This window comes from Strongylocentrotus purpuratus, unplaced genomic scaffold (genome assembly GCF_000002235.5).
Source record: "Strongylocentrotus purpuratus isolate Spur 01 unplaced genomic scaffold, Spur_5.0 spur5_scaffold_2, whole genome shotgun sequence".
In the NCBI taxonomy this organism is placed as follows: domain Eukaryota; kingdom Metazoa; phylum Echinodermata; class Echinoidea; order Camarodonta; family Strongylocentrotidae; genus Strongylocentrotus; species Strongylocentrotus purpuratus.
Window position 1 is genome coordinate 11745284 of NW_022145605.1, and position 115322 is coordinate 11860605.

The 115322-nt window shown below is 39.7% G+C and overlaps 1 protein-coding gene across 1 annotated transcript; it reads right to left on the reverse strand.

Annotated features, from left to right (window-relative positions):
- Positions 1-46680: 46680 nt before the first annotated feature.
- Positions 46681-100972, reverse strand: LOC105436911 (mitofusin-1-like). Its single transcript, XM_030991046.1, has 14 exons — positions 100332-100972; positions 89965-90143; positions 84810-84924; positions 74899-75061; positions 73572-73705; positions 67774-67882; positions 65664-65771; positions 62125-62278; positions 59102-59166; positions 56871-56992; positions 52736-52862; positions 51440-51538; positions 47653-47755; positions 46681-47023 (listed from the first exon to the last, which is right to left on the reverse strand). Exons 1-14 carry the CDS (start codon positions 100337-100339, stop codon positions 46830-46832), a joined length of 1680 nt encoding a protein of 559 aa, XP_030846906.1. The 5' UTR covers positions 100340-100972; the 3' UTR covers positions 46681-46829.
- Between the last annotated feature and the right edge of the window lie 14350 nt (positions 100973-115322).

A 115322-nucleotide genomic window follows, 5' to 3' on the forward strand; every position in this document is an offset into this window, starting at 1 on the left:
CATATTCTCAGTCAAACTTAAATTGTAACCAGACGATGATTTTCTGAGCTTTGATAAACTTCCATAAAATACTGACACCATCCTCATCAATTCAATATTAAAGCTAATATCGTTGACGATATTCAGTTATACTCTACATATCTTAAGGACTGTAAACGACAGCCTTCTTCATTCAGCTTGTTCTCGTGAGTGCCTACAGTCTGCCTAGTCTCTACTATACGAGAATGTATATCGGCGCAGTGACGTGACCAAAACAAGAACTACTGTCTCATATCCTTCCGTAAAATCTCTCATTGATTTAAAAGCGTACAATACCTAATAGTTCACATGATCCAATTCACACATTCAAAATAAGTGTTGTTGTACAAATGATCTTCTTTTGCAACTAACCTCCATTATTAGTAGTAGTCGTAGTAGTAGTATTTATATATTACGCTTTTCCCAGAGCGGCCCAAAACGCTTACAAAAAGAAGAATCCTAAAAAATCCATTCTTTCTAATCTGGAGTTTCCTCTTTTATCATCAAAGTATAAAGAGCATTGCAGCCAAGTATGACATGGTACTTGCCTTGTCTCTTGCTAGGGATGCCATTGCATGGTGTGCAATTTATAAACAGTACCGGTATGTGAATTTTGTGTTCCCATATGCCACTCAATACTCATTAATATAACTGTCGTTCTTTACACTTCACTCATACTGAGCTATGCAGATTGGGCAGACATAATCTCCTTCAGGGGGAATGCTTATTCCTACACACTTATAGTGACACCATCTGCCACATTCTATTTGTCATATAAAAAACATGAATAATTTTAACATTGATATTAACAGATAAGTAAAGAACATACAAATAACATAATGAAAGATAAACACAAGATACAATTATATATATATATATATACAAGCAAAAACAAAGTCTTTAAGTGGTGCTGGTCCCTTACGACATGATGAAGAATTTTACCCTATAACACTTAACACCTTACACCTAACAACTAACACCTGATTGCATATATGTATATACACATACCTCACATCATACCCAATCTGTTGGCAATCTTGGCTTGCTGCAGCCCACCATGTCAAAATTTTTACATTGCTAAGGTGGCTTTTCTGATGCTTTGAGAAGTTTGGAGAGCACATAATTGCGCATGCTTCTGGCATAATCTCTGTCAGGGGTATGCTTATTCCTACAAATTTTCAGTTTCAGTTTTATTTTTATTTTCCAACAGAACAGTCATTTTGACAAGAAATCAGATATGCAATTCAACATTCAATAACATAATACATTTTACATGGTTTAAAGTTATGAAATAGGAAGTATACATAAATATCCAGTGTAATGGTTTTTTTAAGTTTTTAAAAACATAAACCTGTGGAAATGGAGGGATCCACTGAAAAGCAGAGCTTGTAAAGTGTGGATCCCTCACTTATAGTGACGCCATTTGCCACATACCACACAGCATATCCAATCGGCTTGCAATCTTGGCTTGCTACATACAGCCTACCATGTCACAAATTTTACATTGCTTAGGTGGCTTTTCTGATGCTTGGAGAAGTTTAGAGAGCACATAATTGCGCATGTTTCTGCATAATCTCCTTCAGGGGATATGCTTATTCCTACACACTTATAGTGACACCATCTGCCACAGGTATTTTGTGATGAGGACAGAGACCATTCCAGAAATGCCAAGGTCTTTCTTCTGCTCCAGGTAGTTGTATTTGAAGATCTTGTTTTGGCGTTCTATTCCGTTATTGGTATTTACCTGAAGATCTCAGTTCTGCTCCAGGTAGTTGTATTTGAAGATCTTGTTCTGTCGCTCTATTCCGTTATTGGTGTTTACCTGAAGATCTCGGTTCTGCTCCATGTAGTTGTATTTGAAGATCTTGTTTTGGCGCTCTATTCCGTTGTTGGTGTTTACATAAAGAAGGGTTCCAGTCCTTGCAATCTTCTTGCATCCATTGTTTGATGGTCTGAACGCCAAGCTGTATCGCTCTTGCAGTCTCGTATTGCACAACGGATTCTCCAACGACTAAATAGCCGTGATTGGTCTCTACGGCCAAAAAGAACAATGGAACGGCATATTTCGTTGTGCGGTATGTAGCATCAAGAAGGCAAAGCTTGTTGCCATATCTAAGACAAAAATTTGCCTTGTCACTTTCTATCGGTGTTCCATCTTCCTTTCCTAGATTTGCCTGATTATCTTTCGTGGGAATATCTTTCTTGTGTACATTTGCCTGATTACTCTCTTTTGGAGTTCCATCTTCCTTCCTAGGTTTGCATGATCACTTTCTTTAAGGTGGCTCTCATTCCTTCTTACATTTGAACAATTAATTTATTTTGCATATTGCATAATGTTTTGCATATTATGTACAAATTTATTTACCTGGAAATGTCTCTTCAATGGCTTTAATTTCTCTTTCAGAGAAATCGGTCATGAAATATGATGGATTCCAGTCCTTGCCATCTTCTTGCATCCATTGTTTGATGGTCTGAACGCCTAGCTGTATTGCTCTTGCCGTCTCATATTGCAAAACAAATTCTCCAACGACTGAATAGCTGTGATTGGTCTTTATGGCCAAAAAAACCTCCTTGGTTCCTTCGATAAGTTGACACAACAAAGGTGCATCCACTGTCCACAGACGTCACATTTAGCCCGCGTCAATGCCGTCTTGCCCCTTACATTCTTGCTGTAAGTTGTACTGTCATAAGGAGCAGGCCTAACTTGTCATCGATCATGTTTAGCACATCATCTGAACAGAAGTAGGTCATGTTTCTAAGTAGATCAACTTTTTCTCTGCACTTAGGGTCAATAGATTTTTTGCAGAGGGCAAATGACCTTGTTTCTTTAATGATGACGTTGTGTTCTTCTGCGGTTCCTATACTAAGCCACTTTTATTACGGAGTTTCATTTGCACTATTATAAGGAGCAGGCCCAACTTGTCGTCCATTATGTTCAGCCCATCATCCAAACTCAAGTAAGTTGTGTCTCTTATTAGGTCGTCTTTTTCCCTGCACTCAAGGGCCAATTGCTTTTTGGCAGAGGGCAAATGGCCTCGTTTTTGGAGTTCCTTCATTATATTTTCATCAGCTGGCTGCTCTAATTATCAGGCTGATGGTCTCCCTGGTCTCTACCTTGGTCTGCAGGCACCTTAAGAAAGCCGCACACTTCTGTGTCCAAGGTGATGGATGAAATAAGATGGGTCGATTCTGTAAAAAAGGTGAAATTTGGCACATGACCACCAATGAACCTTTGCCTCTCCTTTCTGGAAACTTATCTATTGAGTATGTGTCTCTTCTCCCTGGTAGTGCTTGGAGAGTTAGCACAGCTTCATCTAGGGGATCCTGTTCACATAGCTGAACATGATTACCTGGCCAAGCATCTGGCTGAGGTTCATCATTCTTGTAAGGCTGGGAATGTTGTGCCACTTGCAGACCTTCATAACCCTCGATGAGGTATCCACACCTCTCTTCTTGGTCTTTTGAGGATGTTGCTCCCTCTCTAACACCAGGCCTTCTTCAAAAGGTAGCTGTCTTCTCAGGAAGGACAAAGTTTTGTCCAGTTCATTGGTAAAACAGATGAGGGCTTCTTCATCAGTGAAGAGATAGGTGAAGTCCTACAAGAGATGAATCTTTTCTCTGCAAGACACAGCTAAGCGGTTTAGCCGGCTACCTTGAGGTAAGGAAGGGATCTCACCGCTGCCAACATCGCCTTCATGCACCGTCTCCACACAAGTCTCTTCTGTCCCAGTGAAGTTGAGAAACAATTGGCAATCTCTGTGTCCAAGGTGTGAAAAGGTAATGCTGTAAATGAGTGCGGTCATCATACATTTAGGTACTTCCTAGTGATTCCATAGTTGTCAGATTTTCTTTTATATATATCTGGGGAACCAATCATATCTGATTTGAATCAATCATATTTTCCTTTATCTCCACTGAAAATGTCCTATGTAAGTTAACTGCTGTTATTAACCATAAAGCAAACGGGATATCAATGTTTTGCTTTCGCGCGTGCTCCTGCAGTTTTTTTCTTCTGAATTTTGATGTATTGCTCTCTGGCTTCACCCTCCATTTCCCGACCGTACTTGAGTGCTGCAATGTCCTCGCTTAACTGCTCATACCCCAGAAGCATCTTTACTAGTACGCTGTTGTCTATCTGGTTCCCCTGAGATGAGAGTCTCCTTCCCCTGGTAAGTACGGTGTGCACCACAGACCCTGTGATGCGACCCTTACGTTGGTCAAACCATGTGGTGTTAGATGCTTGTCCCCGAGTTGCAAGTTCCAAGCGTTGAATAGTTTGTGTGTCATACTTTGGAGGGAAATCCAAAAACTCGTCTACAGAGCTGGCCTGGCTGGCTAAAGTCCAGAGCCGTTTGGGGAGATCTGGAGTGAGTGAAGTCACAACATCTTCATGGTGACCCTCATTGATGTCACACTCAGCAGAAGATGAGCTTGCTTCTTCAGGATCCATTGAGATGTACTGGAAGCAGCATGCTGTTGGGAATGTTGGGTAGAGGGCTTTCACAAGCTTTGTTAAAGATGGACCAGAGCTTGTTCCTGTCGATCTGGCCTCTGTTGGTGAGAACAGCCATCTCGCTGGAGGGCAAATGGCTTTGTTTTGGGAGTTCCTCCAACATAGTGTCATCAGCTGGCTGCTCTACTTGATGTTGTCAGGCTGATGGTCTCCCTGGTCTATACCTTGGTCTGCAGGCACCTCAAGAAAACCGCACACTTCTGTGTCCAAGGAAGTAATGCTACCTGGAAGCAACGCTCTGATTTCCTTATGACATCATCCTTTGTGAGTGTCCCTGCCATCTCAATTTTCTTCATACAATGATGGATGAAATAAGATGGTCGATTCTGCAAATAAGGTGGAATGGCATCATCATAGGTCCTTCCTAGTGATTCCATAGCTCTTCCAGTTTTCACCATATCCTTTCTATACTGACTCCATTTTGTCTTCGCTATTTCTTTCAACCGCTTCCATTGCTCCAAACAGGATTTAGCCCCCGCTTGCCGTCCGTATCGGGCATTAAAAACTTCCTAGAAATTTCTTCCCAGGCACTTGATTTTTGTATAACCGTTTCGTGATCGTTTCTCTTGGATTCCACTCCACTTATTCTCTCAGAAACAAGATGGACGAGATAATTTTTCTCATCTCCTGTCCAATTTGCTGACCTCGATCGGACCTCTTTGTTTTGTAGTACCGATCTGTGAATTAAGCCATGCATCTCGGGAGATGAGATCAGACTATGTGTTGATGACGTTACAGAATTCCCCAAAACCTGAGACCACCGCGACAAAAGACTTGAGAGACCATTCACTGCTAAACTAGCAAGGTTTATTTCATTTCATTTCATTTCTTTATTATGTCCATAGAGGATAATTGTTCATATTTACATTTACAATCTTGCTTCATAATCAACCTGCAAATTTAATGATACAGAAAAACAATAACATGAGTTATCTTCTCACTACATGTACCAATCAAGTCACAATAAATGCAGGCATGAAATAAACACAGAATATATGAACACGCACATCAGCCTAATCTTACATAATCCTGCTTAATTACACAGAATACTGTGAATTTGTGCTATACCGTCAAACATGTAAAAGCAATCCTCTAAATCATTTCTGCATGCCGTAACTATAATTTCTTACCAGTCTATACGATTCAATGTCATGCTTCTCTCCTTACCTAGGCAATGGTTCGGACTCAAACGGGACGAGCAGTCCATCGGCAGCCCCGGCCTCCCGCATCACAATTATCAGCGTTCATATTTTCATTGTCTTCATATTCGCCCAATTCACCGTCATCTTCACTTTCTCCACCATCATCACTGCTACTAACTTCTTCTTCATCCAACTCCAAGATCATTTTGAGTTCATCTGAGCTGTCTTCTGTCATTTTTACTGATGATTAATATCCCGATATAACATCTATACTTTCACTCTAATATGTACCCTGCAGTGCTATCTGGTTGCGAAAGGAATGCGTGCAGTGAACGTGTTGTGAATAGTCCACGGAATGACGGCACACGACCAAACCTGACTCGTAAATTCATTCCATTATTTCTCCTTCCCCTTATCTTTATTGACACTGAACTTAAAAACAAAGATGAAGAAGTGAATATAACCATAACGATCGACTAATTTAATATGAATGGATATCACCTTTAACTCTTTATAATAACTAGTAATTGTACACTTACAACATTGGGTTTATTGAAGAACAATGAAATTAGCGGTGAATCTCAGGATCCTGTCTGACCAATCTAACACACGTGTTACTGCAGCAGAGTTTAAAGCTCCTGCTAGAGGCAAACTAAAAATATCTCTAAACTAGATATAACACTATGTGTTATAGATCAACTGAGCCTGCATGCGCAGTAGAAGCAGACTACGTACATCTCCAGGCGCGTACGCAGGGGAGGTGTTTGGGGGGTTAAACACCCCCCTTTGGTATTTTTACATGTGTAAACCCCCCTTAAAAAAAACCTAAACCCCCCCCCCCCTTTGGATTTTTTTTTTTTTATTATTAAAAAAAAAAAAAAAAAAAAAAATTACCTCCATGGCTGACCTAAGAAAGGTGACCTTACCCCCCCCCCCCCCAACGGAGCAAAATGTCAAATTTTCAAATTTCGAGACCAAAAAAAAAAAAAAAAAGTGTCCTCTTACCCCCCCCCCCCCCCCCCCCCCCCCCCCCCCCCCCCCCCCTTATTCAGCGGTCGGTTGAGTCGTTGCAATTTTTGGGGAAAAAAAAAAAATTAAAGCAGTCATTAATACTTTTATATACCGAAAAGGGTCATAGAATACATGTGCGACTTACCAATCATGGTAATCAAGTTTGTTTACGCTATCGAGACAGCAGACAGTGCAAGGGCACAATTAAGGTACATACAAATACGTGTGTGGGACTATGAACGGGCTGGATTTTTTGTGTTACTGAAATGTGCTCAGAATTCAAGTAATTCATCTATTAAATGACTATAACAGACAAGAAACAAGTCAAAGGTAAGGACAAGAATCAGTGCTTATCAATATAACAGAAATTTTGCTTGAAATACCATCAGGAAAACTATCTAAATTTGTCAGAAATTAGCGACAAACACACCAAATTCAATGCTGCAATGACGCACAAAACGGCGTAGAATTCAACTTTTCATCCACCAAATGAATTCAAACACTTGCATTATGCAATCTTCAATACCTGTATCACCGCTATCGCATGCAATAAAATCACAATCTATATCTAGACCTATAATAAATAATAAAACGCAGGGCCTACCCTATTGGTGTTCTTTCTGTCTAGCGACCAATTCTTCGCACACACACAATGTATGGTATCCACGATCGCTCAAACCAGTTTTTAAGCAAGACTGAACTATTCCCGGTAACTTGAATTTTACCCTCGAACTATTACATGGGCGTGGCATTTTTCGTTTATTTACAGGAATGGCTAAAACCATGACTGCTATTTCGACCAATCAGATGGCAGGATTTCTTAAGTGAGGTATATAATGAGAGTTAATCACCCTGAGTAATAAATTCCATTCAATATGTCATATATATATATGTGAAGCATGCCTTTTTTGAATGCATGCACAAATCTGTTTACCCCCCAAAAAATTATTTTAATTGAACATGTATATATGTATTACTTTGTAGTGGTATTATTTCAAGTGCATTATTACTTGTTTTTGTTTCAATTACAATTTGGTTATGTGTATGAGGATATGATAATACAGACCCTTATGTCTATGACTGTGTGTATATGTATTGTAGTTTGTATGGAATATCAACTACTGGTACATGTACTTACCGGTATGTCTTTTTTTTTTTTACTGTGTTCACAATTTTTTTACAAGAAGTAACGTGAAAAACATGTGCATGTATTACAAGCTGTTGTTTGAAATAATATATACACTTTATACATTTATGAAGATTAACTAGCTTTATGAAATTAAAGATTACCAAAAATGGACTGAAGCCTGGATATTATTTTTGTTTGCTGAGTGAATACATGTAAATATAGTCTTGGTCTATGAATTGTACTACTAGTCTGTTTTTTTGTTGGTGTTGTGCCTGCTTGTGTTTAATAGAAGGTCTTCTTCTACAATATTTCATACTGGACCACTCATCTTATGTCCCTTATCCTTACAAAACACCTTAATGAATGTGGGCTCTTCAAAAATATTGTGTGAAAGATGCTGCACAAGAAGAAGAAGTTCACCAAAGCTAAGACTTTAAAAAGCAATTGTAAAGTTGTGGGAAAAAGCGGATAAGACACCGGACTGAAAATCACATCGTTTGTGATTTGAGTCCCGCAGGGGCACTAATGTCCTTTGGCAAGACATTTATCTACATTTGCCACACTCGACCCGCGTGAGGTAAATGGGTACATGGCAGGAACCAATTCCTTGAAATGCTAGAGTGCCACAACGTCAAATTTAATCATCAGATATACATGTACAATGTACTAAGATCTTACATTTGGCCAGTAACGTATGGGACAAAATACCTTGTTTGGACTTGCCTAAATACAAGTGAAATGACAACTAGAAAACAGAATCCTTATTTTCATGTTCATAATAACACGGGACGTTTTTTTCTTCCCATAAACATACCGGCGTTCATCTGGGCCCCTGTGTTCATGTTTCTTCCAAAAATATTGTCTTCCTTTTTTCTTCCTTTTTTCTTCCTTTTTTCTTTCTTCCTTTCTTTCAAAGCAGCAAGGCCTCGTACATTTAAAACATTAGGTCACAATGGTCAATCTTCACATTTGCTACAATTTTTTTTTTAAATATGAAATATAAGTACACAACTTCCTTTTCAATTAAGTCAAATTCTAAAATCTAATTACACATTCCACTAGAAATTGGAATTATCAAAACCATGAAATTGTACCCTGCATTCACAACTTAATAACAGTGGAACCTCGGTATAAAGAGCTCTGATATATCGAGGTATATGTTATAACAAAATGATTTCCTTGGTCCCAAGGACCTCGTCATAACGAGTTTCCACTGTATATGCACTATTTTATAAGGCGAGAAGTGCTTTAAACTGACGAAAAATCTGTCTACAATTTATAAAATGTTCAAGTATCAACAATAAATACAGTTATGATTTTGAAATCTCCCCCCAAAATAAGATCATAATCTTCTCCACTAATCTATATCTTATTTCTTTTAAAATAAAAATCCCACCACAGCCACCAGATGTAACATGTATATCTTTACACACAAAGCTGAACAAAATCAATAGCTAAACATACTGCATAAGGAGAGCAATTTATTGCTCTCCTTATCTAAAGTAACACAGAAGAAAATCACAAGCTCACACGAAGATGGAACAGAACTCATTTAATCTCCAAACTTATAACATGTGGTCATGTTCAAATCAATTAAGCATCATAACAAAATAAACCAATCGGGGGAAAGTCATGTGAGAAACCAATCAAGATAGATGAGGTGAGCAGGTTAAATAGTTCAAAGGTGAAAGACGAAGAGTACCCATGAGAGAAGAGAAAGTGCATGTTGCTAGCGGATGACAAGGCAAGCCATGCATAGAGAATGAGAACACAGCAAAGAGAACAGTTTGAAAGGTGAGGAAGGAAATAGGGTGTGGCACTGATCATGAAATGCTGTGCTGTAAGCCTGTAAGAAGGTGGATGAAATGGGAACATGAGCTGAACAAAAATGCAAATGCAAATAAAGATGGCAAATTTATAAATGAATATGTATAGTGGATATGGAAGGAGGCAAGTAGTAACCAAGAAGGTTTAATAACCGAAATAAGACAAATTTAAACTTTTTACATAAATATCCATTTACACTAAAATTGTCCTCAATTTTCTAGTTGATGATTTTTTTTTAAAACAAAATCTGCACTACTCTACAGCATATAGATTATTCTAATTCTATCGTGTACCCAACTGGCTGTACACACACTTTAATACATAATGTATTTTAAAGCAAGTACCTACGCGAATTTAGAAAATAGAATGAACTCCGATCCTGATGTTCATTTAAAACCAAAATATTACAATGACTGAACTATCTATCATTCTGCTAGGCATATCACTAATACAATCTTCACATTTGCATTAAAGTTTCTTAATTTGGATATCCATTTTGAAACCTAATATAACGAATAACATCTTTTCTTTGTAATATTCATCAATAGCAACATAAAGAATTGTCTGCTTTTCAAACTACTAGTAAAACTATGTAATACGACAAAATTTCATTGAATCGAAAAGTTAAGGAGACTATTTCGTTGACACATATCATATCATTTGTGTGTATTTTTTTATTTTTTCATTTTTTATTGTTTATTTTTTTAATAAGAAGATTACACGTTATTCATTGGCTATAAGCCAGTTCACGGTTGCAGTCTGAGCATGAGCAGATAAAGGTCATTGCAGAACAAATTTTGAAATACACGGAGACGAAATAATGGATACGTGCTCATGAAAGTTATGTAACATTATTCATTCATGCACATTCAGTGCACTCTGTGGTACACAGGTGGAAGTATTCTTTGAAAAAGGGGGAACATAGGCTATTTATAAAGCACCTCCATCGCTGTAGGAATGATTATTTCAAAATGTACAAAGTGGGACCTCTTCATGTTTTGAAGATCTGTGGATATTCGGGGTCATTGCAGTAAGGTGCTAACCGTGAACTGGTCTGTTAAATACAATCTGTTATCATAAGCGATTGTCCAAATATAAACTATGAACAATAAATTCAGTTATGATTTTGAAATCTATAAACAAAATAACATTTTGCTCCAAAAGTTCCCAATATTTATAACTACATGTACATGAGAATCTATGATTAAAATAATAGAGAAGCTTAAAGAGGTTCTTAGTAAAATTGGGCCTGAACCTTACACAGATTCATTACATCAATAACATTGAAAGTATTGAATTTGCAGTTAGTGCTTATACACATACAGCTATAACAGAAATATACTTTTTAATTTCTGGAAGAAAACAAAATAAGATCAAAATCTTTTGTATTATTTCTACCAATTCATTGAACCGTTTGGTAAACCTTGGTCAAACTTTGTTTCTTAAACTCTACCTCAGACCAAGCTTAAATCTAGGATCAGGTTTAAATTTGTTAAAATACATAACACAATGTAGTAATTAAACATACATTGAAACAGCAAAACCAGAAACACATCAACACTATACACGACAAATATGAAAGTGTAAAACAGAGCTGGTATATGTATTTCAAAACGAGTACCTACGGTACGCGAATTCAGAAAATAGAATGAACTCATGATGTTTATGTAAAACCAAAAAATATTACAAAGACTGAACTATCTATCATTCTGCTAGGCATATCACTTACAATCTTCACATTTGCATTAAAGTTTCTTAATTTGGATATCCATTTTGAAACCTAATATAACAAATAAAATCTTTTCTTTGTAATATTCATCAATACCAATCAATAGCAACATAAAGAATTTTCTGCTTTTCAAATTACTAGTAAAACTATGTAAAACAACAAATTTTCATTGAGTCTAAAAATTAGAGAGTATATTTAAACGCATATCCTATCATTTTTGTGTGTTTAAAATACACAATCAGGGTACTTTTGGATTTACCTTTCATTTTCTTTTCTTCTGTTTAAATATAAAATATAAGTACAAAACTTCCTATTCAATAAAGCCAAATTCTATAATCTAATAACATCCAACTAGAAATTAGAAACATGAACTTGTACCCTGTATTCACAACTTACTTATCAGCACTATATTATAAGGCGAGAAGTGCTTTAAACTGACGAAAATATGTCGATTTTTTTTTTGTAATAAGAAGATTACACGTAATTCATTGGCTATTAAATACAATCTGTTATCATAAGCGATTGTGCAAATGTAAACTATAAACAATAAATTCAGTTACGATTTTGGAATCTCCAAACAAAATAACATTTTGTTCCAAAAGTTCCCAATATTTATAACTACATGTACATGAGAATCTATGATTAAAATAATAGAGAAGCTTAAAGAAGTTCATAGTAAAATTGGGCCTGAACCTTACACAGATTCATTACATCAATAACATTGAAAGTATTGAAATTGCAGTTAGTGCTTATACACGTACAGCAATAACAGAAATATACTTTTTAATTTCTGGAAGAAAACAAAATAAGATCAAAATCTTTTGTATTATTTCTACCAATTCTTTGAACCGTTTCGTAAACCTTGCTCAAACTTTGTTTCTTAAACTCTACCTCAGACCAAGCTTAAATCTAGGATAAGGTTTAAATTTGTTAAAATACATAACACAATGTAGTAATTAAACATACATTGAAACAGCAAAACCAGAAACACATCAACACTATACACGACAAATATGAAGGTGTAAAACAGAGCTGGCATATGTATTTCAAAACGAGTACCTACGGTACGCGAATTCAGAAAATAGAATGAACTCATGATGTTTATGTAAAACCAAAAAATATTACAAAGACTGACCTATCTATCATTCTGCTAGGCATATCACTTACAATCTTCACATTTGCATTAAAGTTTCTTAATTTGGATATCCATTTTGAAACCTAATATAACAAATAAAATGCTTTCTTTGTAATATTCATCAATACCAATCAATAGCAACATAAAGAATTTTCTGCTTTTCAAATTACTAGTAAAACTATGTAAAACAACAAATTTTCATTGAGTCTAAAAATTAGAGAGTATATTTAAACGCATATCCTATCATTTTTGTGTATTTGAAATACACAATCAGGGTACTTTTGGATTTACCTTTCATTTTTTTCCTTCTGTTTAAATATAAAATATAAGTACAAAACTTCCTATTCAATAAAGCCAAATTCTATAATCTAACTACATATCCAACTCAAAATTTGGAATGATCGCAACCATGAACTTTGGACCCTATGATTAGAAAATTAGATTAGCTTAAAGAAGTTCTGAGTGACATCGTGCCTGTACTTTACAAAGATCCATTACATCAATAATATCGAAAGTATGAAAATTGCAGTCAGTGCTTTAATATAAAGCAATAACAGAAAAATACTTTTTTTCTTCTAAAACCCCAACAAATAAGATCAAACCTTTTGTATTATTTCAACCAATTCATTGAACCCCTACATTGGGTAATTTTTTCACCATCGGAAGTTTGCTAACTGTTAAAATTTCTCTGTGCATAGCAAACAACATCATTTTCATCTGGCCATGTGACATATTATATTGGGTTTCCAACAAAAATACACATATGGTACATAAAATGATGAATTCATCATTCCTTTTTTCATGTTTTCGGGAAGAGGTTTCACATTATTTTTCAGACATCGTTCAAAGAGTTTAATCCTATATCCCACTACGATGATGGTTTTAATCAACCTTAATATTGTTGAATATATTTTAGGCTGCAATTGCATTCACAACAAAATGTGAATTTTGACCTCACATATCAATTGAACGTACATGTACTTGTACAGGTTCAATTTGGATAGCCTTCACAGGGCTTTTATTGGTTTTGTAGCATATATTCTTGTATGAAGGATCGCATTCCCCAGAGTTGCACCATCTTGGTTGCTATGGTGACAGCTCCTGTCAGTGCAGAATATATTGCTTGATGAACATTTCCAGCTCATTGTCCAACCGGCTAGCTTTATCCCTGCAGTGAAAAGTACGGATATGACAAAAGGCAATTTGATGAATATTCATATATATTCATTATTTGGATCCTGAAACCACATTATGCTTTTTTTTCCCTTTACAGACACCATATTAATATTTAAGTACAAGTCTACTCCAAAAATATTTTAAGTTCAATAGAAGCGGAAAAATCAGACAAATCAATTAACAAAAATTTGAGCAAAATTGGATTACTAATAAGAAAGTTATGAATTTTTGAAAGATTTTGTAAAAATATAGAACAGTGGAAATCACTAGACAAATTGCCAATTTGGTTATCGGTTTGTGACGTCATGTCCTCACTATTTATCAATTGCTTTAATATAGTTTAATCCCATTAATTTCTCTTTTTATTCCCCAAAACTTGATTTCCCCATGCCTTTGCCCAGATTATACGATTTGTATCATAATGCGTGCATGACATTGCACAAAATATTTTATGAACTTTGAAGAATTGAAACTATTTTCTGAATATTGTGTATTCATAATTATTGATTTTTATCTAAATAGTTTAACAAAAGTCACATTTTTCATGATTTAACTGAAAAACTTCTATATTAGTGCATCCACAATTTTTTTTTCTATCATTCTAACTTGGTTGCTGGTGTGAAGAAATTAGATTCTTAGGGTGGAAATAGAAAATGTATATCATCAATATAAAGAAAAAAATTAGAGGGAATTTCCAAATTGTCTTGTAATTTTCATTGTTCCATAGCTTTACAGACTTTTTCAAAAATGCATACCTTTTTTATTAGATATCCGATTATGCTCAAACTTTTTTTGATAGGTTTGTCTGATTTTTCTGCTTCTATTGAAAGTAAGTTATTTTTGGAGTGCATTTGGCCATTAAGGAGCCATGAACGATAAAAATATATATATATATAGTAGCATATAGCCGCAAACTTATATGTACAGAGTCTTTTCACATTTCTTTTGAAAGCTGTCAAAACTCTGGATATAGTTACGCATTCACAATTCGTTCTCTTGCTCAAAAAGCAAGAATGCAACTGTGATTTTAATTTCTTAAAAAAAAGCTTCTAAGTACTGAATGATACTTCTGGTATGAATATGAGTCTGACAATCAGTTTCACGATTCTTATTAATTTAATTTTTTAATTATTCATCAAATTTTCAGGAAAAGATGATAAAAGATATAACATTAATTTGAAAACTTTTGTTATCGACGAAATTCGGCCATTATTACAGTCTGATATCACGGCTTGGATTTTGTCTGGGCTTTGTGGCAACACATTACGTGTGGCGAGTGTTCTATCATCTTAAATGAATATTGCAAAATTGCAATTGCTCCTATCACACGTAGCTAATGTCAGATAGTAGCTATATAGATGGTGGTATCCCGGACAAAGGTGCTGGTACCTATACTTCCCGGTCTATCAGCGTTACTATAAATTATAACTACTTCATTGGGTGATTGCACTGCTGACTTTTGACATATTTCTATCCACTTTTTCATGATTCTTCATGCATGATCATCAGAGATTAAACATGGATCGCCTTAATGACCGTACGTGTTTTGAAGAATTTCCGTGCAGCATTTGAAAGCATGTCGAATACATGCATCTATCAAAATATTTTTAAAGACAATTTCAAAGGGGTGCATGAGTAATCACACTGGTACGTATGCTTCCCAGCAAATTAGCTGATTAGCATGCCGCTCCCACCCAATCCCACCCAATCCCACCCAATGGTACATGCAAGTGTCGGGATATTAGAGAGAGTTTATATAGATACAGTTATACTTAGGTGCATGAACCCCGGCCCCCCCCCCCCCCTCCCCCACTCAGTGTTATTTAGGGTACGCATATGCTTGTTCCCTCTTTTTGAAAGCACCCCCTATCTGAAGACTGCCAACATTTTCGAACCCCCCTTTCGCGGGCTTTTCGCGGGCTTTTCCTGCCTTGGAGACCCCCCTAAATCATGAAAAATGCTCAATGTACTCCCCAACATTCGGAATAATTTCTCCGGAGTCCAAAGAGATGAGAGAAAAAGAAGAACAAAAACCCCCTTTTTAAAGAAATCTCCGGGTGAAAAGTTATTACACCCCTTTTTTTACAATTCTCGGGCCGGACTTTGTCGCCTGAAAAGTACCCCTTTACCGGACATTTTGGTAACACGCATGGGGTCCGTCCGTTCTCGGAGTGGGGGGGGGGGGGGCGGGGCATGAACGGATTGTGCAATGTCATCCATCGGAATGAACGTCCGCATTGATACCAATAGTACGCTTCCTAGAAAATAGGGTGATTCGCCTACTATTCCCACCCAATCCCGGGTCGGGTCTTTGGTGGTTCCTAAGGGAAACGCAAACGCACACATTTGACGTATACCTATATGCAACAAATTTTTCGTTTTTTACGTCCAAGACGTGAAAAACAAAAAAAATTGACGTATACCTTTGCTTCGTAATTTTTTTCGTTTTTCTGTACTCAATTATGACCCTGAAGGGACACGCAGACGTGAAAATCTGCTGGAAAATCTGCGTCAAATATTCACGTCGCTGCGTCTCCCAAAAGGGACACGCAGACGTGAAAATCTGCTGGGAAATCTGCGTCCAATACTCACGTCTGCGGTCTCCCAAAAAGGAAACGCAGACGTGAATATTTGACGTGATTTTTTTTTTGCAGTAAGCTGAGCACCAGGAAGATAAGCGTAACTATATGGGTTTGATCTGTTATGTTTTAAACAGCTTCATCTCGACATTAATTGTACATCATTTCATTCCATTTTATGGACTAAAATTGATGTATACTATAGACGGCCTAGATACATTACGCTTTGAAATTTGTAAACATGTTTTGCTTGTACCAAGTAATTACTTCTTTTTGTGCATCGTGTTGCCATTTGCCCCCCCCCCCTCCTTTCACACCCTTTTATTCTCTCTCTATCTATTTCCATCTCTCTTCATCTCTCTCCTCTTTCACCTAATGTCCCACCACTCTCTCTCCCCTTCTCTCGATCTTTTCCTCCTTTCTTCCTCCCAATCTGTCTCCCCCCTACACAAGACACATCAGATTATCTATCTATTTTATCATCATATTGACTAGTAATAAAATATTAATTTATTTTACTGTTTTACCTTTGGGAGCTTGTTTAAAGGGATAGTTGAGTTCTGTTTTCAGACCGCAAATGCCTTCAAAGTGCATGGTTATTGTTCTTATTCTTATCTATGAAATTATAGTGCCCTTTTTTAGGGCAAGTATACTAGAAATCGTTATATTTCAGCCGTCTCTGAACCGATTTTGATCAAACAAAGATGATTTTGTCATTTATTTATTATGTTCTTTCAAATTTGACACTCAGTTTTTTCATTATCTCACAAAAAAATTATTTTGTGTAGCGCCGGCCTCTGCAACAGAACTCAACTATCCCTTTAAATACCCGTTTAGGGTGTGAATTTGGGGGAAAACCACGCGACATCCTCATTTATGGTGTATTTTGGCTTCAGAAGAATTCCTCGTTTAGGGGGAGCCTGGAAAACCTGTGATCACGCATGCTTACAGTATGACTGAGGCCCCGGGCACCCAACGCTGCAAGCGTCGAGATAGAGAGAGTTATACATGACGTTAGGCGCATGAAGTCAGGACTGTGCAATGAACGACCGCATTGCATGATACCGATACGTGTATACGTTTCCCAACAAGTAGGCTGATTTGCATACCTCTCCAATCCCATTCTACAAGCGTGGGATCGAGAGAGCTTAAGGATTTTTCAATGTACCCCTTGGTATAACCAACCTCATGCGTTTAGCCTTGGTGATGAGGCCTTCCAGTCTCTTAGTCTCCACCTCCATATCAACAATCTCCTTCTCCAGGCTCTGCTTAGAAGTCTCCACCTCCAGGGAGAGACGATCAAAGGTCTCTGACAGCTCCCTGTGAAAAAAAAAAATCACTTGTGTTTTAACACTAATTGTTTGCGCTATTCAAACGCCCCATATCTCGTAGCATCATTGTATTCCTTATGGGGAAAAATTACAAAAGCTTCAATTCAGTTTTTTCTGCAGTATAATGTGCATTGATCATTGTAACTACTTGAAATAAGACACATACACTTCACCAGATACGAGACTGGGACTACCTCAATGTGGTAGCAGCATTAAAGAAGTGAGCCATGGAAAAATCACTCCCGTTACCAGAGACCTTTTAGAAGGTTGCCGGCCTGAATCAAGCTGATGCATGGCCAAAATGGTACCGGAGGTTCAAGCGATATTGGACTGTATCATGGCTCGCTACACTGCCTGATCGAGAACAGGTCAATACACCGTTGCAAGGATGACTGTTCGGACGACATTATTATGACTCGGGGTATTGATGAAAGCACCGTAACTTACACTAGCGTTGTCGCAGTATTCGAAGCACATTTCACCATAAGAAAGAACACTATCGTTGCAACGGCAAAGTTTAACAGGCGTAGCCAGCAGCCTAGGGAAAGTGTTGATACTTTCATTAACGATTTATATCGGCTAGCTCAAGATTGTGAGTACATTAACACATCAAAAGATGAACTGATCCGAGCTGATAGGATAGTTTTCAGTGTGCTGGATGATGGATTGTCTGATCAACTCCAAGCGAAGGATGATTTGACACTACAGAAGGCCGTCCAATTGAGCAGGCAAGCATAATCGAAAAGCAAATAGACCAGTTGTTCGACGTGAAAGAATGCATGCTGATGTTGCCCACGTAGAGCAAGTGAAACAAAGAAATGTAGCTGACACAAATGTAAAACCAAAACGCAGTCAGCAATTAGACAAACATACAAGTCAAATACAATTAAGGTTTTGTTGCAGACTGAAGCATGACCGTGCGAATTGTCCCCCTCGAGAGGCTATATGTCATAAGTGTGGAAAATCTGGTCACTTTCGGTCGGTATGCCGCAGTTCATCATTTGGAGCAAAGAATACAGTGCATGAGTTAGAGGATTCCCTTCACGTGGAGACTGTTTTCCTGAGCGAGAGTATAGGCCACCAGCAAGAACTATTGGGGTGCTTATGTTCAAGGAGATGGCAATTAACACTACGCACTTCAAACTAGACAGTGGTGGTACGGTAACTGTACTGTCAGATGGACTGCAGTGGCTTCGTGGAAGGAAACCGAAGCCTGCAGATAAGAGACTCTGCGGAGCAGGAAAAACAAAACTAGAAAAGTGTGGGAGAGATAAAAGCCATTCTTCAACACAAAAACAGGAGAGTCTCAGAAACTGTCTACGCGTTGTCAGGAATCAATGTATATTGCTCAGCAGAAAGGCATGTGAGGATCGAGCTGAATCTATTAACCAGAGTAGATCAGATTGGAGATGGCCGGAAGGAGCAGGCGAATTTCAGGGCTGAATTTCCACAGCTTTTCACTAGATTGGAAAAACTAGAAGGTGAATTTCACATCACACTATTCCCAGGAGCGAAACCTGTATGTCTCAACACACCTCGGGGATAGACTCGTACCTCACTCCCTCTTGCCAATTGTGAAGAAGGAAATGGACTCGATGTGAACACAAGGAGTGATTTCTCCTGTTACATTGCAGAGCCTACAAAATGGTGCTCCGGAATGGTAACGGTCCCAAAACCTAGCGGAGCAATCAGGATTTGTATTGATCTTACACAACTCAACAAAGCAGTAGAGCGGGAAGTGCATCCAATGGCATTGGCTGATGAAAGCATTGCCAAGCTAGGGAGAGGTACTATCTTCACCAAGCTGGGTGCAAACAGTGGGTTCTGGTAGCTGCCCTTATAGCTGAAGAAACGAAGCTCCTGACTACTTTCATCACACAGTTCGGTAGGTTTTGCTTTAATAGGCTAACGTTCGGGGTCACGTCCGCTCCCGGGATATTCCAACGCACAGTGTCAGGCATCTTGGAGGGTTTGGACTGGGAGTCATCTGCCACATGCATGGATGATATGCTGTGATACATGGAGCTACAACAGCACTACAGCAGGACATGACAATAGGGTGAGAGCGGTGTTGCAGCCTTTTGTGGAAGCTGGCCTCGCCCTCAACTGCAAATGCGAATTTTCAGTGAGTGACAGGGAAATTCTTAGGCCACATTCTGGATGCAACAGGTGTGCAAATTGATCCAGAAAAACACGGGCCATCCGAGAGTTTCCAGCAACAAGAACCATCTCAGAACTTCAAAGGTTTATGGTTATGGTTAATCAAGTTAATAAAGTTCCTACCAAATTTAACAGTAATGAACCGCTACGTGCACTCATGAGGAAGGACAGCGGAATGTGATAGGAGGAAACATTAGAGCATTTGAGCACATAAAGAAATTGCTGACAGATTTCACTGAAGTCCTTGCCCACTACGACCCACTGCTGATGCATCGTAGACTGAAGTGGGAGCAATATTGCTCCAGACTCAAAAGGATGGACACCGACGGCCAGTCTGCTATGCGTCCCGTTCGCTGACTGAGACTCATTTAATAGAGAAGCTCTAGCAGCTACATGGGCATGCGAAAAGTTCAGTGACTATGTTTTTGGTATGTCCTTCAAAATTGAAACTGACCACAAGCCTTTGTTCATACTGCTCAACACAAAGGTATTGTCAAAGTTGCCCCGGGGTGCTTAGATTTCGACTAAGGTTGATGAGATATGATGCAACCACAGAATACGTGCCTGGAAAGCAACAGGTCACATCAGACACCCTCTCAAGAGCACCAGTAGCAACCCCAAAGCCAGATGACAGAGAGCTAAATGAACTGACCGAAGCCTTCCATTTTCATCTACCCTCACCTTACCTGCAGCAGACCGGAGACTGGAGGAGATTAGAGACGCCCAGAGACTTGATGAAGAATTTGCGTCAATCAGAGAGTATTGTGAGAAAGGATGGCCGGACTACATGCAACATAACCCTACATGTATCATCAGGCAATACTTTGAACAGAAGGGACAACTCGGTGTAATTGATGATTTGCTCCTATATGATGAAAGACTAGTCATTCTCTAGTCAGGGCTCTGAGACTAGACATCCTAGCTACAGCGCTTCCGTCAAGGTCATCTAGGCATCACAAAGTGCAGATCGAGCCAGAGCTCGACAGTCAGTCTAGTGCACAGGCCTCTCGAAGTCAGTTCAATAGATGATTTACAGATGTACTACTTGTGCCATCCATAGCCAGGAGACTGAAGAACCACCGATGACTCCGCCCTTTCCATCAATGCGTCCTTGGGAAAGAGGGATTGACCTCTACGAGTATCAAGGAAAGATGTTTCCGATAGTAGTGGACCGGCTATAATTCAAGATGGATAGAAGTCAAAATGCTACATGGAGACACTCCTGAAGCCCTGAAGGAGATATTTGCTGTACACGGTATCCCTGATATGTGGTGATTCCGGATAACGGACAATTCGCGAATGAGTTTTTCCGGAAATTTACGGAGAAGTACAGATTTTTCCATTACACCAGTTCACCAGTTCACCATGCAGTTCAGCGAAGTGTACGTACAGTGAAAGCCTTTTTGAAAACGAACTGTTAAATACTTGGGGGATGTTGTATAATGTGCATCATTGTTAACTACCTGAAATAAGACTACACTTCACCAGACACTTCACCAGGCGTAAATTATATTCATACCGGTAAATTAATGATACCACCAATAAAACTAAAACAACAACATCAACGAGACTGGGCTGTATAGTATTGAAATGGTTGAAACTAGATCACGTCTCACTGCCTCGTCTGTTGACTACAGTAAGTGTAGGGTACTCTATAACCACCACAATATTTTCTATTACATACGGATACGGGTGTAACATGTAAGCCTGAGTTGTTTTATTGTGTAAACTGCGGCACTCGAACGTGATGATTGGGTTCCAATATATGAAATACTCTAAATGGGTTTAAAAACTAAAAGGGCTTGTAATGTAACTAACCCAAGACATGAGTTGGGCTGTTTTGCAAAGCTTTTGTGTTGCACAAATCACTTAAGGCAAGAGAGCAAATCTGCAAATGTATACATTGGCACTGGTAGCATATATATTCGTAATGTCCCAAAATACAATATTTTTTGTTCAGTGGAAAAGTGAGCAAATGAACAGAGGAAGTTTCATTCCTGGTTCTCATATTAAGATCAATTTTTTTGTTGGCATTTGAAAATTTTACTCCATGGATATGGATTTCTACAGAATTTGTATTTTTCATTCTCCAAATCAAAGGAGTGACAAGCAAAGGTACCCAACAGCTCACTGCACAGGTGGAGAGAGCAATACCTATTTACAGAATTAACATTTGAACCCAATGTTTTGACTATATCGGCATGGAACCCCTAACTGAAGAAAATATTTTGGCGTGATTGGTCATCATCAAGTAACAACTATTACAGTTATCATATTCACTGCCTGAGAGAATTGAGAGCACGGACTTAGTATGCAGCGATAGCTAACCACTGGATTCGCAAATACAATCATAAACAGTAGGCTTGCGGTTGCACCATGTGAGAGATAGAGGGAGGATTGGGGAGTCCTGAAAAAAAAATCATGCTTTCATATTTACACTAGCTAGAGTGCATTACATCTGTAATGTGCATTCGTTTCCATGGTTGCTCACATGGCATGCCCAATTGTATAATCCCACGCTTTCTTAAATTTTCCTGCCACCTTGCAAAATAATTGTAGCAAGCCCATGAAAGATATCTCAATCCGCATTGAGTAGTGCGGATAGATTTCATTTCTGGTATGGACCAAATACAGGCTCAATCCTAATCTCAAAGCAGATGATGTGATGGCTGAGGTTTAGCTAGTGAAGCCGCGGCTAACAAGAAGCTTAATTGAGCCTGTCTTAAGCATATAGTCAATAAACAGTTTCAAGAAGGTCCTTTACTTCATGCGCATCTATTGCATTATTGTACATGCCAGTGAAATAAGGCCGATCAATAGTTTTCACTGTACAGTGAATTTCATGCTTATTTGGATTTGATACACTGAAATCTAATAAATTAAGGCCTTGAATAACAACCATTACTCACAGCTGTATCTGATCGCTGAGGTCGGAGCTAGTGAAGTCGACAAGAAGCTTGTGATTGTCTGAGGCATAGTCGGCAAACTGCTTCTTGAAGATTATCTCCTTGTCAAGGTTTGTCCATTTCATCCGCTCGATGAGGTAATACTGCGCACAGTAGCCACCAACCAGTATTACAGCGGATGCCGGTGGTGAAGGCCTTTTCTTGATTAACTTGCTGCAAGCCTGGGATGGGTGAGAAATGAAGATAAACAATGATGATGATGACCGTTCGTCTTTTCTCCTAAGATCAAGATTAATTTCAAGTTCCTAAATTAAGTTCTTCCGTCGCCCGATGGCTGCGGTTACCGTCTCATTGATAAGAGCCAGGTATCATGTGCAACCTGTTCCGCCGCACTGCAAGGTGTGGTCCACCGTCCATCGTAATTGAGTCTCTCCGCAGTCGCTGAGAGTATCTTCTTCATGCATATAGCCCTATCTTGCCATATGTTGGCCTTACACAGCCTCATAATTTCGTCCGCATTCGGTTCAGGCATTGCCAATCTGGCCACTTCAGTATGGGCTTGCCTGAGGGTGGAGAATTCTGCTCAGGTGGTGGAACAGAATCGAGGAAGCTCCGTCGGGAGGGGCGTCTGTGGGGTAGTTGGTGGTCGTATACTATGTGTCTGTCATCTGTCGCCTGCTTCATCCGTTAGGCAGGTGTTAGTATGTCTTTGGGCTGGAGATCCGATACCAGCGAGGCGATCGATATTATCTCCTCAACTTTTGTTGGTTTCAGACGGCCTGTTATCTTTCGATATGTGTTATTGAGTGTGGTGTCAATCTTTTTGACATGGGCTGATCTGCTCCATACTTGGCAAGCATATTATGCGGATGATCGACATGCAGATCGACGGCAACAGCTGCAGTTTGTTATTGACCTGATGATGATAATTGGTAATGGTGGTGAAAGATGATAATGATGATGATGGTGGTGTTGATGATGATGATGCTGATCATGATGAAGATGACAGGGGCGGATCTAACTTTTTGCCAAGGGGGGGGGGGGGGAGGGGGTTCGACCAAATTACGATGCAGAGCATCGTCCATGAGCCACAAAGCGGCGAGCTAGGCGATTTTTGGGGGGTGCTATTTTGAACCCCCGTAATGCCTCAGTCACACCTTTGCGTATTTGGCTTGCGTATTGCTGCGTATTACCCGAAGGCAGACAAAGGCAGTCATACCCAATAACGCGCAATAAAACGTGCTCACTACGTACTCAATACGCAGACTAGCGCATATGCCTGCGTTGGTCGCTCGCTAGTTTTAAAATTGGGCCTAAAAAAAAAATTGATGACTTGGCGTAACGGGTCACTGAAAATTAGGGTAGGTAGGGCGATTTTTTTTTTTTTTTTTTTTTTTTTTTTTTTTTTTTTGTTGCTTATATTTGCATACATGAAATTAGCCATTCATACACATACATACATACAGTGGCGTAGATAGGTCCTCAGACCTTGGGGATGATCTGATGAGAGGGGTAGACCACAATATGTTCAAATAACTCCACGCACACACACACACACATATATGGACACACACACTGTGTGAGCAAAGTGAGCAAAAAATTGTTGAAATCTGGGGGATGCATACATACACCTGCCCCCCCCCCCCCCTGCATACATACACGTATGTACATACACCCTCATGCACATAAAATGCAAACATACAAACGCATTAATAGGTTTCCAACAAACCCCAGCCTGAGATATCTCAGACACTGTCTTCAACAGGATAAACAGGTGAATATGTAGGTTTAGAAGGGGCTGTTCACAAATATTAGTATTTTCACAATGTATTGACTAGCATTTTTATAACTTGTCTAGAGGTTAACATGTTAACATGTTAACATGTATCCAAAATCTTGAAGAATGAGGGTTGAAAAGAGTAGCCAATTACAACTTGTGAAAATATTTACTATTGTGAATGGCTCTGTAATAACAAACAGTTAAAAAATGTCTCCAGTATTTCAGAATCCTTTATCCAAAAAATAAAAAAATTAAAAAAAAATTTAAAAAAAAAAAAAAAAAAAAAAAAATTAAAAAAAAATTTAAAAAAAAATAAATAAAAAAAAAAAGAAAAAAAAAGCGTAGGGTCGGCGATAAAAATAGGGTCGGGCGGGTTACGCCAAGTCATCAATTTTTTTTTTTAGGCCTTGTCTAAACTATCGCAAGCAAACACAAGGTCAAATCGCATACGAGCGGATACAAGTGGCAACCAGCGAATGCGAGCGACAGCGAGTGGCTTAGCGCAGGTAAACGCAATCATAAGCACCTCTTTTTCGGAGCACGTAAAGCTGCGTCTCCTGCACGATTTACCTCGCTTTAGCTCGTGTCCATACGCATGATTGCGCTGTTGATCGCACATCGCTCGCAGCCGCAAAAAACCCTTGCGATTGCCGCTCGCTACGCTGCGAGTCTAGCTCGTACGTCTTTCGCTTTAGCTCGCAGTCGATGGTTGCAGCACGCTTTAGCTCGCTATCACTGCGATTAGTTGCCTATGCGCTGCGTTTCTGCAATATAAGGTGGGGCGCCTCACGGGTTGGAATCATACCGCAGTCAACATTTGAAGAATATACAACTACTGAACAAGAAGATGCCGAGAGCCAAAGCGAAAAGAGGGTGACGACGAGGACGGAGCCAGTCTAACCGCCTAGGTCCAGTCGCGCCCCCGCCGGCCCCGGAGTCACCATCGCTGGGTGAACACGAGGAGACGAACGTGGCGAAGAGGCCGCGGAAAGACCTAGTCAACTTCTCAAGTGAATAAAACAAAAGTAATGAAAATGAGAGAATTAGATACGACAAAATATGATATTGAATTTACAGAAGAACCAATTAAACATTTAGGTGTTTACGTTGGTAAAAATGATAAATATGTTAGCAGTATGAATTGGGAGGGGAAAGTTGACAAAATTAATAATATTCTTAAGACGTGGAAAATGAGACGACTGACCTGTTATGGAAAAAAAATAATTATAAAATGTTTGATAATTCCTCAGCTCGTCTATTTAGGCACAGCTGTCTCAATGCCTATTCATATATGCAATGCTTTACATAGGACTATATATACATTTATATGGAATTCTAAACGTGAAAAAGTAAAACGGAATGTTTGTATCAAGTCAGAAAGAGAAGGGGGGCTTGGTATGGTTGATTTGATTTTGAAAGCTAATTCACTTAGATTATCTTGGATATATAAGTTTTTTAATGCAGATGATGCAATGTGGAAGACATTATTTTCATTTTGGACTGAAAGAGTTGGCGGGATGCCGTTATGTTTACAGTATAATTGTCATATTAAACACATGAAAATGATATGTAAAAAAAGAAATTTACCAATGTTTTATATGGATTTGCTTTGCACATGGTCAGAAATTCGATATGTAAATAAATTTGAAGTAAAAGATATTCCCAATGAAATACTGTGGAATAATAGTAATATTGTAATTGATAATAAACCTCTGTATTTCCCGTTGTGGATAAAAAAGGAATTTGTCTAATCAAACATGTTATAAATCAAGGTACATGGATAGATAACTCTCTATTCAATAACCATTTTGATGTAAAGAATCTGTTGTTTTTATTTTAAATGTCAAAATTAAAAAAAAGCATTCCCAAAATATTAGTCACAAAATTTACGTTTAAACAAAGCTCCAAGTCTCAATGAAACAATGTACATTGAGACAACTTTAGATGTTACAAACGTTGAATTTACTACGGCGAAAAGTTATTATAATTTAATGCTAGAAAGGAAAAAAGAGAAAATTGGTTTCCATTTTTGGCAAAATATTTTAGGCCTACCAGAAACATTTGTTTGGAAAGATGTATTTCAGTTCAAATTTAATAACATAAGAGACAATAAGATCAAACAATATAATTTTAAATAAATTCATAGAATATTGCCATCTAAAGACAATCTCTTTATATGAAAAATCGTACAGTATAACGAACGTGAAATTTGCCGTGAAAAAGAAACTATTGAACATTTTATATTTCGTTGCAAGAAATTAAGAGTTTTCTGGAAAATTATCTCAAGAATTATATATTTCATTTTTAAAATAGAAATTGAAATTGATATGAAAATGTTATTGATTGGATATAAAATAGATAACAGAAAATATACTTAACTTAATTATTCGATGAATTATACTCAACTAGTTATATACAAAGACTACGTAAAGCGGAACTTTGGAGAAGTACCAACCAATCCAAAGAGGTTAATAAATAATTTTATTTCATCATTAAAATGTTATTTGAAATACAAAGAAAATATAAAACACTTCGATATTGAGGAAGTTAAGAAAGTATTAGAAATGTTAAAAGGATCATTTTAAGATATTATGTTGATCTTGTATATAATTCATGTTTCATTTTACTTGTTTTGTAAATGATATATATGTATTTTGAAATGGATTAATAAACTCCCTCTGAAGAGGTAAAGAGAAGAAAAAAAAACTTCTCAAGTGACCAAGAGAAGGAGCTTGCCTATTGGTAAGAATGCCGAAAGCATTCTCCACCAATCTCCTTGCCCGGGTCAGCCGGTAGTTTTAAACTCTCTCTTGTCTAGCCATAGCCCTCCTTGCGTACGGCTTCATTAGCAATGTCGTCATGGCGAAGGTCTCTTTTGCCACAAAGAAGTAGGGGGTGTCTTCATCATCGTTGGACATTGGCTCTGGCAGATCGAGGCACTCCAAGGGTTTCAGATTCAAGACGTTGTTTTAGTTCACACGAGTCGAAGAGCTCTGCATCAGAGGTTTCGTATCCGACATCTATCCACAAAATTTGTACTTGACGTCGACCAGGGCCATGAGTACAATAGAGTAGAAACTCTTGTAGTTGTAAAATATTGACCCACTATCCTCAGGGCACCCGGCCGATTGCAACATGCTTGCCGTCCAAAGCACGAAGGTTTGGGGGAGAATACCAGCGGTCTTCGAAGCCCTGTGCGACTGCTTTTCATTCCTGTGGGCTGGTAGGTCACCTCACCAGCTTATCACCGTATTCCTCAATGATGGCAGTGCATACCTCACGTACTATGAGCGAGAGGGCTTTCCTGAAGAAGGTGTCCCACTTCTCCAGGCTTTCATGTAGTCTCTGCTCTAACTCTTTAAACATTTCAGGGGTTAGCCTTAAAACGTTCGTGAATGCATCTTGGTCCTCGTCTTCTAGCTCCCTCATCAGTTGGTCGAATTGTCCCTGGTCCTTCCTCCGGTAGATCCAGGACCGCACCCGCAACAGCTCCGAGGGATACTTCGTTGAAGCAGCTCATTCAACAGCTTCCCTTACTCATAATCTTCATTCGCCTCTCTTCTTCCAGCTGAACCAAAAGCTTAAGCTTTTGCAAAGCAGAGCTCTGCTGCAGGGCCATTAATGTCATCAGATTTTTTTTTCTTGTAGATGTAGAATTGTCAGAAGCTAAGATGTTTATGCCCAGTCCCGCAAAATGACTAGTATTTTTACATATGCCGCAGCCCGACCGAGTTGGTACGCTGTAGCGCGAGCCGACACGCATCAGAACGAACAACAGACGAGCTAGAGCGAGCGAACACGCGACGACACCAACTGGTGCGAGCGGCTATAATAACGAGCAGCAAACGAGCTACATACGCAACATGGAGAGCAAACTGCGTATTGAATCGTACTGCTATGAGCAACAACGAGCTATAGCGTGGCCATAGACAACCGTGGGCAGTCTTTGTACGAGCGGCATACGAGCTAGATACGCAATAGTGTGACTGCTAACTTCAAATTTACTGCGTATTGCTGGGCACGGCTGCGTATTGATATACCCCGCAGAGCGCAGCAACATACCAAAGGTGTGACTGAGGCATTATTTTCCTGACATCTACTAACACCCGGAGCATCGTCCACGAGCCGCGTAGCGGCGAGGCGATATTTTTTTGGTGACCATTTTGAACCCAAATAAGTGATGTTTGTTCTGGCATCTACTAACGTGCGGAGCATCGTCCACGAGCCGCGTAGCGGCGAGGCGATTTTGGGGGCTAATTAGAACCCCCATGAAGGGATGTTTTCCAGGCATGTAAAATCTAATAATACTGTGTGGGGCTGGACACATGATGCCGTTTTCCATGCACATTACATTTTCAACCCCCTAACAGTGGCGGATTCAGGGGGGTGCGGCCCACCCGCCCCCCCCCCCCCTGGGAAAAAAGGGGGAAAAAGAAGGGGAAAAAAGAAGGGGAAAAAAGAAGGGAAACAAAAGAAGGGAAACAAAAGGGGAAAGAGTTTTTTGTTTTTTCGAAAAAAAGTGTTACTGTTTGAAAATCTAAAGTAAAAATTTTCACGGTTAGACCAAGGTTTTGAGAAAAAAAAGTTTACCAGTCACTCAGACCAGGTCAAACGATCTTCTAGATCCATTATTAGGATCTAACGTTAGTAGATATAATGTAGATGCAGGCGCGGATCCAGGGGGCGAGCGGGCCTTGCCCCCCCCCCCCCCCCCCCCCATATGGAAACGTTGTATCATCCGCTCAATCTGACTTGCGTGCATAGAACAAATAAGCATTTTTCCATGAAAAAGTGAAGTTTTCTAAAAATGTGCGTTTCTTTCCAGCATTGGGGCGCCCAGAAGTCACTCGGGTAACATTTCATAAAGTATAATATCGAAAGACCATATGCAAATTTTCTGTACTTTCGTCGGAAAAAATACATTTATCCAGCACAATGTCGTCTCTTTTTGCGTTGGAGAAGAGCAAATAGCGAGTTTCAATCACACTTTGGCCGCTCTCGTAAGCTCTCACTCGTTTCACTGTGTTCAAGCGACTTTGGGGCAAGCGGTTAATGAAAATACTAAACGTTAGCTTTCTTTTGGTATTAAACTTGTTTTGACTGATTGTATAATTTTTTCGGAATAAAGGAAACAAAAAGGCTCGACCAATAACTTATCAGTGTCTGAATTGATCTTTGACCTTGAATTCCTTGATGCAAGCGCACTAATGACGTCATCTTCGCTAAATCGGCGTCTTTTATCGTAAAATACGACACTTTCACAATGTCTATACATCTGTTGTTAACTATTAGTAAGATTTAACATATTTTTTCTGATATCACTGAAGTTTTGGGTTTTATGTAATGAGTAATTTTAAAATAAGAGCCATTTACTGTGTTAATTTACTGGATCGTACCATTCAAGTCGCAGGGTAGAAAGATGCATTTTTCAACCGCGCCAAATTTAATTTACGTTCCGACATTCCGTTAAATGGGTTCGTGTTGTTCAGAATCCACTGCTTTCTGCTCCAACAAACGTCCACATGCGGAGTCGTTTCAACTAAATTATTCAAATTTATGGATGCTTCCTAGCTTCCCAGGTGTTTGTGTTGCTAGCTGTTAAAGTAATTATTTCATTCACCTGCTATCCTTCTTGCCAGAACGCAAATTTCATTTTGGTTTTATAGTTTCATCGGAGTCGTTTATCAACTATATGTATTCAAACTTATGAATGCTTCCTCCCCAGGTTTTGTGGTGTTTATGCATTTCATTCACCTGTTAAAATTCTTTGTACTCCAATTGTAAGAATACAAAATGCATTTTGGTTTTATAGTTTCATACAAGAAGTAAGTCAATAAAAGAGTATGTTCTGCACAATAAAAACAATGTGTGTCCCTATTGTACAATGTAATATGTCCCCGGCCTCATTTTGTAATAGTTAATTTACCCATAATGGAACTACCTGCCCAATGAAGCCAGTGGCCTATGACCCCTGAGCACTCAACACCGTGTGGGAGTCAGTTTGTGATCAACTTCTTTTATGAGACAAATACAAGCAAACGTTTCCATATGCCCCCCCCCCCCCCCCCCGCAAAAGAGAGAGAGTGAGAAGGAAAAGAAGGGTAAGTGAAAGAGGAGAGAAAGAGAAAAAAAGAAAAAGAAGAAGAAAAGAAAAGGGGAATAAGGAGATCGGGGGGGGGGGCGAAAGGGCCTTGCATCCCCCAATAAAAAAGAATAAGAGAGTAGGAAGGAAATGGAAAGAAAAAAGGAAAAGAGGAGATAAAGGGAAGGAAAATTGAGGAAGAAGAAAAAAAAGAAGGCGGATATCAGTTGCAATTTTCCAGCCAACAAGTTGCGGATCAGGATGGGGTGGGGCAAAAGGCACTTGCCTCCCCCCGCCCCCGCTATAAAAAAAAGAGAAAAGGAAGGCAAAGGAGAGCTAAAAGGGACCAAAAAAGAGGGGGGGGGAAAAGGGGAGATAGATCAGTTGCGGTTAATCCCGTCAGCAACGTGTGGAGATGGTGGGGGCCGAAAGGACCTTGCCCCCCCCCCCCCCAGCAAACCTAACAGAGAGAGAAGGAAGGGAAGGGAAAGGGAAAGACGAGAGAAGGGAAAGAAAAAAAAAGAGAAAGAAGAAAGGTAGGGGTGATCAGTTGCCAACAAAGTGTATATCGGGGGGGGGGGGCAATGGCGTACTGATCGGGAGGAGGCTCGGGGGAAATAAAATTCAAACTTGGTTTATTTCTAATTCCATAACGGTCGTTTACACATAATGCTGAAATTACATAATTTTCCGAGATTTTTAGTAAATTATACTTTTTTATGCGTTTGTTGTAAAATGACAAATTCCTAAATGTACAGACAGGCAAGAAATATGCTTCTTGGGAAGCCTACATATCAGGGCCTGCGGAAAATCGGGGATTGGGAGCCTCGAGCTCCCCCCCCCCCCCCCCCGCTACACTTTTTTGAAAACGTATATTAAAGAGAAATAGAAGGAAAAGAGAGCAAGACAGAAAGAATAGTTAACTGCCAGTGTCACAACGAAATAAGGTATCAAAAAAATGCTCAACTCACCGTAACTAAACGCCTAAAACCCCTGAGCTTCCGGGGGCTCTGCCCCCTGGACCCCGCCTAGGGCCCTAAGGCGGACCCCTGGATGCTAATCTAACGGTAATTTAATGCCTAAAACCCCTGAGCTTCTGGGGGCTCCGCCCGCTGGACCTCACGCCAATCAGTGTCCTGCCAGTGTCACAAATAAGATATAAAAATATGCTCATCTGACCGTAATCAAATGCCGGCCAATAAAAGAGAGGAGAGAAAAGAAAGAGGACGTAGGAAGAAAAAGGAGCAGACAAAAAACATTTTCGAAATTAAGACAAAGATTAAGAGTCGAGAACGGTACAACGAATCGTCTTCTTTCTCTATGATTTAATGTAACGTAAAAGCTTCCGCGCTTCGCACGAGAGGGGGGATCTGAATTCAGACGAGGATTTAGAGTCGAGAACGGTACAACGAATCGTCTTCTTTTTCTAATAATCTAATGAAACGTCAATGCTTCCGCGCTTCGCGCGATAGGGGAAAAACTGTATTCAGACGAGGATTATTTTCGAGAACGGTACAACGAATTGTCTTGTTTCTCTAATAATTGAGATTACAAAGCTTCCACGCTTCGCGCAGGAGGTGGGGGAACTGAATTTAGACAAGGATTAAAAGTCGAGACCGGTACAACGAATCGTCTTCTTTCTCTATGATTGAATAAAACGTAAAAGCTTCCGCGGTTCGCGCGGGAGGGCGGGGGAGGGGGGGGGGGGGGGAAACTGAATTCAGACGAGGATTAAGAGTCGAGAACGGTACAACGAATCGTCTTTTTCTCTAATGATTTAATGAAACGTAAAAGCGCGCTTCGCGCGGGAGGGGGGAAACTGTATTCAGACGAGGATTATTTTCGAGAACGGTACAACGAATCGTCTTTTTTCTCTCATAATTTAATGAAACGTCAAAGCGTCGGTGCTTTGCGGAGGAGAGAGGGGGAAATCGCCCCTCCCTGCACCCCCCCCCCCCCATTACGCCAATGCTGGTCACCATCACGTACCAATATTTGGCTCGCATAATTTCAAATTTGGGCCCCCCCCCCTAAGAAATCCTGGATCCGCGCCTGCAACCTAACCCCCCTTCCCCGTAGATCCGCCCCTGGATGATGAGTGATGATGATGATGAAAATGAAAATGAAGATAATGGTGATTGATGAATGATGATGATTAATGACTGCATGGTGATTATTGTGACGAGTGATGATGATGATTTGATTTGATTTCTTCCCTTTTTTCAAATATAATATAACTGAATAACAAAGAACATATAAATGTCAGGTATAATACACATATACAGGGTAATATGTGTAAAGCGCCATGAGCGTCAGAACCTGACGGATACCGGCGCTATATAAATAACCATATTATTTTTTATTTTTACAAACATTAATTACTTCATGTCAAAATGTGTTTTTTAAATTTTGTTTTACTTATATACATATAATAACGAAACTTAATAATTCCATAACATATTATCATAAATATAAAGTATTATCCGAACTATCTGTTGAAAAAGTGCAGGGCCGGGACCGCAATCATAAGAGATGCTTGACTAGGATGGCGGCCTCAAAAAGGTAAAACTTAAAATGAAAAGGTGTTTAATCGATCTTTGTGTATGATTTTGTGATTGTGTTGTGTAAGTGTATATTGTGTGTGTTTGTATGTGTGTTACGTTGAAACAAATGTAGCCTTTTCAATTAATGAATCCAAGAATACGAAATAGAAAACAAAATTTGCAAAAATGAGTTGTGACCAAAATTTGAGATATCAATTAATGATAACTGTCTACTGCATGTTGAAATCAGTTATGTAGATACATCGATAGAAGAGTTTTTAAAGAGATGCTTTAAAAGAATAGAGAGAGGAACAATGCCTTATTGATATTTGGTAAGGAGTTCCAGACATCTGGTCCATGATGGCTTACTGAATTTTGGCTAAATATATTTTAGGATTTTCGAACTGATAATTTGTTGAACAACGGGTGGGATATGTGTGAATGTTTGAGTTTAAATTGTAAATGTTGGGAAATAAGGATGGTAGTTGACTTTGAGAATATTTATACATAATGCTTGTCTAAAAAAAGTGAATATCTTGTATTTTTAATGTTTTTAAGCGATGAAATAAAGGTTACGTGTGATATATAATTTGAGTTAATGATCATACGAATTGCTCTCTTTTGATGCAAAAATAAGGAATTAATTCCTGTAAACTACAATTACCCCATATGATATTCCAATATATCATATGTGATAAAATTAGAGATTTTGTATAATATAATCATAGATCTTTCAGAAAGCTTTGTTTAAAACTTATACAGTATTCCAATATTCCTTGATACTGATGTATTTTATTATGCTCATTAAAATTTAGATGAGAGTCAATAGTGACTCCTAACACAGATTGTTTTTTTATGAGAGGCAAGCCATCAATCTCAATGTTACAATTTCCAATTACTAAGATTTAAGAAATTTTATCGTTCGAAGGGCGATATAAATGGTTTACAATCTATAGTGACAGCACTCGGAGCGGCGGCAGTTTGTTGTGATGTCGTTTGGCGGCATCTTGAAAGAAAACAATAACTTGCCGGTGTGACCGCGCCGTTTGTCCTACCAGTTTCGTTTGTCCGTCGGACATGCTCGCACGGATCGTCCGAGGGACGATCCGTGCCGTTTGCTATCCGCACATTTTGTCCCCCCATTGTTTTACGTGTATATTTGATAAAAGGAAGCAACTCGGCAAATCAATGTATTTAGACTCATTGTAAATCATGTGGTTGACATTTTTTCTAGAAATTACATAATAATAACTCTACAATTTTTTTTAATGCAAATGGGCCAGTCCTTTTGAAAGTAGAAGTGAATATTTTCTTTAAAGCCTTTATTTTATGAAGGCATACTCGTGATATCGGCCCCACAACTGTTGTAATCGATTATACTTTTGTACGTGGCTTCGTACATCAACCAACTCACTATTAGTATATACTCGTGATACAGACCCCGCTCCAAGTATTTGAGGGCGTTTCGAGGTTTAATGAAAGAGTTAAATGGGAAATAAAAGTGATTAAAAATGGGGTTGAAAGTGAGTGGGGGAGGCTAGAGTATTTAAGATAAGGTAGAGCGTAGCACAAATTGGCGGATGCTCAGGGGGTAGGGGCATTTAATTACGGTCAGATGAGCATATTTTAATACCTTATTCATGACGGAGGGGCGGAGTCCCCGGAAGCGCAGGGGATATAGGCATTAAAATTAAAGTCAGATTAGCATCCAGGGGCCAGCCTTATGTCCCAAGGTGGGGTCCAGGGGTATGGGCATTTAATTACGGTCACATGAGCATACTTTCTTTTCTATTCCTTTCTATTTAATTCTCTTTAATATACTTTTTCAAAAGTGTGTGTGTGTGTGTGTGGGGGGGGGGGCTTGAGCCCCCAAGCCCACCGTAGTAGGCCTCTAAATAGTAAATAAGCACATTTCTTGCCTGACTGTAAATTTTGATATTTTTCATTCTCCCACAAACGCATAAAAAGTATAATTTACTAAAAAGTGTGGAAAATCCCGGAAAATTAGGCCGTTTCAGCAGCATCTGTAAATCACTGGTATCAAATTAGAACCAAAAAAAAATCACTTTTAAAGTTTATTTTGGTGGGGGGGGGGGGGGGGTAGCAACTGGCTGATTACTTAGACCTATGGTGTCGAGGGGCTCTTTCTTTATTTTTGTTCGGTAATAAATAAGGTTAGTTTATGTTGGTGTCACTCAGGCGCGGACATACGGGGGGTGACGGACCCGCCCCCCCCCCCCCCCCCCTCTTTGAAAAAAAAAGGAAAGGAAAGAAAAAGAAAGGAAAGGAAAAAGGAAAGAAAGAAGGGCTAAAAACACGAGTTAGAAGTGGACCAATCAAGGCGCTCACTTATCCGTATCAGGGGAAAAATACACGGGGGCTCGGGGTGAATCAGCCCCCGAAATGCCAAAAAGAGCACCCGAAAATCATAAAAGTAGCCCCCGAAATTTTTAAAGTATTTTTTTATCCGTATATAGGACAAGGCCCTGGAGCAGCTAGCCATACGCCGATATTTGGGTCGTTTCCGATCAGAACTAGCCCTAACTATCATTCCAGGATTTTGTTTCAGAACCTGAGACAAAGTCACCCAATCCCTTTAAGTTTCAAAAAGTAGACTTCATTGACCTGTACATAGGCTTAGGAACCGGGGGGTGCTTGGGGGGGGGGGGGGGGGGCACAGCCCCCCAATATTTCGGCCGGGCTCGGTTATCATGAGCGCCCCCCCCCCCTCCCCAATATTTTGTTCGTGCTGATGAGTTGAGGGAAGTGTATGCCGGTATACCATCCCGGTTACAACGGCAACTTGCGAGAGAACATTCTCTGTCTTGAAAGGGATCAAAACTTATCTGATAAGTACAATGACCCAAAGAAAGCTCAACCAAAGCTTAATATTACTCATATATAAATCTCGTACAGATAAACTGGACTTGAAAAATATTGCCCAAAACTTTGTTTCCACATTTGTCTGAGGCTGCATGTGCACCTCAAAAGAAGAAAAGTCTGAAATTTTTCGCCGCGATGACATAGACGAGGAACAAAGAATTTATTTCCAGGTGCAAATTAAAGACAAAGGAGGATCTCAGAATTTTATTTTTTGGGTGGTGCCACATTTCAGTTTTTAAATATGTCCGTTTATAGGCATTACAATAAAAGTTTTGTTTTTCACGTTCCTGGGGTATTATTTTTTCCAAAGGTGTTAAATGTGTGTTATTTTAACACCTAGTACTTTGTCTTACTTAATAAAAATAAACTGAATATCTTACAATTCAACGATTTCTTCAAGTAGGCCTACTTTTATTAATTTCTTCAACTGCTTAAAATTAAGGCTACAAATGCTTTGTTACTGTAGAGCTGTAGTGTAAACAGGCTACTTAGTAATTCACATTTATAGATTGGTGCACATCATTATGCTTGATCATCCTCTCCTATCTGTTTGTTGTCATTCCTCTGTTAGTCATCCTTTATTTGCTACCTATGATATTTGAATATTCATGATTTCCTTTTATTATATAAATGAACATGTAAATACCTATATATGCAAAATAAACCCTAGAGGTTTAAAGTTGTAAAGCCCAGGGCAGTTCAACACACGCAATCATGAAATAAGGGTGTCTTTATCGAAGTGTCTCTGTAAGTTTAGAACCACGCCCTGTGCCTACCCGCTCAGGCCACCCTACATTCAGGGGCGTCGCTAAAGGGGGGGGGGGGGTGAGGTTGAAGCCGGTGGGATTTTTTTTTTATGTCGGTCGGTCAGCAATTTTTCCCCCTTCGAACTGTGACTTTTTATCGGACAAAGAAACATTTTTGAAAATTCAGACAATGATTTAGAGTCGGTACAATGAATCGTCTTCTTTTTCTAATAATTTAATGAAACGTCGAAGCTCCCGAGCTTCGAGCGAGAGGGGGAAAACTGAATTCAGACAATTAGGGGTAAGAGTAGAGACGGTATACAACAAATCGTCTTCTTTCTATAATAATTTAATGAAACGTCTAAGCTTTCGCGCTTCGCGTGGGACGGGGAAACTGAATTCAGACAAGGATTAAGAGTCGAGAACGGTACAACAAATCGTCTTCTTTTCATAATAATTTAATGAAATGTCTAAGCTACCGCGCTTCGCGCGGGAGGCCTTTCACCCACCCCCTACCCCACCTAGGGAGCGCTTTGCGTGCTCTTTAAGTGATTCGCTTGCTCAATACCGCCCCTCCCTTAAATAAGATCCTACCTACGCGCCTGCATTAAAATATATAGCTATGATGCTTACTAAGTTGACGAAATAATTTGTATATTTATGTCGTCGACGAAAATGACCATTTGCGCATAACAATTTAGCATTTGGCCTCGGGTTTATAGGGTTACATTTGTAGATATTGGGACATTTAATTTTGTCGGTAATTGGTGGCTTGTTTTGTCGGTAATCGTTGGCCTCTATACCCCCCCCCCCCCCCCCCCCACTGAAAAAGGTCTAGCGACACCCCTGACGACACATCAGGCCTATACTTGCGTTTTGTGAGAGGCTCAAGTATCCGGGCCAGCTATTTTTATAGTTGAGTAATTTTTGAAGAAAAACAAAACGAGTACTCGCTCTCCAATCGTATTGGTTATTTGGGAATTTCGAATGTCATCAAATATGTTTTTTTCCTTTTAACACAATGATTGTTTTGCGACTCAATTCAGGCCTGACTAAATATAATTTTTTTCGTAAGGCAACAGACAAGTAATTTAGTCATATACCTGATTAGCATTTTGAAGATTTCCTACACTAATGCCTGGCCGTGCGTAACCCATATTTGAACACTAAGTTGCACCTGAAATTGCAACATGTGCATTATAAGCTCAAAATGCTTTCTTTCAAACAAATACACCCAAAAAAAATCCCAAAAGCTTGAATGCATACTATTTCACAAGATGTAATTAAACAATATGAATGATATTAATGATACACTTACATGTACATGCAAATGCATGATCATTTTTGCGCTTCTTGCTCCCAGCAAGATAGTTTCCTTCTACATTTAATTTTGTTGCTGTTGTGAGTTTATATTCACATTTTTGTTATCAAACAGGAATAAATAAATGAATATATAAATACATTTGTACAATGATAGTTGTACAATGATGATAGAAGAACCAATGAAAATCGCAATTGATGTTCCTTAATTCCTTTTTTTTCTTCCTCTTTGTTTTCTGTCCCTTTCTCTCCTCTCTCTCTCTCTCTCTCTCTCTCTCTCTCTCTTTGCTGAGGGGGGGGGGTAGGGGTACAAATCGGGACAAATTGCAACTGATCTCCCCTACCTTTCTTCTTCCTCTTTTCCCCCTTTCCCTTCCCTTACTTCGCTCTCTCTCTCTCTCTCTCATTTAAGTTTGCTGAGGGAGGCAGGGGCCTTTCGCCCCCTCCCGCCGATCCACACGATGTTGGTGGGATTAATCGCAACTGATCTCTGCCTCTTTTCACCCTTTTCTTTTCTTCTTCCTCTTTTGTGTTCCATTTTGGCTCTCCTCTTTCCCTTTCCATTCTTTCTCTCTTTTTTTGGCGGGGAGGGGGTGGGGGTGGTCGGGAGGGGGGGGGGGGGCAGAGGCAAAGGCCTTTTTCCGCGATCCACATCTTGTTTGCAGGAAAATTGCAACTGATATCCCTTCTTTTCTTTTCTTCTTTTGTTTCTTTCCCTTTCCTTCCTTCTCTCTTGTTTTGCGGGGGGGGGGGGGCAACAGCATGGGCGGCAAGGCCCTGTCGGACCCCTTTTTCTTTTCTTCTTCCTTTCCTCTTCTCTCTTCTTTCCCTTTCCCTTCTTTTCATTCCTTCTCTCTCTCTCTCTTTTTGTTTGCTGAGGGGCCAGGGGAGGGCAGGCGAAGGCCTTTCGCCCCCGATCCACACCGCGTTGGTGGGAAAAATCACAATTGATCTCCGTACCTTTCTTTTCTTTCCCTTCCCCTTCTCTTCTTTTCTCTCTCTTTTAAGTTTGCTATAGAAGGGGGGGAGACAAGGGCCATTTGCACCCCCGATCCCCAACTTGTTGGCGGGAAAACTGCAACTGATATCCCCCTTTTTTCTTTTCTTCCCTTTATCTCGTCTTTTCCCTTTTTTCTTTCCCTTCTCTCCCTTCTCTCTTTCTTTTTGCTGGGGCGGGGCAACAGCCTGGGAGGCAAATCCCTTTCGCCCCCCCGATCTTCTTCTTTCCCCTTTTTCTTCTTCTTCTTCCTTTCCCTTTGTCTCTTCTTTCCCTTTCCCTTATTTTCCTTCCTTCTCTCTCTCTCTCTCTCTCTCTCTCTCTCTTTTGCTGAGGGGGGGGGGGGGGTGGCGAAGGCCTTTCGCCCCCGATCTCCTTTGTTCCCCCCTTTTCTTTTCTTCTTCCTCTTCTTCCTTTCCCTTACTCTCCGCTTTACCTTCTCTCTCTCTCTCTCTCTCTTCATTTTTTGTTGGCGGTTGGGGGTCAAGGCCCTCCCCCCCCCCCCCCTTGATCCGCGCCGGGAAGACCTGTAGTGTCATCCCTAGCTAGCTTGCAAAGCTGAATATGGGTTATCCAGTCGTTTCATTCATTAAGTATATTTATACTTGTATTGAATATGTATACGTGTGGACTAGAGTACGGACATTCGGTGCGGCAGGCGGACTATTGGTGCGAGACCTCACAGATTGTCCGTCGGACATTAGAGGCGCGCACGGAATGTCCGACACGGACATTCTGCGCGGATAAAATCCGCACCGATCGTCCGCTCTCGATCGATCTCTAATAGGCGGACGATCGGTGCGGGTAACATTCTACGCGGTCACACCGGCGCTCTTTGTGTCTGCCGCACGGTACCTTTCATGTGCGCGTATCTATAAACGGAAATAGTGCGCGCTCTGTCTCGAATCCATTATGACATGGTTCCAGCTGGGGCGTTTTGATTCCCAGGATGCCAGAGTGAGAATTCTCATTCTACTTGCGGATTCGGTAGAGGATGGAAGCATACATTGATCTGTCGCAAATAAATTTACCCCCCACATCCCCCTTTTTCACCTCCTTTCGGTTTCCAAATCCTTTTCTTACTTAATGTGGTCAGGGAAGTATACAGTGTGTCACGTGTTCACATAACAGATTAATGTAATCATATTTTGTTTGTTAAACTACACTGTTGGTCATAATGGTGGAATATTTATTTTTACCCCAGTTTAGGGAAGGATTTAAAAAATTTATTTATTTCTAATAGATCTAGATAATGACATACATTCTCAGATTTTATTGAATATTAATTTGCGAGTGTTTGTTTTGCGTGACTGCTTAATCATTTGTGTGCTACTATGCTAATCAGCTAAGGGACCTACGTCCTTAAGTCATAATTGACAGTAAAGAGGATTAATGCCTCACAAAAGGGCACTAATATGTAGCTGATCGAAACGGTTTTTTTCATGGGGCCTCACAGTAACGAGGCCATTGCTTAGCCCCTTAATCATGACTGTACGCAGTGTTTGCTAAGGTACGCGGCCCCTTCCACAAATCCCCCAAAACGAAGAAAATGCAATAAATTGTCAAAAATTCATTGCATTTCCCCCCGGCCCCCAACAGGTAAAATTCCTCTGTGTGGCCTTGCCTTGAACCATAATGCATGGCCCTACAGAGGAATTTTTCCTGTTGGGGGCCGGGGGAAAATGCAATGAATTTTTGACAATTTATTGCATTTTCTTCGTTTTGGGGGATTTGTGGAAGGGGCCGCGTACCCTAGCAAACACTGCGTACAGTCATGATTCAGGAGCTAAGCAATGGCCTCGTTACTGTGAGACCCCAGAATAAAAATCGTGTCGATCAGCTTTAATAGTGCCCTTTTGTGAGGCATTAATCCTCATTACTGTCAATTATGATTTAAGAACGTAGGTACCTTAGCTGATTAGCATAGTAGCACACAAATGATTAAGCAGTCACGCAAAACAAACACTCGCAAATTAATATTCAATAAAATCTGAGAATGTATGCCATTATCTAGATCTATCAGAAATAAATAATTTTTTAAAATCCTTCCCTAAACTGGGGTAAAAATAAATATTCCACCATTATGACCAACAGTGTATAAAGCGTTACGTAAATATTAACTTTTATTATTATTGATTGTTATTAGGAATTTGTTATTAGAATTATGCATCATATTATTGTTGTAATTTATATATTAACATTACTTTGTATTTTTGTTAAGCGCTTATAAAAATTGTATTAAGCGCTAAATAGATGTAATATGTTATTATTAGTAGTAGTATTAGTAGTAGTAGTAGTAGTAATTGTTGTATATTCTCCCCAGTCAGGTAGAACTTGATGTCGAAGCTATGCTTGGCATGTTGGGGCTTTCCTGCGATTGATTTTTCCACTTTGCGGTTTCAGCAGGTTTTCACCCAATCCTGGAGAAAGGGTCGGGCCCTTCTTCGTCTCCGCGCTGTCGCTGGAGCGGTTTTCGACGCATTTTTAATGGAAAGTTCGGAAATGGGCGTGCGATTCTTTATGTTTGCCAAACTTCTCCATCGTGAGCGACGGAGGGCTGTTCCGGTTTGGCGTGGGATTTATGGTGGTACTATGATCACGGGGTTGCCATGGTTAAGCCACGACAACTTTTCGTCCAAGTTCCTTTTTCCCCTTATCTTCTGGTAATTTTTGCCTCTTCGCATATATATATGTGTATATGTAGAAATATAAACGTATAAAGGGTATTATAATAATGTATTACTAGGGAAATCACACTGCCTGTGCAAACAGTCTGCCCCGCGAACACACACACACAGCAGCAGTCAGTTGGTAGAAATAGCATTTTTTGTAAATGTATTTAAAAAAACTTAACAATATGTTTTAATTTTTATTTCACATATATTTCAAGCATACCTTTAACTACAATTCTGCGTAGTTTCATTGTAATAGGCATGTGGGAAATATGTTAATTATTGAATTAGAATATTGTCTTTTCAGCCATGTGTGACATGGCCCGCTGATCGCCCATTGACTCGCGCTGCTATTCTGCGTGGTGAAAAAAATGCACCTCAATGTATAAAACTCCCCTACAAAAATGCAATATCCTCATGTGTTTCACTCATTGAATTACTTTGTTATTTACACTCAAGGTAGCCACAACTGTACTGGGGTCACTTAAGTTTCTTTCACTCTGAAATTCAGTCCCTGTGGAATGTTATGGCCAAGAGGGTTACCATCATGCCCAAAGATTGAATGGTATCTCGGAAAATCGTCATAAATCCTCAAATCTGACATCTTTGAAAAAGGAAGATATACTGTGATGTAGCTGAAAGTCTACAAATTCTTATCATATGATCGGTTTTTCTGAATTATTTGTGAAACACATGAGGAAATAGCTGTGACGGTGATCCAAGTAATTTCTATCGCCATATTGTATTGGCATTGCAAAAATATTAGGAATTTAAGGTCAATATTGGTGTAAATATGATCCATGAATATATGATTTAAAAAATGCCCCAAAAATGAACAGTTTGACTTTCCTAAGTTGCATAATGAGTGCGCGAATATATAATTAGCTGAAATGACCTAATTTGCATATTTGATGAATATTCATGATTTTATTTTATTACAAATGAAATATATTTCCATACCTGTCTGGAATACATAGGTTTCACTGATGTATCATGTTCGGTTTTGATTTGATTACATATGCGCATATTAATTAGGCGGACTTAGTTATTTTCACAACTTTTATATATCTGCAGATTCGCAAAAATGGCAAAAATTACTCATTTTGTTGGCTTCTGTTTTCAAAACGGTAATAGATATATGAATTTTCTTTTTTTTGTATTTTTTACCACAAAGATGATATTTTAGTGTCTGATAATTTAATTTATTATTTGTGTCCAAGAAAGGGATGAATTAAGTTGTCAACTTTGTCGAATTATGCAATTTTTGACAATTTGACCATTTCTGGCAGGTTTTTTGGTAATTTTGCGATATCCAAAAAATGGTATATGAAAATCACAACGCATTGACCGATTTCAATTCTGTTTTTTGTTTTTTGAAGCTTTCATGAAGCTTGATCATTTGCAACCATCAAATAACATGTGTTTGTTGTAATTATTTTTGGTGTGCTATACCTAGTATTACACACTGCTGTAGGATACCTCATGGGAAGGTTGTGTTTTAAGAATATGATTTGCATTATTTGAATTGGCCATTGTATCTTGCAGAGCACCAATCGGTACATTGGTTGAAGTTTGGTTTCCGGTGGGGCCCGATGATTGCAGACATTCCGTCCTGTCATTTGTTTTATAACCTTATTCATGACACATGCTCCGCCGACGATTGCTCCGCCGACATTTACTCCGCAGAGGCGACAATTGCTCCGCGACATGTGCTCCGACGTCAAATGCTCCACCGACACTTGCTCCGCCGACATTTGCTCCGCCGACAATTGCTCCGCCGCCAATTGCTCCGCATGAAGCGATAAATGCTTCCGTGACATTTGCTCCGCCGACAGTAAGTTGCTCCGACATTTGCTCCGCTGACAATCGCTCCTTCGAAATTTGCTCCGCACGAAGCGACACTAGCTTGCTCCGGCGACATTTGATCCGAGGACATTTGCTTCGACGACATTTGCTCCGCATGAAGCGACACTTGCTCCGGTGACATTTGCTCCGACGACATTTGCTCCGCCCAAAAAGTGTCCCATAAAATACAAATGCTACTAGTACTACGACAAATGCTTTGCCGACAATGTTTTTTTTCACGGGTTATTTTCGTGTTTTTTTTCCCTTCATTTTCTGAATGCATTTCATGAAATAATGTAGATGAAATGAAATGAATGAATGTCACTGATGTGGGAGGAAAAAGGAGTTACCAAAATTAATTTTGAATATACTGAAATAACTTTCCATCTATCACTGTACGTCCCATATAATGTACACTAAACACTCTTTACATATCATGGGAAGTTTTATAAAAAAAAAGTAGAGCAGCAAGCCACATTCCCCAATACGCGCATACCTCCTAGTTAATTTCAAACAGCTCACCAATATGCAAGACCTGAAATGACCTCAATGCAAGCAAGCACATGCATCTTACTAGGTAAACCATCTGCAAGTAAAGCATTATACAATGCACTAGGTCATCATGGAAGTTCTAGAAAACAACAGGGAAGGGATCAAAATAAGCTTTGAAGGGCACTAAAGAAGAGAACCCATTCAGACGGGAAAATTAGAGGGCAGCCTTTTTGCTTATTCCCATTTATACAAATCATTTTGTTGCAGTTCGATGTTAGTTCTTCAGGTTAAACCAATTGCTCTTCTTCCGGTGGCTCCGTGAGTCCCTTAAAGTCAGTGAAAACACAGTACTCGAATGAGACGGGGTGTTTTACACACTAACATATATATTTATATATAAAGCTACATACACTTAACTGAAGGAAAGAAACCTATAGAAAACGGACTGGATATTATTGAAAATACTATTCTAAACAAGAATGTACTACATGTACTACATTACGTTACAAATTCACGAAAGAAATAGAAATCGAGAGGGGGAGAATAGAAGAAGTGATGAAAATGAAAGAAGACTAATAGCATGAGAGGAAAGAAAAGAGCAAAAAAGACAAGAAAAGGGTGTAAAAAGGAAAAGGAGGAGCAAGAGAGAGAGAGAGAGAAAGCCTTGAGCTTCCGATCAGCTAATGAGTAATACATGAAACAGATTTTGAGCGGAATAATTATCTTTCGCCGGAGAACTTGCATAAGGAGCTATAACTTGATTTTTTTTTAAAATCAAACATTATGGGGAATAGCAAAAAACGGCTGAGCATTTATTGATCTAATTGCCAGAGGAGCATTCATGTCTTCCACGAGGCCGCACTTTTAGATCAGAGAGCAATTTTATTGTCGGCGGAGCATTGTCTTTTACGGGGTACTTTTGGGGAGGAGCAACAATTCGTAGTAGCTTTTGTATTTTACAGGGCACTTTTTGAACGGAGCAAATGTCGGCGGAGCAATTGTTGGCAGAGCAAATGTCAACGGCGCAAGTGTCGTTACAGGCGGAGCAAATGTCGGCGGAGCAATTGTCGGCGGAGCAACTGTCGGCGGAGCAACTGTCGTTCGAGGAGCATTTTTCATCGGAGCAATTGTCGCATTTAGCGGAGCAATTGTCGGCATTGCAATCGTCGGCGGATCAAATGTCGGCGGAGCAACTGTCGGCAGAGCATTTGTCGGTGGAGGAAATGTCGGCGGAGCAGCAAATGTCGGCGGAGCAATTGTCGTGTTTTGCGGAGTAAATGTCGGCGGAGCATGTGTCGGGTTACCGTAAAAACATCTGTTCGCCTGTTCAATGCAGGGAGCTTTTTGCCTTCTTTTTATGCAAGGGGGGGGGGGGGATATGTTTAACCTGTAGTCGCTGGTCCAGGTAAGAAAGTAATACTCCCCCCCCCCCCCCGCTCGCGTTATTTTTTTCTGCGGCACAGATTGGGGCTTTTTTTTTAAAGGGGTCTTGATTTAACCCTAACCCTAACCCTAAACTTTCCCATAGGCTCAACACGCACCTAACCCTAATCTGTGCCGTCTAAAAAAAATAACGCCCCCCGCTCCGTGAACGGAGGGATACCATGCGTGTTACCAAAAATGTCCGGTAAAGGGGTACTTTTCACGCACCAAAGTCCGGCTCGTAGTACACAAAAATCAGGCCCGTATTGACTTTACACACCGAAATTAAGTGGTGTTTTCAAAAGGAGGGAACATGCATATGCGTACCCTAAATAACATTGAGTGGGGGTGGGGGGTAATACTGTTCGCTTGTTCAATGTACGGAAAAGTGTTGCCTTTTTTATGGCCAGGAGGGGTTGTACAAAAGTCTCATCTGTTGGTGGCCTCTATGCAGATACTTGTATAAATTGATCGAAGAATTCGAAAGTAAAAATACATGGGTCCTTCCCAGGGGTGGAATGTAGCAGTGTACATAAAGGGAAAGTATGACGAAGGTTTATCGTTTTATGTTCACTTAGGAAAGCTCGTGTTGTTTTGATATATCAAGAAAACATCCTCTATTACATCTCAAGTAACCGCAAAAACCGAATTCTGTTTCCTTTGTTTCTGTTAATGTAATGACAATTTATTAAATTTAAACCACCTAGAAATTGTCATTAATTCACAGTTTAACCGCGTTATGGGCGTATCCAAGTTTTCATGGGAATAAGAAATACTCGTATCATCAGCAAAGACGATAAAATTAACGAGTGAATATATTTCAATAATATCATTTATATAAATAATAAATAACAATGGACCCAATATAGATGATGAACGACGGTGAAGATGGTGATGGTGATGATGATGATGATGATACTATACTACTATATTCATTCCTGTCTATAAAGACTGCTCAAAGGAAACGCAAAAAGCAGTCTATATAGACAGGTGGTCTTCACAGACAGGTTGTACCAAGCGACCATCTTATACACTTATGACAGAATTTTTACTTATGACAGAATACATTTACATACACATAATTATGTCTTCATCAATTACCCATAAATGCTTTTTTAAACGTCTTTAAAGAAAAGAAAGGAATAAAATGCATTAATTATTTAAAAATAATTGTTGTATTGTTTTGGTTGGTTAGATTTTAAGTTAGTATGAAAGATTGAAGGTAACAAAGATGATGCATGTATGATTTGTTCCCCATATTTTTTCTTCATTTTTTCTCTTTATTTACTTCAGAAAAAGGATGATATGCTTGTGAATTAACTGGTTGCTACAAATGTGATTGTGTTTTTGCTTTTGTTTTGCTTCATAATGTGAGAGTTAGTTAAGCTACATCAACGTATTACCCACGCTACGGCGGAACTAATCATGGGAATCAGATGTGGGGAGAAGTGGAATTCAATATTCTCCTTAAAATCGGCAAAGATTTCCTGGCAGTTGAAACGGTAGTTGAGATCAAAGTCCCTACAGAAGAGGAGGCCCTCCGGTCTCTCATTCGAAGCCTCTGGTGTAAGGGCAGACGTCCGTTCTAATAATAACGATAATAAATGTTTTTCATCTAAAAGGGTTGACATCCGATCTAATAATTACAATAACTGGTTTCTTACATTTTTTGTTGCCATTCCAAATGTAATGAACTGATTAAAGTTCTTACTAGTATATCAACTCAATAACCTATAAAATTTGGCACATAAAGCGATTAAAAATCGGGAATCTTGACAGGAAATTTGTTTATGATTGATCCAAATAGAGTGGAATATGGATTTCTAAGAGGTGGTCTAGAAAGACAAAAGCAAATTTCACATATTAAAATTTGCATTGACCTATTTGTTACCCTTGTTGGTACTCTTGTTGGGGAGAAATCTGAAGTCCCTATGCTTGGTAAACTATTTGAATCAAATTTGTTCTGCACTAGCAAGAGTCTTGCCTGGTCATCATAATCATATGTCATAAGTATAACTTTTAGATCATCTGTTTGGAGTAATTAAGGAGGGCATTAACTCATAATTACATGTCATGTGTATAATTTTGAAATCATTTTTTTCGGAGCCAGGAGGGCATTAACTCATATATTGTAACACAAACTTAACGTCATTGTGGCTCTCAACAGTTAAAATACTCCTAGCTCTGCTGGGTCCCTGAATCGCCCTCACTGACCTGTCATCTGTGTTTGGAGCTCCTCTACTGACTGCTTGATATTAGCTGAACATCTTGCTGCTAGGTTCTGACCAAGACCTGCTTCCACATGCTTCAGAAGCTCCTAAAAAAAACGAAATTGTAACGATGAATAATGATGATAACAATAATATGTCCATTTATATAGCGCAGCAACTAATATGAATATACTCTACTTCCATTAATACAGGGTATCACAGTAATACCCTGGCTGTAGCTGAGCCGCCATGATTAGGCGCTAAAGCAATCAACGAATTTCTTCCTACCGTGTACCCAATTACTTTCGGGTGGAGGGTGGAAAATGTAGATAAAGTCTTGCCAACGGACATCAGTACCGGGGCAAGACTTGGAACTACGAACCGTGTGGTCCACAGTCCGGTCACGTATCCACTAGACCAAGAAACCTCTACATAAGTTATATAATAAATAGATTACTTGGCACTTCGTAGCATTAAATCGCATTTTGATAATACATGAAACTCTCACATACCGTAAATTGCTCATAATGTAACAAAATGTAAGAACTTATGCGCTCATTTCATATGCGAAACAAACGCATTTCCATGGCTCTTGTGTATACTGTCAAGAGAATCATCATTTGAATCATCATTATTTAACGACAGTTGAATTTGCATTTCTGCACCACCCCAGAGCCTCCAGGCATGGAGGTGGTGTCGGGCTCTTGTACAGGGACAATCTCTCTGTACATATTAACCAATTAGGCAACTATACAAGTTTTGAATCTATGTCAGTCGTGGTCTCCAATGGCACGACTAGTCTTGAGATCTTAGTCATGTACAGACCACCAGGTTATCAATCTTTTACATTGTTCATTAATGAATTCTCAGATCTGTTGGATGAGAAATTGTATAAATTATCTCCTCTGGTCATCACAGGAGATCTTAATATACATTTAGACAATCTCTCATCCCAACACACCCAAAGGTTCAATGATCTTTTCGACGGGCATGGACTCTGCCAGTTGGTGACTACGCCTACGCACGACCATGGCCATATTCTTGATGTCATTCTGGTCATGAACTCCGATAGACTGTTGTACTCTCGCCTACGAGTCATACCCGGTATCTCTGATCACTCTGCTGTTACCTGTTTGCTCCGTTTCGACAAGCCCCAGCGGAAAAATGCAACTTTCTCCTCTCGTAATATCAAGGGCATCAACAGGACTGATTTCGCCAACGATGTTACTAACAGTAGCATCATGTCTTCAGCAACAGAGAGCGTCGATGCTGCCGTTATCCGCTACAACTCAGAACTCTGCAGGTTACTGAACTCCCATGCTCCAGCCAGGACTCGGAAAGTAACAGCTCATCAAGACAGTCCTTGGTTTAACCATGACATCACCGAAGCGAAGAAAGAGCGGCGGAGACTTGAAAGGAAATGGCGGGACAATGGGAAGCTCCAGATTGACCGAGAGATGTTTTGTGCTCAGAGAGACCGGGTGAGCTACCTTGTCTCCAAGGCGAAACGTTCATACCACACCAGACTCATCGAGGATTGCGGCGATGATCACAAGAAACTCTACAATGTCGCCAATCGACTCTTGAACCGCAAACAGTCTTCTCCATTGCCGTCATAATGTTGATGGCAATTCCATGGCTGAAACGTTTATTCAGTTCTTCTGTTTAAAAGTTTAAAAAAATCCGAGACAGTCTTAATCCAAATGTTATACCACTCAAACCTGTCACCTCCTCCACACTAAGGACCTTTCAACATATCACCGCAGATGAAATTCTTTCCCTTCTTCGTAAATTGCCCCCTAAATCTTGTCCAGTAGATCCAGTTCCTACCATTATTTTAAAAGATTGCGCTCCGATATTTGCCCCGATTATTTCTCACATTGTTAATCTTAGTATGAATCAAGCCACTGTACCCTCAGTCTTAAAAACAGCACTTATACGCCCTTTGTTGAAAAAACCCTCTTTGGACCATGAATCCCTGAAAAATTACCGTCCTGTGTGTATCTGCCATTTTTGTTCAAAATTCTAGAGAGAGTCGTGTTCTCCAGACTCTCAGATTATTTGCTGGAACACAATTTATTCGACCCTTTACAGTCAGCTTACCGCCCTCATCATAGTGTTGAGACCCTTCTCATCAATGTTTCAAGCTCAATCTTACGAGAAATGGACTCCGGATCTGTCACTGCCATGGTCCTTTTAGATCTGTCCTCAGCCTTCGACACCGTAGACCACAAAATACTTGTAAATACTCTCACAAGTCTGGGTATCCAGGACCAGGCTCTCGAATGGTTTGAATCCTATCTTTCATGCCATTCACAGTCTGTCCTTTTAAATGGTTTCACATCCTCCCCCAGGCCACTTGGCTGTGGAGTACCCCAAGGCTCTGTGGGCGGGCCCACCTTATTTTCAATATATCTAACTGGTCTCAGAAATGTTTTTCAACGTCACTCTGTTCAATATCATTTATATGCAGATGACATACAAGTGTTTGTTTCTTTTCCGCCGCATCAAATTTAAGCTTCCCAAACCTTGCAAAATTTGGAAAATTGCATCGCTGATATTGACGCCTGGATGAAGTCACATTCTCTGCTATTAAATCATAGTAAATGCGAATTCATTCTTTTCGGCTCAAAACCTCAGTTGAATAAATTAAATATAGACTCAATTTCTATATCCGGTAACACCATTCCCTTATCAAATTCATGTCGCGATCTTGGCGTCATTCTTGATTCTCAAATGTCTATGTCCAAACTAATCACAAGCATTTCTAGATCAGTTCGCTATCAATTGCGCAATATTGGCTTCATACGGAAATATCTGACTCGTTCGGCAACAGAAAAACTTGTTCACTCACTTATTTCTTCACGTTTGGATTTCGGCAACAGTTTACTCTATAATTTACCAAATTCACAAATTGCACAGTTACAAAAACTACAAAATGCAGCTGCACGCATCATTTCTCTGTCAAGCAAACATAGTCACATTACTCCTATCTTACAAAATCTCCATTGGTTGCCTGTAAAAGAACGTATAATTTTCAAAATCCTTCTTTTAGTTCATCAAATCATGAACAAAACAGCTCCTGAATACAACCAGTCTTTAGTTCACCTCTACCAACCCACACGTACCCTCCGATCTTCCAACTCTGGTCTTCTACACATACCGCTTTCAAAGAAATCTTGGGGGGAACGAGCTTTTGCTCATGCCGGACCAGCCCTGTGGAATTCACTTCCACAGGAGCTGAAGAACTCCGACTCTTCAACATCTTTTAAGAGCAACCTTAAATCCCATTTGTTTAATTTCGCGTTTTGAAGACAGACATTCATTCATTCATTCATTCTTTCATTTTTGCATTTTCTTTCTTATGTAAATGTACCGATTCTTTGTCATGACGTAATGTGTTCCTAATATTTTGAAGCGCCTTGAGCATTTAATTAAAATGGATAATGGCGCTATATAAATCTCATGTATTATTATTATTACAGTCTTTAATAATATAATAATAATTATTGTTTTACATAGTATTATATTTTTGGTCTTGAGAACTCCTAGTCTCGTCTCAAGACTTACACAATATCAACACACATAGTGCATAATGAACTACACATTATCTATGCGCTGTAACCAAAAAAAAATGTAATGCTTGAGAAATACTTAAACCGCAAATATCCATGAAAAAAGAAGATGATGTACAACAACGGGATAATAGCATTAATCATTTCATTTTCTAAAGAAAATTAATTCCTTTAGGCTTCACAATTATTAGTCTTTCTCTTCTACAGGTAACCTACCTCCTTGTAGGCCATCAATGATTCAGGATAGAAAGGTTTGTCAAACTGATCCACCAGCAGGGATAATCTCCTGATCTCATCTGTCATGGTAGCCGATACCTACAAACCAAAACACCGTAAATCAATGAAAGATGTAAAGATTATGGAGGGGACATTTTTTATTTTTAGGCTGAAGTCAAACACCACAACGAGCCATGTGCCTTAATTATTGTAAATTAAAAGCATTAGCAACTTCAGATTAATTAGAATCAATTAATACAGTTCATCACAATGGGTGTGTCATGAGATAATCTGATCTCATCCATCTTGGTAGCTGATACATAAAAACCAAAACAGTGAAACCACAATACATAATCTCGTGATTTTCTTATACAGTTTCCACACAACTGCGCCAGGAGTATCATTTTTGACAGACACGGCGCATTATAAATGTTCATTATCATTATTATTATTATTATTATTATTATTATTAAAAAAATCATGAAGCCAGAAATCCTATGGTCAAAGTTAACCTTATAAGCTGGTAAAACTCACATTTCGGCGGCTTTCGCTCCACAGTCAATATGCTACACTAAGTCCATTCCTGAATTAACCCTAAAACCAAACCTCACTTAGGACCCAATTGGAACCCCAACCCTGACGAAAAAAGCCCAGAGCGACTGTCGCTGGAGCAAATGTCGGGTGACCCCCACTGGTTATGACTATGATCAGCTTAATTTTTGATCTGATTGTTCAGAGATGTCTTTAATCCTCTCTTTCCTCTTGATTGCAAACCTCACCCTAAACCTAACCCTTTATCTATGATGAGATAAAACATGGAGTGATTGCTGCTGGAACAAAATAATATCAGATCAACCTTTGACTGGTAAGACAGGTATGACTCTGTGCTCATTTGCAGTCCTTATCCTCACCCTAAACATTTGATAAAATATGGTTTGGAGCGATTGGTGCTGGACCCAATGTCAGCTTATCCCTCGTTCGTTCGTGTCTCCTTAGATCAATATTAATGTAATCTTGATCTTCGGAGTAGTTGCCCCGGGGTGCGAGATAGGACTCTTGTAGCGTGCCCCCATTTAAAACAATTATACAATAACAGTTAACATTACATTTAATTAATAGTATGAAACTATTAAAATTACTCTCATGTTACGGAAAAAAAAATATACATATATATTATGAATCAGTTGATTTGGTCGATCCAGTTCGTTGGCACAAACACGGCACTACTGGACAGAGATCCTAATAATTACAGATACAGAGCTTATCCCTAAAAGAGTATGATAGTGGTAGGCTCACCTTTGATTCCGATTGTTCAGAAACATCTTTAATCCTCTCTTTGCTCTCTAAGCTCAGTATCTTCATCTGGTCCTTCAGGTAGTCTAACCTATCGTTCTGATCCTTGCGCTTCTCGATGCAGGCCGCTCTGAATCAACAAAGGAAAAGACATAATGGACAGAATGCCTGAATTCCCAAAAGACCTTAATTCATTGTTAAAACATACCTACTATATCGTATGCAGAGCCAACGGCAGAGACACGTCCCCCTCAATTTTTTTTAGGAGGGATGTTTAGCACCAAACGACTAAAGACTGCAACACACTTGTAGGCTCTGGAGGGCCAAGAGTGTAGCGTTAAGAATAAAACAAATGCACAAATCTTCTCGCTCGCCCGCTACGCACTCTCCCATAATATCCTTCAAAATTGACAAGATTATTGTAGAAAATCTGCATTCCGTTAGTATCACGTAAGCACAGTTTACATTGAATGTTTGCAAGACTATAAAATAGATCAGTGGTACAAATGAATATTCTGCTTGTTATTTTAGTCCCTTCGTGCCTACTTGTTGAAATTTACCTAATAAATATTTACCACCCTTCGGACTGCACACGAAATACCGGCAAAGTAAAGTGAAGTGTGAAAAAAGTATATTGCTTGTTTTTTATACTATAGTTTTGCTAAAGAATGTAATTAATACAACAAAAAATCAAAAACTTGTGAAGTTGTGATGGGGTAGCATATATATAGATCTATTCAGTGTGAGTAAAAAAAGTTTACACCTAGAAAATTGCTAATTACTTTAAAAATCATCTATGAACAGTAAATTATTATATATCTTATAAAAAAAATGTTTTATCCCAAATTATTTGGAATCATTTTTGTGTGGTATGTGTTCACGCTTGGATGAACAGGAGGCGTTGTTTGCGAAAGTGCAAAAATCGACTTGCGCCAAAGTTGCTTATGTGATGTTTGAATAAAACAATTTGGATTTGGGTATTAATTCGATCTTTGCAGATCCATATAATATCCCTAACAAAATTAATCATGAGACACCTTTAAAATATCGAATAGGGTAGGTGCAGGGAATAAGAGACCGCCAAGCTTGAACCCATTACTATGTGTCCGTGTAGGCTCCAATATTGATTTGGCACTATTTGTGGCTTTTAACAACACTACTGCATATATCGAATTCATTTCGAAGACTACGATGTGCTCTTTTTCCGAGAAAATTGGCAAAATTGAAGAAGGTAACCAATTTTGATCGTAAAATTTTGATCTGATATAAAAACCCAATTTTCACTGAATGTTGTGGTGTATGCATATATTTAGAAGTGGCTCTTAAAAAGTAGTTTTATAATGAAGTTTATGAAGTGTGCCAACCATCACAGAAAACTTATGACCATTGTATGTTGTGAATGGGTGTTGCACAGCACATAATGAATGGTGTCCGATCAGAAATGTGTGCAGGTAATGGGGAACACCAGGTCCAAGATTTATTATTATTATTCATTTATTGGTATAAAATGATCGACCAGCAGCACAAGGCTGAAAGGGTCAATTTACAAAGGTACAGTGATGTAAATTATATACATGTACAATAGTATTACGAAACATAGTAAATAAATCTGTAACATAATGACAACACAGCAGAATTACATTGTGTTCGTTTGTGTACATTATGTGAAAGGATGTACTAGCAAAAGATATACAAGAGCAGGGGAAGGTATATGGCTCAAGAAAGTGAGGGTGATAAAGCGAATGGAGTAGAGAGAGAGGACGGGAGAAAAGGGGACTAGGTACAAAGAGAGAAAGTAAGAGAGAAATAGAGATAGAGAGAGAAAGAGAGCAGGGAATGGAATGATCATAATTAAATAAATATATTATTCCTAATTACATGTAATACATTAATGAAAATGAAGAGAGTCAGATTTCGGCAAGACAACGATAACAATCTTACAAGTACATGTTAAAAGAGAGAAAAGGGAAGGTTAAAAGAAAAAAAAGGAGATAAGTTTGAAGAGAGAGAAAGAGGAAGAGAAAGAGATGGGGGTCGTTTGTTTTACATTGTTTTAAAATCATTTCAAAATTACAGTAAGTTCATTGGCTGCATATATCTCTTTCAAAAAGTGTTTGAACTAACCATAACAATCCCATTTTAATTCAAGTCGTATTTAAAATGTCTTGATTTGTAACTTTCCCTTATTACCTGCACATGTAGGTAACGAGAGACCTTTGTGCTGACGTCATTAATCATTGTTATCTTATTAATCAGTTTCATGCCCACAATTTTGTTACCAAATAAAGAGAAGAAGTTACTGAAGAGAATTCAAAACTGTCTGTATGTGTAACATTTTTCATGTTTATGTAAATTATGTAAATGTGCTAAAGGGTCTCCAATTCCCTGCACCTACCCTATCAAATATCAATGAACATTTGTGCGTGTGTTTGTGTGCGTGCGTGACTTTGCTTCTGCAAAAAGCATATTGAATGCATTTAATTTGATACATTCAATTCATTCTCTCACTCCGCTAATCCCAACATAATACATGCTGTAGGGATCACTTTGGCGCAAGTCGATTTCTGCACTTTCGCAAACAATGCCTCCTGTTCATCCATGCGTGAACACATACCACACAAAACTGATACCAAATGATTTGGGATAAAAGACACTTTCATAAGATGTATAATAATTTACTGTTCATAGATGATTTTTAAAATAATTACCAGTTTCCTAGGTATAAACTTTTTTTGACTCACATGGTATAATAAGACTTATTATATAGCTCTAAAGGGATTTTCCACTTCCGTTACATTCGCATTCTCTCATTAGCGTACTGATGGGGGGGGGGAGGGGGTAGGGGGGCAGTTGCCTCCTAAATCAAATGCAAACGTGTTTTTTTCTTCTAATTTGATAACAGTGATTTACAATGTTGCCGAAATGGCATGATTTTTCCCTGAGCTCCCGGGGCTCTGCCCCTGGACCCCACCAATGGCCGTAAGGCGGGTCCCTGTTTGCTCATCCGACAGTTTTAAAATGCCTAAATCCTCTGAGCTTCTGGGCGCTCCGGCCCTTGGACCTCGCTCCAATTAGTGACCTGCCAGTGTCACAAATATGCTAGTGTGACCGTAATTAAATGCCTAAAACCCAGGAGCTTTCAGGGGCTCTGCCCCCTGGACCCCAAAAGGGGCCCTAAGGCGGGCCCCTTAATGCTCATCTGACTGTTATTAAATGCCTAAAACCCCAAAGTTTCATGTGGCTCTGCCCCTTGACCCCCGCCGGGGCTTTCCCCCTGAACCCCACGAATATTTACGTTCCACTTGTTCTGCTCACTCTGCTCTACCTGATCGTAAATACTTTAGCCCCCCTAGACGTTCCGTGGGCCTGCATGTAACATGTAAGAGTGGTGGTTATGCGGAATTTGTTTCTGCCCCCCAAATATTTTTGCTCATTACGCCACTTGGCCCTCCCGTTCACTATGCTCCCTCGTCCCTCGCATTTCGCCCCCCCCCCCCCCCGGTCATGAAAATAACTCGCCGCCCCTGGCCAGAGGGGCATGAATTCTGTGCTAAAGTGTTTCAGTTAAGGACCTTCTGGCACAAACAGACCATCTAGTCAGTCCAGTGATTATGGACCACCCAATGTCATTCTCTTTTTCCTGTACAACTCAAAATATTCTGTAAATAAATTGAATACAAATACTTTTCACTGTCATTTTCATTTCGTAACAAACCTCCCGTATATCAGTGACCCAAGTTAAGACAGATTTCACTTTACAGGCCTCTCAATGCAGGCATCGCAGAGCAACTGTCATCGGACCAATTGTCGGAGCACCGAATGGTGATTGGCCAGATGGGTGATAGGACTTTACCCTCAGGCTTGAGTTCATCAAAGGTATAAGCGTTAGGATATAGGTTTAAAATCAGGGTTGACATTAGGTTTTAGGTAAAGTTTAGGGTTAGGGTTAGGGTTAGGTATAGTGTTTTGGTCCAAGGTTGAAGTTGAGAATTTAATTCATGTACAAAACCGAACACGGTGCAATTGTCGCATGGAGGTACATCCGCCAGACATGGTACTTTGTTAACAAAAAACTGCAGTCTCATGTGATACTCCATTTCGTTAAGCTACTTCAATCTGACTTCAGTTTATTGCTAACCTCTTTTTGGTAGCTGCTTCTAAGACCTGTGATAGAATCTCCCGTGTGTAATCAACAATCTGTCTGCCCTGCTTAGCACGCAGCTCAAATGTGGTTCTCACGGCAGTCTGTGAAATACATTCCTGTACGATGCAAAAAAACAAAACAAAATTTTAGCATTAAGACTTCATAAATGTAAAAGAAAATAATTAGCCTGACAAAATAAAACAAATGAGGAGGCACGATGGCTCAGTGAAAGAGCAGCAGTTTTGTAACAAAGTGGTCCCGAGTTAAAAATCAAGTTAAATCGCTAATGCCCTATGCATAGTAAGGCATTAATCCTCATTACCAAGACCCTCGGAGAGGACTTACAGCCCGTGGTCCCCTGGATGATTACTTTCAAGTTGACAATTGCTTTCTTTGCAGTCAGGTTAAGCAAATAAAATAAACAGAAAACAGCTGTAATTCATATTTATGTAAGTGTACCCTGTACGACATATGATATTTATGCATATATCTTGGCCATGATTACAACAAATCTCTTCCTATGACTGTGACTGATGGTAATGATACCAGAAAACACCGTCATTCAATGATCATATCAAGATAAAAGGGGCATATGTCGTACATGACATATTGCACAGAATCGTCCAAATGTGACATGGTCATGTTTTGTTTGTCAATAGTTTGAAAGATGCAATAATAAAGCAGTCTGTTTTATGAGACACTTTCCACTCTGATAGGGAAGTGGAAGAACAAGAACAAGTAGAATGTTAGGTCCATAAATGTAAATATACTGTGATTTGATTTATATCCCGCATACTAAGAATCTTGCAATCTGATTGGTCTAAACGAGGTCACATGATAAATTATGGATAAGTACTATCTACCTGAGAGGTCTTTTGTAAAGTAATTTTTTGCTGCTGCCCCACTTGCCCGACTTGCGCATTGAATAAGCATAGCAAAGTAGGTTACGCGAAATGTCAATGTCAATGTCAAATGAGCGCGCATCGACTGTATTACATGTACGCATGTTGTGCTTTGTAAAATCTAGCTGAAGCTAGAATGTCTGCAAAATCAGTTGTTTTAATTATGTAAAATTCACTTTAAATAGACTTTATTGCCGATGTGGGGTATTAAACAAATATTAACCTCCTTTACTCGGGTAATGGATACAAACTATCATCGCCTCGGTGATCTCGGGGCTACCATCTTGCGGCTCGGGAAGATAGTAGCCCCGAGATCACCTCGGCGATGATAGTTTGTACCAGGGGCGTACGCAGGGGGGGGGGGTTTGGGGGTTCAAACCCCCCCCCTTTGGTATTTTTATGTATGTAAACCCCCCTAAAAAAACCTAAACCCCCCCCCCCCTTTGGTTTTTTTTTTGGTTTTTTTTTTTGTGTTATTTAAAAAAAAAAAAAAATTATACCCACGGCTAACCTAAATAAGGTGACCTTACCCCCCCCCCCCCCCTCAACGAAGAAAAATGTCAAATTTTGAAATTTCGAGACCAAAAAAAAAAAAAAAGGTGTCCGCTTACCCCCCCCCCCCCCCCCCCCCCCCCCCCCCCCCCCCCCCCCCCCCCCCCCCCCACTGAGCGACTTTTCGGCTGGCTGAGTCGTTGCGATTTTTTTTGGCCTCCAAAAAAAAAAAAAAAGTGTCCGCTTACCCCCCCCCCCCCCCCCCCAGCGACTTTTCGGCCGGCGCGATTTTCAAATTTTCGGGAGCAAAATATTTTAAAAACCCCCCCCCCCTTGAAAAAATCCTGCGTTCGCCCCTGGTTTGTACCATTACCCTCGTAGTCGATTAATATTTGCTTAATATATATTTTTTTTCTTCTTCTCCCTTGGTAAAGTACAAGCAGTGGAGGTGTCGTGATAAAGTGGGTCATTCAACTGACTTTTAATTTAAGGGTTGAGTGTTCGAATCTAATTAAGGGACTAATGTCCTTTGGCAAGACATTACTCCACTTTGCCACTCTCTATCCAGGTGTGAATGAGTACCTGGCAGTTGCTGGGGTAATAAGAATTCTAGGATACTCAAGAAGAACAGTATTAACACTGACAAGCATGGGCGTAGATCTGTAATTGATACCTATTGTTCAGGGGGAGGGGGGGGGGGAGAGTGATCTATTCATTCATCCCCCCTGAACAATAGGTTTTACGTAAGGATTGACGCCCATGCTGACAAGGCTTCCCTTGGGTATTAATCAAATAATTATAATTGTCAATGACAATCAGCAACAAACTAACCTCAAGTTTTCTTTCATAGTTCTCAAACTCCAACAACCTTGCCTGGTAACCTTCAACAATTGGATCTGGATGAAATGATAACTCATCAACTTGTCATGTTAGAAAAGATAAAATAATAAATGAATGGATGATACTTTGGCCTATAACTAACTACTGCTACTTCCACTCCTGCTTGCAATCAGTTGTGAACGTGTGCAGTGAATTAAGCACTATGATTATCCAAATACGGAGTTATGGATATTTTTGGGTTTCCTGTGTAATTTGTCTTTCTTTGTTTTCTTTTTTGATAATGCAGACCAAGGGTAAACTTGCAAGCTCCTGTCCGAAAAACACCAATACTGATAAATCAGACGTCAACGATTCGTGTAGGTATGTATGTATGCAGTATCTTGTAAGTGGTATTGTGTGTGTGTGTGTGTGTGTGTATATGTGCGTGCACGCGCGCGCGTATGTGGGTATGGTGACTGCATCGTATTTTAAATGATTTTTTTTTAAAGTGACTTGGAAACATTGTTGAAGGTTGATGAAAAAATTGCTTAATTTTTTTATAAATTCTTACATACTATATTCCTTCTACTGTACTAACCCTCTGACATGCAAAATATCTTGAAAAAAATTCTCAAACCACGAAGATGTCTATGGTTTTCTTTGAAGGAGTCGATGTATGACACCCTCTTACAGTGATTTACAGTAAATTCTCCCAACCATTTTTGAATTTTCCCAACCGTGTTTCCAAGGAAAAAAGACATAAAACAGGCTATAAAAAATCTGTTAACACCTAAATGTCTAGAAAAGAATGTAGAGCTATTTTATTGCTGTGTGACGATTTCCATTCACCTACAATGTAATTAAATTGTAATAATATAGTTGGGAGAATTAAGGAATCGATCAGATAAGTTTTTCCCAATTTGTACCATGAATAATGATCCGTTTTCACTCAAATTTTCAGATTATCTTTAATTGTACATCTATCATTCAAGTCACTACCTTTAGCACCACTATCTCTCGTCTGAACAATGTTACCAAGTCCCTTTAATGTTAAAATAGATTGTTTCTGTTTGTCTGTCGCTCCAATCTGGGGTATTCTGAGGAGGCTAGGAACAGTGTGCGGTGGAAGTGTAGTCGGGTGGTATGTGTGTGTCGTATGGTGGGGGGGGGGGGGGTAGTAGTGTGTTAGGTTGGATGGGGTTATTTGTTTTACGTTACAACTGATTTCATTTTTTGTTTTCATCAATCGTACAATCTATGTAATAAAAATGTTTTGAATTCATGTCAAGGGAAAACAACTGTATTTTATTTCTAAGATTGATTTGTATTGTTTGGAATCAATTTTTTAAAAACTATTTAAAAACAAAACAAAATTTTAATTGAAGAATATTCAGTGATGAGGTTTGAGGAATTAAAGGTGTTTTTTATTATTAGGGGGTCTTAGGGAGGGACAAGTGGAGGTTCCATGGTGATTATTCTCAAAGTGTATTGGAGTATTAAAGGGAATTTCGATTTCACGTTTTTGTTATACATGTAGAATTCTGGGTGAAAAGATATTATACGGAGAAAAATCAATGAGATGGCTGATGGAAGCTATACTTTGATTTCTGCTTCAATTTGGTAGGAGGTAGATTTATTTTCTTGTGTTACTATGATTCCAAGTTATTAAGTTACTATGCTTATTTTTCTATACTGAATGTCTTGCTTTACAAATAAAAATAAAATTACCAAAACAAAATGATTGAAGGCCTGTTTTATTATTCGTTGTCATTGTAACACATTAACAATTCATGTGTAATTTATAAATTTGATAACTTTGCAATTCATGAAATATTTTAATATTAGGCAGAACCCTCACTTAAAGGGTAATGATACATTTTTAATTAATTCTGCAACTGGTATCTTTCACATAGCCTTGAAGAAAAGTAAAAGAGAAATCCAGAACCTGAAAACTAAATAATTTCGGTGTAAATCTGGATTTCTGCTGTCCAGATTGAAATAATTTGTTGTTTTATTTAGAAATGATAAAAGCATGGGAAGAGTTAGAAGGTTGTAGGAATTTTGAAGAAAGAATAATCCAATTATTTTTAACAAAACAAATTTCTTATTAGAATGAAAATGATTGTAAGTTCAAAATATTTTTGCAGAAAATGACATGCGGTCAATATCGATTTTTCAACATATAGGGTTAAACGGAAATAAAATTGTTGATGTATGGAATATTGGGGAAGCTATTTTGAGAAGCGGAAAAACGGATAACTGTATTTTAATTGATGTAAAAAAGTATGGTATTTTAATGCAGTTTAACGGTACTGTGAAGTTGTTCAGAAGTTTATTATCGAGGAAGGTTAACGAATATTTTATAGTTCTGGGAGTGTGTACATGTTCAAAGGTTATGGCATAATATAATAGCTAAAGTTTGAGCTAAGGGAATTAATGTCTGTCGATTGTAAGAATATTCATGTAGGGTTGTCCGGTAATTTCCCACTAATAAAGATATTCAATACAATTATTTTTTAACTAAAATATTGGATATATAGATGCAGGGGAAAGTCCATGATATTGTCTTTGGGTGATTTTCAAAAAGAACGGTTGGAATTTAGGGAAGAAGAAAAGAATATTGCAGGGAGGGGAGGCAAAATAGCCTAACGTTTACAGAAGTGGGAAGAAGTGAAATTTTCATGAACTTTTAACACCTGATTATTATAGCCTCGTTTATAACTATGTATTCATTTGTTTATTATTATTATTCTGTCGTTCCAATTGTGGGTATTCTGAGGAGGCTAGGAACAGCATGTGGTATGTGTGCGGAAGTGTGGTCGAATAAATACAAAATCATAATAAATTGTAGTATGTGTATGGGGAACCTATATTGATAAGCAATATTCTTTTTTGTGGCTCTGGCCATATATTTGCTTTGTATTTTGTATGTTTTATGTCTTCTATTTTTCTTGCATATGTTTTGCTTTTATATGGTTCAATAAATTCAATTACATTCAATTCAACGATTCTCCAAGAAATCAAATGGAACGTACTTGCGTTTGGGGTGGACAGGGTCTGGAGTATCCTGGAATTAAGGGCCTCCTTGGCCGACACGAAGAATATCCGATCCTTGGCTTGGGCTTCAGTCATAACTTTGAGCTCTTCCACCAAGAATTTGATCTCTCTCTCCAAATGCTGCCTCTTAACCTGTCGTATAAAAGATAATATAAGAAATGAAAGTCGGTCCCATTCGGAAACGAGGCAATACTCTGCTTACATCCCATTCACATCAATGAGACCAACGGCAGACCAACAAAACCCAAACTAGTTATTACATTATTTTGATTTAAGATCAATGACAGATCAACAATTAATAAACAACTTTGTTTTACATCATCCTCGATGGCTAAACATCAGTTGTTTTTTTTCATTTGGTTTGTGGTAAGATTGGCTGTTTGACCGAAGTATGTGGGACTGACAAAATGTGGGAAATAAATGAGATATTAAAGCAGAACATCCTTCATATTTATCCATCTTTGACAAAGATATAAGGATCTTAGTAGCCACTTTTGCAAGCAGCTTCATCAGTTTCACCCTCCAAATATTACCTCTTTCATTAATTATTTTGAAGCGGTTTTGTTTATACCAGGCTTAATAAAGAACAAAATGCAAGGGCAAATAAGCAAAGTGCTCGCCACATATCTGTAAATAACAACACGGAGATTACAATGTAGGGACATGTATAGAGGATTATGTTATAGTGTAATTATAATCAATAGTATCATCTTCTATTTGTTCCATTACAAACCGTGTTCGTTGTTAAAGTCAACGTAAAGCAGCTGACCGACAAAAATAGAGAGCAAATTTATTTATTAACACCGTGACTTTCAACCATGCTTGTCGTAGAATGCCCCATTCCCGGGTGTGACTATACTACTCCAGACCTCAATGCTGCCAACGATGCTGCACTAATCACTAGCCACAGTGCTAACCACACCTATGGACATGCCCCCAAGGTGGAAAATTGTTCTTTGCACGCAAGTCAGATTGAGCGGATGATACAACGTATCTATATGTGATGAAACGGTGAGGCCAGGCGCGGATCCACGGGGGGGGGGGGGGGGGGGAGGGGGGCGACGGGCCCGGGCCCCTGGCTTAAAAAAAATAATAATTAAAACAAATAAAAAGTTTTATATAATTTTTGTAAACGTGATCCCCAAATCCCTACAAATGGAGGCATCCTGATCTTCGGGGCCGCCATCTTCCGCTTGTCTTGAAAAGACACGCAGGGACGGGTCATTGAAAGTAGGCAAATGACCTACGTCACGGACAGTTCCGACAGATTGTTCCTCAGCAAGGAGGCATGCATCGCCCTTGAAATCATTCCTTACGTTGGGTAAGACTCAGACGACAGACCAGATAGGTACACAAGCAGCCCTCCAGGACAGCCCAGGAGTCACTTGTAACTGCCCCAGGCGTCAGCAGCACCCACCACCTCCAACGACACTTCCAGTTGCTGCCACTGATGATTACCGCATGAAGCTACAACAACATCTCCTCGAGTACTACCAGTTGTGCACGTTCAACACATGTGAACATCAACCCTTGCCCCTCATGGACAGCCCTCCGATGACGAAACGGATGGTCGAAACCAGTAGAGCATCGCACACACGGTACCTGTCCCACTTCACTGGCAGGATGATGTGAAAGCTGGGTTGGATCATGATATGCAGTTGGGTGTGCTTGAACCAGTCCTTAATTGGCGAGCCTGTTACCTGGTGTCATCGAATGGTAGTTTGCGCAAAGAAGAATGGCACACCCGCCTGGGGAACTTGAAAGAGAAAACCCTGCGATACAGGTTCCGGATCATCCATGTGCCACGTCGTTTCGGACACCACGCTACAGACTGCATGGTGCGCCTGTGAAGCTACACTTGCCTGACGATGTTGTGTCCATTGCATGGTGACACTCCCGTCAGCTTGAAAAGTCTCCCGACCCTCATGGCTGGCCTTCGCACTCGTGCATTGCACAACCACGCCATCGAAGCATTGTGTTCTCTCATCTTCTGTGTCCTCCCTGGACTCACTTTGCCTCAAGTCAGTCACGTAGGACAGGGTTCGTACTGTTAAAGACAGTGACAACAAAAATGCATTCCCTCGTTGGCCTAGTCAAGTTTGGCATACCTGACTTCAGCCATGAACTCCCAGGACCCCTACATGAATACTTCCAGTTTCAGGTTTATGTGCATACGGTTGACGGTATCGTGCCTTACAAGGACAGGGTCGTAATTCCCCCTTCTCTCAGGGAGGAAGTGATGACCCACCTCCATGCTGCCCACCAGGGAGTCACCTCTATGACCGCCAGAGCATGCAGAGTCACCTGTCTTATGGCCAGGCATCACTCCTGCCATATCAGCCCTCCGTGCTAGTTGCATCCACTGCAATTAGATCACGCCGTCCAATCCTAGTCTACTGCCTATCCACTGACGTCCCCAGCCTATACCCATTCCAATGCATTTGTGCTGACTTCTTCCACTACAAAGGTTGCAATTACTTGGTTTTCTTTGACTGATACTCTAACTGGCCAATATTTTAGAGGTCTACCCAAGGTGCGAATGGCCTCACCACTTGTCTGCGATGCATCTTTGTCACGTTTGGCATTCCTGACCTTGACGCGTCCCACCGATCAGATAGAGGAAACTGACCCCAACCCTGCAACGACCCAGCATCTGATGCCACCGTCTACATATACCCTGCCACCTCCGCCATTGGCCAGCGTGGACCTGAGGTGCAGCTGCGCCGCGCCGCCAACCCTGCCTCGTCCAGAACGGTACATGGCTCGTCATCTTCTCGTCTTTGTCGCCTATTTGTGGATGTTGCCTTGCCATCGACCATGGAAACGCCACTACAGCCACGGAAACCCGTCCATGTAGCCCCCAGATGTCGCCTAGCTTCCCATACACTTGGCCCTGGGCAAGCCAGCGCTCCTCCCATCACCCGCCCTGCTGCATTTTCCAGACGTTTTACCCGTTGTATTGGCAAACCTGCCTGTCACTCCGACTATGACATGTGACATTGACATTCGGACAATTCGTGAATCTTATGTTTCCGATTTTTAACGATATCCCACTCTTGCATTTATCTTTTTTGTGCTCAATAGTCCTGATGACCTTACGTCAAGCTTTGGGTATAGTTACAGCATGAGTCGCGTTTATTGTTCTTACATTTCTTGCTCCTGGTATCGATGCTTGGATCATATTTTTAGTCTTCGTCGCACTGGCGGATATGAGTTCCTTGTTGCGCCAAAGACTCGGGGGAGAAAGAGGATTATGTTATATAGTAATTCTAATCAAGAGCATATCATCTTCTATTTGTTTCATTATATACCGTGTTCATTGTTAAAGTCAACGTATAGCGTCTAACCGACACAAATAGACAGCAATCTTATTTAATGTACCTGTGCTGCATACAACTTCTTTCTTTCTTTCTTAAATTTCAAAATTCTATTCATTTGCACATAAGATGATTCAATTTTGCTGCTGCAGTAATTTTATCTAGTCTGAATAGGGCCTAATAGAGATTGCTATACTCACCACTTCCATGTTCTCTGGTTCATTCGCGGAGGCATCCCATCTGTTGTTCAGAATAAAGATGTTGGGTTTGGAGAGCTTCGCACTTACTTTGAGAAAGAAGCTTGTCTCCTGCGGAAGAATTTTAAAGGAATATAATGAAAATCAGGCGCGCCGGAAAACGTTTGGAAGGGGGTGAGCCGGTGAGGGCAGAAGAAAAATCTGCATCACCACCACTCTTACACGTTACATGCAGGCCCGCGGAACTTTTAATCAAAGTGAAGTATTAACGATCAGGTAGAACGTAAATTGACGTGGGGTCCGGGGCATGAGCCCCCGGAAGCTCAGGGTTTTTAGGCATTAAATTACGGTCCGATAAGCATATTTAGATACCTGATTTGTGACACTGGCAGGTCACTAATTGGCGGGGATTCAATGGGGCAGAGCCCCTGGAAGCTCAGAGGTTTTAGGCATTTAATTGCGGTCAGATGAGCATATTTTGATACCTCATTTGTGACATTGGCAGGTCACTTGTTTTTTCTCTCTATCTTTCTTTCTTTTTCTCTGTAACATACTTTTTTTTTAATCGAGGGGGGCTCGAGCCCTGTTATGGAGGCTTCTAAATAGGCATATTTTTCGCCCGACTGTAAATTTGGGAATTTCTAATTTTCCAAAAAACGCATAAAAAGGTATGACTTACATAAAAAAAAATGAAAAAAAAATACCGGAAAATTATGTCATTTCAGCAACATTTGTAAATCACCGGTATCGAATAAGAGATACCCCCCCCCCAATCAGTATACCAACGTTCAGGGGCTCATGTCTTCTCACCCCTATAACAAAAAACACACACGCTTTCCCATTCTCTCACAATATTTCCACGATATGCGCGTATCGCTATTATAAAACCTCCATTGAAATTTAGGTGGCATACGAATTGTTTAGGAAATTTAATTCCTGTTAACTTTCCTTTTCTTTGAACGGAATTTTATATGTGATTTAATTCAGGTTTTTATTATGTTCTTTTAGGTTAAAAATACAAACCTACTTTACTCCTTTACTGCTTTTTTTTTGTTTTACAGGGGGGGGGTTCAAAAATGCGAATTTGAAATGTTTTGGCAAAGCAATGGCCTCGTAACTGTGAGGCCGCAGGATCAAATTCGTGTCGATGTGCAATATTAGTGCCCTTTTGTGGGGCATTAATCCTCATTACTGTCATTTATTACTTAAGGGCGTAGGTCCCCTAGTTGATAAGCATATTAGCATACACATGCTTTAGCAGTCGCGCAAAACAAACACTGGCAAATTATTATTCAATAAAAACTGAGAATATATACTATTATCTAGATCTATTAGGAATAAATCATTGTCAAAATAATTCCATAAATTGGGGTAAAAAATAAATATTCCAACGTTATGAGCGACAGTGTACATCTCTATACAATTTGAAGGAAATCCATCAAGAAATATGGTTTGCAGAGTGCACTCGCGTCATCCTGCAAAGTATTACCTTTGACCCTATAAAACATGGGACACTGTTGGCAGCATCATCAAAAACTATAGGTGCGTAGATTTTACCAAATAACAGTTCCATACACAATTTGAAGAAATCTGTCAAGAAATGTTGCAGTTAGAACACACATTAGAGTGTACACAATACGTCTATCAAAATATTACCTTTGACCCCATAAAAGACGGAACACATCACCAAATCTATAGGCTTGAAAATTATACCAACTTAGATACACCTTCGTTCAAAATTTGAACAAAATCCCTTGAGAAATGTGGCCTATAGAGCGCACACAATCCATCCACAAAAATGACCTTTTACCCTATAGAAAACGAAACACTGGGGGCAGCATCACCAACAAATTATGGGTGTATAGATTATACCAAGATACACCTCCATACAAATTTGGAAGAAATCCGTCACTTAAGGAATGTGGCAGTTAGAGCGCACACAAGAATATGACGCAGAGGACACGGCGGAGGCGGCAGAACAACGCTGCTGAATCCAAAGTATCTTCCGGCATACTGCCGGGGAATACAATTTAAAAAAAATTGTTGTAATGTTTTCTCAGTCATTAAATCAATACATTAAAAAACAAGCATAAACTTGAAAACATAATCTTACAGTTCTCGTAAGAGTAGACTCTGCATTTGACACCAAGACAAAGACATCAGCATCCATATAGTGATCGTCGATCCATTCATCCATATCATGTTCTACATCTATTCCAGGACTGTAAATGTTAAACATATATAGAGAGAGTTATAGAAAGAGAGAGAGAGAGAGAGAGAGAGGTAAAGAGACAGACAGACAGAAAGAAAAAATATAAAAGAAATGATATAGAGGGAGAGAGATATAGAAATAAATGAGGGGAAAGGGGAAGCGAGAGAGAGAGAGATGTGGCGAGAAAGGAAGAGGAAAGAGAGAAAGAGAGAGAGAAATGTTGTTATCAAGTGCATATATTTGAGGACAATGTGCAAGATACAGTAATACTAGTCATTCTTTAAAATGTAATGAACATTTTGAAGGGAAATGCGTTCTTTACAGTGCATTTACCCATTAAATACTCAGTGCAAAACATTATAAATAATGAGCATACATTTTTGTTATCAAAACTTAGATTTACCAGGTTAAAAGGCCCATTCTGCCTACTATACTCCGATCATCCCTCTCAAGAGCACTCTGACGAATATCAATGGGTTATATTTTGTATTCACCACCCTTTGCTATTCCATTCGGTTAGGGTTCCGAACGGAATATTTTAACAGGGGCAGAACTTTAAAAAAATCTGAGTTTATATGCATGAGAGCCTTTTTAACATAGGCGCCGGAAGTGGGGTGGCAGGGGGGGGGGCAGTTGCCCCAACCCAAAAAATGTGGGGGGGGGGAACGCATTTTTGCCCCCCTCAAAAGAAAAGCAGTAAAGGAGTAAAGATGGTTTTTATTTTTAACCCAAAAGAACATAACAATAATAAAAACCTGAATTAAATCACATATAAAATTCCATTTAAAAAAAGGAAAGTTAACGAGATGGTTTTATTTTTAACCCAAAAGAACATAACAATAATAAAAACCTGAATTAAATCACATATAAAATTCCATTCAAAGAAAAGGAAAGTTAACAGGAATTTAATTTCCTAAACATTCCGCATGCCACCTATATTTATCAATGGAGGATTTTATAATAGCGATACGCGCATATCGTGTGAGAGAATTTGAAAGCGTGTCTAATGTTCCTGAAATGACTTGATTTTCCGGTATGTTTTTCTCTATTTTTTCGAAGCCATACTTTTTTATGCGTTCGTTGGAAAATTAGAATTTCCAAATTTACAGTCGGGCGAAACATATGCTTATTAAGAAGCCTTTGTGTCATTGTCTGCAAAAAGGCTGGGCTCGGGGATTTTTTGAAAAAGTATGTTACAGAGAAAAAGAAAGAAAGGGAGAGGAAAAAAAATAAGTGACCTATCAATGTCACAAATGAAGTATCAAAAAATGCTCATCTGATCCTAATTAAATGCCTAAAACCCCAGAGCTTACGGGGGCTCCGCCCCCGGATCCCACCAAGGGCCCCAAGGCGGTCCCCTGGATGCTCGTCTGACCGTAAATAAATACCTAAAACCCCCGAGCTTCCGGGGGCACTGCCCCCCGCACCCCACAAAGGGCCCTAAGGCGGCCCCTGGATGCTTATATGACCGTAAAAAACCCCTGAGCTTCCGGGTGCTCTGCTCCCTGGACTATCCGCCAACTAGTGACCTGCCAGTGTCACAAATAAGGTATCTACATATGCTTATCTGACCGTAATTTAATGCCTAAAAACCCTGAGCTTCCGGGGAATCAGCCCCTTTACCCCCTGCCGAGCTCAGGCCCTGGACCCCACGCAAATCATATAGCTCCGTTTAGTCTCATTTGACAACGCCCCCTATCGTCAGAATCAGCAGCATAACATGTTAGCCTATGGAATTTTACAACAACAAAATCGTTAAAAATTCATTTTTTGTTTAAACGAAAAGCACATCCAACCCAACGTACGTTATTACTAGCTCTTTCATTGGAACCCTCATGTCCCATTGACTTTTGAAAGTTCACCCACCGTAATTTGATCAAAATAGGTTGCAAGCTCGCCATTGCCTATAATACACATGTGAAACAAGTCGAACTTTGGACTCAGTTTGCCAAGCGATTGTAAGGTTTAAGGTCAAGCACACGAAGGATAGGAAGCATGAATTACAATAGATCAGTTCTGATCGGTTCATTATGTCCATTTCAACCAACCCCCACCGTAATTTTTCCATCGAAGATAAGCAAACATTTTGCCGAGGTAAGCAAAAACATGAATATTCATGATCGCCATGGACTATTCGATTATTTACAGAGGGGTGCAATTATGCACCACATCAAACTCCCCTGCTTAAAGTCAAGTATTTCATTGTATTATGTAGTTTGGTAGGTTTATTTTAATAACTGTTTAATTATCAGATATCAATGATAGTTTAAAGATATGGAAAATGTTCTTGTATTTTATAGTTAGCAAAGCAATCTAACATACAAATTCACTACCAAGTGTCGTCTAATCCGCCGATTGTCGTCTGCTATATACGTCCAGCGAGCGAAAATGAGACAACCGGAGCAATGTAACGCTCTACCTGATCGTCAATACTACACTTTGAAAAACGTTCCGCGGGGCCTGCATGTAACGTGTAAGAATGGTGATGATGCAGATTTTTCTTTCCCCCCCCCCCCCCTCCAAACGTTTTTGCTCATTACGTCACTGCCCCTGGAAGGTGAGCCCCCTGGAATGCCCACCCCCCCCCCCCCCATCCAAAGCTGCTTCTGGCGCGCCTGCTTGTTAATGCCTAGGTCACATATAAACCGGGCCCCGTACGATTTTTCCTACCCGCCGGCTAATGCCTGGATTACATTTGCCCCGGGCGCCGTACGATAAATTAGTCTACGATCTTTCGTAGAGATCGTAGGAGGCTACGGGCTACGATGTTTGTGTTTACATTATCTACAAGCATCGTGCCATTTATTGTATTGGCCCTCGGGGGCAGGCCAGGGCAAATCCGTAGAGGCTGCTCGGAGATTGTACGGAAATCGTGCAATTTGAATGCAGAAGCCGTGCAGTCTCCGCAGCATCCGCACGGAAATCGTACGGAGCCCGTGCAGCTTCCGTGCAAAGATGACTGCTCAATATCACGGATACTGCACGGGCAGCGAGCAGCAACCTTGCGATAGCTGTGCAATGGCCGTGCGAATGACCCACGAGTCTACAATCTCTGTACGATTTTTGATGCCCCCATGTTCACCGAAAAATCGTACGTTTGCTGCACAATCAGTGCGAGGCCTCCGGGCGATGCCCATGCGGGGATTGTGCAATGCCACCTACGACATGTATACGGGCTACGGGCTTACGATTTTTTCAAATTTGTTTAACATCTCGCGAAACAAAATCGTAAAGGCTGCGGAGTCCGTGAATCCATACGAAAATCTCACGGCCGCCTCCTGCCTCCGCACAGAGGCCGCACGGAAAAGGGCATACGGGCAGGATACGGGCTCCGTAGATTAATCGCAGGCCAAATGTAATCCAGGCATTATAAACCATGAATTTGGAGACCGTACGGGAACCTTCCGGTTTTCATTTCTACGGCATGTGTGGTCACATATTCTGCGGCGCCCGGGAGGTGCTCGGTGAAAATTGGTCAAGTGAAAATGCAAGGCGCCCGTAATGGTGCCGACCGGTAAGCTTACGGGTTCTGTCTGATGAACACGTGCATCCTATGGCTCCAGGGGCCAGGCCGGGGTGTGTAATTTTTTGTCCACTTGAGTTTCGGACCCCATTTCAATAAACGCGATGGCCAAGAGTCTACGCGGCCGGACACCGGCCGGAAATTCCCCATTTCTACGGCATGTGTGGTCACATATTCTGCGGCGCCCGGGAGGTGCCCGGTGACAATTGGTCGAGTGAAATGCGAGTCGCCCGTAAGGTTGCCGGCTTGGTGCCTGCCGGTGAGCTTACGGGCTCCATCCGATGAGCAGGTGCACCCATGGCTCCCGGAAGTGCCCTGCCGGGTACCGTGCTGTGCACTGAACTATGTGTCCTCTGACATCCGCACCTCCTGTATTTAAAGCTGCTTGTACATTTTGAGATGCCGCCGTGAGGGGCCCGCACGGGCAATATTCAGTTCACATGGGGCCCCTAGACGGCAGACGCCCGGTGTTGTGCATATCACCTGGGGCCCGCGAGGAAGCCGTAGGGTACACATACGGAACCTTTGAGCACCGCAAGACGCCCGTAAAGATTTTTCATGAGAAATGACCCCTAAACATCGTGAGGGGCCCGTCGGGCCATCGTCCGGAGCCCGCGCGGGACCCGTAAGGTTCCCTACGGCACGTTACGGGCTTTCTACGGCCTAACGGTCAGGTAAAAATGCCGGGAGAATTGGGAGCAGCCAACTCAGCACCACGGCACCCGTACGACTTAAAAAAAACGTCCTGGCGCCCGTAGGAACTTTACGGCCGCCCAAAAAAAAATCACAAAATGTCTGTTTTTACTCGCCGTACGGGCCCCGGAGTGTATATGTGAAAGCCCCATTAGAAAAGTTCGTTCGCCTCCTTGCACTGTTTGCATTCTCAAATTAGTTACATTATTCTCAGTTGCCTGTTGTTGGGTCAAGCTGGTTTTCATGGTTGTAAACGGGCAGGGAAGCTTACGTATTTCTAAAACATGTGGAGTTCATTGTTAGGTTTTATACAACACCTAAGTGGATCCTTGTCATTTGATTGGAGGATATGTGGTTATATTCGCCGTGCATTTTTGGTTATATGCAGACTGCGTACCTCTCTGCCGTGCGCGTATCCCTGCGTGTATCTGACGCGAAGGCAATCTGAATGTAATCGAGAAGGCTTGACTCCAACTTTAATTTATCTTTAATATAAGGAGTATAATTTGTTGATTAACGTTCTTTTAGATCTTCTTCGATGTTGTATAAAACAAATAATGAATGTTTTTCATTCGTTCAATAGTACGAATATTTTCATGCGTTTAAAGATTAACGAACCCATAACCATTCATTATTTGTATACTATTTAATGGAATAATTTATGGAGTAAACATATTTATATATATAATTTTTTTTTTGTTTTTTTTTTGGGGGGGGGGGGTGAGGGGGATAGCTTTTTGTTAGGTTAGCTTCTTGATGTTACTATGGGACTACCCGTTCCCCCTAAATATTTATGTGCAAGCTCGCAGGTGTTTTGATGTGAGGAAATATTTATACGTGTTTAGAAAGTGCAGGCGGTCAACTTGTCGATGCATGCTCCGACTTTTATTAAAAAATATGAATATTAGAAGTTTTAGAAATGATCTTACTTCCCGGATTGTTGTATTTCCGGCCCGTCTGCGTTCTTCGGAGTTACAAGAAATGACGAGTGAAGAGTTATTGAAAGAGCACAGATGCTAGAGTTATGTAAGTTATGCATGAGGCTGAAGAGTAATGGCGGGCCGGAGAGCTCAAATAATAAAGTTCCTTTTAACATTGGTGTGTATGGTATCGGGGATTAATTTGACGCAATGCCTCGTACTGAGTGACACGCCCTTTTAAGGAATAACGCGTGTCGGAGGGTATAAAATGGGAAGCAGCTTCTGAATAGGGGCGAGCTTTTACTTTCCGGAGCGACTTCTCCATTTTGGTTCTTACTCCTTTTCATTTGCCGTAATGAGGTTCTAAAGTTTAAGCAGAGATTGGAGGGTGGGGAGGGGGCATACTTAGATTTAAGGTACTAGCGTGTGCCAGGCACCGGTCGGTGTCAAGCACTGGCTAAATGACGAGGAAAAACTGTGGCTGCTTGTTTATCATTAAGTAATTTACTTCCCATTTTTGTATCTCATGGTCTCATGGTCTTATATTTGGGTCAAGTTCTCACCTGTCGAGCAGGACCACGTCATTCTTGAGAAGATGGCACTGCGTTTTGGGCCAGAAGATGTGAAGAATGCTACGCTGCTGAAAGTCCTCATGGTCACGCTCTCCTGCCAGTGCATTGGCTAACTGACTCACAGACTAAAAATAGATTTCAGCAACAACAACAAAACTTTCAATTAAAAGAAGATCTAATAACTTTTATCTAAATATTCCCAAATTATAGACTTGCAGGCTGTATCTAAAGTTTGAATTCGGTTAATGTCTTTCTGTGGCTGTGCGTGTGTTTGTATGATTAGCCTGTGTACTTTATATATTCCTTGTCCATATATATATATATATATATATATAATTTTCATTTGCCCACTATGAGAAAATATCGGGTATTTTTCTTTCATTTCTATGTATGTGAGCATTAGAAACTCCCTGCCCTGCCTCATATCTGCCAGTTTACTGACATTAATGGCTATTTCTTTATCTTTTAGATAACTTACCTTCCTATTCAATTTCTCTGGACCCTGAGATAGAACTTAGTATGACGTCCTGCCCACACACTGAGGTCTTGACTGTCCAACTCATTTTCTCTGGGCCATTTCGTGTGCTCATGTAGTCCTTCACATCCCGAAACCAATACTAACATAATATATGGGTCTGATGCATGTGGGAACCCACATCTGAACTCTCGATCCCTCAAATTTCTAAATTTAGAAGCAATGTCTTTTACAAGAGTTTTTGCGGAGTCCAGCAACAACACCCAGTCTTTTTATAAATAATATTGCACTCCTTTTTTTCAGAGCTGTATCGTCTGCTCATGGATCCCCCCCTGCCCTCAAATCCATCACCCGGTGGCTCAACATTAATACGGGTCTGGTATTTATGGGGCCCCAAATATGAATTCCAAACCCATGAATCTCCTAATTTGTAAGGACCCGTTCACTCATTGCTTACGGGACCGAGTAGACCTGTACTGGTATCAATTTCAGTATTCAACAGGTTAAAAGAAATAGTACACAGCGGTGGTGGAACCAGGGGGGGGGGAGGGGGCAGGTGCCCCCCCTCCCCCTCACCCCCCCCCCCCCCTCCCTGGGGGAAAAACGTGTAAAAACACGTGATTTTTTAACCTTTTCGGGGGGATGGGCGCTCAAGGGGGGAGGGGGGTTCAAATTTTTTAATTTTCGAGGGCCAAAAAAGAAGGAAAAATGTGCTCACTACCCCCCCCCCCCCCCCCCCACACTGAGCGAATTTTGGGGAGCCAAAAAAGGTTGGGCCCCCTCCCCTAAGAAATCCTGGATCCGTGGCTGGTACACAGTCCTGCCTCACCACCCGGTACTTACAGTTGTACTAATTTTCTCCGAGCTGTTTTGTCGGCTCATGTAACCCTCCTGCCCTTCGCATCCCTCGACACACAGGAAGCAGTCTGTGGTGTGGCCGATACCAGAGGGTAGCACCTTATCCCGTAACATCGCGTTGATCACTGTACTCTTACCGTTACTCGTTCTGTAAAAGATTCCACGTAAGGAGAGTAAGAGAAAGGAAAAAAGAGGGGGAAAAAGGTGGGGGAGATCGTGTTCACGTCAACAAGGTGTGGATAGGGGGCCCTTGCCCCCCCCCCCCTCACAAAAAAGATATAGAGAAAGAAGGAAGGGAAGGGAAAGGTAAAGAAAAGGTGGTAGATAAGAAAAGATCAGTTGCGATTTTTGTACAAATGTATTTATATGTTTATTTATTTATTTATTTATTCCTGTTTGATAACAATAATATGAATATAAACTCAAAACAGCTTTAAAATAAAAGGCAGACAAATATTTTGCAGGCAGAAAGAAACGCAAAAAAGTCATGCATTTGCATGTCAGAGTATCATTAGAATTATTCACATTGTTTTATTACATCTTGTGAAATAGTATGGATTTTTGTGTGTGTATTTGTATGAAAGAAAATGTTTGTAACTTATAATGCACATGATGCGATTTCTGGTGCAATTGAAACGTATTGTGTGCAACGTCTTGCAGTTGCCCCCAAATACAATTTAAGCATGGTTTATTTCTAATTCGATACTACTAATTTACAAATTTTGCTGAAAATGACATAATTTTCGGGGTTTTTTTTTCCTCACTTTTGAATAAATAATACATTTTTTTGCGTTTGTTGGAAAATGACAAATTCCCAAATTTACAGTCAGGCAAGAAATATGCTTTTTTAGAGGCCTATATGTCAGGAGCCGCAAAACGACAGGGCTATTGGGGGGGGGGTGGATTCGACCTACCCCTTCCTTTTTTGGAAAAAGTATATTAAAGAGAAAAAGAAAGAAAGAGAGAGAGAAAAAAGAAAAGAATACTGACCTGCCAGTGTCAAAAAATAATGAGGCATTAAAATTTGCTCATCTGACCGTGATTAAATGCCTAGAACCCCTAAGCTTACGGGGGCTCTGCCCCCTGGATTCCACCTAAGGTCCTAGGGCGGGCCATTGAATGCTAATCTGACCGTAATTTAAATAAAACCCCTTGACTTCCGGGAGCGTTTGTTGGTAAATGACAAATTCCCAAATTTACAGTCAGACAAGAAATATGCTTATTTAGAGACCTACATGTCAGGGCCCGCAACACAGCCATAGACCCCACGCTAATTAGTGTCCCGCCAATGTCACAAATAAGGTAAACAAATATGCTCATCTGACTGTAATTAAATGCCTATACGCCCTGAGCTTCCGGGGGCTCCGCCCCTTGACCCCCACCGGGGCTTCGCCCCTAGACCCCACGCCAATTTAATATACTGTAACAAATCAGGGTTAAAGTATTGGACGAAGGTTAAGCATTTTCTGTTGTGCGCGCATACGCGCATGCGCTAAAGCTATATGGCGCATCGTTGATTTAGCAATTACCATGCAAGGAAAATGGGCATAAATTACATGTTTTAATCATACTGGTGCAATTATCATGTTTCTTTTGGGGATATTATTTGTGTTAATAGTTATCTGATCGTTAATAAGGGGTCGTACTGAAGATTATATTTGATGATTTAATGGGATTATCAGAAATGTTGTGTTGAAGTGTTGTTTTACTAACGAGGACATAATTGCCCTTTTATACGTTTAAGTACAGGGAAAGTCTTTATGCTGTGAGGATTGTGAAATTTGGAATTTCCGCTGCACTGTATCCGACGGGCAGTAGGTCTGACGGCGTCACAAGCTGGTCGAGCTGACGGAGCTTGGGGGACGACGGGCAGTAGGTCTGACGGCGTCACAAGCTGGTAGAGCTGACGGAGCTGGGGGGACAACGACGGGCGGTAGGTCTGACTGCGTCACAGCTGGTCGAGCTGACGGAGCTTGGGGACGACGTGCAGTAAGACTGACGGCGTCGCAGCTGGTCGAACTGACGGAGCTGGGGGACGACGGCAGTAGCACTGATGGTGTCACAAGCTGGTCGAGCTGACGGAGCTGGGGGAAGACGAAGGGCAGTAGGTCGGACGGCGTCACAGCTGGTCGAGCTGCCAAAGCTTGGGGGCGACGGGCAGTAAGACTGACGGCGTTACAGCTGGTCGAGCTGACGGAGCTTGGGGACGACGGGCAGTAAGACGACGGCGTCACAACTGGTCGAGCTGACGGAGCTTGGGGACAACGGGCAGTAAGACTGACGGCATCACAGCTGGTCGAGCTGACGGAGCTTGGGGACGACGGGCAGTAAGACTGACGGCGTTACAGCTGGTCGATCTGACGGAGCTTGGGGACGACGGGCAGTAAGACGACGGCATGACAGCTGGTCGAGCTGACGGAGCTTAGGGACAACGGGCAGTAAGACTGACGGCTTCACAGCTGGTCGAGCTGACGGAGCTTGGGAACGACGGGCAGTAAGACGACGGCGTCACAGCTGGTCAAGCTGACGGAGCTTGGGGACAACGGGCAGTAAAACTGACGGCGTCACAGCTGGTCGAGCTGACGGAGCTTGGGGACGACGGGAGGTAGCATTGACGGTGTTGCAGCTGGTTTAGCTGACGGAACTGCGGAACGACAATGGAATCGTGTCAGATCAGATCTGGTCGTAACTTATCACCAGCGGAATTAATACAGCAACTGGAATGTAATATAACAGCAGTCGAAGAGATGCTTGCTGAAATACAGCGATCGTCAGAAGCATCATCATCTTATCCTCGTCCAGAGCAGAGCACTCCATTTATTCCACATTCTGCTGACACATGGTTTGTTAGCATTCCGTCATCGGGCATTCAACCACCTGCAACCGGCAATGGAAAAAGGGCTACACTGCCAGAACCGTCATTTGGTCAGGGCAGTGTTGGAAGGAATGCGACAGTTCGGGCAAGGATGACGCACTCTGCTGATGGTGGTCCGTTTACTCCAGGCAATCGTCTTCAGATGGCAGAAGTGTCTCAAGGAATAAGGCATGCTAAGAAGGGGTTACCCGTAATGGGAGACTTTGACGAACCCTACCCTAAGGTACATATACCCAAACAGACAGGAGCTGGAAACTGACAGAGCTCACAAGGATTAAGTGATTAAACTTTTGAACAGTTGAACATTTAATAAAGAGCCATTTGAATTGTCAGAAAAGACTTAGTTATATGGATTTCAGTTTCGATTTGTTTTGATAAAATGTTATGATTTTGTTGTTGTTGCATAAGTTATAGATAAGTTAGCTTGGGGACCAAGCTTGGGAGAGAAGGGAGTCGTGTAACAAATCAGGGTTTTAGTATTGGTCGAAGGTTAAGCATTTTCAAAATTACCAAATGAAGGAAAATTAGCATAAATTACATATTTTAATCATGTTGGTGCAATTATCATGTTTCTTTTGGGGATATTATTTGTGTTAATAGTTATCTGATCGTTAATAAGGGGTCGTGAAGATTATATTTGATAATGTAATGGGGTTTGCAGAAATGTTGTGTTGAAGTGTTGTTTTACTAACGAGGACATAATTGCCCTTTTATACGTTTAAGTATAGGCAAAGTCTTTGTGCGGGGAGGATTGTATAATTAGGAATTTTCACTGCACTGTATCCGATACAGCGCCAGCTTAACCGAGGCTGTCGCTGGCCTTAGCCTTTAGTCGAGTCTTACACAATTTGCACTTGTGTTGAGTTTACCCTGAATATTGGTTGGTTCGCATTAAAGAATTTCGACATGCAACTCGTGATCGGTCTGATTTATTAGAGCAGTGAAACCGTAAACAAATGCAAGGGATGAGAATCAGTGACAAGTGTTGACAAGGTAAATTAATTGCTCGAAGGATGCTCAATTAATTGATGTTTTGCACAAGACGTTTTGGTGACCGATTGCAGTCGACAGATGCATGATTGTTGATACGCCCTGTGAATGTGAGCAGTGAACTCCAGCCCATGGCCCTGGGAAGCGGGGGTGCTGGGGGTGCTGCAGCACCCCCGGAATTTTTCCAGGGGGGGGGGGGGGCACAGCACCCCCTGCAAATTTTTTCGGTATAATATATTTACTGTATATATACAAATTATAACGTTTCTTTCACAAAATCATATAAAATTACCCCTCGAAGCGTTTTTTTAAATTTTTTTGTATATAAAATTTAAAAAAATAAAAAAATTGTGGTAACTGGTGACCAAAAAAGACAGACCTTACCCCACCCCAATACCAATCGACCAAATTTTCAAATTATGGAGATATATTGCGAGATTTTGGGGACCTCTTACCCTCCCCCCCCCCCCGCTTATTCAACGGCTGGCTGAGTCGTTGCGAGATTTTTGGGACCAAAACAATACAAAACAAATGTCCTCTTACCCCCCCCCCCCCCCCCTCCCCCCGCTTATTCAACGGCTGGCTGAGTCGTTGCGAGATTTTTGGGACCAAAACAAAACAAAAAAATGTCCTCTCACCTCCCCCCCCCCCCCTGCTTATTCAACGGCTGGCTGAGTCGTTGCGAGATTTTTGGGACCAAAAAAAAAAAAATGACCTCTTACCCCCCCCCCCCCCCCCCCCCCGCTTATTCAACGGCTGGCTGAGTCGTTGCGAGATTTTTGGGACCAAAAAAAAAAAAAAAAAGTCCTCTTACCCCCCCCCCCCCCCCCCCCCCCCCCCCCCCCGCTTATTCAACGGCTGGCTGAGTCGTTTCGCAATATATATATATATATATCTCATCGGCTCCGGTGAAAAAATCGTTCTCAGGACCCTGCTCCAGCCATCAACATACGGGCATATATGGAGAGCTCTTGGCCAGGCACGGGGCATCCTGACAAATATTCCGTGTCAGCCAAGGTGGCGAACCGTGTCCGTCACAATACGCTCTACCTGATCGTAAATACTTTTTCCTCCCCCTCCACTTTGAAAACGTTCAGCAGGGCCTGCATGTAAGAGTGGTGGTGATGCGGATTTTTTCTACCCCTCCCCCCCCCCCACACGATATTGCTCATTCCGCAAAGGTTTTAGTGGTCACCATTACGTACCAATATTTGGCTCGCAAAATTTCAAATTTGCGCGCCCCCCCCCCCCCCCCCCTTAGAAATCCTGGATCCGCACCTGCTTGTAAGCACTGTGGAGGTTGTGCCCCAAAACGATAAATGTACACACATCACCTGTACAGTTTTGGGGAAGTTCTTTCTCCAATACTTTGGGGTGATACGAAATAAAATGTCATTGTCATTATCAATAGCATTGTCATAGTCATCTTTATACTCATTGTTATTGTCGTCCAGATGGCATTAAAATTGGCAATCTCATCTTATCGCTGGCATTCAAACGTACATAACAACAAAACCATCGGTGGAATATTGTGTTCTGAAGTGTCGGATCACCTACCCATATTTTTAACTTGTGAATGCAAACTATCTGGCCGTAAATCATTTGATGAGCTTATATATCGCAAAGAATCCAAACGTAATATAGAATTGCTGAAACAGGATTTATTTTTCGAGGGATGGGCTGAGGTATATAGTGTAAATGATGTCAATACTGCATATTAACATTTTAGTAACAAATTTCAATATTATTATGAAAAGAATATTCCTTTAGGCAAAATGAGTAATAAGCGAAATAAACCCAGGAATCCTTGGATAACGAAAGGTTTATTGAAATCAATACAAACACGCAATCGCCTCTACAAATTACATTTACACAATCCAACTGACACTAACCTAAACACATATAAAATTTATCGAAACAAATTAACAAAACTTATCCGTACATCCCGTAGATTGCATTTTTCTAATAAAATAAAAGGCCAGTTCAAACACAACTGCAACTTGGAAAATTATCAAAGAGGTAATGGGAAAAAAACGAATCCCCCACCCACGGATAATATCACATTAAATGGCACTAAAATACATGATCCTAGTCTTCATGCAAATTCATTTAACTCATTTTTTACGAATATCGGCCCTGAACTCGCCAGCAAAATTAATAGAACTCACGCTCACTTTAAAGACTATCTTTCCAATCAAAACCAAGAGTCTCTCTTTTTAAATCCGACAAATCCTAGCGAAATTATTAACATTACCCAATCTCTTAACAACTCAAAATCGCACGGTTTTGATAAAATAAGTATGTCTCTCCTAAAAGAAATAATGTATCCACTTGCAAAGCCTTTAACTCACATATTTAATCACTCGTTATCGCAAGGTGTTTTCCCTGATCTATTAAAACTAGCTAAAGTCAACCCCATTCTCAAAAAAGATGATCCTCACGAAATTAGTAACTATCGTCCAATTTCTCTACTCCCAAGTATATCTAAAGTCTTAGAAAAGATCGTTCATAATAGGCTACACAAATTTATCACTAAACACAAAATACTCAATTCAAATCAATATTGCTTCAGAAAAAATTACTCAACTGACTTAACATTAGTTCAAATTTATGACAAAATTACAAGCAGGCGCGGATCCAGGATTTCTTAGGGGGGGGGCCCAAATTTGAAATTATGCGAGCCAAATATTGGTACGTTATGGTGACAAACAGTGACGTAATCCGGGGGGCAGTTTCCCCGTCCCAGGCTTTGACGTTTCATTATATTATTTGAGAAAGAAGACGATTCGTTGTACCGTTCTCGAAAATAATTCTCGTGTGAATTTAGTTTTTCCCCTCCCGCGCGAAGCGCGGAAAATTTTACGATTTATTAAATTATTAGAGAAAGAAGACGATTCGTTGTAGAGTTCTCGACTCTTAATCCTTGTCTAAATTCAGTCCCCCCCCCCCCCTTCCCCCCTCCTGCGCGAAGCGCGGAAGCTTTGACGTTTTATTAAACTATTAAAGAAAGAACACGATTCGTTGTAACGATCTCGACCCTTTATCTTCGTCAGATTTCAGTTCCCCCCCCCCCCTCTCGCGCGGAAGCTTCATTAAATCATTAGAGAAAGAAAACGATTCGTTGTACAGTTTTCGACTCTTAATCCTTGTCTAAATTCAGTCCCCCCTCCCCCTCCTGCGCGAAACGCGGAAGTTTGACGTTTTATTAAACTATTAAACTATTAAACTATTAAACTATTTACGTTTCTTTAAATCATTAGAGAAAGAAAACGATTCGTTGTACCGTTCTCTATACTCTTAATCCTTGTCTGAATATCAAATATGTTCTTTGTCTGCTCCTTTTTCTTCCTACGTCCTCTTCCGATTGGGGGGACCGCCCCCAACCCCCCCCCCCCCCCCCCCTGGCTACGCGCCCGCGGTCAGATAAACACATCTTGATACCTTGTCCGACCCCGCAAGTTTAGGGGTTTAAGGCAATAAATTACGGTCAAATAAGCATTCAGGGGCCCGCCTTAGGGCCCCTGGTGGGGTCGAGGCGGCGGAGCCGGCCCCGAAAGCACAGGGGTTTTAGGCGTTTAATTAAGGTCAGATGAGCATATTTTTGTGTATACCTTATTATTTTGTGACACTGGCATGTCACTATTTGGCGTGGGGTCCAGGGGGCGGAGCCCCCAAAAACAGGGGTTTTAGGTATTAAATTACCGTCAGATGATCATCTAAGGGTCCGCCGTAGGGCCCTAAATGGAATCCAGGGGGCAAAGCCCGCGGAAGCTCAGGGGTTTTAGGCATTTAATCACGGTCAGATGAGCATATTTTGATGCCTCATTATTTTGTTAACACTGGCAGTTAACTATTCTTACTTTCTTGCTCTCATTCTATTTCATTTCTCTTTAAAATACTTTTTCAAGAAAAGTAGGGGGGGCTCGAGGCTCTCGATCCCCGCCGTACCTCGGGCCCTGACATGTAGGAATCCCAAGAATCATATTTTTTGCCTGGTTGTAAATTTAGGAATTTGTCATTTTCCAACAAACACATACAAACGTATAATTTACTAAAAAGTGAGGAAAAATTTCGGAAATTATGTCATTTCAGCAGTATTTGTAATCCACCGTTGTGGAATTACAAGTAAACCAAGTTTGAATATGATTTTCCCCAAGCCCCCCCCCCCCTATCAGTACGCCAGTATCTCCTCTTTTCCCTTTTTCTTTCCCTTTCCTTCCTTCTCTCTTATTTTTTTTTGATTGGGGGGTGGGGTGGGGGTGGGGGTTAACATCCTGGGAGGCAAGGCCCTTTCGGCCCCCGATCTCCTTCTTCCCCCTTTTTTTCTTCTTCCTCTTCTTTCTTTCCCCTTTTCTCCTGTTTCCCTTTCTCCCTTCTTTTCCTTTCTTCTCTCTTTTTTTTTTTTTTTTTGCGGGGGGGGGGGCCAAGGCCCGCTCGGCCCCCCCTGGATCCGCGCCTGATTACAAGTGCCATAGCTAACAAAGAGCATGTTATAGGTATATTCTGTGACTTGAGTAAAGCATTTGATACGCTCAATCACGCTATTCTACTCTCCAAAATCAGTCATTACGGAATTCGGGGTCAGCCACTCTTATGGTTTAAAGATTATTTAACAAACAGAAGACAATATGTTACATTTAATAGTTATGATTCTGATCCTCTTTTAATTCAATGCGGTGTTCCTCAAGGCTCCATCTTAGGTCCACTGTTATTTCTTCTTTATGTAAATGATATTATCAATACATCCCCCCTTCTTTCTTTTATCTTATTTGCCGATGATACAAATATCTTCTATTCCCATAAAGACCTTAATTCGTTAAACAGTACTTTGAATTATGAAATTAACAAAGTATCAGATTGGTTTAAATCCAATAAACTTTCACTTAATACAAAAAAGACTCATTTCATGTATTTTAAACATCATTCTCATAATACAGAAACACCTATATATATTAAAATCGATGGTATGCTACTAGAGAAAAAACTAATTCCAAGTTTTGGGGTGTTCTTATAGATGAAACCTTGACTTGGAATGATCATTTACACCAAGTTACAATGTGCATTTCCAAAAGTATTGGAATAATCTCCAAGTTAAAGTTTCTTCTACCCCATGCAACCTTATTCCTACTATATAATTCGCTAGTTCTCCCGTATATAACATATTGTAATAGTGTATGGGCAAATTGTGGTTCGACAAAAATCAATTCTATTTTCAAACTGCAAAAGAAAGCCATACGTATTTGTACAGGTTCGCATTTCTTAGCTCACACTGATCCTTTATTCTATAAACTTAAAACACTAAAAAATTTCGATCTGAACACTACTCAAGTAGCAGTTATTATGTTTAAGTACATTAATAATCTGCTTCCACCATCCTTTGATAACATGTTTAGGTTTGATAATTCCGTTCATTCATACTCTACTCGAATATCTGGAAACTTCCATCTTACAAACCCCAAATTATCAATAACACACAAATCTGTTAGACATTCTGGCCCGGACATTTGGAATGATTTACCCGACAACATAAAGTCTTGTTCAACCATCTACTCCTTAAAAGCTACACTTAAACGACAAATAATACAATCATATGCTCCCCCTCTCTAAATTAGTATAACAAAACCGTGACTTATTTATTCTTTATCATGCAACTGCTCACTGCACCTGCACTTGCACCGCACCCTCTTGATCACTCAGTTTTTCGAAGAGAGTTATGTCGCCAATTCTTTTTACGAGGCCGCCATCCATCTCCAGCCAAACCGCTCACGATGGTGGTCTCCTGCGTTCCGAATTACCTCTCTAATTTATTGAAAATATTTCATATTTCTTATGTTATTGTATGCTTCGTACATGTTTATCGAATGATATAATTGAACATGATTTTTCATTTAATTACTTGTGTAAACATTGTATTCATTGTATTTGTTATTGTTCGAAATTTTGTACTTTGACTTTGAATTTGTATATTTTTTGAACGCAGAAATAAAATCAATCAATCAAATCAAATTATCACTGTCATTCTCAATCTCACCTGCCAAAGAACGCTACTTTCATGTGATCTCTCTCCAGAACATCTTGGATCCCTCGAACCTGGTTTTTGAATGCTTCTACCTTACTCAGCTGCTCATCGGATACTAACTGGGAAGCTGTAGAGACGCCAGAAAGAAAAAAAATAAACAAGGTGCAATCTTAATGTATGACACATTGTCCAATGACGATTTGCTCTGCAGTCATTTTTTTACATTATAGATGAACTGCCACCTTTAATCCTAGCCTAAAGCCCCCATCACACCGAACTAGTTCTCAATACGTTCTGGAAATTGCCAAACGGGCTCAAAATGTGTGCGAACGGAGTTGAACGTAGTAGCAACTGTTTACGAACTGTTTAAGAACTTCCTGGACGGGCTCGAACTGGCTATTAGAGACTTCGGTGGAAAGCGCTTTATAAGTAATGTTTTTATTATTATTTATTATACCGGAGAGTGCCCAAGAACTTTGAGCCTTTGTCCCCGTCCTGCAATTAGAATGACAACGTAAAAATGAGGAAGACGTACTACAAACGGAACGAATGCCGTACTATGAATGGAATTGCCGAGCATCAATTAGCAGCAGCTAAGCCCCAAACACACAAAACTAGTTCTCACTACGTTCAGGAACCGTCCTAGAAAATCGTAACAAACGGGTAATGGTCGGGGTAAAATGTGTAAATAATGTTTATAATACGATCTTAGATCGTTCATAAACAGTCCTTAATACGTCCATATCGTCTGTACTCCGTCAGCAGTCAGATCATATCAAGTTCAGATCGGGTAAATTTGCCATTTCCAAGCAGTCCAAGCCCGTCTGTAATCAGTATAAACTAGTTCTCAACTAGTTCTACCTCCTTCCCAATACGTCCAAAGCACTCTCACTAGTTCGTAACACGTTCCCAGTAGGACCGAAGTACGGCAATTCCGTTCGTAGTACGTCCATCTCGTTTTAAGTACGTTGTCAGTTCGTCTAATTTTGAGCACGTTTGGCAACATTTTACAGAACTATTTTGGTGTGATGGGGGCTTCCCTTGAATGTCTTCGTTTGCAAAGCTTGAATCGTTGAAGTTGAACGGGAATAAGGAATGGCAAGAACGCGCTGGGGTTTTATAACCCTTGACCCAGGACGTGATTCCACACGCTCTAGGAGTGCGTTCGTCCGCACTACGAACGAGATGGGGACGAGCTGAACTGTCTCTGAACTTGTTAGAATGGGTTCGGTCGTATTGGGAACGAGGTAGAACTAATTAATAACGGGTATAAACTGACTTCGGACTGGCTTGAACTGCCTGTAAATGGCAAATTTACCCGATCTGAACTTGATATGAACTGACTGTGGACGGTGAACAGACGAGATGGACGTATTGAGGACTGTTTATGAACGAACTCGGGTCGTATTATAGACATTATTTACGAATTTTACTCCGACCACAACCCATTTTAAGATATTCTAGGAAGGTTTCAAAACGTAGTGAGAACTAGTTTGGTGTGATGGGGGTTTAAAGCAGCTCTCAACATTAACTTTTTTGGAAGGGGGTCCAGATTAAACTTGATAGATGCATGAGCCCTATGTAAAAGTTTAAGAATTTTCGGGGTCCGGGCTCATTAAATTATGGGTGCCCGTGTGTCCCAGGCGCCTGTTAGTGTCAAGCACTAAATGGTAATCCAACCTTTCTATCAAATAGGCGAAACAGAATGTAAAAAGAATAATAAGGGAGATAAAAAAAAATTGAAACATGAAATCACTAAATCTACACGTACATGCAAATCCTAAATGGCCAATTGTGACACAGCCATGGACAGCAGACTCTCCTTTTTGCCCATGTATCATTATTATTATTATTATTTTTTTTTAATCCTAAGTGCCTTCTTCCTTAGGGCACTACTCAAATATATTATCGATAGCGAATTGATATAGATCCTCTAAAAAAAGAGACCCTCATGAACCATACATTTCGAGAAATAACATTTTAGTCATTTTTTGTGTTCAAACAAACTTGAAAGTTATCTGATATACTACGTCACAGTGGCATTACCGATTCAGCCAATTCTTAACTATCTTATTTTTTGTCTGATTTCATTCAAATTTGTATCAGTGTGCTTCTTTGATTAGTTTGCTTAAAGATAAAGACCAGTTATGGTCATGCGATTGCATTGTGAAAGAAACGTTGTGGAATCAATCAGAAAAGGTTGATCATCTAGCATATAAGTATTAATTGGTGTGTACTGCAAGGTTCTGGAATCATCAAAATGATAAGAAATTTGGCCCAGTCTTTGTAAAGTTACAAACATTGTACACAGAAAGGTGTATATGGGACTGCGCGACACGTGCGCAATATCTATCAGGTCCAATTAGATATAATAATTTACCAAATATATCAATTAGTAGGCAGTTTCACGTATTAGTCAAAACATTTCTTTCACATGATTGGTAATAAGAGCTTCCATTTCATTTTTTAAGAGGGGGACGTTTCCAAAACTGGTCTTTACCTTTAAGGTTTTTGTCTATTAAAGGTACTATGTCCCTTTTGCAGCCAACCTCAAATGCTGTAGAACTTTGCAGGAATTATGAATATGTCATGTATGTTCTATCTGTGAAATTTAAACGTTAGCAGTGTCCTCATATTCAAATTATGCAAGGAAACCCGTTTACTTGCTAGACTTCACTGTCAGACACTATTGAGTGACCGACTGGCTTTTTTTCTTCTTTGGTAATAACATACATGAAAAGAGTTGTAAAGGGTACACGAGCATTTGTCTACATCAATAACCCACTTCTTGTGATGGCCAAGATTAAACTGATTGAATCTTTGCGCAGCATAAAACGTATGACCATTCGGTACAATTGTCCGAAAATCAAGACTATTACTTTTGGGCTCTATAGCCCTAAAGTCGATTTGACAATTAATAGTCGTTATTTTCCCACTTGAAGACATTTTCAAGCCCCAACTTTTTTAGGGAAGTTCTAAATTAGTATTATCTTTCAAATGCAGTTGGAATTTAACTTTTTCATTTTTTGGCCTGCAAATGGGACATAGTCCCTTTAAGGTTGGATTTTTCCCTTTTAAGCCAAAATATTATTATTATTATTATTATTATTATTTATATACTGCGCTTTTCCCAGAGTGGCCCAAAGCGCTTACAACAAGAAGAATCATACACAAAATAAAAATGAAAACTTACATAATCCTAAAAATCTGGATTACAAAAAAGAAATGTTTTAAGTCCCTTTTTGAATGAAGAGACAGATGGTGATTGTCTGAGTGTTAAAGGTAGCCTATTCCAATATTTAGATGCAGTTATAGTAAAAGTCCTATCTCCAGCTAGTTTCCGTGTGATGTTATATGTAAGACGGAGTGGGTCACTGGAGGCTCGTAGATTCCTGCTAGGGGTGTATAGGGTCAAACAATCACGTAGGTATTGAGGTGCCTGTTTATTAAGGGATTTATAAACTAAAAATAATAATTTAAAAACGATACGATGTCTTACAGGAAGCCAGTGCAACGAGTGAAGGAGTGGTTTAGGGGAGTGAGATCTCGTAACCTGATAAATTACCCGGGCTGCCCAATTTTGAAGTCGTTGGATACGATCTAATTGAGTAACAGGGATAGTGGAAAGAAGGCCATTGCAGTAATCTAAACGAGACAGAACTAGAGAACGAATTGCGTTGTTACAGGCGGATTGATTAACCCTACCCTAATCCAACCTTGTATCCTTACGAGATACAGCCCTGATGAAATGTTACTTGAGCATATCGAGTCAATTCTTACACTCATCATACTGCCAACTAAAACCCAATACTTAAAGATTATGTCCTACGACCATTCGGTACAATGATATGAAAACCAGACTATTACTTACTGGCTCTATAGCTCTAAAGTCGATTCGACGACTAAAAGTATTTATTTTCCCATGCACTTAAAGACATTTTCAAGCCCCCTTATTTTAGGGAAGTTCTAAATTAGTATTATCTTTCAAATGCCGTGGAATTTAACCTTTTCCAAATGGGACATAGAACCTTTAACTAAAAACCTCATCACAACCCTAATCCTGACCCTCCATGAATAGAGCCCAAAACAGGTGCCACCAGAGCATATTTCAGAACACCACGGTGTCTTTTTTCAGCAGTTTGATATCCCAATGGCTAAAATGAAGCAAGCGCGTAGCCAGGATTTAATTTTAGGGGGGGCGGTAGTGAGCACGCAAAGCGTGCGAATCACTTACAGAGCGCGCGTAGCGCGCTCCCTAGGGGGGAGGGTGCAGGGAGGGGGGAGTTTCCCCCCTCCCGCGCGAAGCGCGAAAGCTTTGAGGTTTCATCAAATTATAAGAGAAATAAGACGATTCGTTGGACCGTTCTCGACTCTTAATCCTTATCTAAATTCAGTTTCTGTTGACGTTTCATTAGAGAAAGAAGACGATTCGCGGTACCGTCCTCGACTCTTAATCTTTGTTTGAATCAAGTTCCCCTGCCTCCGCGCGTAGCGCGGAAGCTCTGAAGTTTTATTAGATTATTAAAGAAAGAAGACGATTCGTTGTACCATTCTCGACTCTTAATCCTTATCTAAATTCAGTTTCTTTTGACGTTTCATTAGAGAAAGAAGACGATTCGTTGTACCGTCCTCGACTCTTAATCCTTATCTGAATTCAGTTCCACCTCCCCTCCCGCGCGAAGCGCGGAAGCTTCGACGTTTTATTAAATTATTAGAGAAAGAAGACGATTCGTTGTACCGTTCTCGACTCTTAATCCTTTTTCTTCCTACGTCCTCTTCCTTTCCTCTTTTTTTCTCTCTCTTTTTTTTTTTTGGCCGGCGTTTTGGGGGGGCGACCGCCCCCACCGCCCCCCCCTGGCTACGCGCCTGAAATGAAGAGATCATAACAGTTTAGGTAGGGGCTGGGCACACACTTAAAGAGTTGAGTTCTTAGCTTAAAGCGCATTGTATATAGTGAAAGTGATTTCCCTTTAATATTTATTCATGTTGTACTGGAAAGGCTAATTCATGCATGTATCACAAACTCTAAATTACTTGAGAGTGGCATTTAATCATCCTCTTTCCGAAAATGAAAACAGAAAAACAGAAACTATAATTGAACATAAGGGCTATTTGTTTTGTCTTTTAATATTCACAAACAAAATGGCGAAAGCGAGTGAAGTCTCACCACAAAGGAACGCATGGCTGTCGGTGATGTGATCCGAAACCTCCTTGTAGATTTCCTTCATATTCCTCTTGGCATCAACAAAGTGTCTGAGTGGGGTGCTGCTTCGACTGTCTTCTGGTCTAGCCATTGCACTGGGCCTGCTCCCATATACATTCTCCATGACAGACAAGGCCTGTAGGCTGTAAGGTGTAACATGTACAGTGCATACAATTTGAATCAACCAAGTTTAGAAGAAACGACTAAAAAATATGTTATACTCACTGTTTGCTTAGATCCTGCTGTTAAACAAGATTCACAATCATGAGACATATTACAGTTATCGGAAACAGTTTGTCTGATTATAATACAGTCACCTGCGGGGTTCCGCAAAGAAGTATATTGGGCCATTATTGCTTATCATTTTCATTGATGATATCTCAAATGTTATACAGTTCAGCATACCATTTCAACATTATGCTGAATATACGTGCATTTACTATTCTTCAGATAATACAAATGACTTATGTTCACGTCTCGATGAAGATTTATCACGGATTTCTAGGTGGTTGACATGCAATGTAATGTTATTTGTTGAATCCTAAGAAATGTGAATTTATTGTATTTCGACCCAGACATATATTTTTATCATTTGTTAATAAAAAAAAGTTCAAATTGTTGGTGAGCAAATCAATCGAATTTGAAGAATGCAAGTATCTTGGGTACAAATTATGAGTCTCGACAATTTGATAGGTATAATTTGATTCTGTTTTTCAAATATTTGTTTGTAGATAATTAAATGTGTTTTATATTATTTGTCATGGTTATTGTGTAAATGTTACTTATTTTTGTTAACAATGTGCACGGACTCGCTGAAAAGCAGTCGGTGTTGACTGATTGTGAGTTTTTACCGTGAATAAATAAAATTGTTTTAGGGAATTTATTATGCGTGTAGTGTCCAGGGGTGTCGATTTGTATCCGTGGTTAGGGGGATGATAGGTGCCAAAATATTTTCGGCAATGGATCATAGCAACCAAGAGATAGAAGCGTGTGGCAGGTTGCACCCCTTTCCCTTCCAAGTTATTAACTTTTTCAAGTCACCCTCAATAAAAATAACATTCCAGAGAATATAAGAGTGGTAATAAAATTGATAACATGCTAAATGTTAGTCCTGACTCTTGCCTGCAGTGTAAGGCGACCATACTGATATCATCTATTTTTAAACGAAATTTAGACATTACCAAAACAAAATCCAATGGTGAGGGATATCAACTTGTTTTTTATTTATTCATTTATTTATTCGTCTTTTTTTTAGTAGGGTGGCTCCATCAGTAGTTCAATACTGTTTTCCGTGGAGGCCCTACAACATAAATACAAAATTAACAAACATATTGAAAACAAATAATCCAAATCGAAACAAAATGAATTAAGTTACAACATTTTCGAACAAAAGAAAAGAAACAAACACAACACAATGGACCAGTTCAATGATTTAAATTATTATAGCGCCAAAACAAAAGAGTAAATGAAGAATTTGATGGCGCATTTTTTTAAAAATTAGGTAAAGTATTCCAGAAAGCCGCACCCTCAAATGAAAAACTTTGTTTCCCCATCTGGGTTTTTATTTTGGGTAAAATTAATCCTGCGTTTTGTGTACTGCGTGTTCTAATATTATGTACAGATTGGGTTTTTTGAAACATTTGTAAAATATAGACGGGAGTTTGATTTTCAAAAACCGAATAAATCATTTTACATTTGAAATAATTCCACCTACTTTGATTGCTTACCCACTTGAGTTTATTTAAATTTTATTGAGTTGGGGTTCTTACATTGGCCCCCAAGATTACTCTGGCCATTTTCTTGTGTTGTTTAATGATTACATCTCGGACATTTTGTGAACAATTAGACCATGTATTACAACAATATTCAAATAAAGGCAAAATTAATGCATTGGCAAGAAGCTTCAGTCCCTCCAAAGGTAAGTATCTTTTTGAACGACCAAGTAATGCTATCCTTGACCCTATCTTTTTACTTGTTTTTGTCACGTGTTCTTTCCAGCTCAATGTTGGATTTAGCCAGACTCCTAAGTATTTATAAATATAAACCTGAGAGATTTGGTGTTGCTCGAGTTGAATGCATATAGATTTTTCAAGTTTAGCCAATTTCATTTGTGAACCAAATAACATAAATTCTGTTTTTTTGTGGTTTAATGCCAGATTGTTTTCTTTTACCCACTCATAAACTAGTTTCAAATCAAGGTTCAAGGCCGATTCAATGTCCTCACTTTTTTTACTACTAAAAAACAGTACAGCATCATCTGCATATAACATTACTTGGCATTTTGATACTACCATAAGCTATGGTCACAAATCAGAGCAGCGACCGACCGATCAGTAGCCTGCTCGGTCGCTGCTGGAATTAGGCATCGCCCAGCGATTAGGTCGGTGCCCGGGCGGCGACCGCCCAGGCACCGAGCGTATTTTGGGCAGCGAGTGAAAAGTGAGCAGGCGCCGCCCAAATTTTAACTCCGCGCTAAAACTTCAGCGGCGACCGAGCGATGCCCTAAAAACGAGCGGTGCCTGGGCGGCCGCCGCTCGGTGGCCGGGCAGCCGCCGGACAGCATTGGTTCAAAACTCGCCGCTCGGCCGCCGAGCAGGCTACTTTTGGGTAATGTGACCATAGCATTAGGAAGATCATTCACCATGATAGTAAACAACAGCGGGCCTAAATTGGCGCCTTGTGGTACGCCTGACAAAGTCGTACCCCAATCTGATTTAAGTTTTCCAAGTACAACTTTTTGTTTCCGATCACTCAAGTATTCCATGAACCAATTAACTTCTTGACCCAGTATACCGTACTTACAAAGCTTTTCTAACAGTATTTTACGATCTACAGAGTCGAAAGCCTTGCGCAGGTCTATAGACCGCGCCTTATCCATTTGTCTATAAATAAAATCAGAAAAATAGGTTAAAACAGTATGGGTACTATGACCTTTACGAAAACCTGATTGATTCGGAGAGAGAACATTATTTTCTGTTAGATATTCTTGCAATTGAGTATGTACTGCCCGTTCCATGATCTTCATAACGACAGGTATTATCGAAATGGGCCTATAATTATTCAAGTCTGATCTCTCCCCACCCTTAAACAAAGGAATAACCTTAGCTTCTTTCCATTCAGTTGGTAGCTTGCCCGATCGCAATGACAAGTTGAAGAGTGTAGTAAGCTGTTTGTAAATGACCGGGGTAGCTATTTTTAGCAGTAGACAACTTATTTTATCAAGGCCAGGTGATTTATTGGTTTGCAATCTCTTCAACTCATTGAGGACAAAATCATCACTTATTTCATTAAACATAAATCTGGTAGGAAGTGATTGAAAATATCTACCAGCATCACCATGACTACTCTGGGAGTCATTTTGTCTTACACCAATAGAGAAAAAATATTTGTTTAACTCGTTCACAATAACTGATTTATCAGTTTCAACAACTCCACTGATCTTTAAACCCTGTATATCATTTACAGACTTATCATTTGCATTAAATGATTTTAGGAGTTTCCGAAGTTTCCGGGGGTTTGTTCTATTTTCTCGAACACCTGTTTCATAATACTTCTTTTTCAAGGTTGTTCGCAAATTATTAAGGTGATTTCGAACCCCTCTATAATATTTCCAATCCAATAACCGTCTACTTTTGTCAGCTTTTCGTTTTAGCCTATCCCGTAATCTAGTGAGAGATACATATTCATTTGTAGCCCACTTTGTCTTATAGCCCCGAACTCTATGTGTTACAAGTGGAGCGTGTTTATCACAAACTTCACTGAATTTCCATTTCCACATAGACCATGCATCTGAAATGTCGGCATTTCCTATAGAACAAATTGACCAATCGATGTCATGTAAGTCCCGCAAAAACACATTCTCATCAAAATGTTTGAATGATCTATATGTTACCATCCTGGGTTGTACAATGGGTCTATACAGTTTACGAACAATGTATACAAGATTGTGATCACTCAGTCCGAGAGAGAGGACATCACTTTGTTTGACATTCTGAGGAAAATTTATTAAAACTATATCAATCAACGTACTCGAAGTTTCAGTAATTCTTGTCGAAGATTTTATCATTTGCTTCATACCGTTTTGCCGACAGATACCATTTATGAACTTTGATTCACTTGTAGAGTTCATATTAAAATTAAAGTCTCCAAGTACGATAACTTCATGATTCAATTCACAAACTTTTGTTATTGATTCTTCAATTTTACTTTGATATTGAACATTTGAGCTGGGTGGTCAGTAAAAAGTTCCAACCATGATGGATTTAGTGTTGTGTAGTTTAATTTCAATCCAAAGAGATTCCAATTCATTTTCTTCCAAATCATTTCTACGGTTATACATTATGTTATCCAAAATAAATACACCTACTCCTCCTCCTCTTCTATTTGCGTCTTTTCGTTCGTATTTATAACCATCTATACAGATCTCAGAATCGAGTACAGTGTCATCTAAATGAGTCTCAGATATTGTAAATAAATCAACAGTTCCATGTTTGAGAAAATCTCTAAGAGAGTCTATTTTAGCTAACAAACTACATATATTGAGGTGTGCTTTATTGAGTCCCCCTTTTTTTTTAGAAAATTAATGAAGCACATGTTCACTACCCGAACTAATATCATCAGTTAATTCAAAAGTTTCTTCCTTAGTTTTGTTCCCCCGGCGTGTCTTTTTCACCTTTGCTTTTCCCAAGTTCATTATTGTCTTCCAAGTTTCAGTAGGCAGGTGTTGATATCACAAAACATGTTGGGGTGGGTTCAGTTCATGAAGAGCAGTGGGGGTGTAATGAATGCGACTGATCGAAGGGTGCTCAACTGAATCCCTAACGCGGTCGTCATGGTGATAAGTGACGGACGAACTTTGAGGTCCCGGATTAGGGTGTATGTCTCCTGCTCTAAGAAGCAGCTGAAATGTTGCTTCCGAGTTTGGATAATAAGAAATTCTCCTTGATCCATATTTACAAGTACGTCGATCTGACAACTTCCAACTATAATTTAACTGGCATGTTGGTGTTTGTAGCTTGAATGCCTGAGTTGATCCCAATAAAAAAAAGTAAAACCAGAACAAGAGGAATTCTCAAGGTGGATCCCATAATAGAAGCCATAGCCTATCTTCCAAGACAATAGGCTGGTTAACAGCAGTACAAAAATCAAACGAATATAATCCAACTCCAAAAGGAATCTGCATTACACAATCGTACATGTTGCAAGCATAGTAAAACACAGTGCACAAAACATAGGTTGCAAAATGGTATCCATTTGTAGAAGGTTTAGTACAAATCCAAAATGAAAATCTCCATCTTCTGAGGTAGTTTGAAAGTAATAAATGTTCTGCTTGTGTCCAAAGTGTTCCAGAAACCTAATATTATGTTGGTTATATAAAGTAATGCTAAAAGTACAAACTTAACGACGAAAAACATAATGGCCCGAATTCACAAAGGAGGTTTGAGCTCAGACCAAGGTTTTCGTACGTCATATGACGCGTTTTACGCATTTTTTACAAACCTGGTTTGTAAAGAACAAAAGGAGGTTTGGCGAAACAAAAGGAGGTTTGAGCTCAAACCTTGCTTTGTGAATTCGGGCCAACAAGTTTGGGAGCACCGTGAGGAGCTGTCTTGACGCTCACTCGGCTCACCAAAAAAAAAGTATAATGTTACCAGTGGGCAAATGTATTAATAAGCGACCAGGAAATGTTCATGTAGACAGAAAATTCTTTATTTCCTGGTGATAGAAACATATATTTTATGAATATTGATCTCTCCAAACAACATTCATCGTGAAAAACCGATTCCAATATTCTGTGTAAGGAGATCTCAAAAAACATAGTTCTCATTAGTAAATGAAAAACATATTGGTTTTGGTTCTTCAAGTTGACTCTCTTCCTTCTTTAATTAAACAAACTGAATCCTCATGCGGGAAACTCAATTCAATGAAACAGAATATCACTGATGCAAAATTTGGTTCTCAAAATGACAGAAAATTTCCACTCCTGATCTCATACAAACTGTCTGTTTCTTAAAAACATTATATAAAACTTACGTTCCAACTACCAAACAACAAACTTACATTATCTCCTCCTTCACCCAGATATACTTATCATACCAGATGCGCTCTAAAATATAAGCCTAATGTTTCCCTAAGGCCCTGAACAGAGCACTGTTTTTTTCTTCAAAAAATATAACCAGTCTTAGAAGGTGCATCATTATCAGAAGGGTGTTATAAACAAAACTTCAAACTTAATAACATTCTAACCTTCAAAAACATCTTAATCTTATGCCTGTTACGTTTAAATACAATAGGCCTACATCAGCTTATCAATACAACAATAAATAAGTTGTGACATAATAATCTTTCTCCCAAATATCGAACTGGAGTATTCTGTTGTATTGCTTGTTTATGTACATACAAAGAGCTTATTTTCAAGAGGCACTAGATCCATGCGTGTAACTTAAGAAAGAACTCTTTGTTTACCCGATTTTGTTCAGGTGTCTATGGAAAATTGTTATTAAAAGATGCATGTGTTCATTATTTCTCTCGTAATTTAGGTTAATAAGTTTGTTCAAGGCAAATAGAGGAAAATGTATATCATTACCTCCATTTGTTATCAAAAGATTTTGCTCCTTCGGAAAATAGCTCTTCAATTGTTTTACATGTAGAAATATCAATAACAAAAAATGGATGAAATCAATAAAACAAAATAGATACTGAATATGAATCAGGGAACAAACTGAAAGTTTCTTCTCCTACATGCTGCCATTTGGACAAAACCATCTTTCTCTTGTCTTTCTTCCTTTTCTCTTCCCCCTTCCTTTCTTCTTCTGCCCGTTTCTTCCCCTTTCCCCAGGTAGCAAGCCCATATGGGGCCCATATGGGGATGATCTGGGTCACTTGTGCCATCTGGGCTAAATGGAACACATATATGTATTCCATGTGGGGCCAATATTTAGTAACCATATGGGATCTATCTGGGCCAGCCCTTGTGGGTCCCAGATGGGAATGAGCTGGGCGTACACATTTGGGTAGAACATGAATATGCCCATATGGGTAACACACATGGGATATATCTGGGTTAACCAATATGGGTACCAGATGGGATTAAGCTGAGCATACCCATTTGGGCCCAGTTTGTTATGGGTCCCATCTGGGTCCCATCTGTCTTGTATGGGTTTACCCTTATGGGTCCCATATGCTTCTTGGGTGCAGATGCCTTAGGGCCCCAGATGGTTTTCCATATGGGGCCCATGTTTCAGAGAATACGAGACCCATGTGGGTCCCACATGGGCTTGCTACCTGGGTTATTATCCTCTCTGTCTCTCATTATCTCTCTCTCCCACTCTCTACTTTTTTTTTGCACTTTTGCGCTTCGCGCTTAACATTTAGCTTGTTGCTTTTAACGCTGGAGCTGCGGCTTTGCATTTGGCGCACTGCATTTATATGATGCTGTTGATTGAATAAATTGAATAAATTCATTAATTCCTGGTGAAGCTGTATGCGCGAGAAATCAATTTATTCTTGTCTCATATACGGTTGTCTCATTTATTTCGTTTTCTATTTATATATGTATGTATTATGAAAATGAGATAGCAAAATGTGTATGTTGATGGTCATCTTGCGAGTAATAACCATTAACTTCTCTCATCGGGCTCTCATCATTAATTTTTCTCTTCATTTTTGTTTTGATGGTGAATTATTGGGGGGGGGGGGGATTATTGTACAGGCCACCCCCCAAACCTGAAATATTGGGGGGGGTATATCCCCCATCCCCCCCCCCCCCCCGGGATCGACACCCATAGTAGTGTCTTTCCGTTTTTCTTCTCTGTTTAGAGTATATAATGGATATGTGTTTACTCATAGACCCTGGATTTTTCAACACAAGAGAGAGAGAGAGAAGAGAAGAGTGACTTTGCCTGGAAACCACACAAATCTTTGCCCCCCGCTGGGCTTGTAACAAGGGTAAAACAAGAAAGAAAAACACATTTGAAAGGAAACGTACCTTGATTGAAATCATTTGTAATGATATTCACGCTGGTAATTCAGTTTTACATAAAAGAAAGTATGATCACTGATTTTAGCCTGAGGAGCATGGGTGCTTGGAAGCTCATGAACATGTTTGTCGAACAGATTCTAAAGAGTAATATTACAATGGAAAACTGTTTGAGAGCTTGGAGTGTAATCATGTCCAAATGTGGATATTAGTAATATTCAGGTCAACCATCTTTTACAAGAATACATATGTACATGTATTTTTATCATAATTTAATTCATGAAATAAGCGAAAACCTTAAAACGTAAATACCGAACTATTTTTAAACAGTTAGCTATGGTATGGTAAACTTGAACCTTATATTTATTTTGACCGTTAAGCTTTCATTACGAAAGTATTGACAACATTTCGGAATAAAGAAATAGAAACTATATCTCGATCGAAATAATTTGTTATGTTGGATATGCACGCCACCTTTACCCATAAATGAAAACATGGAGTGCATGGGTGATAGGCGCTCAAAACATGTTAGCGGAACAGACTTTAGGGAGAGTAAAATTACAAAGAAACCTGAAGGAGCTTAAAATCCACGCATGTCTAAATTTGGGCACTTTTCTCCGTTCTGCTCCGATAAAAACCTGGCTGGATAAAAGAAAAGTGCACAATTTAAATAAGAATACGACATACCAATCAAAACTGAATAGTGAGTTCAATAACTAGTCTTCTGTTAATGACACTTTTAATCAAAAAGACGATGTTCACGCTATCAGAACCCAATGGAAAAGATTACTAATTATATTTATTCATTGAAAAAAATCTAAAGTAGGGCCTGTTAACCATAAATTAAACACTAAAACATTCATACCTAACAGCATAATTTATTTAGCAATTTAATGACATACTCGAACCTAAGCCGATTTCCCCATAGTAAGCTCTCGTTGAGAACAGCAGTAAAGTAATAAACTATTCCGATGCTTTAATTATGTATAGGGAATACAAAACTTTATTCGTTCGGGGACCATAAAATCAAAGCAAGGTTGTTTTTGACAGGCCAGTGCCCAATATCATTAATACTAAAAGTTACTTTACACCGATAAAGGTTGCGCATATATTTTACAAATAAGCTTGGCCCATCAAGTATTATTGAGCCGAGTGTACTTATCCCAAGATAAAGATATGTCTCTTTTGCAGCCAACATCGAATTCTGTAGAAATTTGCAGGAATTATGAATATGTCATGTATGTCCTCTCTGTAAAATTTAAACGTGAGTAGTGTCCTAATATTCAAATTATGCAAGGAAACCCGTTTACTCGCTAGACTTCACTGCCAGACACTATTGACTGACTAACTGGCTTTTTTCTTCTTTGGTAATAACATACATAAAATGAGATGTAAAGGGTATACATGAGCATTTGTTTACATCAATAACCCACTTCTTGAAATGGCCAAAATTAATTTCCCACTTAAAGACATTTTCAAGCCCCCCCCCCCCCCCCCCCCCTTTTGGGGGGAAGTTCTAAATTAGTATTATCTTTCAAATGCCGTTGGAATTTAACCTTTTCATTTTTTGGGCCTGTAAATGGGACATACCTGGTGTCTTTAAGATGATTTTCGTTGTTTTCATTTTAACTGATTTTGAACTTAATGTGATGTACGTACTTGGTGTTTGAGTGTATATATAGGCTTTGTATCAATACTAATACTTGTCTTATGTTACCAGAGAGGCCTCATCAGTATAAGTCTATCAATTAATAATAATAATTAGTCCTTATATTATCACCCCGTCATTAATTACCAGAAGAAAAAGAAAGCACATTTGCAAAACACCGTTATTCAAGCCAGGCAGTATAGGACACAGTAAGGATCGAACCTTGGACTTCTTTTATGAGAGTCAAGAACCTTCACCTTTGTACTGCGGGGGGGGGGGGGGGGGGGGGTCTTGCAGTCCTCCGAAAAGAATAATGTAGTCCGATAGTTTTAGATTCCTTCATTGTATTTTACATTGTACATTACACAGCTAAAATCATCATTATAACAAGCTTCTAAAGCGTTACAGTACATATTCCATATGCTCACGATAACACAGTAATACTTGTCTGATAATACTTGAACCTCACACTTCTACACACATCGAACCGGAAGATTCAATACTTGCTTACTAGCACGTATAGGCAGCCTGTGAATTCGCCCAACACGTCGTGCTTGGAAATGCGAAGTGAGTTGCATTATTATTTTATAAAAATACATTGTACCTTTATCGACTACAGTTATCGAAGCAGCCACGTTCGGGCTATGTAGTTTACGTTCGTGCTATGTAAGAAACAAAATGTTGCAAATTGATGCTACTACTTACCCCATCATGTGAGTGGAAAGGTCGTCGAATGTTAGTGCAGTCAGCTAGAATCGGGTTTTCGTTTCAATTTCACCGACGTCGTCTGCTATCAACTTTCAACTAGTTGTTGTGTTCAGAGTGAAAATGTGTTGGCATTGATCACAGACTGCTATTTTTTATGTTCTGCATGCTATAGAACAATTCATAATGCAAATTATCGTCTCTTGTAAGCGTTGATTTGAAAATGAGACCTGTGGATTGACTGGTAGTGTAGATTCCTCCACTCTAAATTTGTTAGAATAATAAGAGATCTGTTTCGAAAGGAATTATTAATGAGGGTACCCGCGCGGTCAAAGTATAAAGCGTTGCCCAGGGAAGCGTTTCTTAAAATAGGTAATGGCTTATGAGGATCAGAAGGCTCAGGGAAAATTGAGGGTAGATGAGGAGAGGGGGGGGGGGGGGAGGCGGGTATTCTTACAATGGTTGTACGACACTATGCTCCTGCGACAACATCCGGGACAAAATGTTTCGTTCAATTTTCGACACTAACCGAAATCTTAACTTCAACCCTGGACCGAACACTATACACCTAACCTAATTATAACCATAACACTTAAACATAAAGTCAATCCCAATCGTAACCTTAACTCTTACCCTTAAACTTTGACCTTTTTTTTGTTTGTACAGGTTTTTTTTTTTTCGGGGGGGGGGGGGGTATACATTATCGGCATAGTTGTACGATCGAAGCGGGGGGGGGGGAGTAGCCACAGGGAATTTGAAGGACAAAAAATAGTCTGTGTATTCGGGCCACCCAAGGGAAAAACAGAAAGTGAAACTCTAGACAGGTTCTACAACACACTTTACATTCTCGAGGGAGACTAAATCTATGGGCAGGTGGCCACCATACGACAGGTTTTACTGTACCCATAATGAGGACGACCGTCATCTTATAATCGGGTAGTGAGGGTGCCTATTTCTAGTTTATGTCATTTTATGTAAAATTTGCCCGGTCGGTGCGCTCACTCGCAAAATTTAAAAGGGAAGAAAGTTTTGGGGGGCAAGAGACTTCAGCCAACCTTCCCCACCCGAGGGAAAAGGATTGCCCGCATGTCTGTGATACATATCAGGTACAGTATATAACACTTTTGGATGGCTCTCTTTCTCTTTCTCTCTCTCTGATTTCATTTGCCTCCTCTCTTTCTTTCTCTCTCTCTCTCTCTCTTCTTCCTTTATCCATTTGTATTTTTCTTCTTACGCTCCCTTCTTTCCCTTGATGTCTCTGGGGCTCTGTCCTCTTTTACCAACCTCACTAACAGCAAATCTTTTATCTACATTATAGCCCTCTTCAAGTGTAATGGACAACTTTATTCTCTATTACGAAAGTCAGAATAATTTTGATTAAAGGACACAAAAATGCTTAATATACTAACAACCGTCACCATCGGCAAGTGTCTCAATTTTTTGTTTGTAATGAATAATTTTCTTAGTCATAGTGATTTACTGACATTAAAATATCGAGGACGGAAATCCAGTCTTTTAGGAGTCTGGGATCACTTCGTATTTAGAGTATGAATCTACTCCAAACTTAGTGTGAAATTCACGCTAACAGTAGTGGTATAAATCACCCCTTTGAGAGCGGATACCATTATTTGATGATGCTCCAAAACAAGAGTGGATTTCCATTTAGAGAGTATCCTTTAAATGATAGGCTATATCATTTTTCACATAATTTGATTTGAAAAGCGTCGGTTTGAAATGAGAAGAAAAAAAGATAATTATGCAGCATTTTTAGTATGACGACCGGGAAATAAATTATTGCTGGTAGGCCTACCTTACAAATAACAATTTAAGTATTCATACCCTTACCAAGGTTTTTAAATTTTCTAAGTATGTGAACATTAAATTTTGAATTGTCCCGATATATGTCTCTTGATAATGTGACATATTAAAGGTAAAGACCAGTATTGGAAACGCCCCAATTTCAAAAAATGAAATGGAAGCTCTCATTACCAATCATGTGCAAGAATATGTTTTGACTAATACATGATGATAAAAAATTTGCCGGGAAACCGCCTACTAATTCATATATTTGGTAAATTTGTTTCTCTCATGGTCTGTGAGAAATATAGGGTAGTCCCATATACATCTTTCTGTGTATAGTGCTTGTAACTTTACGAAGAATGGGCCAAATTTCTTATCATTTTGATGATTCCAGAACCTTGCAGATGCTAGATGCTAGATGATCAACCTTTTCTGATCGATTCCACAACGTTTCTTTCACAATGCAATCGCATGACCATAACTGGCCTTTACCTTTAAGGCTTACATCTAAAAGTATTCAACATAGTCCTAATTCACCCGGCCCACTTTTGTTTTCTTGAGTTACGAACAACACAAAAATCATCAAATTGTTGTTAACTGTATATTTTGTGATTCAGTATGAGAGAGAAGGTGTGTCCCTTGTAGAATGTTCGGTGTATGTGTATGATTTTTGTGAACCCCCCCCCCCCTTTTTAGTTTTTTTTTTTTTAATATGCCAATGGCTGACCTAAAAAAGGTGACCTTAACCCCCCCCCCCCCCCCCCCCCCAACGAAACAAAATGTCACCTGAAGAGCTCTTCGAACGCTGCTGAGATGTGTGAGATCACAGGATGGACATGATTTGCACAAGCAGACGATGTCCCATGACATCTCACACATTTTCAGTGCCTGTTTTTTTAATTTTCTCTTGAGTTCTCTCTCTTACTTCACTACTATACCGTCAGGCTAAATGTATAATCTATTGCCTCAATCTAAACCCCGCGCATGTTTTTTATTTTGATGACAAATGCAGCGATACAAAAATAAAGGAATCTGTCGCTTGTAAACAAAATAAGACGCCAGTGTATATTCAGCTGCACACACCGCGGTATGTTGGCGCTTCGAGAGGGAACAAATGCCGTCCTTAATATTATTCCGGGTCTTTTCAATTTGAAAGTCTGGTTTCTTTGACTGTTAATTAACCCCTATCCTGTGTATTTACAAACAACAGATTTTAGTTATCAGAATCGGTTTTATATCCCCTTTTGAATGGTTTGAAGTGCCGTCACGTTTATATATACTAAACTCATTATAATTTGAGAAATAATAGTTTCGAAATTATGTTGATTCTTTATGGGATGTCGTCTGCTTGGGCAGTATTGGTCCATTATGTGACGTCATTAAAACATCGTTATTTTTCTGGCGAATCTGTCGTATATCCCAGCTGCTATGGAGGTGGTTGTATTTGTATTTTTATAAATCACCCGATATGTAGTTGACCTAAAACTTGTACGATGACCATCTGTTAGCTTACCAGTTTATAGTGATACATTAGTTTACATGTTTGTGATTTTCTTCGAAATTCCACTTTAAGGTTCATGGAAGAACCCAATATTGCAGTATATACTCTGAATGAAATGGGATAGAGAGTGAAATGCAGTAAAATACAACGCAATGTTTGCCCAGTTCACTTTGCATTCATTTTGTGGACGATGCCTCTGTCCAATGATGCGTCAATGGTCTTATGACGCAGCGTGAGCACCGGTCATTATAATGCTCGATGCACATACTGCGTCGTTTCGACTGCGCTAATAGGGACTTTTAGATTTGCGTGGACTGATACGTGTGACGTCCATTCAAGGCAGTGCATTAAAAGGACGTCGATCGTAGCAATCCCCATTGTCTTCGTGCGAATCTAAAAGTCCCTAATACCATCCCTTAATACCAAGCCTCTGAAGACAGACAATCAATTTTTATACCTAATTATTTTGTGACACTGGCAGGTCACTATTTGTCGTGGGGTCCAGGGGGCGGAGCCCCCCCCCCCCCCCCAAAAAAAAAAATCAGGGGTTTTAGACGTTAAATTACCATCAGATGAGCATCTAAGGGCCGCCGTAAGGCCCTAGGTGGAATTCAGGGGGCAGAGCCCCCGGAAGTTTAAGGGTTTTAGGCATTTAATCACGGTCAGATGAGCATATTTTGATGCCTCATTATTTTTATTACACTGGCAGTTAACTATTCTTTCTTTCTTGCTCTCATTCTATTTTATTTCTCTTTTATATACTTTTTCCAAAAAAGTGGGGGGGGGGGGGAGCTCGAGGCTCCCGATCCCCGCCGTTCCTCGGGCCCTGACATGTAGGAATCTCAAAAATCATATTTCCTGCCTGGCTGTAAGTTTAGGAATTTGTCATTTCCAACAAACACATACAAACGTATAATTTACAAAAAAATGAGGAAAAATCTCGGAAATTATGTCATTTCAGCATTATTTGTAAACCACCATTGTGGAATTTTAGAAATAAACCACGTTTGAATTTTATTTTCCCCATGCCCCCCCACACCCCCCCCCCCCCCCAGTATCTCCTCTTTTCCTTTTTTCTTTCCCTTTCCTTCCTTCTCTATTATTTTTTTGATTGGGGGGGGGGTGGGTCAACAGTCTGGGAGGCAAGGCCCTTTCGCCCCCCTTTTCTTTTCTTCTTACTCTTCTTTCTTTCCCTTTCTCTATTTCCCTTTCCCTTCTTTTCCTTTCTTCTCTCTTTTTTTTTTTTTTTGCGGGGGGGGGGGGGGCCAAGGCCCGCTCGGCCCCCCCCCCCCTGGATCCGCGCCTGTTTGCATTTACCATTCATCCCCCATATGAAAAAATTATTATCTTACATATTTCCCTCACCCGGGTCACCCGAAGACTACGGGGTAATTTTTGATGGGACCACGGGTTTGCGGTGTGCAAGACGTGTACATCAATTAATGGTATATCAACCAACACTGGTGTCAGCGAATTATGACCAACTGCACATGGAAACTGACAACCATCTCCCTTTCAGTGGCTGACTACCGTTAATCACGTCCATTCGTTTTCTTGCAGTTATCCTAAAAACGTAGATTGCGTTATCCAAGCTACACTTCCTTTAAAGGTACTATGTCCCATTTGCAGGCCAAAACAAAAATGAAAAGGTTAAATTCCAACGGCATTTGAAAGATAATACTAATTTAGAACTTCCCTTAAAGTGAAAGGGCTTGAAAATGTCTTTTTGTGGGGAAAGAATGACCGAAAGCTGTCGAGTCAAATTTAGAGATTGCAGTCGTTTTATTAAATAGTCTGAATTTCAGACCCTTGTAACGAATGGTCGTACGTTTTGTGCTGCGTAAAGATTCAATCAGTTTAATTTTCTCCATTACAAGAAGTGGGTTTATCTTTCTTGATGAAGACAAATGCTGATGTACCCTTTACAGTTAATTTATATATTTTATTACGAAAGAAAAAGTCAGTCAGTCACTCAATAGTGTATGACAGTAAAGTCTAGAAAGTTAACGGGTTTCCTTGCATAATTTGAATAACAAGACACTGCTAACGTTTAAATTTAACATATATGACATACGTGACATATTCATAATCCCTGCAAAGTTCTACAGAATTTGATGTTGGCTGCAAAAGGTATACACTACCTTTAAGTTTATATTCAAGGTTGTCTGATTTCGCAACCTATTTTAATGTATATTTTTTTTACTTTTTCTGTTTTATCAAGTATATTAATATTGGGCTATTGTTGGATTTGTTTATCGTTTTACACTGCAATTTAATGGTATTATTTAATTCAGGGCTCTCTTGAAAGGAAGTTTTTGTATGTACTGAAGAAACCGCCCTGTATATGGAACATCTAATAAATAAACGAATGAACGAATAAAGATATATATTTCTAGATGTAACAGTATCCATTGTCAATATTTCATGATAACTATTCCGATCTTTACTTGACCTTTTGTACCTATATATGACACTAAATTACAAAATAAACATCAGAAGTGAATCCTACTTCCTCCAGAAGCTGGTAATACACTTATCATGCATCATCATGAAACATTGGGATCAAATTTTTATGCAAATTGCCCAACATTGCCCGAATGTTGAAATTGTTCTTTAACGACATGAGATCACGAATCATCACTATGGTCATCAACAACAACAACAAATTTTCAGCGGAAAGAATTTGTTTAGGTTCATTAAAGGCAGACTTTACTACTTCAGCTAGAAGGGATTAGACCAGGGCCCAGCGAGCCAGCGAGGTCACTGTGACAGGTGGCTATCTCATTAACTCAACTCTCATTTAACATAAGAAAAAGAGGATCATGGGGGACCAACAGGCACCGATTGGGGAAGTTTTCTATATAGAGGGAGCAAGTAGCTACAAGTAGGACAGTGTGCCTTTAAAAGAAAAGTCCCTTATCTTACCGCGGATTTTTTTGGGAATCGAACAAAATGATGTTCCATACGTTACCAAAGCCAAATGCCTCATCCTTGCCCAGGTATTTACTCGAGAACCTTATCACATGCTAATGTGGGTATAGTATACCTTCTCACCATTTTCACAATACTAATAACATTTAGTCAATTTTTTTAAAGATATTAGTCTAATCCGATGAGCTTGAATAAGGTGACTTTTGCTTGGATCAACAGAATTGAAAGGTAACGGTTCAAAAATGTTATATTATACTCACAGTTTGCCAAGATCCTGAAATAGATTATTCGAAATGAATCTTGGAATGAAGCGTCGAGTCCTCTCCTCAGAAATATTAATTTTATCAAATTATAGCCGAGCTAGAAGGTTTATCTCATAAATAAAAGTAACTGGCAACAGGTGACATCACAAGATAAGAGGAGAGTTTGTCTCTGTGTCGTGAATCCGGTTTTGACAGATCATGTGCCAAAACATGCAGTGTGTCGAGGAAATGATTTAGAAATCAGTCTTATGCAAATTCCTTTTGCACAAATGTGCTTCGTTCTATCATATTTTCATGTAGAAGTGACGGATCGAATGAAAGACATAGGCTGCATGAGTCTGGTCATTCAGGTTACTGCATGGTTCCAAACAACATAGCCTGCGCATAAGGTTCACCGCGACATTATTCAAGCAACGGGCTGGAGCAGGGCAAATTCAACGCCATTGTTGAGCACAACATTGTCCTGAACCAGCAATCTTGACAACTTGGCTAATATGACGTCATTGTTTAGCACAAAATATGGAACCAGCAACCTTGACAACTTCGGTACTTTTTTGAGCAGGTACCAGATCCTAGTCATTCGAGCCATGTGGTCGAAAACCAAACAAAGGAATACGTATCTCTCGTTCTGTGAGTCATTCCCATGCAACTTACTTATAATAATGTATACAGAGTGAGTCAGAAAAATGTCCCACTTTTTAAAAGTTGTATTGTTTGAAGTAAAAATATTTAATCATGGGTTACATGATATGTCTTGATAGAGTGATCCTCCATGTACATTTAGGTACCATTTTCATTTGAATCTCTGCATGCATGACTGAACATCAGACAATCTTTACAAGACTGCCAGATCTAACTTGCGCCAAGTTGCTGGGAGGAATAAAACAGTGCATTGGACAAAGACAGTCAGACAGACACACCCACACGGCCACACGCACATACACACACCCACACACACACACACAAAAAAACACAAACCCCACACGGTAACAGTTGTTTCAAAATTTCCCCTTTTCTGATTAAGCATTGATTTTTATATCAAGATCGCTGAATGTTAAAGTGGCATTTCCCTGACAATATTTCCCTTTAGTACACATTCACTACCATCATCATATCATCATCTTTGTAATCATCATCATCATCATCATCATCATTAAGTGCACATGCATCCAATGTGCTATCTCATGTGAGCACATTTTTTTGGGGGGCCCTCGAAAATTTGAAAAATCGCACCCCCTCCCCCCCCCCCTTTAGCGCCAGGGGGAGGGGGAGGGAGCATCTCCCCCAACGATGTAAAATTAACGTGTTTTTTCCACGGGGGGGGGGGGGCGGAGATGAATGTGGCTGTAGCAGGTTGATTGTCAATTAAATTTTTAGTTTCTAAAAAATAAGCACATTTGTATCTGTATTCAAGAGATGAATGAGGCTGTAGCAGCTAGTTGATTGTCAATTAAATTCTCAAGATAATCTAATAGAGAGAGAGAGAGAGAGAGAGATAGGGGTGGAAGAATACATGTGCTGCCATTGGTCAACAATCAACACCATAAGATAAACAGATAATAATGCAGATTCTACTTTCTCATTCCTTGCTCATTTTTCCTGATTGAGGTGTCATATGAAAGGGCAGAAACTCAACTTTCTGGAAATGTGATTTTCTCTTTGAAATTCAAATACCGCCCGCCAAACGACTTTTCGGTTTCCTCTCTTCAAATTGATTTGAATCACTCATGCATGAAATATGCATCATAATGAGTTGCATCAAATGAAAGAGGATCCAAGCTTTCCAAATATGTGTTATTTATTAATTATAAATGTGATTAAGTTATGATAAAACATCGATAATTCTCGGTTTCGTTTTTTTCTGGGACGCACTGTATAGAGACATGGAAATTATCTTTGATCTTGAGGTTTATATACATAACATTTGAAGCTTTAAAGTGTTTTTTATATATATTTTTTTTTTTATTGTATTCCAATTGAAATTTGAGGTGAATTAGGCTAATGACTTTTGGTTTAATTTTTCTCAATCTGTTAGATAGTACCTCGAGCCTCCACTCTGACACCAGGTTATTTATTTATTCAGTCTTTTTTTTAAATGCAGGGTAGTCCCTTTAAAGCCGCAAGGCCTGCCTTTCAAGGGAGCCCTGTAGGCAAGGTACAAAGTACATGGTAACAAATTACAACAACAAAATATAAAAACATATACACAATACATAATACACAGTTAATTACTACTAAATAAATTAGGTACGTTAACGAAGAACATGTTTCAGTTTGAAAAGACGAACTACATAGACTTCAAGCTTGGTTAAAATGAGCCAAATAAAACAAGGGCATATAATTAGATTTACCAATTAAACAAGACAAGTCCATATTTCAACGGGTAACTGTATTCACCTCATAGAAATCATGTTCTTGTTCCAAATACGTCATTGCCATGTTCGCATATTTCACAAGTTGATGAACAAGACTATTGAATTTGCCTTAGGTTGATTTTTCCAAAGTCTTTTGGATTGTTTTAACTGATGTTGTATATCAGGTTAGGCCTAATTTTGGCAATGAAAAGAAATTGATCGGAGATCAATTATTGATGTTCTTACGACAGTCGGCAAGCCTTATAAATGGGGAGGAAAATGATAATTGACGCAATCATGCTCATTATATGCAATTGTATTTGTTTAGGTGTAGTATGCCTTGATTGTTATTTTTCACTCTGTGATGCTTCTTTACTTTTCTTTTAAAATAAATAACTTAGTTGCATTGAAGCTGATTATTATGATTTGATGATAACTATGATAACAATTGTAATGAATATAATAGAGATGGGTATAGAGGGAATTTGGAAACGGTTAAAAATGGAAGCTAAGAAGATGATGACGAAGTTGCGTGCAAATAACATAAATATTGCAGTTGTTTAAGGAAGAAAAAGTGAAACGGAGTTATAGTAGTAATATAAGCGGAGGAAGGAAAATCTTTTTTTTACAAAGTGGAACAGAAGTCAACTATTTTTTCTTTCTTCTTCAGGTGGCTGCCTTGACATAGCAAAGAGTTATTATGTGACTATAATGAGTGAGGGCTTTCAGCTCGTTACTAGACAATTACAATGATGATGTCGATGATTTTCAGTTTTGATATTGCCCAATATTTGGTTCCAAACATTACCTTCACATTTATTTGCGTTTGGTAAAAATTTAAAGTAAAACCACATCTTGGAGGTATTATGAAGTGGATTCACACTTTAATAAACAGACAGTGGCAAATATAATATGTTTATCAATGAACGAAAATACTTCATAAATTAAACTCTGGACCTACTGGCTGCTGCTGCAGGAAAAAAAGTTCATATTGTGGAAGAACAAACAGAATATCATGATCTAAGTAGATCAAGAAGCATGATAAGCGACTAATTTATATACATGTAGTTTTCTATTCTCTTTTTTTACTCCCGACTAGTGGATGTCGGGAGTCAGCAAACAGGTTTATATCATGGAATGGAAGAACAAGAAAGAGCTAGTGGCGTAGATAGGGCTCACCTCACCACCCCCCTCCTAAAATCGAATGGCGAAAAAGGGGTTAGGAGAGGGAGGGGAGAGATTATGGAAAGGAACGAGTGGTTATAGAAGGAGATACACTGCTCGAAAAAAATCTTTAAAGATTGCAATAATGTAAATCAGTAACATGGGGACAACATAATAAGTCTTAAATGAAATATTTTGTGAGAGGTGCATTAAACGACTATCGAAACATGTTTTGGAGTGATCTGATCTGCGTGCAGAAGAGTGCAGAAGAGAAGAAAACGAAATGGAAATAGGAGTGAAAGATAGAAGACATGGGAAAACCAGAGAGAGAGAGCGTGTATATTTGTCCGTTCACTTAAAATGCAATTTTTCCCACTCTTGAAGGGCATGGAGTTTCCTTTTTTCCTCGTTCGCTTCATTTTTCACAAAATTGATAGATCAGGCTGATTCCTGATAAAGAGGTGACCAAATATTTAATTTACATGTAGTGTATATTGATGATCAAATAAGATTTTTGACAATATACAAGCGCTTTATTTGAGATCCGGGTTGTATATTTTCGGGAAAGAGTTCTTCACCTAAAATTTGCCCGTCTTCAACGTATACGAGGGATAGAAAACGAATCGTCTTTGATGAATTTAGATTGGGGTGACGCGAAACTTTGAACTCCTAAAAGAGTTTTGTGACTTGAAAAACAAGCGTTGAAAAAAAGCTGATCTAGTAGACTTAAGACGGGTGCTCCCCCACCCCCACCCCCCCCCCCCCCCCCTCGAACGACTGAGCTCACGCTACGTAACTGACTAGAGCCGAGTTACTAACCATGGCCAACGTATAGACTTACGTACCTTAAAATATTTTGTGGATATAGTCCACTTTGTCATCATTCCCACAATGCTAGCAACATTTAGTCCAATTTCTATAATAGTCAGGATTTTGGTTTCAGCAATGCATGGATTGCATGGCATTCTATTACGATTGGCTTATATTAGATCACCATTGCTTGGATCAAAAAAGTTAAGAGGTAACGAGTAAAAATATAATATACTCACTCTTTGCATAAATCCTGTTCTATGCGAAATAAATATTGAAATGAGGCCACGAGCCCTCTCCTCAGAAATATTTTTCCAATTGTAGCCAAGCTAAAAGTATTATATAATCTTGCACAACAGTAACATGCACCAAGTAACGAGAGGACTGTTCTGGAAAGTGTGATAAAGAAACAGAGGGCGTAATACGATGTCAAACCCAGTGGCAGATCCAGGGGGAGGGCACAAGAGGCACGTGCCCCCCCCCCCCCCGGCCAAAATAAAATATGTTAAAATCAGCCCTAAATTCGCCCAAATGAACTGACAAACAGAAACGTGCCCCCCGCCCCCCCCCCCCCCCCCCCCCCCTCAGCGGCTGGCTGAGCCGTTGCGATTTTTGGGGATCTAAAAGAAAAAATGGGTATTACTTCGTATTAGTGCCTTCTTATGACCTAAAAATGCTATGAGGTAATTTTAGACTCCAAAATGTGAGAAATTTAGATTAAATCCGATCATACCAATTTAGCTCCTATTTAAAAGAATACGGTGACCGTTAATTTCGAATGATAAAAAGAATAATAATACAAATACACGGGCCGGCTGGTTATGCGTATTTAACCCAACACGAAAAAACCAACAAAACGCCAACATCTCGTTTGTTAACGGCTGGTTCAAAATTATCGAATATTTGTAGGGCCCCACAAATATTAGAAATTGTTATATTTACGTATATTTCAGCCGTCTCTGAACGTTTTTTGATCGAACAAATATGATTTTGTCATTTAAATTGTATGCACTTTTAGATTTGTCACTCAGATTTTCATTATCTCACAAAACAAGTTCATTTTTTGTAGCGCCCTGCACTCTTATTTCCACAGCCTCAAATTTCACTCTAAATGGCGTCAGCTGGGAGTCAACTCTATTTCTAGTTAAAGTGACACGGATTCCGAATCAATTTGACTCGGATTGTGTGGCATCAGCTGAGAATTGACTCAATTCAGAGTCAAGATGACTCCTTTTCCGTGTCACTTTAACTAGGAATAGAGTTGACTCCCAGCTGACGCCATTTAGAGTGAAATTTGACGCTGTGGAAATAAGAGTGTGTATACCAAAACTCAACTATCCCTTTAAGTCTTGCCCTAACGTTATACCCCTGATTATACAGCTGATTCGTTTGATGTTATTATACTTGGTCTAATTATTTTATAATATAGGATTATTTGTAATTTGTTATTGTACTTCCTCGAGTAATATCCTGTCTTCCTTATAAATTAAAATTTTCCCTGAACTATAATTTTTTTTTCCAATGGTAATTCCTTTTATGAAACGAATACAAAAATTCTCCATTCATTTATTATGACTAAAACCAGGTCAGTTCTTGCGATCGGTCGTCCTTCAAGTTGCAATTACCACACTCGTATAAAGGGACAGTTGGGTTCTTGTTTAAGACCGCAAATGCCTTCAAAGTGCATGGTTATTGCTCATTTTCTTATTAGTGCCCTTTTATGACCTAAAAACACTCCAAAATGTGAGAAATTTTGATTAAATCCGATCATACCAATTCACCTCCTATTTAAAAGAAATACGGTGACCGTTAATTTCGAATGATAAAAAGACAATCATCACAATACATACACTGGCCGGCTATTAGTATGCAATATTGACATTGGCTGGAATAAAATCCATATGGCGCTATCTAGAATTTTAACGGCTGGTTCAAAATTACCGAATATTTGTTGGGCCCCCACATAATATTAGAAATGTTATATTTACGTATATTTCAGCAGTCTCTGAACCTTTTTTGATCCATCAAAGATGATTTTGTCATTTAAATTGTATGCACTTTCAGATTTGTCACTCCGATTTTCATTATCTCACCAAAAAATGTTATTTTGTGTAGCGCCCTGTATACCAAAACTCAACTTTCCCTAACTTTATACCTTTGATTATACAGCTGATTCGTTTGATTTTATTATACTTGTTCTATTTATTTTACAATATAGGATCATATGTAATTTGATATTGTACTTCCTTGAGTAATATTCTGTCCTCCTTTAATTATAATTGAGATTTTTCTTCAACAATAATTTATTTTGCAATGGTAATTCCTTTTATGCAACGACTACAAAAACTCTCCATTCATTTACTATGACTGTTTGTACCTTGCGATCGGTCGTCCCTCGATCTGAAGTTATTAATTTTTTTTTTTTTTTTTTTTGATTTCATACCCTCTATTATACGACTATTTCGTTTGGGGGGGGGGAGGTGGCGAGCGGGGCCTTGCCCCCCCCCCCCGCAAAAAAGAGAGAGAGAGAGAGAGAAGGAAAAGAAGGCAAAGAGGAGAGAAAGGGAAGAAAGAAGAGGAAGAAGAAAAGAAAGGGGGAATAGAAGGAGTTCGGGGCCGAAAGGGCGTTGCCTCCCAGCTGTTACCTCCCTCCCCCCCCCCCCCCCCAACCATCAAATAATAAGAGAGAAGGAAGGAAGGGGAAAAGGGAAAAGAGGAGATAAAGGGAAGGGAAAAAGAGGAAGAAGAAAAGAAAAGGGTATCAGTTGCCATTTTTCCGCCAACAAGTAGAAGTTCCGGGGGCCAAAAGGCCCTTCCCCCCCCCCCCCAAAAAAAAAGGGGGGTAGGAAGGGAAAAGGAAGAGGAGAGCTAAAGGGAGCAAAAAAGAAAGACGAAAGGAAGGGGGAGATCAGTTACGATTTTCCCGCCCAAGGTGTAGATCGGGAGGCCCACTGGCGTACTGATGGGGGAGATTCAACCATGGTTTATTTCTATTTCGATACCCGTGATTTAAAAAAGTTGCTGAAATGACATAATTTTCCGAGATTTGTCCTCAATTTTTAGTAAATTATATTCTTTTTTAATATGCGTTGTTGGAAAATAACAATTCATAAAGAAAAAATAGTGACCTGCCTTTGTCACAAATTAATATCTGTCAAAACTTGCTCATCTGACCGTGATTAAATGCCTAAAACCCCTGAGCCTCAGGATGCTCCGCCTTCTGGACCCTACGCCAATTGACTTGCCAGTGTCATAATAAGGTTAAAATATGCTCATCTGACGGATATTTAATGTATAAAACTCCTAAGCTTCTGGGGTCTCCGCTCCCTGGACCTCACGCCAATTAGTGTCCAACCAGTGTCACAAATAAGGTATAAAAATATGCACATCTGACCGTAATTATTGGCCCAAACCCTGAGCTTCCGGGGGCTCCGCCCCCTGGACCCCGCGCTGATTCGTGACCTGTCATTGTCACAAATAAGGTATTATAATATGCACATCTGACTCTAATTTAATGTATAAAACCCCTGAGCTTTTGGGGGCTCCGCCCCCTGGACCCACACCAATTAGTGACCTGCCAGTGTCACAAATAAGGTATAAAAATATGATCATTTGACCGTAATTTATTGCCCAAAACCCTGAGCTTCCGGGGCTCCGCCCCCTGGACCAATTGTGACCTGTCAGTGTCACATAAGGTATCACAATATGCATTATAATCATTGAGCGAGATTAAAACACGTCTTCTATTGAGACTTTTTATAATAAGGTAACAAAATTATAACTTGACAAAAGCAAAATAACAACCAGCATATATTACAGTAGTAGAGAGTGTACAAACCGCAAAGTGTTTTCCTTTCTTTGTGTTCAGTTGCGTCTTTCAATGAAGTGTTGTTTAAGCAGAATGTCCTCTAGATGCAACGTTACCTCCTGACTGCTCTATGCATAACAAAATACAATTATGATCCGGTAACCAAGTCGGTAATTAATGGTTGTCATGAAAATTCTCTGCCATCCCGTAGCATTACTGGGAAAGATTTAACGAATGTTTCTTGAAAGCGAAAGGGCATGCAGTTCGTCGTGGTACGCGGATACCAGGAGGATTAATACATGCGTGCATGGCCGATGTGATCAGGCGCGTACGCAGGATTTTTTCAAGGGGGGGGGGGGG

Excerpts from the sequence above, each read along its gene's own strand:
- LOC105436911 (XM_030991046.1), bottom strand. Across the intron at positions 73,706-74,898 it reads CGGAGAAAATTAGTACAACT|TCTGTGAGTCAGTTAGCCAA; the intron begins GTAAGTACCGGG and ends ATCTATTTTTAG. Across the intron at positions 47,024-47,652 it reads GCTCCAAACACAGATGACAG|AACGGACGTCTGCCCTTACA; the intron begins GTCAGTGAGGGC and ends CGTTATTATTAG.